Raw genomic sequence first — 144179 nt, 5'->3', positions numbered from 1 at the left:
TGTTATAAAGAAAATACATTAATAGGAAGTTAAGTGATTCTTCTAAGAATTTTGAGTCCCCTTCTTCTGATTTAATGTGTCATTGATATTTCACTAGAACTGAAAACAGGAGAAAAATATATGCCTCAAAGTAGAGATTTAAAATGATCTTGTGCTATTTATTTTTCTGTTATTACATGAAATATGTGCAAACCTTTACTTGCATATATGTACTGAAACGTAAGAATATTTACAAGAAATAAATTGTTTAAATGGAGAAAGTGCATTTTGTTAACTTTGAATTTTATTCTTTAAGCATTTTAACTTTTTAAGTAAATATGGGTTCTTTATCTAAAAAAACATAAAAAGTATCTTTCAGCAATATATTTATACTATCAACATTAGAAGATACAATAAAAGAAGGGAGGTTAGGCATACCACGATTCATGTGCTTTGCAGTAACACCAAAGACACCTTTTTATTTAACCAACTGGTGTTTGAAGATTTATCTATAGTATAGTGGAGTAGTGGGAGTTAAATCAGGTGTCTTATGTAGTGACAGAAAAAAGTTGGTTTATGTGTATACACCTATCAGCAACAATATTAAAACCACCTGCCTAGCATTGTGTTGGTCCCCTTTGTACCACCAAAACAGCTCTGAACCATCAAGGCATGAACTCCACAAGACCACTGAAGGTGTCTTGTGGTATCTGGCATCAAGACGTTAGCAGCTGATCCTTTTAAGTCCTATAAGTTGCAAGTGAGGCTTCCATGGATCAGACTTGTTTTTCCAGCACAACCCACAGATGTTCAGTCAGGTTGAGATAGGGGGAATTTGGAAGCCAAGTCAGCCTCTTGAACTCTTTGCCATGTTCCTAAAACCATTCCTGAACAATATTTGCAGTGTTGTATGGCATATCATCTTGCTGAAAGAGGCCACATGGTCTGCAACAGTCTTAAGGTAGGATGGTTCAAGTCAAAGTAACATGACACAAGAAGGCGAGACCCAAGATTTCCCTGCAAAACATTGCTCAGAGCATCACACTGCCTGTTTGCCTGTTTCTCATAGTGCATCCTGCTGCCATCTCTTCCCTAGTGATGCACACACACCTAACCGTCCACATGATTTAAAACATAGGTTCCCAAACTTTTTCAGGCCACCGCCCACTTTGCAAGACATAGATTTTGTAACACCCCCCCATTATATCAGTGTTCCGTGTTCAAGCCGTTTGATATTTTCGACGTAAATAGCAAACTAATGATACATTACTGCTTATGCCGTTAAATTACTGAAAAAGTAGTGGCCAATATGTGTTTCATCTTGAACACAGTTATTGCTATACCAATTTTGATGAAACGTAGCCCATATGTAAAGATTGTAAAGTGTATGCTCGAATAACATTATGCACAGTTTCATACAATGGTTTAAATTTGAAAATTCGGAAAACATATTAAGAGATTGCATTACATTAGTAAGAATCTTATTGTAATAATTAAAACACCATCAAATGTATTAGAAAATTGTTTCGAACTTACAAAGTAAAAATACAAAGAAAAAATAACAAATTAATGTGAAGGATTAGCCTGATACATTTTTAAAAGTTTGTTAATATCGGGTTCCACTTTCGTTAAAAATATTCGTAAATCGCCATGCTCAGTTATATGCAATCGGTTCCTTTTCTTAGATAGTAAATTTGCTACAGCACTAAACCCACGCTCAGCCAAATAAGAAGATGGAAATGCAATTAAAAATTTCTGCACTATTTCCCATAATCCAGGGTACAGTGTCGGTATTGATTTCTGAAGCCAGAACTCTTTGTATCCACTTTTGAATTTTATTTTTAGTTCTTCATTTGTTGTGAGTTCTATGAGTTCCACTTCTAAATTTGATGATCCTGCTGTGTTTGCACGTGAGAAAGGATCTAGAACCCAATTTGGTATATTTAATGTTCAGAATATCCTTGAATCGCTCATTGAAATCAGCATGGAGAACCTCCAAGTGCTGGCAGTATGTAAGTAAATCTTCCTTTTTGAGAGACACTGCTGATAAATTTGAAAAGTGGCTATATTCCCCTCAGCCTAGATTCCGCTTAAACAGAAGAAGTTTCCCCACAAAAGCAGCAATAACGTTTTTTGTTTTAATTAAATTCAATTTATCAACTTGTAATTGTTGATTGACTTCATTAAATATTTTGTAGTGGTCTGTCAAATTAGCGATGTCATTTTTGGATGTAATCAGGTTGGCCCGCAATCCGTCGTCTCTGTTTTCTAGGAACTCTAGTACTGAATCAAACAAATTGTAAAATTGATTCAGACAAATACCTTTTGAAAACCAACAAACTTCTGTGTGAAGCAGCAAACGATTGAAATCTTCATCGTTTTCACTACAATGTTGGCTAAACAATCTGTCACTCAATGAATTGCTTCTAATCTTGTTGACTGCTCTAATAACGTAATGTAGCGATGTATACAGGCGTTCACTTAAATTCTTCGCAACCAAATGTTGATGATGAAGAACACAATGTATAGCGAGTACATTTGGTACTGCCATTTTCAAATGCGCTATGAAACCCTTGTGGTGCCCTGTCATTGCTGGAGCACCATCAGTAGCAGCAGACAAAATATTACGAATAGGAATGTCTTTCTCTTGAAAAAACTTATTCATGGTATTAAATATAGATTCTCCCTTTGTATCCGCTTCAAAATTTTTAGCAAGTAATAATTTTTGACAAACTTTTTCTTCTTTTATGAATCATACATATGATAAGAGTAGTGCTTCATTATTTGTGAGAGTTGATTCATTGAGTTGAATGGAAAATTGGCATGTCTTCAAATAATCACACAATGATTTTTCAACGTCTTCAGCCATTTCATCGTTTCTTCTTTGCACTGAATTATTGCTCAAAGGAATTTTCCTGATGATATCTGACGCTGGCTTATGAAGCACAGTGTTTATTGTTTCTTTTACTGCCGGCAAGATTAATTCCTCACCAATTGTGTGTGGTTTTCCTGCTTTTGTGATTAATAATGAAATATTATAAGAAGCTTGTAATCCGCCATTATCTTATTTAGTGGACAACGCAAAAAGTTTTGATGTAGTTGGACGTTTAAAATATTTTTCTTCTAGTACTTGAAAATAGGACAAATCTTTATCCTTTTTGTCAGCATGCATTTTAGTCAAATGCTCTTGTGGCCTAGAAGGCTTCATTGCTTCATTTGAAAATACTTTTTGGCAAATCAAGCACATAGGTAATAATTGGTTCGTAGGAGACTGAATAAAGCCATATTTCAAATACTCAGTACTGTACTGTCGACATTTCTTCTTAGATTCAGACATAATGAAGTAATAAAATTTGCAACAATATTCACAAAATAAAAGATTTAATTTACACTTTGTATGACTCCACTTATCTATCACACTTCCTACTGATGGTTGTTGGCATAGCACATAAAAAATAATGAAACTTATTCCTAAACCATTGGTATATATTTATAGATTTGAAATCCAGCCCAAATCGACTTGCATGCATTGACTTGTTTGCGATACCATCATACTCGTGCTGTGAACAAGATACTGCAAGCACCCATATTCCTGTCGAAACATGCTGAATTGCGTGAATTACCTACGTAATAGTTGTCCGACATACTACTAGTTAAGACTCTTCTGCTGCGCGGATAGACTAAAGCCTGTATGACACGATCAATTTTTACAAGAGCAAAAAATTAATACATTCTTTAAGTATATAAAAAATTGAAGTTAAAATGTCCTGTATGACACGTTCAATTTTTTATTTTGCACACAAGCGCATATTGTTCGTCCGACCACAACATTGTCCAAATAATTATAAATAATAATTAATAAATAAAATAATTACACAAGATATAAACACCAAACCTACAAAACATAACCACAGAACACAGTATAATAAGTTTCGAATAATATTTGCTTTGTCTTTTCCCTCTGGTTAGCAATATAAGTTGGTACTAACTAGGCTAATTAAAATTTACGATTTTATTTCTTTCTTGCCATTATTATTTTTACTCGTAATATTAAATTATATAAAATTGGGTTTATTTTTTTACAAGTCAATTAGAAAAGTGATTTATATATATTTTGGAATGAAATATAACTAATATGTTTGCTATTGTAAACATAACCTATTATACACACATATATATACATGCTCTATTTTCTCATTGACATATATTTCTGTCAGACATGGTCAATTTTCAAATGATTAAATAATTGAAATAGAAAATTGATGAAAAATTTGATCATGTAAGACAGGCATAAGATGAATTAAAATGCAGAATTTAAATTTTAAATGATTATTCAATTACTAAATCATGAAAATAATTAATTTTTAAATATATATTACCCTAAGTTCTTGTCTATAAGCCAGACTCATGTATTAGCCAGAGACCAAAAATCATACGAATTTTTAAAATAAAATCGTATCATAGATAAGCCGGACTCATGGATAAGCCGAACGTACTATAACCTATAACTAATAGAAGGGAGGAAGGTCAGTGGTCTCACTCGCGCCCATTTAATTTCTTTAAGGGGGGAGAGAGTGTGAGATATTGGCGTCTCTCTCACTCCCCGCATGGCGCGGTTGGAGCGGCCGGAGCGCGTTCTTTCTGCTCTGGGCGTCGCCGAGTCAACACGAGCGCGTAGCGGTCATTTAAATTGTGATTTTATATGTAAGCATATTTAAATATATATCGCGGATTTCTGCGGACAATGGGTCTTTTAATTTCTGGTACATGCTTCCTCAGTTGGTTTGCCCAGTTGATTTCATACAAGGGACGCTATTGGCAGATGGCTGAGAAGCTACCCGGCTTACTTTTCTGTCTCTCTTGCGCTGACTATCTGTGATCCTGACGTATGGGGATTGAGCAGGGGGGCTGTTTGCACACCTAGACGATACGGACGCTCGTCTAAAAATGCTGAAAGATTATCTTCACGTTGCTATCTTTTGTAAAGCTGATTCCTGAAAAGACATGCTGCACAGTGCTTCGCATACTTAAAAGCTCGAAGGGCACGTATTGATTTTTGACTGAAAAACAAACTCTCCCTCTCTCTCTCTTTGTCTGCTCCTGACGGAGGGGGTGTGAGCTGCCGCCTTCAACAGCTTTGTGCCGCGGTGCTTCGCATACTTAAAAGCCAAACAGACATATTGATTTGTTTGCTTCACTCCTTTGAAGAGGAAGATATGTTTGCATTCTTTTAATTGTGAGACGGAACTGTCATCTCTGTCTTGTCATGGAGCACAGTTTAAACTTTTGAAAAAGAGACAAATGTTTGTTTGCAGTGTTTGAATAACGTTCCTGTCTCTCTACAACCTCCTGTGTTTCTGCGCAAATCTGTGACCCAAGCATGACAATATAAAAATAACCATATAAACATATGGTTTCTACTTCGCGGATATTCTTATTTCGCGGGTGGCTCTGGAATGCAACCCCCGCGATGGATGTATAAGCCGGACTTATGTATAAGCTGATATTCTATTTTTTCATTTTCACAACTTTTTTCCTTAGATAAGTCGCGGCTTATAGACAAGAACTTAGGGTATTAATTTCTTCTATAAGGGGCCACCGACCCCTAGACCGCCTGAATGCCCCCAAATGCTTCTGAACCCACTATCGCCCCCCCCCCCCCCCCAGAAGGCTTCAGCGGCCACTTTGGGAACCTATGATTTAAAAGAAAACGTGACTCATCAGATCTGGCTACCTTCTTCCATTGCTCCATGGTCCATTTGTGATGTTCACATGTCCATTATAAGCAGTTTCTGTGGTGGATAGAGTCAGCATGGACACTGGCTGGTCTGCAGCTACAAAGTAAATTGTGATGCATTGTGCATACTGACATCTTTCTCATATGATCAGCATTGAGTTTTTCAGCAGTTTATGCTACAGTAGCTCTTCAGTAGCATTGGAGTAGACAGGCTAGCCTTCACTCCCTATGGACATCAACGAGCCTTGGGCACCCATGAATCTGTCACTTGTTCACTGGTTGTCCTTCCTTGGACCACTTTTGGTAGGTATTTACCACATGCTGTTTTGGAAATGCTGTGATCCTGTCGTTTGGCCCTTGTCAAAGTCACTCAGATCCTAATAACGCTTGTTCATTTTTCCAGCTTCCAACACTTCACCTTCAAGACCTGACTGTTCACTTGCTGCCTAATATATCCTACCCCTTGACATGTGCTATTGTATCATAATAATCAATGTTATTCACTTCAGTTAGTGGTTTTAATATTGTGGCTGATCGGTGTATATAATACACATGTATTAAGTTTTATGTGAAATAAATGAATGATTATTTCTAGTAAAAGATTTTATCAAGACAAGTAATAGTAGGGTAAGTCACTCAGTTTCCTTAGTGTGTTTTTTTATCAAATTTTCACTTTGTGTAGTCTTTTGTTTTGAAATAGCTAGCCTCTTAACACTAGAATTACCAGAGCCTACGAAAAAACTCGTAGATCCGGCCCACCTTAAATCGCTTCTTAAATCCGTTCACACCTCTCCGCCAGCGTCTTTTGTCCTCTAAATGTGCTGATGAAGACAAGCTGCCAGCAGCCGGCTATTCCATCCCCCCACCGACTTAGAACATGCACGAACTTCTCCCAGCTCATGTCTTGATTGATTATCTGGGATTGAAGTGGAGTTTTAGAGTGGAAATAATAGATAGTTATTTGGAACACACGCATTTCATGTGTGTTCTATTTCTACAGTAATCTGTGTAAACACATTGTTAAAACAGAAACTTTTTCATATTTTAGTAATAAATGTTACAAAATGTAGGCATAAACTATAGAATGTGTAAAGCCTGAGTTCCAAAGATCAAATAAACACTTTCACAAAAGGTTCAATGATGACACAACAGCTTCTGCGGCGTAGCGCGCTAAGATGTGCTTCTCAGATCGCAGCATCTTTGCCATGCCTCACAGACATGAGTTTGATTCCCCGCTGGGGATAAAGTGTTACTTTTTTTTTTTCTTTTTAATCTCAAACGGACATAAAATTTATAAATTGGTATGCACTGTCAGTTAATGAGATCGTTATATGTTCATGTGGGATGCTCCTTTTAAAATATTTTTTTTTAACAATTGAGACTGCAAGTAACATGAACAACTGTCCTTATAACTGTTATTTTTAAGATCCATAACACACAGACAGATGAGCACTGCGTAATAGAGAGACAGAAAGGCAGAGATATATAAATAAACAGGGAAGGCACATGTACTGAAAGAAAAAAAAAGATCAACATGTGCGTTGTTCCTGCTGTACTGAATAAGCTCACGCGCTCTAAAATCACCCCTCCCCCCGATCTGACTCTCTAAGTAACAGCATAAGTACAGACGCAAACCAAGTGCATGTGTGTACTGTATAATATTAACAAAAAGAGCAGCTTACTACTGAAAACGGCAAATATAGGAGTGAGTTGGGATCGAACCAGGGACTCTTGATTACACTTGGTTTGCGTCTGTACTTGTGCTGTTACTTAGAGAGTCAGATTGGGGGGAGGGGTGATGTTAGAGCGCGTGAGCTTATTCAGTACAGCAGGAACAACGCACATGTTGATCTTTTTTTTCTTTCAGTACATGTGCCTTCCCTCTTTATTCATATATCTCTGCCTGTCTGTCTCTGTATTACGCAGTGCTCTGTCTGTCTGTGTGTTATGGATCTTGAAAAAAATAAGTTATAAGGACAGTTGTTCATGTTAATTGCAGTCTCAATTGTTAAAAAAATATTTTAAAAGGAGCATCCCACATGAAAATATAACGATCTCATTAACTGACAGCGCATACCAGTTTATAAATTTTATGTCCGTTTGAGGTTAAAAAGAAAAAAAAGTAACTCTTTATCCCTAGCGGGGAATCGAACTCAGGTCTGTGAGGCACGGCAAAACTGCAGCGCTCTAAGAAGCAAATCTTAGCGCGCTACGCCACGGAAACTGCTGTATCATCCTTGAAGCTTTTGTGAAAGTGTTTATTTGATCTTTGGAACTCCGGCTTTACACATTCTATAGTTTATGCCTACATTTTGTAACATTTATTACTAAAATATGAAAAAGTTTCTGTTTTAACAATGTGTTTACACAGATTACTGTAGAAACAGAACACACATGAAATGCGTGTGTTCCAAATAACGATCTATTATTTCCACTCTAAAACTCCACTTCACTCCCAGATAATCAATCAAGGCATGAGCTGGGAAAAGTTCGTGCACGTTCTAAGTCGGTGGGGGGATGGAATAGCCGGCTGCTGGCAGCTTGTCTTTATCAGCACATTTAGAGGACAACAGACGCTGGCGGAGAGGTGTGAACGGATTTAAGAAGCGATTTAAGGTGGGCCGGATCTACGAGTTTTTTCGTAGGCTCTGGTAATTCTAGTGTTAATAACATATTTTGTTTAGTGCTTAAATTTCAATGTCTTGTTTTTAGATGTGTTCTGTAATGTAATGAGCAATATAAAGGAGGACATGTGTTTTGCCACAGCAAAACGATATTTTCAGTCAGTGCCCACATTCCACTTTTTGGGTTCAATTTGGAGTTATTGGTGATAGGAAAAATTGTGTTTACAGTTTTCACAATTAAGAATGTTCGTTGTATACATCCTGTAATAAAAATACAATGAGAATTCTGTTTGACTTACCCCTTTTACATAGCTGTGTTCTTACTTTTGTACTTTTTAATACACTTTTATAAAACATGCTATTGTTCTTAGTAACAACCCTTGCATTATGCCCTTGGCAAATCTAATACTGTATCTCTGCATGATCTGAATACAGTAATAAAATGTATTTCATTATTATTGCTGTTTTACTATAAGTAAATGTATAAAGACACTAATATGCAACTATGTCTCAAAGATGAGTCTAGTTATAACAGCATGCTGAGACACCATTCTGAGTTCTTGCATTGACTTTAAGAATTACCACTTGCTTCTTGACCTAATTAATTGCCTATACAAAATACAGTGCTGTGTGTCTATTTGTTATAGTCTTCCACAGCACATGTTCTAACCTGGCACCAAAAATATGCATGAAAATTAAGAATTCAAAAGGAAAAAAATACGCTTGCCATTGATGTTAAACTGCACATTTTACTCTGTCTCTCTACCTACACTCTGCCTGTGTTCAAAACCTCCTTACTGCCAAACATTGTCTTTCTATCTTTTTACCCTTGATTTCATTTTTTTATTTACGACAGCATAATTTATTTGTCATGTCATTGTGCCTTTTAGAAATAAAGGCCAAAGTTATTATTCTTCATTTTTTAAGTGCTTCGCATGATTTTAAAGCTTTGTGTGCATGAAAAGCTTCCATTTGTTCATACTTGACATATAGTCATGGCTGAAATTATCGGCAACCCTGGAATTTTCCTTGAAAATGCACCATTTCTCCCAGAAAATTGTTGCAATTACAAATGTTTTGGTATACACGTTTATTTCCTTTATGTGCATTGGAACAACACAAAAAAACAGAGAAAAAAGGCCAAATCTGACATCATTTCACACAAAACTCAAAAACTGGGCTGGACAAAATTATTGCACCCTCTACTTAATATTTGGTTGCACGCCTTTTGGAAAAAATAACTGAAATCAAGCACTTCCTATAACCATCAACAAGTTTATTACACCTCTCAACTGGAATTTCCGACCACTCTTCTTTTGCAAACTGCTCAAGGTTTCTCAGATTTGAAGGGCGCCTTCTCCCAACAGCAATTTTAAGATCTCTCCATAAGTGTTCAATCGGATTTAGATCCAGACTCATTGCTAGCTTCTTCAGAACTCTCCAGCGCTTTGTTTTCAACCATTTCTGAGTGCTTTTAGAGGTATGTTTGGAGTCATTGTCCTGCTGGAACACCCATGACCTCTGACGCAGACCCAGCTTTCTGACACTGGACCCTACATTGCGCCCCAATATCTTTTGGTAGTCTTCAGATTTCATGATGCCTAGCACACAGTCAAGGCATCCAGTGCCAGAGGCAGCAAAACATCCCCAAAACATCTTAGAACTTCCACCATGTTTGACTGTAGGTACTGTGTTCTTTTCTTCGTAGGCCTCATTCCGTTTTTTGTAAACAGTAGAATGATGAGCTTTACCAAAAAGCTCTACCTTGGTCTCATCTGTGTACAAGACGTTCGCCCAGAAGGATTTTGGCTTCCTCAAGTACATTTTGGCAAACTCAAGTCTGGCTTTTTTATGTTTCTGTGTCAGCAGTGTGGTCCTCCTGGCTCTCCTGCCATAGCGTTTCATTTCGTTCAGATGTCGACGGATAGTTCGAGCTGACACTGTTGCACCGTAAGTCTGCAGAACAGCTTGAGTATGTTTTGAAGTTGATTGGAGTTGTTTATCCACCATTTGGACTATCCTTCGTTGCAGTCTTTTGTCAATTTTTCTCTTCCGTCCACGTCCAGGGAGATTAGCTACAGTGCCATGTATTGTGAACTTCTTGATTATGTTGCGCTCAGTGGACAAAGGAACATGAAGATCTCTAGAGATGGACTTGTAGCCTTGAGATTTTGATATTTTTCCACAATTTTTGTTCTCAAGTCCTCAGACAATTCTCTGCTCTTCTTTCTATTCTCCATGCTTAGTGTGGCACACTCAGACACACAACTGAAAGGCTGAGTCAACTTTTCCCCATTTTAACTGGCTTCAGGTATGATTGCTATATTGCCAGCACCTGTTTCTTGCCATAGGTGAGTTCAAACGAGCATCATATGCTTGAAATAAAACGATTTACCCACAATTTTGAAAGGGTGCCAATAATTTTGTCCGACCCATTTTTGGAGTTCTGTGTGACATGATGTCAGATTTGGCCTTTTTTCTCTGTTTTTTTGTGTTGTTCCAATGCACATAAAGGAAATAAACATGTGTATACCAAAACATTTGTAATTGCAATAATTTTCTTGGAGAAATGGTGCATTTTCTGGGAAAATTCCAAGGGTGCCGATAATTTTGGCCATGACTGATATAGTGCCTTATTTTTGTAACTCAAGTGTGCCTTTGCCCAGTAGCAACATTTTAGCAATTGGAAGGCATTATTGTATTTTCCTTGTACATATAGGTTATCCTTGTACCAGCACAACAACTACAATTGCTTAAAGCATAAGTGTTTTTGCTTAACTGAAATTGCTTTTATAAGATCAAAATAAGCCTTTACCTTAAGAAAAAGATACCATTAAGTATAATAAAATAACAGAAATTTTCTGGTTTCTCTAAGGAGAACTCAAGTGGGTTTCTGAGGTACAGCTTAGCAATGATTGTGGTCCTAGTCATTGGCACCCTAGTAATTTCAACCATTTATTTCTTTTAAAATTTTATGGAAACCAAAAAATATGTATCTCTCTTTATTACTGTTATCTAGAGCTTATAAAATACTTTAAATTGTGTATTTTTTTTTTTAAAATAAAAAGTGTTAAATTATTGGCACTGAAGAATACACAGTTGTACTACTTATGCACAAAAAAATAACCTCAAACACCACTATACTTTTCAGGTCAGAACATAGATTTACATCAGAATTCATCGCTAGTTCTTCCATTTTATCTTATTGTTTCCTCTTGCGCCAGTTAGTGGTTTTAGATCTTATCCTGCTGAAGAACCACAAACCTTTGTTTGACACATGACTACAAACAAAATAGTACTTTGAATATTGTGCTTAAAAATGCCATGATTATCTTCATATTTCATGATGCCATCCACATATTCAGCAAAGCAACCAAACATTATTGTGAAACCACCTTAACTTAGTCAAAGTGTTCCTTCTTTTGAAGACCGTATTTTTGTTATGTATGAACAAAGTGCTAATTTGCATTTCCATACAGTTCTAGTAGTACTAGGGTGTTGTGCCATGTTAGCCATTATGAATGTAGTGAAAAGTCAAGCAAAATGACACCTTTTATTGGCTAACTAAAAAGATTACAATATGCAAGCTTTCGAAGCAACTCAGGCCCCTTCTTCAGGCAAGATGTAAAGAAGAAAGGGGCCTGAGTTGCCTCGAAAGCTTGCATACAGTTCTAATTATTTTAATCAAAATGACTTTTAACTTAGTACATTTTTGACAATATTTTTGTTATTCATTTCTGTCGCTTGTATCTAAGTATAGTTCTGTTAGACCTTTGAACATACTACCATTCATGGTTTAGTGTGCTTCAAAGGTTTGGAAATAGTGCATGAGGTTTTGCAACAGTTTTCAAAAAATGCAGAGGTAATCTTTTATCTTTTATCTCTTATTTCCAATTACAAAGGAAGTTAATTGCTGCTACATGGATAGCAGAATTTATGTTAACAATGTAAACTTTACAAACTGGAAAGCCAAGGTTTTTGTAAATAAATTTGTAGTCTCAAAAGTTGTTTTAAGTGTGGTGATGATTTCATTATTAAACTTCCACAAATCTGGCTTTTGTCTTGCCTGTTTTCACAGAGGAAATCTGATAAAGAATGATAGCTCTTATGTAATTTGTCAATGATGTTAAGTTAATGATTTCTTTGTTAAGTTGCAATTAACTTTATTGGCCAAGTGATGTATAGTAGGAATGAGACTTAGTTGCTTCTTGTCCAGATCAACCAAAGTCGTATACAGAATTCCTTCAAAAATATCGAAGCTTTAACTTTTTTCGTTTTTTTTTGTTGTTCTTGTAGTTATAAGTAAAAGTAGTGAGTGATATTCATACACACAGCCACTTTAAAATGACCCAGCAATTATGACCATCTTGATTCCTGCTGAATTTTTAGTTGCTGACTTGTTGATTCCACACACTCTTTTATCATTTCTTCTTACTGCATTGCATGCTTATGTGTGAGGTGATGAAGAAGCTTTCTGATGGTACTACCTTTTGAGGAACACTTTTACCACCCTATAGTTATATATTCATTATACAGAATATATATTGCTAAACATCAAATTAAATCCTAACCAATTCCATATATGATATTCCATATTCCAATTCCATATGCTTATTTTTTGCAAGGGGTAGTGATAGGATAAGTATTGGATAGAGGGCAACATATTTTCTTCAATGGTATCCACAAGCTTTAAGAAGTTTTAATGATGAAATGTCAATAGTAACTGAAACGATAATGGTATTGCAGAATTGGCAGATCTCCTAAAAACTTCATCCATTGCCCAGGCTTAGTGTGGAGCATGGCTTTTTTTAAACATTTCAGGTTTTAAAATATAGGATTGAAAATGGTAGGGTTCCAATAAAGTTGACCACATCAGAATTTTTCCCCCCTTATTTTTCCACTTTTTACCCAACATAATTTATTCAAAAAATGTTATAGCCTTTTTTAGCAGTACTTTATTGATCTTTCCAAACCTGATTTTTCAATTTCTTCTACTAAGCTGAATTTTCTAAAACCGCCTTAGTTTTTATTTACTGTGTGCATGGGGTGGAACTCAGACCTTGCTCATGAGGGCACTTAAGTTATTTTTTTTCTTTTGTTAAATAACATTGCTTAATCATACAAATTTCTTTTGTTATATGCAGAATCTATCCTTTTCATCAGCTGTTTAGTGTGTTATTGTTTTTACATCTAGGCTAGAGTTAACCAAAAATTAGGAGAGAATAGTCAAAAGCCTCTTTATAATTTTCTAAGATTTGGTACAGAATTACAGTACCAGATGCTGATACTAATAAGTGTTTGTCGTCGATCCTTTAAACCCTATTTTCTTTTCCTTTTTGTAGGGCTGATAACAGAATATTAAATCGTGGTTCTTTCATTAGGTTATGCACAAATATATAAATAAAATTTATATGAACTATAAAATAAATATATTTTTTATGTTTTCCATTGTAAATTAATTTTAAACAGAGATAGCACCAGTCTAACACACATCATAAGTACCAGCAAAAGTGCTAGATCAAATATCAGAAAAAAGAAAAGTAAAAAATTCTGTCTCATTCATAAGCAACTCTAACTTGAAAAAAATCATGGAAATGCTTATGGACATGCTTAGCATGACATATAACAAATAACATATGTCACATGATGACAGAAGCCACATGTAGCCTAATGTTAACATGAAACCAATATTAATGATGCACTTACTGCCTGCAAGAAAATGTGATTCACTTTAAACACTCACAAATACCTTATTCAAATCTAAGGATATTTAGATAGAAATTAATATGTTGCCTATACATTTTCAGCAAGACATGTCAGTACAATATGATCAAGAGCCTAATAGCACAGGAAGCAAGCTTTGCATATTGAGCAACATATCACTAACCTTTCGGCCACTCTGAATGCAAACAAGTGGGGACTACTGGTGAAACCCTTTGTAGTTTTAGCTCCATTTAAGGAGATGACAAGAGAGGAGAGCTCTTCAGATTATATCTCTCTGTATGTGTGACAGAAATAAATGCTATAATAGGGTAGACGAATTATCCAAAAATTAAGGTACAGACATTGTGTTAATAAACATTGTTATGAACACTTGGACATTGCTCTATATTTTTTTCCAGCACCTCCTGACTCACTAGTTTGATAAAACCCCTACATAGTTATGCAATACTTCAAGCTTTGGCCCTTTAGATCCAAATAAATTATTTTTATGCCAGTTTTGGGTCATATTTTGTTCCGGAAATTGCACTGTTATGCTAAACAGTAAACCAATTGATGTCTTCAGTAAGAATTATCAGATGGACTTGAAGTTGTGCATATCACATCAGCTGACCTCAGGGATTCACCCTGTAATGAGGTATATTGCAATATTTAAAAAAAATCCATGAATTTTCACCAGATGACCTGAATAGCTCAATTTTTATAGAATAAATCTTTCTAGAGTGTTTGGAGTAATCTTGGAATTGAGTGCATCTGCTATATAGAAAATAAAAAGAATTTAAAAATTGAAAAATGACTCTTAAAACCTTTTGTGTGACATTCCTGTCTTTATCTCCAATGCTAAATAATCTATATATTTAGTGGAGTCAGAAAATAAAGTAAATGCTTCATGAAGCTTCACTTGCCCATCACTATCCATCTTTCATTGAAGAAGAATGTTATCTAAGATAGATAATGAAGATTACAGAAGGCTCTCGTGGTTAAAGCAGAGCATTAAACTAAGGAGTAAGGAAGCTTAATTTTCACATAGAAAATTAACATTAGTAATAAAATATGCCATTTAACAATTTATTTCAAAATGAAACCTCATTTTTTGGTAAAGAGTAAAATAGTAAACATATTTTAAACTAAATTATAAAAATACAAATGCAGCTATACACCAGCCTCCTGAGTGGTTTTTAAAAATAAAATCTTAAAAAATGAACTAATAAATAGCAATATCAATTTGTAATAAATAACAAACAGCAACACAGAACCACTTTGTCATGCAAACTGTTTTTAAACTTCTGATGCCAAAGTAAAACAAAGTGTTGGTCATAATGGCTAAACAAGATGAAACGAAACTTATCAATTGTATAACATCTGATGTCTTTCTTAACACTAGAATCCCTGAAGCCTATGAAAATATTCGTAATGCCAGGCAACCTTTAATTCCCTTGTGCTTCCTCATCAACATCTTTCTTTTGCAAATGTCTCAATCAGCACTGGCAGCAGTTAGCCTGCTCACTCATCCCCCACCTAGGTAGCTGACGTCTCTTTATCTGGGAGTTAAATGTTTAAAATTGTATAGGGTAAATAATATATCGTTATTTGTAATACATACGTTTCATGTGTGTTCCGCGTCTACAACAATCTGTGTAATTGTAAGATAACAGGATATTCAAGGCATAAATTGAATATATATAGGTTTCACTTCTGGTTGAGCGAACGCTTGCAGGACTAGTCGCTGCTACTCACCGGTATCTTTTTAACTTTTTTTTTTTTTTTTAAGTTTTGTTTACGTTCTAATGGACTGAGCAACTTTGGGTAGACTTATCCTTGGAGTATTATTCTTCAGTAATGTATAGCTAGACTGATGATTTCTAGCTCGACTAGTTATTTTGTTGACACTTCAGAGTGGCTGTGTATGGACTATTTTCAACCAAACCTTGTTTTGAGAATTACCTGGTTCTGTTCTCCAGACGTCTGAGTTGTCTGCGTTCTGCCTACAGTGTTGACTGGTAGGATATTTATTTTGTTTGTCTCCAATATCCCTCCTGACTCTCGCTATCCAACCTGCAACGGGCCTGCTTCAGTACTCAGCTGCTGAGCTCCTCCGACTACGCTTCCACTTATCCGAGCCTCCGCTGACTGCACTGTATCTCTACCCGGACATCGTGTTCCTCCCTCATCGGAGATGCGTCTACTGTGGGTCACACCAGAGTCTCCAGGCTAACACCTCGAAAATAATAAACTCCATCCGGTCCAATTCTCGACGTCCTCCATGTAACATAGGCAGATTGGCCGACCACAGTGTTTTAGCCAGCCCAGCTTGGTCGGCTAACACCGTTGCCAAATGTGATAACTCCATTGTCAACTTAGGCTTGAACATCTGCTCACTTACGAGCAAGGGGCATCTCATCCAGGATCTCCTCACTTATCGTAAGTTTGACTTTTTCTGTCTAACCGAAACATGGTAACAACCGCATGACTTTTCCCAACTTAATGAATCCACTCTCCCGGGGTTTGTTTACATCTGTCAACTCAGTGGCTCCGTCTGGGGAGAAGGTCTCGCAATAAAGTGGAAAGTCCCGCCACTGTCTGTTCCTGCCTTCAGCTCTTTTGAATCTATTGTGTGTCAATTGATTGGAGCTATTCCTACTATTATTGCAACTGTTTACCGCCCCCCCTAAATCAAATAATGACTTGTTGAATGACTTTGCTGTTTTTCTTACACAGCTATCTACTGTTTCATCAAACATAATAATATACATATGGATAATACCAATGTCCCTCTTGCTAGAAACTTTACATCCTGACTTAAGAGTTTTGGATTCCAGCAGCATACTGATGTTCCCACTCATTCTAAAGGACATATTTTGGATTTGATCTGCTGCTCTGGATTTACCCCCCTTGATTGTACTGCAGATGAACTCCCCATAACTGATCATTTTCTTCTTTCATTCAATGTTGTTCTTTCTATTACTAAGCTTCCCCGTCTCATGTCTTTTTGTAATATTAAGAATATTAACGTGGATCTACTTTCCTCTAGCATTGATTCCCTTATGGACATTTATAATCTATCCACCTCTGAAGAACTGATCTCACATTATAACACTGGATTCTATGGCATTCTTAACTCCCTTGCTCCATTAAAAACTAAATCTGTTTCTTTCTCTTTTTCTGCTCCCTGGTTCACACTTGAACTTCAGCTTTTGAAAACCAAAGGCCGGCAACTTGAATGGTTATATAAAAAAAACTGGACTCTAAGTTCACAAAGAGATGTATAAAAATCATATTCCATATTACAAGGACTGTATTGCTCAAACCAAATCTAACTATTATACTCACATCATTTCTTACAATTAAGGTAACACCAAGTCATTGTTATCACTGCTCAATAATATCAAACAACCACGGATTCTCTACCTTCTCAACTTTATTCAACTGCTTTTTGCAATTCTCTTTTGTCCTTTTTTTAAAGAAAAAATCCAGAGGATACACCAGTCTCTCAGCATGGATTCCATACTTTTCATCTTCATACTTTCTCAGAAATCTCAGATCTCATCTGTAAGTCTAAGCCATCCACCTATCAACTGGATCCCCTCCCCACAGTTCTGGTTAAAGCCTGCCTCCCTTCTTTGGTTCCTCTTATTTCTGCTATAATTCACTCCTCTCTCACCACTGGAACTGTTCCTTCATCCTTTAAAACTGCTGCAATAACCCCAATACTAAAAAAACCTGGTGCCGATCCGAGCAATTACAGTAATTTTCATCCTATTTCTAATCTACCCTTTATTTCCAAAATTCTTAAAAAAATATTGGCTATTCAACTTCATTCTTGTCTCTCTATCATATAAAAAAATCTTGGGACGAGACAAGACTTTTTCAGAGAGACGAGACTAGACATTTTCAGAGAAAAACTGATTGTAAAGATCGCATTAGCACTAACCAATGGAAATTATTACTCGGTGAAATAACGGAACAGCAAAAAAAGATCAAATATATGGTCATAGGTGATATGACAGAAGTATGTAGATATTGTTCAGCTTTAAAGTTTAAGTCGGAGAATTGTAGATTGTCAAATTTGTGTTGCCATCAGAGAAAAGTAGTGTTTCTTCCCAATGAAGAGGCATATCCGCGAGAAATGAAAGATTTGTTATTTGGTGAAGTGAAATCCACAAACACTACTGGCAAAATATCCAAATCTACAATAATCTGTTCACGTTCACATCATTCAATGCTCAAAACATATATTTACAAGATTCAGGACCATACGATATGAGAATCTGTGGTCCTGCAACAGTTAAAGCTACTACAAGTTTAAATTCAAAGAAACCACAATTCGGTCAGGTTTATATTTATGATCACGGAGCAGCGATACAACATAGAATTGAAAGAGTTAAATGATCGGATGTATTAGAAATTCTACAGCCAATAATGCATACAAATCCATATGTCTAAAAGTATCTCACATTACACGAAATTTATCTGAAAAAACACGGACAAAGAAGTTTTCTTGGATTTGTATATGAATCTGAAAGATCACGCTCGCATATATAATAAACCAACATGTGATGATTTATCAGCAATAATAGTTTCAAAAGACGGAGATATCAAAGACTGAGTTGATATTTGTGTTTATCCAAAAGCACAGCACGATTCGTCATAATCATCAGATCCGGGAAATGACTACCATGTAGGGCCTGCACGATGTTTGGTGAGAGAAGCGAGCCACCTAGTTCATCTCAAAATAATCTGTATGAACAGTTCCAGTCTGGTTTTCGCCACCTCCATAGTACAGGAACAGCACTTCTCAAATGTACTAACAACCTCCTTATGGCAGATGATTCTGGTTTAATCAGTATTCTCATCTTTCTTGATCTAAGTGCAGCATTTGACACTTATTGTCACATTGCTCTTCTCAATAGATTACCCACACTCCACTAGATTGGTTTAGATCCTGTCTCTTAGGCTGCACTCATTTCATTCAGCTTAAAACTTTCACACCTCAACCCACAACTGTTACTTCAGGTGTACCCCAGGACAGGACAGAGCCCTGGGGCCCCTCTTCTTCATTATTTACCTCCTTCCCCTCGGCAATATCTTTTGTAAATATAGAGTAACATTAACTTCCACTGTTACACTGATGACATCCAGCTTTACCTTACAAGCAAACCTGCTTTTTCCTTTCCACCATCCTCACTTATTGACTGCATAACAGAAATTAAATCCTGGTTTTCTTAAAATTTTCTTGAATTAAATAGTGACAAAGATAAGGTTCTTTGGTACAAAATCAACATTATCCAAAACTGATAATTTTTCATTTGTTATAGATAATTCCTCTGTTTTCCCTTCCCCATAGGTTAAGAGTCTGGGTATCATCCTTGATAGTACTCTTATCTTTTCAGTCCCACATCAATAACATCTCCTGGTCTGCATATTTCCACCTGCATAACATTAATCATATTCGCCTCTTCCTCACTCCCCATACAACTGCTATCCTTGTTCATAGCCTTGTCACCTCTCATTTGGAATATTGCAATTCCCTTTTCTTTGGTCTTTTTCGCAAATCTCTTTATAAGCTTCAACTGGTCCAGAATTCAGATGCCCGCATCATTACTAGAACCCCCTCTACTCACCATATCATTCTCGTCTTGCAGCAGCTTCACTGACTTCCGGTTAAGTTTTGTATTGACTTCAAAATTCTCTTGTTAACATTTAAGGCTATTCACAACCTTGACACACCCCCCATATCTGTCTGACCTACTCTCATGTTGCCATTCCCTCCCGCACCCTTAGATCCTCTTCCTTCATCCACTTGACTGTTCCCTTCGCCTGTCTTACTATCATGGGGAACAGAGCATTCAGTTGCTCTGCTCCCCAGCTTTGGAACTCATTACCATGCAAGCATAGAAATATTGATTCATTCTCACTTTTCAAATCTAAATTTAAAACTCATCTGTTTAAGACTGTTTTTTTTCTTTGATTATAATTGTTCTGCCTGATTTTAATTTTTGTATTTTTTTAGTTGTGTTTATAACATGTGTTTTATCTATTGTTCGGTGTCCTTGAGTGTTTAGAAAGGCGCCTACGAATAAATAAAATGTATTATTTTTATTATTATTATTTTATGTATATATACACTGGAGGGCAAGCCCCCCCAGCGCCCAACCCCCAGTTACGGCCAGTCTGCCGCTCGCGTTGTGAAGAGAGGGGCTGAACGCACCCCAAGGAGACGCAGTCGCTCCTCCGAAACCCCCTCTTAAACGGTGATACAATGTGAAACTTTTTTTTTTTTTTTTTTTTTTTTTTTTTTTTTATATAAACCTCCTCTTTGCTTGCTGCTGCTGCCATGTCGCATGATCTGCATTTTGCGCGGCACTTCAAACATTTAAAAGCCTGTACAGCAGCTGTCCTACTCTTTGTCTTTTATTTCCGGCCCTGGGCGTGGTTAAATCTGTTGGCACTCTTGGTTAAGTCTCGTCTCGCGGGACACGAGTTCTTGATGTTTTGTAGTTTGTGATTTAAAAAAATGAAATAAGAATCTGAAAATCTAACCACATCACATTAAAGTTCAGTAAATTCTTAAAAGAATGATACCAAACATATGTAGTTTTTTTAAAAAGTCAATAAAAACATCACATAAAATCGTTGCACTTTTAGGCTTAGGATTTTATATATATACTAGACAAAGAGTCCATTTCGACAACGTAAGATGAAACAGGCACGAGTTTGTGTCAGCAGTGTATGAAGAACAAATGATAAGTAACAAAGAAGTTGTTTTATAATGATTGTAGTCCGCTTTACTCATTACTGTACAGGCTTGTACTGTTAGTTGATGAATTTTCCAGGCCTATAGTATAATATTGAATGATGAATGTTCTAGTACAATATGGAATAGTAATAAGTATAAGCACCACAAACCTGATATAGGTGTATTGAATGAATGTGTAATTGAATCAGAATGCGTAATTAGGCCTCGAGCTGTAGTCGAAATCGCCTTTCAGGCCTCTAGAGCTTTAATCGGAGTCCCCTTTCTGTTTGAATTTTTGCGGCCGTAAATCTGCCACCTGCCGCGATGTTGGGGTTGGATGTCAGTCTCATAAGGTTTTTCAGGCGACTGCGCATTCGGCTTCGGACGGACGTGAGTGAGGAGGCAGGTGAATTATGTATTAAGATATATATATATCCTCCCTGTGTGGATAGTGCTTTGAGTACTGAGAAAAGCGCTATATAAATGTAATGAATTATTTATATATATATATATATATATAATATATATATATATATATATATATATATAATATAGAGAGAGAGAGAGTAGATATATGTGTATATCTTAAATAGTGAACTTAACTAGTTTTTAATAGCCTATAATGGTGCAGTGGTCATTTAAGTGCCACTCTGGGCCAGGTAAGTGTCTGCCAACTATGCTGGACTGATTATTGTTCCCAAAAACTGAGCTGTGTGGCAGCAGTGGTAACCACTGCACCACCTTGCCTTATACACAAAAGATGCAGAATGAAAGAATACCACATACGAAATACAACAAATGACCACAAACTAGCAATATGTAAGTAAAATGTAGATTATTGCATTCACAGTGTTCCAATCTTAGGGCACACGTTAGCCATGCGACATTCTATTGTTTGAAGGTATGGCTCTGGGTACAGCTTTCAATGTATCTGTGCAGAAGCTTAACACTTGTAAATAATAATAAATATTATTATTATCTGGACTACTAAATGAGTGGTGACTGTTATGATCCTACAATTGGCCTGCCTGTGTAAAAGTTCTGTGCAAGACTGCTACAGTTCTGTGATAAAACACTAGCCTCGAAAAGCGTCATGGGGTGCTGGTAAAAAAAAAAAAAAAACTTTCCTTTATTTGAGGTATCTTAAGGTTGACTGACAACTCTTTTAAGTTGCCCCAGTATAAGCAAGTGTGGACAGCAATTTCTGATTATTCCATCTAAAGATGGTTCCAGAAATTGAGCATTGTCCAGCATCAGAATGCTTCAGATTTGTGCCCAATTCCGCTATGGTGGGCTTTCCCCCTCTGAGGATCCTTTACTGTAAAAGCCAGTTCATAAAATTGAACTTTTAGTCCTGTTAATGCTAAGTGGTCTTACTTGAAAATAGTAGAAATCATTACATAGGCAAGTGAACTCTCAATAAGGGTTTTAAAATGCCTGTATATGTGCAAAAAACAGCTTCAAGAGTTATTGACAGTTATAAAATATTCTAACTAACCAACATACTTCATAAAATTCAAAATGTTTGCCTGAGTGAAGAATTACTGTATCTTTTTAGAAAACAGAAATGTTGTCATAGAGACCACTGTTATCTAAAATGTGTAACTTTGGTTGCTTGCAGCCATAAGAGTACATTTTTTGAACAGTTGTACAAGTTAAAACTTGAAAAAGTCAGCATTACAAATATTTTAAGGTTATATGAAAATTTTCTTTTGAGGTTTTACAAATACTAAAATAATCGTAGTTTTAACATTTTATTTAGATTTACATACATTATTTTTATTAACCTTTGAAATGGGTTGAACAATTTATGAACATAAATTGCAGGTTAGAAAATAGGATGAATTTTTTAATTAAGAGTTTCCTTATTTACTATAGTTTTCTTTTTGGTGAAACTTTGTTAATAACAAATATACTATCTCCTAAACTTGGAGGTGCATTTTTATTGTCGTCCAGGATGGTTTACTCAGATTTCGCAGATTCATTATTTTCTGTACTTAGGTCTTCTTACTGGTCATCTTGAAATATTGAAGTGATCCTAACATGTGCACAAGTCTGAATTCCACCCGTATATTTCATGTTGGTACTTTTTTTGCAAGAACTCTTTTCAACTGCTTTAAAAAGAACCCTCTAATCTCATATCTTTGAGAAAACTTTAAATAATACATTTTAACAAGCATTCGAATATATTAACTTTAAAAAACATGCATCTATGCACAAAATTAATTCATTCTGTCTCTGAGTAGTCACAAGATTATCTTTTTTTTTTTTTAATTTCCACACTTACGGTATATTTTGACAGGCATTGTCATTTCTGTCATTTTTGTTAAGCTGTGCAAGTTCTCATTCATAGCTCATGCTTTTCATGCAAATATTTAGTTTCAAAACTTGTTAATCTGCATGAATATTTAATACTTACAACTAGTGCTCATCTGTCCAGTTCATTTGTATTTTTTTGTCTTGGTTGGAGAATATACTTAATGTTGCTGTGCTAATTTCTTTTAGTAATGATATTTAGACCAATTTAGCAATTGCACTTGCTTCTCATTTTTTAAACCTTTCATTTTCCTTTATTGCTTTGTGACACAGGCTTTCATTGGACTGTCATTTTGTTTGTAAACCTTTATTTCACCCTTGGAACTGACTTTGAAACCGTTTTACTTCATGTGTGTGATACAGCAGGCTCTGACTTTTGTGGTCAAATTTAGCATCTTAATTTTTTTCACTAAAGTATATTGTACTATCTTAAAAATATTTATATTGCTTCTGTAGTTAACCTTATAAAGAAAAATTTGCAGTAGAACTTACTGAGTTGATTTTTTATTTTCACATAAAATTTTACTAAACATCATGGCATTACTATATTGACTAGCATGAAAGGCAAATAAAAAAAAGTACTGCCTGCTTTCTTCTTTATGTATTTTTGAGTAACATTTTTAAACAAAGCATTCACTTTTTAGCTATATTCTGCTTTGGAACAATCCTCACCTCATACCTCAATCGTTTGTACTTTATGGTACCAGAGTCAGTTTCCAAAACCTCTAAAACTGGGCTTTGTTTCACACAAACATTAGACACCCCTTTGTTTTGCCTCCTCCTTTCTCTTCCTCAGCAGTCATTCAATGACAAGCGTAAAAAGAACCTCTTTTCCCGAAAATTCCCTTTCTACAAGAACAAGGAGCAGAGTGAGATGGAAACCAGTGATCTTGACCGTAAGTAACTAGAAATGGACAGTCGCTATTGGTCTGGTCAGCCAGTAAAAGATTATCTTTTTACCATGGAGCCATCTTTGGGAATTGAAACAGGCAGAATGATCAGTGACAATCAGAATTTATTTTACTTGCTTTTGAAGGATTTCTTTAGTTTGGGTCTCAAATCAAGATGAAATAATCTTGTACCTGTTTCATCTCCATGGTTTGCCCTAATGCTTTTTCAAAGCATGCATTTGAAATTGATCTAATCCCTTCTATCAATGTGAGATTTGCAGCTTCTACCAATTACATTTTACTGGTTTTGCAGCAAGTGGAATTTGAAGAACCGGTCACAGCCCCCAAACCTGTTATCCAGTGGTAGGATATATATTCTATATCAGTAACAAATGTCTTTTTGTGATTGTTTCTTTTGTTTGCTTGCTCTCTTTGGACTACTCATCAGGAGATCCCAGACGACATGGGATCAAAAGGCATAAGTAAGTGAAACAACTCTGAAATTCACAGATAAGAAGCTTTCCACAAACTTTCAACTCCTTTCCTTTAATTTAGCATTTTTAATTCATAGCCTCCCACTCTGTTAAGTTTGGTCATGAGTCAGATTACAATTTCTATATATTACATTTTTAACATGTTCAGTTTTTCTCCACTGGCTGTGTATTATAATCAATTACATATGTAAATGTTATGAGACATTTATGTTAATATTTAAAACATGTACTTGCACAAAGTTTTCTTTTACAAAATGAGTTTTCAGTTTTATTTAAAAAAGTAATATGGCATTACTAATGTCTGATTGCTAGTAATCATATATGTTATTTATATACTGTAATTTCATAAGGTAGAAAAGTAAATTTCCTAGAGTAGAATAGTACCAGGGTGTTGTACCATGTTATCCATTATGAATGTAATGAGAAATCAAGTAAAACAACATCTTTTATTGGCTTACCAAAAAGGATTACAATATCAAGCTTTTGAGGCAACTCAAAAAATAATATAAGCATTTAATTATTATTTATGTTTGACTCAATTTCCTTGGAAGTTGGTGCAAACTTGCCAGTATTTCTTTTAATTACATTTTTACTATGAAAGCAACTAATCACTTACGCTAAAATAAACTAAATTATTGTTCTTACTTAAGACTTAAACACAAGTCTTGATGACAAGTGGCTGACACAAGAACTGGGTGCATTTTATTGTCTCCATTAAAGTTTTAACTGAAATTTAAACCTACCCAAGAAACGTCTGAAAAGAAATTACCGTATTCCGTAATATAAGTATGTTACCTGCAGTAAATAGTACACTGATGATTTGGCATTCTAGACTTATGTTATATTAACTATTGCTAACAATATTTTTGTAATTTCTTTGTGATAAGGTTGTAAGGAGTTTTAAAGTAGAAGGAAATTGAAATTTGAATGTCATCGTCACACATCATCTGTGTATACAGACAAAGCAAAACCACTGTCAAAAACTAGACAATAAATTTAGCAAGAAAAACATATCATATGATAATCTTTATTATACATGCCTAAACTTGCTTATCTATTTGTATATTCAAAGCGTTTACTTGCTCTTCAATTTTAAGCTTTGTAGTATTTTAAGATAGGTGTATTGAAAATATTTGTTCAGACATTTTCTGTTTCTGAAATTAAATTTGCGAGCTGCATACTTTTTATGTTTACATATGCTGAGTAAAGTATATAATGTGCGCTTGTAAGCTTTTGAAACTATGTGGATGTCGTAAATGTGATGAGTGCATTTAATGATTATAATGCCCTTTTCTTAATTACACTACTGGTCAAAAGTTTTAGAACACCTAATTTTTTCCAGTCTTTCTTCAAATTTAATCAGTTGATGAAAATGTAAGCAGTAAACTGACAGAGGTTTAAATTTAAAGTTTAGATTACCAAAAAAAAAAAAATTCAGAATATTACAAATATATTACATAATATTATTTTATTATTATATTATTACAGAATATTATAATATTGCAGAATATTACACTTTTTTTTTTTTTTGATCATGATAATGCTGATCAGGGCAGCTGTGGTAACTTGGTCGCTGCTTATGTGTCAGTTGTTTTTGTCTGTTAGCCTTGCCTTTTGTTACAATATGAGGATACTTACTCACAAGATTAGCTCCTGTCTGTTGGGTTTGGACTTCATTTATCCTCAACTGATCAAGGACATTTACATATGGATTTACCACTTTTGAACCCTCCATCTGCAGACTCGAACTCCCAGCCAGGTAACTCACGCCTGAAGCGGAGAAGGGGTAAGCTCACAGTGTCTCTTGTGAGGTTCAGGAGATGTGCTTTTAGAGCACCCCTTCCTGGACTAGTTTTATCCAACGTCATATCTCTGAGGAGAAAATCTGACAAACTTAATCTTCTTCTCACCACAATTAAGGATTATTTTCTCTCTTCAGCGTATTCACCTTGAGAATTTTCTTCAATAATTCTCATTGGAGTTTACATCTCACCTGATGTAAACGTGAATGAAGCGCAGCAGCAGTTGGCAGATTACAACACTAGTTTGGAGAACAGTCATGCCAACTCCCCAATTATAGTGATAGGCGACTTTAATAACGCAAACCTAACCATAGAGTTTACCAGATACAAACAGCTTGTAAAATGCCTCACCAGGGATAGGAAGACTTTGGATCACTGTTACTGTGCCATTAAGGATGCATACCGGGCTTTACGTCACGTGCCACTGGGTAATTCTGACTGTGTTATGCTACAGTTGCTACCCATTTATAAACAAAAAGTAAAATTAAGTAAACCAGTAAAGTTCATGGACTGATTTGTCAGTTGAATAATTACAAGATTGTTTTATGCTTGTGAAAACATTCACGAGTTGAGTGATACTGTTATTTCTTATATCAGCTTCTGTGAATAGGTTTGCACTCCCAGCAAATCAATTGTAATTTATAACAATGGAAAGATGTGGTTCATCAAAGAACTAAGGAATCTCCATCAGATGAAAGAAAAAGCACTTAAAACTGGTGAACAGGATGCATACAGAGACTGGCCAGGAATCAGCTAAGCAATGCAATCAGGTATGCTAAATGAAAACACGAAAATAAACTGGAGGTTCAGTTCTCAGCAAACAATCGCTCCTCTGTATGGAGAAGCCTTTAGTCTGTTTTTAATTACAAAAAGATATCTCCCAATGCTTACTTAGATTGACATACTTAACAAGTTGTATGGCAGATTTGAACAACAAGGTGCTGAATATCTACAATCATTCTGTTCTCCCAGCTCTGAAGTGGTTTTAACGCCAGCCACTTCTTCACAAAAGCCTCACCCTCCTTTCCCTTTTCTATCAGAAAATGTTGTCTGGAAGCTATTTTCAACTCAGAACTGCAAAATGTCAGCCGGTCCTGATTCTGTCTCATCTGCAACAATCAAAAACAGTGCCAAGCAGCTCGTGCCCCTCTTTACAGACATCTTTCACCAGTCTCTTGCACAGTATACTGTACCTGATTGCATTAAATCTTATGTTGTTGTTCCTGTTCCCAAAATTGATAAAATATGCTGCCTCAATGATTACAGGCCTATTGCTATAACTTTAATTCTAATGAAAATATTTAAAAGACTTGCTCTAACCCATCTGAAGTCTTTTACAGCTACTGTTTTTGACCCTCTTCAGTTTGCATATTGAGCATATAGATCTGTGGATGATGCCATCAACATGGGCCTTCATTTTGTGCTGGAGCATTTGGACAGTAAAGGAACTTAAGCCGGAATACTGTTTGTTGACTTCAGTTCAGCTTTTAACACCATTGTCCCTGAAATGTTGTTAACTAAATTTCTACAGACTGAGCTGAATCCTTCCATCTGTAAATGGATTTACAGTTTTCTGGTAAACCAGAAACAATTCTTTCATGCGGGCTCCCACTTGTCTGACTATCTCCATATTAGCACTGGTGCCCCTCAAGGCTGTGTACTTTCCTCCTATTCCTTTTACACAAATGACTGCAGGTCCACTGATCCTTCAGTAAAAATCATTAAGTTCGCTAATGACACCATCATTACTGGTTTAATTACTAATGGCAATGAAACATATTATAGAAAAGAGGTGTCTCATCTTGTGTCTTTGTTTGCTTCCAACAACCTAGTGCTCAATACTTCCAAGATAGTGGAAATAGTCATTGACTTTCACAAACCACAGTTACAGACTTTCCCACTAGAAATGAATGATTCTGTAGTCAATATGGTGGAATCCTTCAAATTTTTGGGGACAACTATCACAAGCACCCTCAGCTGGAACCTTAACACCACCTACAGGTATCCCTTGTTTAACACGGTTTTAATAAGCGTAGATTTTGAATAACACTCTTATTTTGAATGCCAAAGCTCTTTGAATACCGCGGCTTTAAATTTGATTACCGTGGTTTTTTAAAATTGTGCAAAAGTGGAAACGAGAGGTTGTGACTGAACGTGTAGGTGTCACCATCCCCCCTACGCCCAGCTCAGCAGCCATAATGGGCATTTGAATTCTCACGGAGTCATGAGTCACCAATTCAGTTGCCAACAGTCACCATAGAGAGTTGACGTTTTTGTTGCATATTTTCGCCAGTTGTTCACGTTTTAATCCTTTCTTTTAAGCGTTTGCCCTTTCCAAACACGAACAAGCAAAAGCGTGAGTCCTCATTGGAAAGTGAAATGAAGAGAAGAAAGCTTATTACTTTAGATGTGAAGCTTGAAATAATTAAAAAATATGATTGTGGCAAAACAAAAGCAAACATTTGTAGGGAACTCGGCTTCAATGAATTGACTATCAATTCAATTTTAGCAATGGCAGATACCTACTGTGACCAAGGAAAATTGACATCAAAGACTGCAAGCATGCAATTAGTTCATAATAGAACTCCGATTATGATTGAAATGGAAGATCGCTTAACATTGAAACAATTTGATGCAATGTTCTCTATGTTTGAAACCCTTAAACGTCAAATTACTGAAATGGATCCTGATGTTGGCAGAAGTGCGCTCGTCTGCCGCAACTTAGTCAAATTGCTTGTTACAGACGAATCTATGAGAGCCAGAAGAAAGAACGAACAGTCCAAACGACCCTCCATAAATTCTCTTCTAAAACATGTTAGTTTTAATTAATAAAGATTTTGTTTGCATTATGACTTTTATTTTATACACACAAATATGAGTACTTTTCCATGTAGATTTTCCACATTTTAAATGATGGATCAATTATATTTTTTCCCATTAGTTTTTATATTTAATTAGCATGGTTTTGCATAACAATGGATTAATTAATCATGTTAATCAAGGGATACCTGTATATGACTAAAAAGTCACAGCAGCGATTCTTCTTCTTATGCCAACTAAAGAAATTAAATATGTCCCAGCCAATCCTAGTTCAGCTTTTCAAAGCCATAATTAAAAGTGTAATCACATTCTCCATTGTTATCTGGTTTGGTTCAGCAATGGCACACTCCAAAAATAAATTTTAGTGTCTTGTGAGGACTGCAGAGAACATAAACAGCCGTAGTCTTCTCAATCCAGTAACCTAGCCTGACTTCTTACTATATTCATGCATTCTTTCAGATACAATATGAATGTGTGTGTGTGTGTACACAGTAAATGTACATGTATGTGTGTGCATCTGCATACACACTTTCACTTGCACATCATCATTTGCACATCTCCTTTATAATTGTACTATTCTTCAAAAATGTATGAAGTTTTTCTTTTTAACTTAGGCTGTTTATGTTATTTGTATGTGACGTTGTTTTCTGTTATAAGCTATCTACCAAGTCAGTCAGATTTCTGTACATTAAGTACTGGCTAATAAAAGTGATTCTGATTCTCATTCTAATTCTGAATAGCTTACAACCTACAGAAATTAAAGTAAATTAAGCCGTACATGGTGAAGCGCCCCCCATGACCCTGTAGTTAGGATATAGCTGGTTGGATAATGGATGGATGGATGTTGAAGTGAATAATTTGCACAGGTGTCCCAAATTCTGTTGATTATTACTTAAAAAAAAAAAAAAAAAACTTCTGTCTGTCTTAAAGCAGAGTTGCAACTCACTGTGTGACTACACCTTGTGAAGTACTACATGAACAATATTACATTGTAGAAAGTTGTAAATTCCTTTGATAATGGCAAGAAAATGGCAATTGAAATGAGACAGAGCATTATTACCCTTGGAAGTATAGGTCTTTCCTTTAGAGAAATTGCAAAAAAAATATCAAAGTGTTGGTGAGTATGGTGTCCTACACAATCCACAGGCAATTGGAGACTGGAAGAAACTCTGATAGGAAGAGATCTGGCAGACCCAAAGTCACAACCCAATCAGAAGACATGTTTCTAGCATGATAGGTGCCTCACAGCACAACCGCTTAAAGCACAGTTTATCAGTGGTCAAAAAAAGCAAGTCTCGGCTTCTGCTGTGAAGAGGAGACTTTGTGCTGCAGATTTGACTGGGCAACAGGCAGCAAGAAAGCCATTCCTTAAAGCAGGGATCCTCAACTCCCGGTCCGCGGCCCACTACTGAGCCACAGCCGTCTGACAGCTGGGCCGCAAGGGAACTGCCGGCAACGGAGACTCACTCAGACTTTTCAGAACCCTTGGCGGGCGGGGCTTTGCAGCGGCGCAGAGAGAGACCGAGGTGAGAGAGTATTACAACAAAGTATTTTTATGGTCCCGACAGTTTCCCCATATGACACGAGTCTATAGAAATCGCGTTACTACGAAGTACATTCAGCAGATGCTTTCATTACAACGAAGTGACCTTGAAATGCTTGAACGAATCATCCACAGAGCAGTTAGATCTGTGGTCACAGCTCAGTTGTGCACGTTTGCACAACGATCCCCAAACAGAAACATTGTAAAAAAAATCTCTTTCTTTGAACTTTCCTCGTACTGTTTTTTTTTATGTTTTGTTTTCTGTGGTTTTCAGTGATACCTTTTGCTTATTGCTTGTCAACATCTGAAAAACATCCATTGGAATTTAACTCATTGTCACCCTCCTATAGAAAAAAAAAGATTGCAGTGTTAATGTTTGTGATGTGCAGTCTGTAGGAATGACAAATGCAAAGCATATGTCTTTGTAATATGCAAAAAAAGAAGAACCCCCCCCCCCCCAACCGGTCCGTGGAAAAATTTGCATCTAATAAACTGGTCCTTGCTGTCAAAAAGGTTGGGGACCACTGCCTTAAAGGACAAAATAGGGCCCTCTGTGGACTGCTGCAGACTGGAAGAAAGACTTATGGACCGATGAATCAAAATTTTAATCACACAGTGTGTTTGTATGCCATTGAGTTAGTAAAAGGATGGTTCCTCAGTTTGTGACACAAGCTGTCAATCATGGAGCAGGAAGTGTGATGGATGCAGTTCTTTGGCTGGAGGCAGAGTTGGTGACTTGCATTCTGAATCAAAAGGGTTACCACTGTTCGGCTGTTATTTCAGCAAAAGGTGGCTACTTTGATAAATCTAAATTTAAATTTGTACACTTAATGATTCCTTGATTTATTTATTTTTTTAAATTTACCAGTTTATTTGTTCCATGCATTGATTTCATGAAACATTAAGACATTAAACTGTATGCATTTCCATAAAAATGTAAAATTGAGGAGTTGTAAAACTTATGACCAATAGTGTAAATGTAAAAAGAAATTGTCTTTACATTTTCTTCACTTAGTATGTGGTTAGATTGAAATTTTAGGAAACAAAAGACCCACAACAAAGTCAGTTTTTCTGTTGTGCAGCTGCTTTTAAATGTCTTAACATTCTATCCCTTTTTAAGTTGCTTTGACTAAAAGCTTCAGTTAAAATATAAAATTGTAATGTTCCTGAACTTATGTTTAATAGAAGCAACCTGTTGTTAAGAAGAAATATAATCAAATTGTGTGCTATAACATATTTAGTCTTCTAAATGTAAATGTAACGATCAGTAAACGTATTGTGATTAGCAAAATGATTAAGTTTCAAATATATGCAACAAAATAAGTTCTCACAGGAAATATTTTTTAAATACATTTTTTTTCCTTTTTTGATGAAGAAAATGTATCATAAACACATCATATGGCTTTGTTTGCATCATTTATAGACTCAGTATCAAGATTATACATATATTATCCTATTCACTTCTTATGTATTAATAAAATTAAAAATTATCTTAGCATTATATACTGATACACCTTCACAACAGATGATTTAAAAGGCATACTCATATAATGTAAAAAAAAATGCTCAATAATTAAAAAAAAGTAATATAGATACTTTTTGAAACATCTTCTGCTTTCTTATTGATTATATGTATTATCATAATTTTTTTCTTCATTTATGTGTTCCCAAAATGATAAACGTTAATAGTTCTTCATTTTAGACCTTCACACTATTCTGTCAAACTTGTTTTGTATTTATGCTTGTTTATTTTGAAGTTTTGTTCTATTTTACAAAACAACATATATATGTCTGCATTTTCATGTGCATACCATTATGTGTATGTTTGTGTATGGCTTATCTTCCCTTTGTTGTAATTTCAGAGCATGTAACCTCTAATGCCAGCGATAGTGAAAGTAGTTACCGTAAGTCTTGTGTTCCCTTTCCTATAATTTTGTTTTATGCATTTTTTAGGACTCAAAATAATTAACTCTTAAGTGTTTTTGCTTTCTAAAAGTAACTCTTTTCTTAAGTAACTGTTTTCACATTTATGCAACATCTTAGTCTATAAGCACTCATTTTACATTTAGGTGTACTGTAGGTATTATCATCCCAACATGCAGTCCTAGACTATTGCTTTATTTAGAATAAATAGAAAATCAAAACATCATAAATAAATATGTGCAAATCTATTAACTTTGAAATATATATGCTAAAGTTATCTAAACAGTAATTACAAAAAATACATACTTTTAAATGTTTAAAACTAAATATTTTTATATAGCCTTAAAACACTAGCCTTTTCTCTATTATAATGTTATTTTCCCATTTCTGTTTTTTTCCCCCAGTTTTTTATCATATGCGATAAAGCACTGATTTATATTGTATTGCTTATCTACTAATTAATATTATTGCAGAAATAAATATATACTAAAGATGTGTGACAAATATCCGACAATTGTTTCAATTTTTACAGTATTGGCAGATACAGTTTTAACTGTAAGAAAATTCTCTTAAGATGAATAAAGAAAATTAATTTGCATTTATATACAATTCTTTGATAATATTTAGGTAGAAACAAGAATAGAGAAAACTATTAAGTAGATGCTGCTTTCATTTATTGCAAGATTGTAAGTTATTCAGCTTTTCACAAAAGTAACAAGCAATAAATTAAACTTCAGTTTCAACTTTAAGTTTCTGAACATGCTGCCCTATTTTTGTTTAGTCAAATACTATATTATTTTTATTTAGTCAAAGTATATTTGCAGATTCATATACTATATATTTTGTATTAACTAGATAGTATTGCTAGATAATGTTGTGCTTGCCATCCCTTAGCTTCAAAGAATCAATGAAGAGGAAAAAGACCAATACCTAACATTGTGACTGTATTCCCATGTATATGTCCATAATTCCCTAGAAAAGAAAAATTCGCTAGGGAATTTTTCATAGGGTTTGAGGTATTGGCCAGGAAAGGGTTATTATAGAGTGAAACCAGATATGTATGAGGTTATAAGCAATGATTTTGTTATATATTATTAGAATTGTTCACTCCAAGTTCATTAGTGATCTATAAAAGAAACCAAAGATAGTAATGTGAATAAAACATTATTTGAAACAAAAGGAGTTAAACTTTATTACTCTGTCTGCACACTATTATTGAAGTGTAGCATAATAATTCCTCTGGCAGTGCTAAAACAGCCAAATTTATACTTTGTAATTAAATGAAAAAGTATTAATTTAGCCAGCTGTTAAGGACTTATTTTCATAATACAGTCTTCCATACAGAATGATGCACTAATGCTCTATATTGATTCACTTGTCAGTTCTGAACCATTCCAGAAATAGTCTAAAAATTATTTTTTATTGTTTGTATTCAGCTGCTTTAAACAGCAAAGAGGCACAATTGAGAGTGCTTTTGTATAAGCTTGAAACAAATTAGTACACGTGCACTAGAGCACTTTAAAAAATTTTCCTGCACAACTGACTCAACACAAATTAAAACAGCTGACCTAAAGAACAGAAATTGGTTAGGATTTCTTTATACAGGAAAAACATTGTTGTTTGTAGCACAAAGGTAAATGCACATATTTTTTAGAGACTGAGACTGCCACATTGCATTTTCTTTGTTGTGTAAAGGTTTCAGTTTACTTTTAAAGTTACTCTGTTTTTGTAGGTAGGTTCAGGAAATATGTGCTATAAATATAGAATTCAGGAAAACCTGGTGGATGACTTAAAAAGTGTCAGCCATTTTCATTATCTTGGCTTTTAAACCTCATGGTTAACATAAGTAATCAAGGTTTCACAGCATTCCTTTCTCTGTTTCATATCTTCATAACTGATTAAACACATTTATACACTTAAGTTAATAGTTATTATTTTTACATGTGTACAATACAGCATCTTTGTTGATAAAATGATTCCGTACTATTTGGAAATTAAATTGTATTATGTTTTTATTAACCTTTTTTACCTTCTGCCCCATCACTCAGGTGGCCAAGAAGAATATGTCTTATCTTATGAACCTGTAAGCCAGCAAGAAGGTGAGATATAATTTCCATGGTATAAAAATGTAATGATATATTCCTATGCTTACAAACTGTAATGTTCTCAGCTAAATCAAGAATGTATGTTTTAGTTTTCAACAAGTATTCGGATCATTTAATGCAGGAGAATTTTTTTTTTTGCAAGCATAATGCTTTACTTTTCATTTGTGTGAGTCATTTCTCTTAAATGGCATATAGAAACCAATATGATAACATGCAACAATAATTCAATATATATTCAATATACTATATATATCTTAGAATATTTTTGCACCTATTTGTTGAAATGTTTTCCTTGGATATCAGTAGCATTTCACTATTTGTTGCTATTTGTAATATAAGTTTTTTTTCTTTTTTAATTAGTTAATTACACTCGCCCAGTGATAGTGTTGGGACCTATGAAAGATCGCATTAATGATGACCTTATCTCAGAATTTCCTGACAAGTTTGGTTCCTGTGTTCCCCGTGAGTATTCAGCTTGTGATTTGCGTTGTTATTTAAATGTGAAGAATTTATGTACCCTTTATTATTCCTGTAGGAAAAAGATTTTGTATCATTACTAAATTAGAACCCACATTTTGACATTTTCAGCTTCCCCATAGTGCCTTTACTTTTACTGGGTGTAATGTTTGATTCACCTGTGAAACATTTTGACAGTATAAAAAGAAAGAAGACATTACATAGTATTCCCAAAGACTTTTTGCCACTGTCTATATTTTGCTTACCTGCACAATATACCATAAAGAGTAAATCAGTGCTTTCTACTGCTTGTATAGGTCTTTAAAAGCATGTGATTTTGGTAGTTTACTTTATAGCATATGTTGCTTTTATCAGAATAAACTATGCCAATCATGTTATGGCATAATGTTGTTTTGTGAAAAAACATAAAAAAAGATGGGTGATGCACAGCTGCTGTTTTCTGCGCCCCTGAAATAACTAAAGTCCTTGACAGAAGCACTAAATGTAGGTGTGATTTTAAAAAAGAAAAATTGAATTATTCTGTTAGTCTTAAACCTCCACACCATTTTCTGTAATGATGTTTATGCTGGATATCTCTAACCAATGTTGTTACAGAAAAACTGTATACCAAATTTTTGCTAGCAAGCCTGCTACATTGATTTCTAGTGTCCTCGATTTGGAGTTAAATTTAACTTGGTCTACACATCTTCTATAGTTTTATTTCTTAGTTTACTGACTTTCAGCAAAGGATATCTTTTTTAATGTATTCCAGATACAACTAGGCCAAAGCGTGATTATGAGGTGGATGGCAGAGACTACCACTTTGTTACATCACGAGAGCAAATGGAAAAAGATATACAGGATCATAAATTCATTGAAGCTGGCCAGTACAATAATCACTTGTATGGTACCAGTGTGCAGTCTGTCCGAGAAGTAGCAGAAAAGGTAAAAAAAAAATAAATAAATAAAAATAAAAATTAAGATTTATTAAATAGAACTGTGAATGTATCCGTAGCTAACCTTTGCAGCTAGTATGGAATTTAAATGTGAAGCTTGAATCTCCTGGAAATAAATTAGTGTTGCTTTTTCAAATGATCATTATAAAATACATTAACGTTAAAAAACATTTTAATGTGTTTAAAAAATATTTTAAAAAATATTATATACTGTGTATTTCTTTGAAAATATTGCATGGCATTTTTCTCTTGCTGTTTCACCATTGGTTTGTTTCTCTTGCATACCATTTTGTGTTCAAGTTTAGTTCCATCTACCCTTACCCCAAACAAGGTCATGGTGGGGCCTGACTTTATCTCAGTTAAATCAAGTGCATGACAGGAAACACCAGTCTCTCACAGAGTCACCTTTACTATACTGCATTTATAATTTGTATACTGTATAGTGCACTGGGCTAATATATAGAGTTGCTTTTTATAGAAATACACTGAATTAAATATAAATCATTCCCTAGTACATTATAGTAATATGTAATCCAGACCTCCTTTTGAAACACATTTGGTTAAGCTACATACTGTATTTCATTTGAAAAATGTTTTAGGTATATCCCATGAAATGTTTTTTTTTCTTTTTTCAACATATGTGGACATATCAAGATTATATATTCATGTAAGTTGTATCTTTATATAAAGGTAATGTAAGTGGAGGAAAAAATGAAAATCTGTCTTTGAACAGATTTAACAGATACACCATTTATACAACAGATATACCATTTCTGTTTGTGAAATATATAAGTACACCCTTACCTCTGATAGCTGCAGTTTTTCCCTTTGGCAGAAACAACCTCAAGTAGGTGTTTCCTGTAACTCCACTAGTCTCTGACATCAACTGGGCGAATGTTTTTCCCACTCTTTAATTCAGGATTATTTCTTCTGTGTACAAAGCCAGATTCAAATTACCTGGCAGCATGTTAATGGGATTCAGATCCAGGCTTTGATTTGACCATTCCAGATCCCTGTAATTCTTTCTTTTCAGCCATTTCTTGCTGAATTTACGGATACCTTTAGGATTCTTGTCAAGTTGCAAAGTCCATTTTCGTTTGAGTTTCAATCTTCTGGTAGGTGGTCTCGCATTATCTTCAAGAACCCTCTGGTACGAGGAAGAACTCATATTGGATTCTGTGATGATGAGCTGCCCAGGCCCTGTTGCAGCAAAGCAGTCTGAAACCATAACATTTCTACGGCCATGCTTTACAGTTGGTATTAAGTTTTTCTGGTCAAATGCTGTCTTTGGTTTTCGATAAACATTTCTTCCGGTACTCTGGCCAGATACCTCTAATTTGCCTTGTCTGTCCAGAGCATATTGTTGCAGAAGTCTGAGTTTTTGCCTAGGTGTTCATGGGTAAAAAAAAAAAAAAAAACTTCAGTTTTGCACTGATGTTTTTTCTGGACAGCAAAAGTTTCCTCCTGGTACACCTCCCATGTAGATCTTATTTGTGAAGCCTCTTTCTAATTGTAGACCCATGCACTTTCACATTGACAGTGGCAAGAGCTACCTGTAGGTCCATGATAATGTTCTGGTGTTCTTAGAGACTTCTCTCAGTGTCTTGTCTTCTGCTTTCAGGCTACACTTACTGAGGTGGCTGGTCCTGGCCAAGTTGGCTGTTTGAAATCTTCTCCATTTGTAGAGGATCTTCCAGACAGTGGAATGGTTGATTTCCTACTGTTTAGGGATCTTTTTAAATCCCTTCCCAGATTCAAAAGTCATCTGTAACCTTCTTTCTGAAGGCCTTGGATAACTGTTTTGATACACGCTTGAACAATAAAGAACAACCCAAAATAATGTATGAGGTTTAAATAAGACCAGTTCCTCAGAGATCCCCTCTAATTATGTTCTAATCATTTGCACTTGATTTGAAGCACCTGATTCTAGTTTTAGTTATCTGGGGTAGTAAAAAATATAGAGATGAATATTTACTGTTTTCACAAGTGAAATATGCATTTTTGTTTATTTAAATTATACATTGGGCTACTATATGTACTGTAAATGTAGCACAATGCTTGTTATATTACATCACATTTATGTATACTATTTAAATGAAGATCAAATCTTGATATGTTCCCATATCTCTCTATTATAAAAAAAAATACTCGCGATGAAACCTGATCTTTGGAAGAGAGACAAAAGTCAGAGACTTTCATGTCCCGCAACACCATCAAGTCATGTCATACTGGGAAAGTAATAATCAGCCTGGAACAAACGAGACACAAAAGCGTTGGAGAGAAAAGAGTGCAAAAAAGAAGGCAAACAAAAAACAATATAATCTATATGCAAATTCTGAACATACGGAAAGTGATAATCAGCCCGGAACAAGTGGAATAGGACACCTCGCAGGTCCAATCAGGCACAGAAATAAAACACAAAGAGTAAAAGACAAAGTAGAACTTCATAAAGATGTTCAAACACGTTGACGCGATACATATGCAGAGCAGGTTAGAGATTATGAAAGCACTGTAATTCTGCATGTATATCACGCCAACAAGTTAAAAAATTTGATAGTAATAAAATGTGCAAGTATCAAAAACAAGAGAGTAAAGATCGCATTAGCGCTAACAAACAGAAATTATTACTCGGTGAAATAATGGAACAGCTAAAACAGATCGAATATGTGGACATAAGTGATATGTCAGAAGTACGTAGATATTGTAAGGCTTTAACGTTTAAGTTGGAGACTTGTAGATTGTCGAATATGTGTCGCCAACAGGGAAAAGTACTGTTGCTTCCCAATGAAGAGGCGTATCCGCGAGAATTAAAAAAGTTGTTGCTTGGTGAAAGTGAAATCCACAAACACTACAAGCAAAATATATGTGTCTACACTAACCTTTTTGCGTTCGCATCATTCAATGCACAAAACGTAGATTTACACAATAATGGACCATACACTATGGGAATCTGTGGTCCCGCAACAATTACAGCTACGACAAGTTTAATTTTGAAGAAACCACAGTTCAGATAGGTGTATATTTATGATTACGGAGAACCGATGCAACATACAATCGAAAGAGTTAAACGATCAGACGTAATAGAATTATACAGCCAATACTGGATACCAATCCATACGTCGAAGAGTATCGCACTTAACACGACATTTATCTGCAAAACACGGACAAAGAAATGTTCTTGGATTTCTATACGAATCCGAAAGATCACAGTCGCATTTATAGTAAACCGACATGTGACGAATTGTCAGCAATAATAATTTCGAAAAACGGAGATATCAAAGACAGAGTAGATATTCGTGTATATCCAAAGGCAAAGCACGATTCGCTCATTTCTGTCAAATACATCGCCACATTCAAATCCTTTACTTTTCCCAGATGGTGAAACAGAATGGACATACAATATGAAACAAATGCATTCTGCTAAACTAATATCACCCACACAATATTTCGGGTCAAAGTTAGCGATACGATCCAATGTATTTAACCCACGTCTATCATCTCAACGTCTATCACAACATTACATTATTAATATGTATCTAAAAGTCGAAGCTAATTGTCTCTTCTTAAATCAAATCAAGCAGAACTTAGAACGGAACATATGCAAGGGCTCATTGATCACGTTCAAAATTCAGATATCAAAAGTAATTCAGACAAATTCAAAATAGGTAAAGCAGTAATATTACCATAATCATATCAAGGTTGTCCATGAGCATTGCAACAGTTATATCATGATGCAATGGTAATATCCCAAGCTATCAGTCGGCCAGATTTATTTATTACAATGACACGCATTCCATAATGGCCAGAAATATGCAGATTCTTGAGAACAATACCACCGGCTACATCAGGTCTCGATATTCCCACTTTCTTAATGAGATTGTTTTATCAGAAAGTCTTATTTTTATTGACTGAACTAGTGTTTGGTCACATCAGAGCATACATTTACACAATCGAATTTCAAAAACGGGGTTTGCCTCACCTGCAATTATTGATTACTCTGCAAAAAAAATGATTAACCGCTGATGATGTAGATCGGTTTGTCTGTGCTGAAATTCCAAACAGAGAAGCCTATCCTGAATTATCTACCAGTAGTCAAGAAAGGAGGCCGACAGTAGATTTACGATGCATGTCTAGAGAGTGGCCATTGATGGTCCTTGTTCCAGTAATTCAAATTAAAAAAATATATGTGAGCAAATCAAAATTTGGATGATTTCACCAACTGGCTCCTAGACATTGGAAACTTTCAAATTCAAAATCTACCAATAAGAGAAGATTTATTAGAGAAAGAAACAATATTCACTCACAGCCAGTTATACATTGTGTTATGTCCATGTAAGACCAAACAAGGAATCAAAATTCAATGCAATCATGAAGATAAGTTAATTCCTAATATTGTTTTTACTGAAGTTTTAAACTAAAAGTGAAAATGATGCATATTTAACAATTCCAAGGAAAAAAAAAACTTTTTTATTTTCAGAAACACAATCACGGGGGTTGGCAAGCAAAGCAAGCAAGGGGCAGAGCTCCCTAGTGTTAAAAAAAAAAAAAAAAAAAAAAAAAAAAAAAGTAAAAAGGTGTACTCATTTTTTTTTACCTAACCATACCAATACATTTTCTCCATTTGAACAATATAGCAGTTTAGTAGAAATGTGAAGGGATTACATGAATACTGTATAGAGATTTTTTCACCAAAGTTGTTAATGTTTCCTATATTAACAAGTAATTTTCTTGACATGCACATACTAAATTGCATTCCTTTCGCAGATACTGTTGTTTTTTTCCATCAGCAAAAGAAGTAGTGCACTTAAGCAACAGTGTGACTAAAGTTGCATGGTAGTCCTCTGTTCAAAACTGAAATTTATATTACTTTTGGGAACAGAAACATTTCAGTAACAAGTATCACATCTCTCCATGGTAATTTTATATTAAATGTGTCTTTGTGAGTACATAGTGCAGTAAATAAATAAGTAACTAAAATAGTAGAAAATTGGGGCAATGACAGCAATCAGTAATTGGTGCTCACCAATACTGTATTTTCCTTTTAAAAAAAGCAAATACTGGGAATGACTAATCTTAGTAAATTTCTGGAAATGGTTTGGCTTTTGTGCATGAAAGAGGATTTTTGTCTAACATGTTTTGAATGGGCATAACAAATCTGTTAAAATTGCAGCAAAAAAGACATGATAGCACATGTTCTGAAAATTTGTCTATATTTTCATTTTCTAGTGTTATAATTCACACTTTCCTCTACAGGGCAAGCACTGCATTTTAGATGTGTCTGGGAATGCTATCAAGAGACTCCAGATTGCACAATTATATCCTATTGCAATTTTTATTAAACCAAAATCCGTGGAAAATATAATGTAAGTATCTCATCAAGAATTCATGCATTAGAATTTTGTGATTAGCTATTTCCATTCATTCACAAGAATTCTACCATATTTTGACACTTTTTTGTATTGTGATATAATAGTATAAAAAAATGGACACCATTAATCATTTTTGTCAGCAATTGTTTTATTTTAATCTAATTTACAAATTTTTTCTTTGTTCTAAATAAAGTGCCATTTTTTTCAGTTCAATAGTGACAAAGAGGTAGAGTATCAAATTAAAAATTTGTATCCCATTTTTGATTCAGCTGGTTGCCCTAGGCTGGTCAGTTATCTTCCAATTCACAAACTGCTTAGCTTAAATAAAATATGATGACCAAATTCTTAATTGGACATGCCTTCACTTTGGACGGTACAATCATATGTCTGTATTCCACTATCCGGTATACAGACAAATCCTCAAACAAGCTCCTAGTGTAAGGAAAACTGTTAAAAGTGTGGATGGGAGAATCAGAGCAGGAGCTTCAGGACTGCTTTCAGTGTACTCGGTGGGATGTTTTTAAGATGAATGAGGATGGCACTGTTAGCCTGGAGGAATAGAGTTTAGTAGTTTCCAGCTACATAAGCACTTGCACTGATTTTAGTGCAAACATCTGGTCATGGTCATAAACAATATATCATGGATTGATTCAGAGGTCCATTCCGCGCTTCATGCTCATTCCAAGGCATATATGCCTCTGGCAATGCCAGTGAGTACAAAAAAATCCAGATATAATCTATGAAGAGATATTAGAGAAGCCAAGAAGAAATATAGATGTAAATTTGTAACGTCACTACACTACTGCTGACACTCCAAGTATGTAGCAGGAATTGGGAAACATTACAGGCTACAGAGACAGAAGTAGAGGTTTGACCACTAACAGACATCTCTCTATAGATGAGTTCAATTAATTCTATGCCCACTTCGAGGCCCACAACACTGAGCAGGAAGGGGTCTAGTGAGGGTTCAGTGCAGATGTGAAGCAGTCTCTGAGGAGGATAAACTCACAAAAGGCAGCTTTCCCAGATAACATCACTGGACATGCACTCAAAGCTTGTGGTTCAACCCTTAGTGATGTTCTGGATGACATATGTAGCCTCTCCCTTATACAAGCCACAATCCTGCTACAAAACAACCATTATTATTCCGCTGCCTAAAAAGGGCAAAGCTAACTGTCTGAATGACTACCAGTTTGTTGCATTCACTCTAATAGTGATGAAATGCCTTGAGAGAATCATTATGAGCCTCATTCAGATATTCATACCCTGTACATTGGACCCCCTGTAGTTTGCATATAGACAAAACAGGTTAACAGAGGATGCAGATAGCACAACATTGCATACATTTCTTACACACCTGGAGAACAAGGACTGCTACACCCAATTGCTGTTTATTGATTATAGTTCTGCTTTTATTACTGTAATTCCAGCTACAGTAAGTTCTCCACTCTGGGTGTCCCACCTACTGTCTACAACTGGGTTCTGGACATTTTTAATGGGCAGACACCAGTCAGTCAGGCTGGGGAAGAACATTTCCAAAACAATAACCATAAATTTAGGAACCCCACCAAGATGTGTTTTGAGTCCCATACTATACATGCTCTTTACCCATGACTGTGTCGCTTACCAGCATAACACCAGCATTATCAAATTTGCAAACTATACCCCTGTTGTTGCACTTATTTCTGGAGATGATGAACCAGCGTACAGGATGGAGGTGTCAGGACAGTAATCACTTTCTTAACACCAGCAAAATGAAAGCACCCACCACTGTCCATTGGAGAGACTGAGGTAGAGAGTGTGGCCACATTTAACTTTCTTGGTATTAACATCTCTTGAGTATCTCCCTTGGACCTACCACATTACAGACGTGGCAGGGAAAGCCCGTCAGCATTTGTATTTTCTGAGAAGGCTGAGGAAGTTTGGGATGCCATGCACTATCCTCAACAACTTGTACAGGTGCACAATTGAAAGTATCCTCACCTACTCCATCACAGTGTGGTTTAGGAACAGTACAGCATAGGACCTCAAGGCTCTGCAGCTAGTGGTAAAATCAGCACAAAAGTATCGTTGGAACAGAACTCCTTGCACTAGAGGACATCTATAACACCAGAGTTTTCTGGAGGGCCCATAACATTAGTAAGGATACAGCCCATCCCTAACATGAACTGTTTATACTGCTACCATCAGGGAGACACTTTAAGAGTATAGCAGCTAAAACAACTAGGCTGAAAGACCATTTTCTCCCCTACACCATGAGTCTTGTAAATAAAATCATCCACTGCCCCTGTTCTCAGCACTGCTGGCTAATGTGTTTCGGAAGGATGGAAGGCCATCTTTAGACCATAAACCTGCAGAGCTTACATTGAATCATTTATTTATTTGAATGAGCACTCTTATTGATTGATTTTCCATTGACTGAGTACATATGACAATAAAGTTGAAGAATAAAAATATAAAGAATTTATAATGTGCAGCAAGTAGATGGGTCCAAAACGGGCAGAAACAGAAAGCAAAGTGATTACAGTTTGGAATATTTTCCACATTAGATGATTTTAAAAATGATGTACCTCCAAGAACAGTGCTGGAGCTGCTGCTCATTTTTATAAATTATATAAATGAATATAATTAACAGGCTGGTTAAGTTTGCATATTGTCACTAAACTAAGTAGAATTTCAGATACCCATGGAGTCAGGCTTTTTACAGAAGAACCTGAGCCTGATTCAGTATTGTTGTAGATAAAATATATAAGGAACTCTAATTTTCACATTTGGGATTTGAAGCACAATGCACATATTACATAAACTAAAAATGAAGTACATCCATAGAAATCATTTTTCATTTGATAGTATACCTTATGTAGGAGGAATCATACTGTAGTAGCATCCATGCATTTCTGCAGTACTTTATTCTGCAATGCTGCAGATTGTTGTAGTAAGTTGATTACTTTTATCTCTTCAGTTTACTATAAGATGTTATTCAGGCAATTAAATCCTTCCAAAATACAGGGAGAGCTAGCTTAATAACAGCTAGCTTCTATTTTTTATTTTTATTTTTTTGCGACTGTCATTTAAAATGTCCTTTTCTCTGTACTGCCATTAATGCAGAGGAGATTTACATTGTGCTTTGTTACAATATTTTACTTGGTACATGTTGATCTTTCTTTATTTGATTACCTAATCTCTTTTGAGTTTTCACTAATTTAAGGGGCCTCTCTGTGCTTCATGTAGGTTAGTCTGAAAATAGGTTGGCTGTGTGGCCTGGAGCCTATGAAAAAAGTCATAATGCCGGGCCTCCTTAAATTCCTTCACACCTCTTCATCAGTGTCTTTGTTTTGCACATGTCAGTCAGCACAAGCAGCAAGCATCCTGCTATCCCGTCTCCTGTCAACTCAGCTGAAGTTACTTGCAAAGGTCTCCCAGCTGAAGTCTGTTTATCTGGGTGTGAGGTGTCTTGAATTATATAGGGTAAATACAGTGATCCCTCGCTATATCGCGCTTCGCCTTTCGCGGCTTCACTCCATCGCGGATTTTATATGTAAGCATATTTAAATATATATCGCGGATTTTTTGCTGGTTCGCGGATTTCTGCGGACAGTGGGTCTTTTAATTTCTGGTACATGCTTCCTCAGTTGGTTTGCCCAGTTGATTTCATACAAGGGACACTATTGGCAGATGGCTGAGAAGCTACCCAACTTACTTTTCTCTGTCTCTCTTGCGCTGACTTTCTCTGATCCTGACGTAGGGGGATTGAGCAGGGGGGCTGTTCGCACACCTAGACGGCACGGACGCTCGTCTAAAAATGCTGAAAGATTATCTTCACGTTGCTATCTTTTGTGCAGCTGCTTCCTGAAATGACATGCTGCACGGTGCTTCGCATACTTAAAAGCTCGAAGGGCACGTATTGATTTTTGACTGAAAAACAAACTCTGTCTCTCTCTATCTCTCTCTCTCTCTCTCTCTCTCCCTGCTCCTGACGGAGGTGGTGTGAGCTGCCGCCTTCAACAGGTTTGTGCCGCGGTGCTTCGCATACTTAAAAGCCAAACAGCCCTATTGATTTGTTTGCTACAGATTGTTTTCTCTATCTATGTGACATTCTGTGCTCCTGACACGCACTCCTTTGAAGAGGAAGATATGTTTGCATTCTTTTAATTGTGAGATGGAACTGTCATCTCTGTCTTGTCATGGAGCACAGTTTAAACTTTTGAAAAAGAGACAAATGTTTGTTTGCAGTGTTTGAATAACGTTCCTGTCTCTCTACAACCTCCTGTGTTTCTGCGCAAATCTGTGACCCAAGCATGACAATATAAAAATAACCATATAAACGTTTCTACTTCGCGGATTTTCTTATTTCGCGGGTGGCTCTAGAACGCAACCCCCGCGATGGAGGAGGGATTACTGTAATATACTCGGGTCAAGACTCAAATCAAATGTATGTTTTTATTATATTATAGTAATAATAATAATAGGAACTCGCTAATCAAAACAGGGAGAACCCGGTTTCAAACCTGCAACCTTTTGTTTACAAGGCAAAGCAGACACGTTGATTATCTATTGATATTTGGGCTTGGGTTTTTACTCATTGACAACAGCATGTAAATTGAATGATTTATTTTTCTTCGGTTATATTCTTGACGGTTGTATTCTTGAATAAAAGTGCACGTGTTTTGTTTTACCTTTTGTAAAAGTGTTTATTTAATATTTGGACTTCAGACTTCACACATTATACACTTCACGTTAGCATTTTGTCATTATTACCATAACATGAAAAAAGATTCTGTTTTAGTTATGTGTTCTACATTTCTTGCCTCGCATTCCCTCTCATCCTACATTTACCCAGATCGTTGTAGACATGAAACACACATGATATGTATGTATTCCAAATAACAATATATTATTTACCCTATGCAGTTCAAGGCACCTCACACCCAGATAAACAGACTTGAACTGGGAGAACTCCGCGACTGACTTCAGCTGCCTCGGTGGGGGATGGGATAACAGGCTGCTTGTGCTGATTGACACGTTTGCAAAACAAAGACGCTGATGAAGAGGTGCAAGGGAATTTAAGGTCAATCTCCTTTAAATTCCAATTGTACATTCTACTTATACATTTCTTGCTCCTCCGGAATTTGGTTAACTTGTTTTGCTTAGAATGCTACACAAATTATCAGCTGGATAAGACTACAAGTAAGGTCAGAACAAAGACTGTTTACTTGCCATAACCCTGGCATCTTTGTCTTGACTAGGGTTAAAGGGAGATTTATTTCTTTTTATCTTTGTCTAAACTTTATAAATTGCCCTTCTCTGCTTCCAAGCTGCATCTTTTTATAGCAGTTGGTTTGCTTGTTTGATCCCCAACAACTGTTTTTTGACTTTTTGGTTTATTTTATAAAGCACTTTGCTGTGGAGTAATCGTGATTTACAGTCAAGTCCATAAGCATTTAGACAGTGACACAATTTTAATAACTTAGGCTCTGTACGCCACCACAATGGATTTGAAATAGACCAATTAAGATGTGAAGTGTAGGCTTTCAGCTTTAATCTAAGGCAGGGGTCGGCAACCCGCGGCTCTGGAGCCGCATGCGGCTCTTCAGCCTCCTTGTAATGGCTCCTTTTGGCCTTGACAAAAAAAAAAAAAAACATGAAAATGAATAACGGCAATTTCTTAATTTAATTTGTATATAATATATGTAATATATATAATGTTTATTTACTACTACTACTGTTATACACTTTAACATCTAATTTTTATTTTTATTTATAATTTGTCAACTAAAATATGCGTCACATCTACGTCTATAGCCCTCGCCTTTACCTGCAGGTGGCTTCTGGAGTGTGTGACCCCTGCACTAACCATGAATAAATCCCAAAAATGAAAAATCCCAGAAGAGAACAGAGAGTTTAATTCTGCGTGGACAGAAGCATTTGCCTTCACCGCCAACGACGCTGGCTTACCGGTGTGCTTAATATGTGGCGATAAATTATCGAACAACAAAAAATGTAACGTTGAAAGACATTTTCGAAACAAGCACTCAGCATTCACTGAAAAATACCCAAGTGAAGATGAGCGAAAGAGAGCAATTTCGGAACTGCAACGGAAAGCTGAACAGAGCAAACATACTTTCAAAAAGTGGATCACTTCTACACAGTCAACTACAGCCGCTAGTTTTGTGGCAGCTCAAGAGATCGTAAGGAGGGGTAAGCCGTTCACAGACGGAGAATACATGAAAGAATCGTTCATAAAAATATCAGAGCATCTATTCTCTGACTTTAAATGTTTTGGTGTTTGAGCGCATGATGACAGTGTTTGCCAGAGATGTACAGAAAGGTACACTCTCTCACTTCCCCTCCCTGAGAGAGTTCAAAGCAGTGAACATTCACATAAATTGTGATTATTTCCACCGTACAATTATTGCAATGCAAGCTGCATTTAGAGAAAGATTCAGTGAGTTCAGAAAGAAAAAAAACACTCTCTCCTTCCCTGGACATCGACCCATCCCTGCTGAACACATCCGCATTCACAGGAGTAAGTAAGCCCGATCTAGAAATTGAACTGGCCGCATAGCGGATAAAGATTTATGGGTGTCCAAGTTCAAATGCCTGACAGCGGATCTTGAAGAAGTCGCCCGTCAGAAGGCTACTCTCGCTAAAGAGCACAAATGGACTGATATTGAAAACCTCCCCAAACCCGACAAACTTGTTTTCAATACATGGAGTGCCATTCCCGAAACATATATGAACATGAAAAAATGTGCATTTGGAGTCCTGTCCATCTTTGGCTCAACATACTTATGTGAGCAAGTTTTCTCAAGAATGAACTTCATAAAGTCCAAATATCTCTCCCACCTCACACATGAGCCTGCAGTCCTGTGTGAAGGTCAAAGTCACATCGTATAGCCCCGACATAGAACAACAACAACATTTATTTATATAGCACATTTTCATACAAAAAGTAGCTCAAAGTGCTAGAGATGATCTGCAGCGAACTTCAGAAACAGAAGTCACATTAAACAGGTGAGAACAATAGCATTTAATAGGCTAATATTTAAAAAAACAAAAAAAAAAAACACATTTATTTCAGACCCGGAGCTGATGTAGGTTTTTTTGTATGTTCAGGTGCTTCAGTTGATTGCTGGCTGAGAGGGAAACCTGAAGAGGATGAGAGCACACTGAAATGGAATTTTATGTTTACTTTTTTAAAGCTGCTAAGCTACAGCTAAATGTTTTATTTATATTAAAGTGGGCTAGTTTTTATTTTAATTTTATACAGGTATAGGAAGGACTCAAATAGGCCTGCAGAGTTCAGTTAAATTTATTTCAAAGTAGGCCTACACATGCACACTGCACTTCTGTTTGTTGTATTCCGTGGTTGTAACATGTAAAATCTAAAAAAAGATTAAAACTTTTAAAAGTTTATAAGCTGTGTTATGTTTTGCGGCTCCAGACTATTTTTCTTTGGAGGAAGAGGGAGCAAAATGGCTCTTTTGATAGTGAAGGTTGCAGACCCCTGATCTAAGGGGTTTAACAAAAATATTGAATGAGTCATTTAGGAATGTTCAAATCTGTTACTGTCCAAATAATTATGGACCTAACTGTATCTGTATTAATTTTTGGTAGTGGGTGTGATGAGTAGCATTTGGAATCATTGTACAGTGGTGTGAAAAACTATTTGCCCCCTTCCTGATTTCTTATTCTTTTGCATGTTTGTCACACAAAATGTTTCTGATCATCAAACACATTTAACCATTAGTCAAATATAACACAAGTAAACACAAAATGCAGTTTGTAAATGGTGGTTTTTATTATTTAGGGAGAAAAAAAAATCCAAACCTACATGGCCCTGTGTGAAAAAGTAATTGCCCCCTGAACCTAATAACTGGTTGGGCCACCCTTAGCAGCAATAACTGCAATCAAGCGTTTGCGATAACTTGCAATGAGTCTTTTACAGCGCTCTGGAGGAATTTTGGCCCACTCATCTTTGCAAAATTGTTGTAATTCAGCTTTATTTGAGGGTTTTCTAGCATGAACCGCCTTTTTAAGGTCATGCCATAGCATCTCAATTGGATTCAGGTCAGGACTTTGACTAGGCCACTCCAAAGTCTTCATTTTGTTTTTCTTCAGCCATTCAGAGGTGGATTTGCTGGTGTGTTTTGGGTCATTGTCCTGTTGCAGCACCCAAGATCGCTTCAGCTTGAGTTGACGAACAGATGGCCGGACATTCTCCTTCAGGATTTTTTGGTAGACAGTAGAATTCATGGTTCCATCTATCACAGCAAGCCTTCCAGGTCCTGAAGCAGCAAAACAACCCCAGACCATCACACTACCACCACCATATTTTACTGTTGGTATGATGTTCTTTTTCTGAAATGCTGTGTTCCTTTTACGCCAGATGTAACGGGACATTTGCCTTCCAAAAAGTTCAATTTTTGTCTCATCAGTCCACAAGGTATTTTCCCAAAAGTCTTGGCAATCATTGAGATGTTTCTTAGCAAAATTGAGACGAGCCCTAATGTTCTTTTTGCTTAACAGTGGTTTGCGTCTTGGACATCTGCCATGCAGGCCGTTTTTGCCCAGTCTCTTTCTTATGGTGGAGTCGTGAACACTGACCTTAATTGAGGCAAGTGAGGCCTGCAGTTCTTTAGACGTTGTCCTGGGGTCTTTTGTGACCTCTCGGATGAGTCGTCTCTGCGCACTTGGGGTAATTTTGGTCGGCCGGCCACTCCTGGGAAGGTTCACCACTGTTCCATGTTTTTGCCATTTGTGGATAATGGCTCTCACTGTGGTTCGCTGGAGTCCCAAAGCTTTAGAAATGGCTTTATAACCTTTACCAGACTGATAGATCTCAATTACTTCTGTTCTCATTTGTTCCTGAATTTCTTTGGATCTTGGCATGATGTCTAGCTTTTGAGGTGCTTTTGGTCTACTTCTCTGTGTCAGGCAGCTCCTATTTAAGTGATTTCTTGATTGAAACAGGTGTGGCAGTAATCAGGCCTGGGGGTGGCTACGGAAATTGAACTCAGGTGTGATACACCACAGTTAGGTTATTTTTTAACAAGGGGGCAATTACTTTTTCACACAGGGCCATGTAGGTTTGGATTTTTTTTCTCCCTAAATAATAAACACCATCATTTAAAAACTGCATTTTGTGTTTACTTGTGTTATATTTGACTAATGGTTAAATGTGTTTGATGATCAGAAACATTTTGTGTGACAAACATGCAAAAGAATAAGAAATCAGGAAGGGGGCAAATAGTTTTTCACACCACTGTATTTATATTGTCCGTTCTCTTTCTTTCTGCATTTATTACTTTTATAGTATAATTACTACTGTTTTTTTTTTTATTTGACTTTTTAACTTGTTAATAGAAACAAGCATAATAAGATGTTGGATTACATAGTACAAATCAAGAGAAGTTATTCTTAAAAATGTGCAGTGCATTTTTGAGCACCAATCTGGAATATCGTGTAGTTTTTGTCTCTATAGCACAAATATTTTTAAGAGTCTTAAGAAAGTCCCTAAAATAAGAAAGAAAGAAACCCTAAATTTTAGCATAGGCTACAAGGAAAAATGGAAGGAACTGACTTTTTTAGGATGAGAAAGTAGATGTTTAGATGAGATATGATTAAAATAATATGAAGTTAGTTAGTGCAGTGGATGCCAGTTGTTACTTTTATGTTAATCGGTTTCAAACTCCTTTGTTTCCTGTCTGTTCAAAGATGTGTTTTTGTGGGTACTCATTATGTAATTAGTATCTGGTAAGGTTTTGTATTTGTCTCTCCCTGTCACAGCACTCTGAACCTCCACAAATTGAAGCATGCTATACAAAAATAAACTGACGTGAAGTTGAATGAAACTGAAAAATACATTCTTTAAATAAGAGTACAGGGTACATGTACTGTATGAGCTGGTTCAGGGTTTATTCTATATAAACATTCAAATTTTCTTCCTACAGAGAGCCATAAATACATGTTACCAAGTAAAAAAGTAAATGGTAGTGTTTCGGGGATTTTCAGATCTTGAATTGATGTTATCCTGCAGAGGTTATGTGAATGGAATTGGCACACTATATTAGGCTTAACAGCCTGTATTTATCAAAATTAATCTTATTTATTTATTTCAATTTGGATGAAATGTTTGTTAAAATGTACTTATAATCAAATGTAAAATATATTTAGTAATATTTTCTTCTGTCAGGGAGATGAACAAAAGATTAACAGAAGAACAAGGCAGAAAAACCTTTGAGAGAGCCATGAAACTAGAACAGGAGTTCACAGAGCATTTCACAGGTATTGTTTAAACTTGAAAAGAATATACAATATACATATGATAAATCCATCCTATTAAAAGGACACATGTCTGCGTATCTCTGTTTCTGTCCTGTCACTATGTTTCTGTTATCCAACAGATGGCATATCATAAACAATAGCACTCCTTTTTACAAACCCTATACCAAATGGCATATAACAGATGTGCCATCTGTTGGAATGACAAATGCAATGCATTTTTATTATTACATGCATTACAAAATACACTCCAATAGATGGTAAACTGCAAATGTTAATGCTTGGTTGATAACTTTGATTTCAGCTCATCTTAGATGGGTAGCATTGTTATTAGTCTTTAAAGAAAAGAGAGAAAAGTTTGTTTCTCAAGATGCATCTCACTTGTGTTCACAAATTGTTTTATTGAGAGCTCAACTGCTATTGTGTCCTTGACCGTGTCTGCTGTAGCACTGGGCACTGCACAGAGAATAGAAAAACATGTTTTTCTGGCACACTTTTGGAGGTATCTTCATTTACAGAGGCACATTTATTGTATACTGTATATGTTAAAGAGCAAATTTAATCAAATAACAGTATGTACTAGTTGCATAGGTTTCACAAAAATAAGATACAGTAGCATTATTTCCACTTTTGTAACATTTAAGTCTTAACTGCAACATACGATGTTTTCTACTGTAAGACAGTGTTTTGTTTTCCAAGGCCATTATTGGCCTGTTTATTGACACCTGCAGGTGACCTCTGAATAGTAAAAAGAACAGCTCAAGTAACATTTTAAAACCTTTGATTTTACAATTGAATGAGTTGTAGGTTGTTGTCAGAATCTGTGCAGAGGTACACACTGGTTTAAGTGCAGTATTCTGTTTTGTCAAATTATTTGCTGAGAGATACTTTTTATTTAGCATCTAAATAAACAGATTTACTGATTTCTTCAGAGAAAAATAATGTGAAATTTCTGGGCATGTGTTGTAATTTTTCTTAATCTCTATATGTTGTAATTGTTCACTGTAAGTAGAGGTGTATATATAAAAATGGGGGTAAATTATTGTTTAAGTCCTTTCAAGGATTGTAATGTTGTCCTTCAACTTTTGACCTTACATTTTTCTTTTTCAGCTATTGTCCAAGGGGAGAGCCTTGAAGAAATTTACAATCAGGTTAAACAAATTATTGAAGAACAGTCTGGTCCATATATCTGGATTCCTGCAAAGGAGAAATTATGAGGAGACCAGTGTGTGTGTGTGTGTGCGCGCGTGTGTGTGTTTTTGTTTTTTAACCTTTTAAACCAACCTTACCCATTGAAGTGGATGGGCATCTGCTCTTCAGAATTCTACAACAACTTGGTCTCTAAAGTATCAGGTTCAAAGCGCTCTCTCTTTTTTCTTTTCCTGATGCTAGCATCTTATACATCTTAAACCAGTGACTGCTGATCAGATCAGCGCCATTTTTGCAGTGAAAAGGGTCATGTCCTGATCAGCTATGAAATGAGACTCTGTGTTACAGTTCCTTAATGTTTAAGGGAGGTGACTTGCTTCAAATTATTAGAATTTTCTTAAGATTTTTTTTTTCTTTTAGCATTTTTCATAACAAAGAAATGAGGAACAAACTTGTTTATGGGAGGGACATTTTTTTTAAAAGAAGATAAACTTTGCACGTTCTAGCTTTAATTAACAGCATGATTTGGACAATACCATTTTAATTTGGTTCCCCATTTGTTCATACAGTTTATGTAGCTCTGTTTCATTTAATCTTGATTTTTCAATACACTTTAACCTTAGCCTCATTCTTTAAACATATTCTATGCATTTCGCCGTAGTATTGTTGTGTTGATACCACTTCCTGTTTTAATCATGAACAGAATTATGGTTGTTATTGGTATACTAAATTGTTCCTGAGCGGGTTCTTTATACACTGATGAGTGTCTTATCATTTAAAAGAAGGCTTTTTGTCACTGTGATTATCATTCTTAGATTTTATTCTGTTGTAAGTGCTCGGGAGAGTTGACTTTTAAAATAAGAAATGGCTGATTGTGTTGATGCAAAATATAGGTACATGGAATAAGCGACAGAGGCTGAAGGCCATAGCAAAAAACCTTAGGAACAGAATTCTGTTGTACACAGTTTTAGATTTTAACCCTAATTAAACTGCGTATTTTGTTATAATTAAAAGACTATACTGTACTGAACTTAAACACTAAGGGAATTATTTTCTTTTTATAGGAACACATATGCATATATATATAATATATAAATATATAAATTAAAAAGTATATTTTTTTCTTCTGCAACCTCTTTCTTCAGCATTTTGTTTATTTTTTTATGCATTTTTGTCTTGTATTTTGCACCCATACTAATCTAAAAAATACAGGAGCTGTTTTTTGAGTAAACAGTATTTGGTGTATGAACAAATTAAGCAAAATGGCAGCTGAATCTCCTCCTTACATCATTTTTTTCCCCCTCATGTGACGTGCATGGTTTTTAATTAAGCAATAGACAATAAAAGATTGGGTGAATGACCAGTCAAATGACTGATACTGTTGTTATTGGCTTGAGCTAGAATGAGTCAAATATCTGGACTGTTCTAGTTATTGTTTGCAAAGCAGAGGTGATTTGTAATAAATGTGAAAGATTTTAAGAGACATTTTTCATTTAAAATATTTTTCTGCAGTAGATTGCCTGTATACCTTACCTTATTTTGAAGTTTTGCTTTTTAACTTCATGACAGTTTCACAGTTCATTTTCAGACTGGACTTTGTAAATAATACCAACTTTATTCTTTCCATCTGTCAGAGAAAGGAGAACAGCTAATAAACTTGCTCATACTACTCACCCCAGTGTGAATCTTGCTTGAGAGATTAAGGAAGGAGATGCCATTGGGTCATTTTTAAGCATATCTTCTAATACCGTCCTGAAAATGCATAGGAACCTGAAGGAATCTGTGAACAGCCTGTGGTAAAATTAAATCTGATATAATCCTAGACCAGGTGAAAGAATAGTGTGACTTAACAGTAAAGGTTTACTCAGTTTGTGTTTGATATAGATAAAGGGAGATAAAGCTGATAAGATGGATATGGCCTAAATAAACATAATCATATTAATTTACATATGCAAGATGTTAATCTGCAGAAGTCCAAATTAAGATCAAGTACGATCTGCAACTCCTTCTCCTTAATTGTACTATATACATAAAACAGCTTAAAGTTTGTGTTTTTGTGTTAGGGAATTGTGTATACACACACATATATATAGTGGCATGCAAAAGTTTGAGCACCCTTGCGTTAAGTGTTTGTTACTATGACCTGAACAGAGATGTCTGTTACTGTGTTCACCAAAAATGACACATTTTTTTTCAGCATTTTATGTAAGATTAGTGTAATGTTTTTGTGTTGTACAATTGTACAGTGAAAAAAGGAAAGGAAAGCACCGTGCAAAAGTTTGGGCACCTCAAGATATTTGTGGTCTCGGATAAGTTTCATCAAGGTCTCGGAGCTTAATTAGCTTTTCAGGGCTATGGCTTGTTTACAGTCATCATTAGAAAACCCCACATGGTGCAAATTGAAAAGCTGTATAAATTATCTGACTCCTCAATCCTTGTCTCAACAATCAGCAGCCATGGGCTCCTCTATGCAGCTGCCTAGCACTCTGAAAAATAAAACAGTTGTTGTTCACAAAACAGGAGAAGGCTACAAGAACATAGCAAAGTGTTTCAGATAGCTGTGTCCTCAATTTGTAATGTTCTTAAGAAATGGCAGTTAACAGGAATATGACCTCAATTTGTAATGTTCTTAAGAAATGGCAGTTAACAGGAATAGACAGGGTCAAGTTGAGGTCTGGGAGGCCAAGAAAATTTTCTGAAACTGCTCGTTTGACTGCAAAAGACCTTCAGGAAGATTTAGTAGTATCTGGAGTGTTGGTATACTGTTCTACTGTTCAGCGACACCTGAACAAATAAGACCGTCATGGCAGAGTCAGCAGAAGAAAATCTTTCCTGCATCCTAGCCACAAAACTCAGCACCTGAAGCTTGCAAATGAACATCTAAACAAGCCTGATGCATTTTGAAAATATGTCCTGTGGACTGATGAAATGAAAACAGAACTTTCTGGCCATGATGTGCAAAGGTATGTTAGGAGAAAAATGGGTGCCAAATTCCAGGAAAAGAACACCTTTCCAGCTATTAAGCACTGGGGTAGATTGATGATACTTTGGGCTTGTGTTGCAGCCAGTGGCACAGCACACCATCTGTAAAAAAGTTGAAGTTAAAAAGATGATGTGTCCAACAAAAAGCATTTAAAAGCTGTGATACTTGCCGAAGGAGTGCTACTAAGTACTATGTCAGGTGGCCAAACTTTTGCATGCCTTTCTGTATATATATATATATGTGTGTGTGTATTATATAAAGTGTGTGTGTATGTATATATATATATATATATATATATATATATATATATATATATATATATATGTTTTTTTTTGTTTGTTTTTTTCACATAAACATAATGACTGTGGGTTTAAAATAACCACCCTATAGGACTAGGTGTGTTGTTTCATGTGGTACATAAACTTGTAGTTACACTACATTCGTGTTCTTAGGTAAACATAGTCTACAGAGATTAGCACCCAGCTTGTCTCAGTGTGGCTGCAAAGATAGAGGTGTCTTCTTCATGACTGGGAAGTGGCAAGAGACAGAGTATGCCTTGGCAGGGTTCCAGGTGTCTGCCCCATCACACCTCCTGGACACTGCCTGGTCCATCCACCAATGAAAGCGATTGGTTACAATCCATCCCCCTGTTGCTTTGTTAAGCTGTGGTCTGTACATGTCAGCATTTTTATTCCATTTAAAACAAATTCACAAATGTAGCATCAAACAAACCATTTAGGCATAAAAACTAGCCAGATGATGCTTTTCTTATGAATGACATTCTGGAAGGTAGAAAAAACTTGTTTATCTGTCTTTTTTGCTCTTCTGCCCAGCCAGTACTTCGATGGGAGCCCAACCAGGTAAAGTTTGGGTTACTGTTGGAAGAAGTGTTGTTGAGGCCAGTAGGGAATGCTTATCCTGTGATCAGTGTGTGGATCCCAATTCCCCAGTGTAGTAACAGACACTGTGTTGTAAAAATTGCACCATCCTTCGGGTAAGACATAAAACCAAAGTCCTGACTCTCTGTAGTCATAAAAGATCCCTGGGCATCCTTTGTAAACAGTTGGGTGTATCCCTATGCCCTGGCTAAATTGCCCATCACAGCAAATGTGTGGTGAGTGTACTAGTGCAAAAATGGCCACCGTTGCAGCATTGAGGTGGTTGCTACACATTAGTGGTGGTTTCACTATGTAAAGTGCTTTGAGTAGTGAAAAAATGTGCTATATAAATAATAAAAATTATTATTATTTTACAACTAGATAATTATACATTTAATTAAATAAATGTTATTAGCCTATATGCTATATACTGTAGTACACAACTCTCCAGTGCATACTATACACCAAGTTCCTATTTAGTGATGTTGCCTTTAAATTGCCTAAACCTGAAGCAAAAGCCTAGGATAGCCTTCCACAAGTTTCTCATAATATCTTGCTGGAATTTTGTTCCATTTCTTCTGACAGAACAGTTATACTGTAATTGAGTTAAATTTGTGGACCTCCTTGCTCAGACATGTTTCTTTAATTTAGTCCACAGAATTTCTATTGGTTTCAGCTCAGGACTTTTTGATGGTCACTTGAGTAGTGTCATTTTGTTGTCTGCAAGCCATTTCATTCCCTTTAGAAATATGCTTGGGATCATTGTCCTGTTAGAGGACCCTTTGGTGACCAGCTTTAGCTTTCTGGCTGATTACTTGAGATGTTGCTTCAGAATTCCCAGATATTTCTTCTCCACGATGCTGTGTTTTCTGAAGTGCACACATCCATTCTCCAGCAAAGAACCCCCACAACATACTGTAATGCTGCCTCTCCTGTACTTCACAGTTGGCATAGTGTTCTTTGATAGAATACTGCTGAAATGGTCTTCCTTCTGACAGGTGATCCCATGCTCTTCAGAGGACTTCTGAAACCATGTTGACCATTGAGGTCTTGATCACCTCCCTGACCAAGTCACTTCTTGTTTGGTTGCTCTGTTTTGCCAGAAGGCCATCTCTAGGATGAGTCCTGATGATTCCAAACTTCCTCGTTTTCACAATTATTGAGGCCACTGTACACCTGAGAACATTCAGAGCTTTAGACATGGTTTTATATCCTTTCCCCGATCTATGACTCGCCACAATTTGATCACAGATGTCCAAAAAGATCTCCTTGGACTTCATGGCTTATTTTTTTGTCCTGACACAGTGTGGTTTGTCATCTGTTCTCATCCTTTTAGATGTCTCCTCTGCCAATTGACATGGTCAAATATGACGTCCTGGCAGCCACCCTCTCTTATCGTAGCATTTCTGGAACTGTTGTCTGATGTCTTGAGTCATACATCTTGGGCAGGTCCCATCATGTGACCTGGCAAGATGTCAGGGTTGTAGGAAACATACACAGGGGTTCCCAAGGATCATTGCTGGGTTCTCTACCCTTGTCTCTCTGCACCACTCAACTGGGCCCCACCATCAAGTTCCATGGTTTCTCATATCAGTGCTGCTATGCTTTACCTGCCATTCCCATCTAAGGACAACATAATATTGGCTAGAGTCTCTGCATGTCTTATTGATATTTCAGTTTGGATGAAGGGCCACCATCTATAGCTCAACCTGGACAAGATGGAACTTCTTGTTATCCTGGCCAGTCAGCCTGTTCAACTCTCCATCTCTCTACAATAAGTCTCATTGTCACTAACACCTGCCAAGTCAGTACCCAACCTTGGGGTGGTGATTGATTCTTTCATGCCAAAAAAAAATACTTTATCATAATAAAAATTCAGCACAAGTTCTGGTACAGGTTATGGTCTTGTCATGTCTGGATTACTGCAACTCACTATGAAGCATTGCAAATCATCTAAAATGTTGAGGTCTTTGTTGTAATCAAGCAGCCAAGATGAGCGCATGTCACTCCTCTCTTCAGGTCGCTATATTGGCTCCCTGTAGCAGCATGCATTAAGTTCAGATTTTTGAAGTTTGCCAACATCCACAAGATCAGACCTTATGTGACAGAATATTCAGGACAACTTCTGCTACAAGCTTTGGACTTGTTGCGTCTGGACTACTGCAACTCGACTCTGGCAGTAGTACCTGCATCTGCCAACAATCCTGTCCTGTGAATATCTATCAAATTGTTAATGAATGTTCATTGCTCTGTGGATATGTTATATTGTTAATTAATATTATTTTTGTTATGCTGATTTGTGGTGATCAACTTTTTTTTTACTTGTTTTGCTACACTTGTTTAAAACAGTCCCGTAGACTGATATACAGTAGGTGTGTGCCTTTCTAAATGATGTCCATTCAATTCAGGTTACCACAGGTGGCCTCCAGTAAACCTCCAGACGTGTCTCAAGAATTAAAGCAAACAGGAAGCACCTGACCACCATTTGGAGTTCCACAGCAAAAAGGGGCTAAATCAAAGTATAAGGATGAATAAAAAAGTAAAGACAATTTGTAAAACGTGGTAATTGCAATGGGTAGAAGCTGATGCAATGCAGCACATTTACAGTGACTTATGGGTAGTTTGAACATGCACAGTGTAGAGTTTTGCTGTTTGTCTAGTTGTAGCCAAGGTTAAATGAACATGGACGCTCCACTGCAGGATTGCACCATTGTTGAGATTTCTTTGGGTAAAAGGAGTGAAACCTGCTGAAATTCATTGACGGATGTTGGCTTGTGCAGGTCAGTAAGATATTTGGGTACTCACCTTGCACAAAGTTTATGGTACCACAGGTCATCAGTACTATGGCATGTGCATATCCAAATGTGCAGCAACAGTAGACAATGCAATCTGCTGGTCTACTGTGATGAAGGTATTCACCAAGTCGATGTTGGCTTGTGTGTGTGTGTGACGTTGATGATTAACTAGATCAAGTTTTGTCTGTTACATTTGTTCTTCCTGCTTTAAACTTTTCTACACATTCATAAACGTTTCATTGAGTCTTGCTGTTTTCACTTCTGTACTGAGCCAATATCTGTCAGTGTCTTCCAATTCTGGTGCAGCTTTGGGTCTGTCAGACCTGTTTCTGACCTGTTTCGTTTCCTCCAGTTTCCATGTTATGTTTGATGGTGTAGGAAACTGTAGTCACTGACACCTTGACTTTCTTTGAAATTTCTGTAAAGGAACAACCTACTACACTTGTAAGGGTTAAAATGGTCTGCCTGTTTTCATTTGGTAATTGCCTTTTTCTTGCCATTATGGCAGCAACATATGCAGTGCAATATACAGTAATCTAAATAATACTTTAGAGGGTGCAGCAACATAGTTTGTTCAAATTGTGTGTAAGTAATAAACAAAAGTTGGGACACCTGCAGGAATTGCTTGCATAACCTTTCAAAGCTTAAATAACTTCCTCTGATGTAAGTTGCTAACCCATTACTTGTTCCCTGATAAAGGTCTTTTTGTAAAACTCTGGATGTAGAAAATTCCATTATTTCTCATAAGTTAAAACACTATATGCATATGATATATACAGTTAGGTCCATAGGTTCTGTACATTACCACAATGAATTTTAAATGAAACAACTCAGATGCAGTTGAAGTGCAGACTTTCAGCTTTAATTCAGTGGGGTGAACAAAACGATTGCATAAAAATGTGAGGCAACTAAAGCATTTTTTAACACAATCCCTTCATTTCAGGGGCTCAAAAGTAATTGGACAAATTAAATAACTGGAAATAAAATGTTCATTTCTAATACTTGGTTGAAAATCCTTTGCTGGCAATGACAGCCTGAAGTCTTGAACTCATGGACATCACCAGATGCTGGTTTTCCTCCTTTTTAATACTCTGCCAGGCCTTTACTGCAGCGGCTTTCAGTTGCTGTTTGTTTGTGGGCCTTTCTGTTGGAAGTTTAGTCTTCAACAAGTGAAATGCATGCTCAATTGGGTTAAGATCAGGTGACTGACTTGGCCATTCAAGAATTTTTCACTTCTTTGCTTTAATAAACTCCTGGGTTGCTTTGGCTGTATGTTTTGGGTCATTGTCCATCTGTATCATGAAACGCCGCCCAATCAATTCGACTGCATTTAGCTGGATTTGAGCAGACAGTATGTATCTGAACACCTCAGAATTCATTCGGCTGCTTCTGTCCTGTGTCACATCATCAATAAACACTAGTGTCCCAGTGCCACTGGGAGCCATGCACGCCCAAGCCATCACACTGCCTCCACCGTGTTTTACAGATGATGTGGTGTGCTTTGGATAATGAGCTGTTCCACGCCTTCTCCATACTTTTTTCTTGCCATCATTCTGGTAGAGGTTGATCTTGGTTTCATCTGTCCAAAGAATGTTTTTCCAGAACTGTGCTGGCTTTTTTAGATGTTCTTTAGCAAAGTCCAATCTAGCCTTTCTATTCTGGAGGCTTATTAGTGGCTTGCACCTTGCAGTGCACCCTCTGTATTTTCTTTCATGCAGTCTTCTCTTTATGGTAGACTTGGATATCGATACGCCTACCCCCTGGAGAGTGTTGTTCACTTGGTTGGCTGTTGTGAAGGGGTTTCTCTTCACCATGGAAATGATTCTGTGATCATCCACCACTGTTGTCTTCCGTGGACGTCCAGGTCTTTTTGCGTTGCTGAGTTCACCAGTGCTTGCTTTCTTTCTCAGGATGTACCAAACTGTAGATTTTGCCACTCGTAATATTGTAGCAATTTCTCGGATTGTTTTCACAGCTTCAGGATGGCTTCTTTCACCTGCATGGAGAGCTCCTTTGACCGCATGTTATCTGTTCACAGCAAAATCTTCCACATGCAAGCACCACACCTCAAATCAACTTCAGGCCTTTCATCTGCTTCATTGATAATGACATAACGACGGACTTGCCCACACCTGCCCATGAAATAGCCTTTGAGTCAATTGTCCAATTACTTTTGAGCCCCTGAAATAAAGGGATTGTGTTAAAAAATGCTTTAGTTGCCTCACATTTTTATGCAATCGTTTTGTTCACCAAACTGAATTAAAGCTGAAAGTCTGCACTTCAACTGCATTTGAGTTGTTTCATTTAAAATTCATTGTTGTAATAATGTACAGAACCAAAATTAGAAAAAAGTTGTCTCTGTCCAAATATTTATGGACCTAACTGTATAAATAGTTTTATTCCAGGAGACAAAAGAGACTCCTATAGTCATGTGGAAGCCTGTGTTTCGGGTTGTTGCTACATGTGACACACTGATTTATTTTAATAAATAGCATAATTTGTATTTTTCAGCAATATTTTAACCTGCCTAGGTTCAGCTTCCCCCGGACTGAGACTCAGGTTTCCCATTGACCAGGGCTCTCACGCTGGGGCTTACTTCTCTCCCAAGCCTCCCTGACTCCCACAGCCTTGCACAGTGCCGGTCACTCCTGCTCCTCTGAAGCACTCAGCTGGAGCAACTGCTTCTTTCTGCCCCAGAGTGTCGGCTAAACACTCCTTCCAGGTTCTCCTGCCAGCTGCCTGCATTCACTAGAGAACCTGCTGTCTCGCTCACTTGCTGCTGCACCAGCTCTCCGCACCTCCTGCCTTCTTCCTCTAACCTCCGCTCTTTTTCGTAGATCTTTTTTTCATTATTTTCTCCCCTTCACTCCCACGCTTCTTTTTTATAATGGGGATGTGACACAGGTGTGATGTTTAGCAACCCCTTGCTTCAATTACAGACACGAGCAATCCCACACCTGTGCACTACAGTGCGGAAACGCCCAGACCTGCATCACTCCTGAGAACCGCACCCGCCACACTAACACATCCCCTCCTTAAAACTGCAAGTGCATCAATTATTTATTTAAAACTGGCCATCTCTTTAGAGCTGTGGACCCGCTATATCACATGTGCCCCTCTACTGTGGTGTGGGAGGAGACTCCATCCTGAACTGGTAGAGAGAGGTGGGTTACAGCCTGTGGCACAAGCTAAAGAAGATGATGCCCAGTGTTCAAGTGGCATCAAACCCATAGCTGGAGGTATTTTGTTATTTTCAGGGTAGCTGCCCAGCTCCTGATAACTGGTGTTTTAGGTGGTTGTGGCAAGCAGGGATGAGGACCCTTGGTGAGTCTGTAAAGGAGCTCCAAGTAAATAGAAATTGGTGATACTGGGGGACAGTGCCTCAGGTTTGTCAACATTATATATATAGCACATTTAAAACAACATCGGAATGCTGTGGCCAAAGTGCTTTACAATAATAGAATTAAAGAAAAACATTCACTGCCTGGCCAAAAAAAAGTCGCCACCTGGATTTAACTAAGCAAATAGGTACGAGCCTCCTACTGGATAATTACTGCATGGGTGATTATCTTTCAGCTGGCAACAAGTTATTTAACCCCAACTGGTGCAATGAGTTGCTTCTCATTTCTTAAACAACCATGTCGAAAGACATCTCGTGGTCGTGGAAAAGATGTTAGTCTGTTTGAGAAGGGTCAAATCATTGGCGTGCATCAAGCAGAGAAAACATCTAAGGAGATTGCAGAAACTACTAAAATTGGGTTAAGAACTGTCTAACGCATTATTAAAAACTGGAAGGATAGTGGGGACCCATCGTCTTCGAGGAAGAATCCTGAATGATTGTGATCGGCGATCACTTAAACGTTTGGTGAAATCAAATCGAAGAAAAACAACAGTAGAACTCAGGTCTATGTTTAATAGTGAAAATAAGAGCATTTCCACCTGAATATACTGAATGGCCAGGTTATTCCATCAATGGATTTTTTCTTCCCTGATGGCACGGGCTTATTCTAAGATGACAATGCCAGGATTCATCTGGCTCAAATTGTGAAAGAGTGGTTCAGGGAGCATGAGACATCATTTTCACACATGGATTGGCCACCACAGAGTCCAGACCTTAACCCCTTTGAGAATCTTTGGGATGTGCTGGAGAAGGCTTTGTGCAGCAGTCAGACTCTATCATCATCAATGCAAGATCTTGGTGAAAAATTAATGCAACAGTGGATGGAACTAAATCTTGTGACATTGCAGAAGCTTATCGAAACAATGCCACAGCGAATGCGTGCCGTAATCAAAGCTAAAGGCAGTCCAACGAAATATTAGTGTGTGACCTTTTTTTTTGGCCAGACAGTGTACAATTAACATGAATAACATAAATAGAAATAAAATAAATGAACATAAATAATACATAGAAGTAATGTTACATAATCACAATGAGGAAACCATCAGTATTACTGAAGGTCACGGAGTGCAAGTGAATAGAAATGAGTCTTTGATCTTGTTTTAAACAGTTCAGTTGTAGACGACTCCTTTATGTGATGAGGTAAAGAGTTCCACAGGCGTGGCACAGCAGCTGCAAATGCTGTGTCTGTCCCCCTGAAGGGAAATGCAGATGGGAGACCTCCCTAGACTGGTGTTCAGAGTGAGCGTGGACCCAGTGGTCACTGTCCATGATGAAACAAATAACATCAGTAAGGGTAGACTAGGAAGTCAACAATCCAAGGTAAAAGAGTTTGGTGCCACGCTGAGGTTGTGCTTTTAAAGGGCACACGTTTTAAAAACTTCTGTGCCAATTTTTGCAGAGTAAAATGGGTTCTACATGGCATTGGAGCAAAATTTTAAATAGCTTTTACACTTCTCTAGTACATCCTTTGAAGGAAACACTTCAGTTTCCAAAATCTGGAAGTGGTTCTTGCTACTGTTTTTTTTTTTTTTCCCCCCTGAGACAAGGACATTCATGAATGTAATTTTCATGTAAATAAGAAGGTAAACAAACCTGTCTGAGGCCATGCAACAAAGTCCAAAACAACCTTATAGAATTAGCCTGGAAATATTGCATTCTGTAGAGATGAGATGCTCTTACAGAATGTTAGCAGGCTTAATGGACTGAGTGCTCTAAGTTTGAACATTATGCCCACTCTTAATCTCTGTAGAGTTTACGTTTTCTCAGAGTGAATGGGGTTCTGTCCCAAACCCTTGAAGATGTGCTGGTCAGATGGATTGGCAATTCCAAATTAGCAGGACTGGCAACGAGTGTTTTGAGTGTGTGGGTAGAAAATGACAGCCTAAGCCAGGGCTGGCAGCAGAACAAATTTACGAGGGTTAACTGTACTTGAGTACGAGCTTGGAGTAGAGCCACGAGAACTTCAGATGTCACTGCAGCTCAGAAAGCCCAAAGTGAAGCAGATCTCGCATCTTTCACACATTTGTAAGGGGGCTCCTGGAAGTGCAAGAGTTGAAAGGCATACTGAAGACGCAACACGCAGAACTGAATATGGAAAATCATACAAATAAGAGTAAATGGCGGTGATGATACATTTCCTGTTTGCTTGTGTTAGTTCTCCAGTAAATGTAAAGGTAACACCAGGCACATAGCATGAAATGTTTACTGTGGGTTGGTATTTCAGGAGGAAACCAAACTCGGGGACTGGGTGAAAGGTTGTTGCAGAAGAAGACAAAAACTGAAATGGCACACACAGCTGGTCTTGTTTTAAAATGGCTGAATCTAATAATATTCTGTTTTTTGTTGTTCAAAAAATGACATGTATAATCTATTTTACAATGTGCGGATCAATACTCAATAACTGCCTTGGCTTGAAAAATGTACATAGTTGGTGAGTTTTTCCTTTTATTTTCCATTGGAGCCCCATGCCCCATTGGGTTCATTGTAAAACACCAGGGGCCTCATGTGTGTTGAATTCACATTAAAACATGGCCTGCAGACAAAACTTAAAATGTGCTTACATGCAAAAAAATTCAGATGCATAAAACTGTGCATAAGCAAAGTTCCATGCACTTACTCTTTATAAATCCCAATCAATGTTGATTTTAATGCACATGCATGTGCTTACAGCCCCACCCCGACTCCTCCCAGATTTCTGCGTATTTGATTATGCAAATCAATATACTGTATATAGCCCCCTTCTGTTAAGTGTTAGAAGACAGTGGTAAATTCCCATATTGAGAAAAAGAATTTCACCGAATACGTAGTGGAGGAATGGAAAAACGTAGTATTTGGTGGCTTAGGCAGGGGTATAAACAACAAAAGGAAGCTGATGGAATGCCACTCAAAAATTCAAGTTCAAAAAGTCGCACAGTGTTTGAAGTAAAAAAGAAATGGTCATATTTCAAAGTCGACGTAAATAGGTGAGTGTCAAACGGAAGTGTATTAGGGCCACAGTGAAGAAAAAAGGTCTATGTCGAGATTAGAGCTGAGTTTAATCTTGAAATTTCCACTTTAATCTCATAGTTTACTTTGTCATTAAACTAAAATGTCATAAACTTCATCTTAAAATTGATGTTTAGTTTACTAGAGTTTCTCAAATCCCACTGTAACTAAACATTAAATGCTTCATATTCTATGTGTTCCCCAACCCAGTCGTTCGTCACTATGTGCTTCTTAAACGAGCTTTCTTTTATGCCAACAGGAGCATGCAGGCAGTGATCACCACACAAAATACAGTACATTCATGATATTACAGATCTCTGAACATTTTAGAATACTCAGATGTATACTTGATATCATTTTCATGATGAAGTGAATTAAAGCATGTACTGTATTAAAGGGGGGGGGGGGGGGCATGATGGCACACCTGTAACAATGAGCTAGTGTCCTGTCCAAAGATTGTACCCACCTCCCGCAAGATGCATGCTGGGACACATGCAACCATGGATGGAATAAATTATTGCAGTATTACTGTTTCTGTCACACGTACCAACTCCCAATTCCTGTCTTTCCATTTTCTTTCTCCACATGACCAATCGCCACACAATGAGTGTCTGTAATAAATGTAAAACCAGCTGTAAGCCTAGAATGCAGATTCTTCAAAACATTAAGGAATGTTAAAAAATCTTCAGTATACATGTTTAATTATTTCATCCATCCATTCAGGGTCACACCAGTCCAGCAAGCATAGAGTGTAAGGCAGGAACAACCACTACTGCTGCACCACTGTGCCCCCACGTTTAATTATTAACAGTATACATTATTTATCTGTAAAATGTAATATGCATACTTTAATTCATTTCATTATAAAAAATTATATCAAATATACATCCTAGTATTCTAACAGTACACAGCTCCAAGAGGATAGCTCTTGGAAATCTAAATCAACATAGAAGCCAGTCATCGTCATATGTGAATGTGCGCTCTCTTCTATTGAATTAAGTTGAATTCCTATATTGTTACTGTAGGGTACAATGAGATTCAATATGTAAATACTCCATAATCTTTTTTCTATAAAGTGATAAAAAAATGATTAAAAATAATGAAAAATATATAATATGTACTGCGGTGGGTTGGCACCCTGCCTGGGATTGTTTCCTGCCTTGTGCCCTGTGTTGGCTGGGATTGGCTCCAGCAGACCCCCGTGACCCTGTGTTTGGATTCAGCGGCTTGGAAAATGGATGGATGCATATATAGTTGGTTCATACAATATTACAGTTGTGCAAGTTTACAGTGTGGTAGTTGTAGTTACAAGTTCAAAAAGTTTTACCAGGGGCACTTGATGGACTGATTGAGTGTGTTTATAGCTCTTAGGATGAAACTGTTTCTGAATCTCGAGGTTCATGCAGGAAAGGATCTTAAGGGTATTGTGGATGTGAGAAGTTCAATTATACTGTGGCATGGGTGAGTGGAATCTATGCAGATGCTGGTGGCCTTCCTTGAGGCTGCAGTGTGTGCTATAAATGTCCTCCAGGACTAGAAGCTGTATCTCAATAATCCTCTTCACTCTCAACACAACCCACTGTAGAGCTTTCTGATCAGCTGCTATGCAGCTGTAATACCACGCACAGATACAGTGGATTAAAATGCTCTCATTGATGCACTGAAAGTAACAGCCCTAAAACATCTGTGGTATTTGGAATAGTTTGGCCATTCCATGTACCATTCTTACAGAATAATTACAATCAAGTGCCTTAAATTAGTAAAAGATATGCAATTAATTTTGGCGTATTTAATAAATCCCATGTCATTAATGTGAATGTAAAAAAGAAAGGGAAACGTAACAAACAGCACTGCTTTCAAGCTGGGTGCCGTCAGTTTGCAAACTGAGCAGAAATGTGCGTGCACATGGTGTGAGTTTGCCATGAAAATGTGCATAGTTTTATGACAAGTTTAGTTTTTATACATCACAAACTGAGCATGGAAATGGTTTAGACATGAAGCCCCATGTCTGGTAAGATCACAATTTTGTCAAATACATAATACAGTATACTATGTTTGTGAAGACTTAGCTTCAATTTGGACATATTTGTAATATGTGCTTTAAATGACATTCTAGAGTCAAAGATAACTCCTTGATTGCGGGCTGACTCAGTAAAATTAATAGTGATTCCAACTGAGTTAAATGATGACAAAATATTGTTGCAATCAGCATCATTCCCTCCAATAATTAACATCTCTGTTTGTCTGTGTTTAAAGACAAGTTCTCATCCATCCACTCCTTTAATTCACTAACACAACTAATTAACGACAACATTGGAGAAACTTTATTTGATCTAAAAGAAAGGTATAATTGGGTGTCTTCTACATACGAGTGAAAATTAACATTATGTTTTCTAATGATAGATCCCAGTGGAAGCATGTAAAGTGAAAACAGTAAAGGTCCCAGTACTGAGCCCTGCAGGACACCATATCTCACTTCTGTGTATAATGATGGAGTACTGTTAGCACATTTCTGTACATATTGGAATCAATTTGATAAATAAGAACTAAACCAAGCGAGCACAGTGCCTGAAAGCCCAACATCATTTTCTAGCCTGTGCAGTAAAATAGAATGGTCAGTGGTGTCAAATGCTGCACTTAAGTCTAACAACATAATTACAGTGCAGTTTCCTTCATCAGAGGATATCAGAATATTGTTTACAACATGTGTTGGTGCCGTTTCTGTACTATGACCAGTGAGGAAACCAGACTGGAATTTCTCAAATAAATTGTAATGTGTAAGGTGTGACTGAAGCTGATTAGCGACTCTTTTTTCAAGTATTGTAGAGAGAAAGGGTACATTTGAAATGGGTCTATAATTATTTAGTACGTGTGGGTTTAGGTCTGACTTTTTAAGTAATGGTTTAATGACTGACACTTTTAGTACACCAGGTACTATGCCATGCAATAATGAACTATTAATAATGTTATAAATAGGTGTTGCAAAAACATCCATTGCGTTTTTTACTAGTTTTCTTGGCATTGGATCTAGGGTTTCATTTTAGTAATTAAAGTCAAGACTTCCTGCTCAGTTACAGGATGAAAGTTTCTAAAGTGCTGAATGCAATGTGAGACAGGGTCTGCCAAGCTAGTATGTGGTTTGCACTGTGATTCTGAGATCTGGGATCTTCATTAAAGAAGTTCATAAAGACTGTACTGCTAATATCTGTTGGTATTTTGCACTGTAGATCTGAATTCCCATTTGTTAATTTAGCAACTGTTCTAAACAGTACCCGAGGATTTTTATTATTGCTATCTATTACTGTAGAATAGTAGTCTGAGCGAGCTTTAAAGAGAGCTTTTTTGTATTTTTCAATACTCTCTGTCCATACAATTTCAAAGACCTGCAGCTTTGTTGTTTTCCATTTGCACTCCAGTTTTAGACACTCTAATGTAAGAGCTCGAGTGTCTTCTTTAAACCAGGGAGACTTTTTATGTACTTTGATCACTTTTGTTTTTAGGGCAACTGCTGTGTCCAGAGCATCTCTCAAGGTCACATTATAATGTGATGTTAGCTGATCTAAATTGTTTTCCATGTTTACATTTGATGTTAACTGATCTAAATGGTTTTGCACAATTACACTTGACTTACTCAAAGTATCTATAAATTTTGAAACAGAATTACAGTCTAGATGTTGCACTGTCTTTGTTTTAATCTGTGAGTGTATTGGTAAAGGCAGAACCAAATCAAACTTAATTAAGTAGTGATCGGAAATAACTTCATCTATCCATCCATTATCCAACCCGCTGAATCCGAACACAGGGTCACGGGAGTCTGCTGGAGCCAATCCCAGGCAGGATGCCAATCCACCGCAGGACACACACAAACACACCCACACACCAAGCACACACTAGGGCCAATTTAGAATCGCCAATCCACCTAACCTGCATGTCTTTGGACTATGGGAGGAAACCAGAGCAAACCCACACAGACACGGGGAGAACATGCAAACTCCATGCAGGGAGGACCCAGGAAGCGAACCCAGGTCTCCTAACTGCGAGGCAGCAGTGCTACCACTGCGCCACCGTGCCACCCAATAACTTCATTTAATAGAGTAATATGTAAGTTTTGAATTTCAACTTTGTAAGTTATACAGTAATTAAATCTAATGTGTGGTTATGATTATGAGTTGGACCTTTGACAATCTGACATAATCCTACTGAATTTAACAAATAAAACATTTGCTGAAAGTGTCAGTTTCTACATCAATATGTACATTAAAATCCCCCATCAATCCTATATGATCATACTTTATAGCCAAATTCAATCATGAACAATGAATATGGCCCTGGTGGTCTGTAGACTAGCACTACAAATGTGCTGGAATCTGTTTTAATATTTAAAATGAATGTCTCAAAGGATGTAAAGTCACCTACATTTTTAGAAGTGATTTGCATTTGTTACAATGAATGATTCCAAGGTCTCCTCCTTGACCAGAATCTCTGGACTTGTGCAGGAACGAGTATCCATCTGGTGACGCCTCAGCTAGGGGAACAGTGTCACATTTACTAAGCCAGGTTTCAGTGAGAAGACACAGATCAGATTTTGTACTTAATATAATATCATTTACCAAACCAGCTGTACTTTACTTTGAGCGAATGTTCAATAAGCAGCATTTAAAATTGCATACTTTCTTCTGAATTGGTGATAATTTTTTTGTTTTAATTTGAATTAAGTTTCTATTACAGGTGCCCCTGGTGGAGGGTCTGGTTTTATCTCTTGGTCTAATTATACACCTTATTTTTTGGTTATCAAGTAATTTAATTTCTGCATCATGACTAAATTTACTGGATGCTCTATAACAGGAATTATGGGTAACACCTTCAGGAAACTAACAGGTGGGAAAAACAACAGCCTGTGATTTAAAATCACATGACTACGGCCTGTATGGTGCTCTAATCAGTCAGCCATGCAGTTTTGCTGCCATATTTTGGGATAATACATAAGATCCCCTCCAGTTAGGATGAAGACCATCTCTTTTGAAAAATCCAGGCCCTTTCTCTATATAATCTTGGTAAGTGGCCAGATACAACTAAATTCTGACATTTTCTTTTAGCTTTGGTGCATAGAGAGATGAAGTTCCTCTTTAATACCTCAGATTGCTGTAAATAAATATCATTAGTGCTGATATGCAGTAATAAGGTAGATGCATCATCATTGGTGATACGGTCCAATGCAGCCTCTATGTCAGAAATATTTGCCCCTGAGAGGCATCTAACATGAACTGCTGGTTTAACATAGTTTGGAATTCTAACATTCCGCACTATGGAATCGCCAATTATGAGCACTTTCTTATTGTCAGTATCCACAGGTGCGCCGCAGAGTGCTAAGAATCTGTTATGGGTCTGAATTGGTGACCTGGGTGCCAAGGGACTAAATTTTGGCTTCTTAGACCCCCACTCGCCCTGTGGCTGAATTGGTGCGGCTGATTTTGGCCGCACACTGACTACAATGGGACCTGGACAGACTGAAGCCGAATCAGAAGTAGCCGAATTGTCTAAACAAACTGAGTCGATCCAATTTTTGGTTTGCCTAATTGCTATCGGGTTGCTAATGATGTCCTCTAATTTGCGTATTTTCCTGACCAACTTTAAATTAACTAAACACTTTTGGCAGGTGAAGCTGTCTACATTGCAGGGGACACAACATATAAACGTGCCCTCGACAGGCAGAGAACAGATGGAACTTCTTACGTTTAGCGCTGATATCATCTTCTCTGTTTTTCCAGTAACTTTGGTGCTTTCAGCGCTTCCTGTGTTGAGCTGAATCACTAAGAGAACGTCGTCTTTAAGTCTCCACCACCCGCTGGGCGATCGACTTTGATTTCTGACTGCCGGTTATTTCTCCTGGTCGGCTGTCGGCTTTACTCCAGTTGAACTTACTCAAGTGTTTGCGAAAGATACGTGCCTGTGGGGGACGCCGCTGCTCAGAAGAAGTGTGGCCTGAACGAGAGAGAGAGAGCGGTTCAGGAAAAGTTTTACTCACTTCTCCAAAGACCTACCATTGTGTACATCTAGTAAGACTATTAAAATAACACCTTTAAGGTGCTGTTGGTTTAATATTTAGCAATCAAAACACTTCACCGTAAATAAAGTCTAACTGCATCAAGGTGGATGTGCAATGTGCTGCAATGTTAAAACATACAAGTACTAAAATGTTAAACCAATGAAATCACCTTTAGAAGAGCTGAACTGGACAAGTCTGAGCATTGAATCTCTACAGCAGACGTGTAGTAAAAATCAAAGTCCACTACTGTCCCAAAAAACTGGACATACTTTGCATTTTAGCCAAGCAGTCACTTTTATACAGTTCATTTTTTTATTATGCATTAGAAATACATATTCGTATTTTAAGAAAGAAATCCTGTTGAGGACAGCCAGTCATGCTCGAGTACTCTAATCCCTCTCCAATAACAATGGCATCTGCCACATTCATGAAACGAATGACAGCAAAACGGAGTGAAAGGGAGGCGGGTGGTGATGTGAACAGTAAAGCCAAACAAATGTCATTAAAAATGGCAGAATCTCACATCAAATCTTTTCCCCCAAAAATGGGTACACTTCTTTCACCATGTGGGTGCACAGCCCGTCTTTGTGGGGCAGCTGGAGGCTGTAATGTGCCAGTCATCCTCCGGTGTAGGGCACTTAGCAGTTTGAGTGACAAAAGTCAAGAAAGACCTCAGAAGTGTCACAAAGGTTCTGTGGCCGGTGAGTAGACTGTTACACAGTATGGAAGGTACAGAGGACACCCCTCTTGAGAAGCGAGCTCTTTTCAGATAATTAAGTGTCTGGCTCTCTCCCAACAGTCCTGCTCCTCTTCCAAGAGCACCAGATGCCTCTTCACATCAACTACACAAAACGTTCAACTAAAAAGAAGAACATGACAAGAGAAACAAAAAGATTTTTGAAAGTCCGTCACAGGCTGTGTCTTCTGTACGACTTTCTGTGGGTTGTGTGCCTCAGCAAATGATGAAAGGTATTTGTCTACAAGAGCAGAGGTCCTTAAGCTGAATGTTACTAGTTTGCTGTGTTAATGTGTTTTCATGTTGGCTTGTACTGCTGCTTGCCTCATGCAGTCTGTTGTCTGAAAGGTGCTTTATGAAACCTTAAGACAGGTTAGGAACGGTGACCACACAGCAGTTTTGCTCAGGGATTTTTCAGCAAGGTTTTGTGAGACAGCTGTGTCACAGAACAAGGGGAACAGAAATGGCTGACAAGTACATGAGACAGATGTTGTAATGGTGCCCAGTAACGCGTGTAATTGTGTTCAAATTGGACTTCCAACAATACGGAGTCGTGCTGTTTTATCAGGACTTAGTGATTTTTCAGATCTCTCAAAAAATGCCATTCCAGTCCACAAGTGTTTTTGAGGTTTGTTTACAGAGCTGTTAGAAAAATAATCTCGACTACAGTACACTGATTTGACAACTTTAGACCAATTTCTAATCTGCCTTTCTAGAAAAGGCAGTTTTTAAGCAGCTAAATGATTACTTGAATAAACATTTTATTCTCAACAAGCTTCAGTCAGGTTTTTGAACAAATCACAGTACAGAAACTGCACCGGTTAAAGTAGTAAATGATTTGCAGGTTAATGCAGAAAGAGGCCATATACTGTATCTGTTCTTGTTCTCTTAGACTTAACACCATAGACCACAGTGTTCTTATAAGTCACCTTAGTCAATAGGTGGGCTTCTCCGAAGAGAGTCAGAGTCTAAAATTGGTTTCAGTCTTATTTAACAGGTAGAAAATTCTTTGTTAGTTGTGATGATTGTACTTTGGAGATACATGGTATTTTATATGGTGTACACGTATCCTTCTCCTTCTGGACCACTCAGCTCTTGTTCCCATGTCCATAGAGCGCTGGCTTCTCTACTTGAGCCCTAGTGCAGCTACGTCAGTATTGCCCTCTCCTGGACATGCCAAGTCTTCTATCTACGACCTGCTGACTCTTGACCTGTCGTCCAGTTCCAGCATCAGTAAATGCTTAGTGGGATGCTTGAGTATTAGCAATGTGGAGCCTGCAATCTCCAGCTTCCATCAGTATTTTTCCAGTCATTTTCTCCTTTAATCACAGAGCTGGGTGTGGTGGTTTTGCAGTCCTTTCATGCACTGTGGTTTTTGATTTAAAAATTTAGAGATGTCACCAAATCGAAGGAGAAGCAGGCTAGTGAACTGGCAATGGTGTCAGCTGTCATGGTCAAGGGGTGGATGCACTGGGTGCTGTGCAAGCTTCTGTAGCAAATCATTTTTATGTTATTTACTCACTTTTGAGTCCCTTTAACCTATTATTTTAAAAAAAGAACAATCTGGACACTACAGTGAGTTTGTCATCGGCTCCTAATTTGTTAGCCACATGAGACAGGGCCAACATGGCAGGTAGGGTCGGAGTGGGGCTGTAGGTCCATGCACATGCGTTAAAATTCCCGTTGATTGGGATTTATAAAGGGAAACTATGTAGAACTTTGCTTACACCATCTTTTATGCATCTAAATTTTTTGGTGCACACATTTCTAGTTTAGTGTGAATTCTACTCAAGGTGTTATACATGTGGCCCCAGGTGTGTATGCCTCTCTGGCTTATCTAACTTTGGAGGGGGAAATCCAGATGGGGGCAATAACCGTCTGCATTTCATACAGCAAGTCTCACAGTGGAGACATACTCGTGTTTTACAGTAAAATGCAAGTCAGAAGTGAGCAATCCACCTTAATAAAATGAAGTATCTATGTGTCTGTCTGGTTGCTATGTCTCTGTCATTCCAACAGATGGCGCATCATAACATTAACACTGCTTTTATGAATTCCCTTCCAAATGGCACATAACAGGGAGATGTGCATTGAATGATGCACTGCAAATGTTAACGCAGAAGTCTACATTGATTACTTGGATTTCAACTCGTCTTTAACAGACAGCACAGCCAGTAACTTTTATGGTTGTGTAATGTGCAGACGTTGGCTTCCTGCAAACCTAAGACTCTCATTGGTTATTCTCCAAATGGCGTGATTTGGGTTAAGGCAATTTCAGAATGTAACGTTGCATTTAAGGGAAGTGCTATTTTTTAAAATTTGTCAGCCCCTTTAAGTTTGGAAACTGCTGGGGACTCCAAAATGTCCCTCTTTTACCAAATGTGACTTGCAATGGACTGGTATTCCATTTGGCGTTGTATCGCACTTTGCTCCCACCGTTGTCTCCCTGTGACCTTGAGCTGGATGAACAGGCTAGAAAATGTCCAAGGCTCAGGTTTTGGAACATACAGTATTATTGTTCAGCACAAGCCCCTCTCCTTCTCAATGTCAACCAGTGCAGCTGTCTATGTTTTTAATAAAATGTTGTTTGTTTGTATCTGGTCCCTCTAAGTTGTCTGATGGGTCAGTTTCACTGCGGGTACTCCGTCAAATGTGAGTGAGACTGGCAAGGCAGGTTGAGACGCATGAGGATACCGAGGTCAGGCATAGAGGGCATGCTGAGAGTCCCATTCTGAGATGATATGAATGATATTTTATAATGGGTAACGGGGACCTGTTTACCATGGGTGGTAGTCAAAAACAGTGCGGAGGAGAGCAACACACCTTGATATGACAAGAGTCTGAGGAGCAGCCTTTGTGGAAATGCAATGGATACAGGACACCAAAGAAAGGTGTAGGATGAACTCCAACGGTACAAGATATGTGCAAAAGTTGGGGTACCCATTTAAACTTCCCATAGAGCTTCTTCATAGGTTCATTTCAATCTGGACACCTTGGGTTTCCAACTAAATGTGTCTGTCCCCTCACTAGGAGTCCAATTGACATAAATGAATTTGTTAATGGAGGTCAAGCACTCAGCTGGTCCTTACACTCCCCCATTTTGGGTTTGCTGTATGACCTGACCTCGAGGTGCCACTGCTCTTCAAACTATCAAATCCTTTTAAAGGCCTCCTGCTATCCTATCCTTTGTGTCTGCTCTGATTTTGGGTTATTCAGTGTGGTGTTTCCTGTTTTCTGGCACATTCTCTGACTTTACAGACACTGGCCCAATGTTTTCTCTTAATTCAGTTTCTGAATACATTAACCACGTTTTATGGTTACGCACCAGTTAATCACTCCTGCCGGACAAATTTTGAGTCTCCCGACACATTTCTGGGAAAGGGGTGTGCACAAGGAGCCTGTGTAGAAATGAAGAAGGGATAGACTGGACATGGAGAGTGGGAGGTGGCACCACTAACTGGTAAACACCAGCATAATGTCATATAACAGGGTGTAGGCTGATCATATAAGTTTTGTGGAGTTGGCAGGGGGCTTCATAGCTTTAAGCCCCTGGTCTATATATATTTTATATATTGTCACAGGTGGCTGGGGGGTGGTACCCAGCCGGGATGCCCCGGAGGACCAGAGGAGGGCTTACGCCTCCCCCAGACCACGTGGGGGCGACCACCCTGGTGGCTTTGGGGACCACGGGTACAGAGCTTTGAAGCTCAACCCTGTAGGGTCCCGTGGTCACCGCCAGGGGGCACCCCAATCCCTGAGGAGCCCTGGCCCTCAGCATTTCCGCCACACCCGAAAGTGCTGGGGGGAAGAAGATCAGGGACACCCGGAGTGCTTCTGGGTGCGCAGCCGGCACTTCCATCACACTGGGGAGTGCCGGCGGAAGATTTTTGGGTTGGCACCTGGAGCACATCTGGGTGGTTATAAAAGGGGCCGCCTCCCTCCATTCAGGGGCTGCAGTCAGGAGAGGAGAGGAGAGACAAGGAGGCGGCCTGAAGAGAGTCAGGCATAGTGAAGAGGCCTGGACTTTGGGGTTGTTTGTGTGCACTTGTGTAAATAAACGTGTGTGTGGTGCTTAAACCATGTCTACTTGTCTGTGTCCAGCACATATTCCACAATATATATTTTTATACATATATATTACCAAAGACGATACCCAAAGGGGGACTACCCAAATTGTTTGCAACACTGCATGTATGCAAACAAATTAGAAAGCGTCCTTTTCTATATACGGATAAGAAACCGCTGGACATGCTCAGCTAAGGAATTAGGTAACATTAACAAAACATCATTGTGACCTTGAGACCATCAAATCCTAGACAGGCCTCTGTCTTCTTGCTTTCTTTTGGACTGGTGCAGTACCATTATCAGTTGGCTTGGCCCATGGTGATGCTGCACTGCTCATGAGTGGTCCCAGATGTAAGTGAGAAGGCTGCACATATGAATAGCTGAGCTATCAGGATCCAGAAAGCCACTAGATGTCCACACACCCATCGTGGACTTGGGGTTTCATGAGCAGGCCTCAACAGTGGTGTTTTCATGATGGTAAGCTGCTGATTTCTGCTTTAATGCCTTGGAGTGATTCCTCCCTCCTCTCATGCTGCTTCTCATCCTGCAGTGACTTTCAGGATGCCAGTTGCCGCCAGATTTGGCTCAGGCTGTCATTTATTGGAGGAAGGTGACTGAAGGTTTCCACAAATGTCAATAATTATGGTAGAGGAGATTGGCTGGTTGGACACCGTGACACAGAGTGCCCATCGTCTGGGCCCCACACAGTGGTCTGCTGTGTCTAGGAATGACAGTAATGTGACACAAAATGAAATACAAGAACATCTAAAAAAGTAAAGAATTCAAGACTTTTAAATTTAGTCAGAAGACGCTGCCACGCTCATCGTACCTTTTGAATATACGACAATTTTAATTGCTAGTGTTAGGTTTATACCGGTGGTTTCTCTTTCTGTATAGCGTACTTTTTTGGAAGCATTCTCAGTTTAATTAAAAGGCCAGGTTGGCCGGTGAGCTCCCAGACAGGCTCCTCTGTCTAACAAGGAGAGGCCATTCAGACCAACATGAAAGGCCTCTGTGTGCGGGGCTGGAGCGCAGCCACAAACTCCTACGTGTCATTTTAGGTGTATGGAGAAATGGCAAAAGATATTAGGAGGTGAAAAAAAATGTGCCTTGTTTATATGACCTGCACAGTGGCTGCTGAGGAGGGAGGGAACTGCTCTCCGCCCTTTGCTGCCATAACTGGACGGCAGTCTGGGGAGAAAGAAGTGGAATTTGGACTGAGCCAGCAGGAAGAGACGAGAGCGAGAGAAGAAGAAATCTGAGAGTGCCAGCGGCCTGAGGTGTGGGGTTCATGATGAAGACTGTGGCGACTGTAATCCTTGTGGTGCTTCAGTGGGGTGAGTCTGGAGGAAGGCACTCCTTTTAAATGATTGAGATTGAAGGGGGAGAAGGTCAGTCTGACAAAATGCCAGCAGGGCTGGCCAGAATGCTGCTCTTTGTGTTTTTAGAGTACTTTGGAGCTCATCTTAGCTTGATTATGTTTTTTTTTTTTTTTTTTTTTTTGCTTTGTGAAGTTATTTTGTCCTGAAAGATGTTGTATGAAATGAAGGGAGATCAACTGATCCCCCAGCACGGCACAGACAGTCCGTCTGTTAATCATTAACATAGCTGTATTTTAACAACTCCAATCTAAATTAGCCTGTTGACTCTGAGCCCGGCCAGCACTGAGAGTTAACTGAGCATCGATGGCCACATAAGTCTCAGGCTTATAGAATGGCTTTACAAATGAGAAAGCTGAGACGCCACAGATAATCCTCACGTCTAGCAAGATATGTTCACAAAAATGATATGAAGGTCAGGGGGGCTTTCTGAACTGGCAGCATGAGAAGCTTGTGGAGTTATGAGCATCATGGCCGGTGGCCATTTCCATACCCAGTTCATTACACACTCAACGTGTGATGTCGCCCGACTTGACTGCACCTTTCCCAATCATAAAGGCAGACTGACACTTTGGGCACTGGCAGTCATGACCTGCTTCAATGTGCGGATTTCTTAAACAATGTTTACGAATTAATGCAACTGTCACATTATTGCACTCACATCGCTACTCCAAAGCCCCCATTACATTGTGTGTACAGTTACTTGGCAGGTCAGTTCTCTGACTTTATCATTAGGTCTATGCACACTTTCCACGTAAACCTGAATGTTCATTGGGTGAACTCCTTGTCAGGTGCTATGTAATTGTTTAATGAGGGAGGGCGTGGCTTAAAGTGATTAACTCCTCACGCAGTGTGACGTTGTGCCTAATTATAAAGATAAAATGGGCCAAAGAAGAGATTTAACTGACGCTGAAAAGTCAAAAGTTGTAAAATATCTTTCAGACTCTTTCAGCTTTCTGGAAATCACTAAACTGTTGAGGAAAGACCAGCAGACATTTAAATGTTGTGTTGCAAACAGTCAGCAGGGTTGCAAAAAACATACAGAGAAGAGAAGATGAGGAGCAAATAAACTGCAGAAGAATTAAGCACAAATTCTTTAGCCTCCAGTGCCACCATAATACTGAACAGCAACCTACCTGGAGTGTCCAGACACATGGCTAAAGTGAAGAAGGTTCAAACATGACCACCACTCAATAAGATTCACAAGTTGAAATGTCCAGTTTGGGCCAAAAAATACCTGAAGACCCAAACAGCCCGATCACTAATGGACAAATGGGCACCAGTTTGAGTCGCACGCCAGCAAGGTTGTGGTAGTGGTCCTGTTGTCATGGGCTGCTATCATTATGGATGAGCAAGTTGGACATTTTTCAGGTCAAAGATGGACTAAAAATCAATTCCCAAACCTGCTGCCAGTTTCTGGAAGATAATTTCTTCAAACAGTGGTACAGGCAGAGATCTGCAGCATTCGAGGAGGAAATGATCTTTATGCACAATGTCTCATCACATACATCCAAGTACTCCACTGCTTAGCTAGCCAGAAAATGTCTCAAAGATGACCAAATAATGATTTGGCCCTTCCTCACCTGACCTGCGTCCTGAGAACTTGTGGGCCCTGCAAAAACAGGAGATTTACAGAGAAGAAAGACGTCACACCCCTTTGAGCAGCATTTGGGAGGCTTTGGGTAATCAGCAAAAGCCTACTGTGAACAAATCAAGAAACTGACGCACTGGATGGATGGGAGGCTTGTGGCAGTTACTGAAAAGAAGGGAGGCGATACTGCTCATTGAAAATGTTGTATGTTAATCACTATATGTCATTTTATGTTGTTTACTTTTATACTTACTGTAAAACATGAGAATAAGTGGGGGGATAAATGATTTGTAATTTAGTTGTAAAGGTGCAAAAAAAAAAAGATGGCACAGAAGATGGCATGTGAGACTTTTAAAATATATTATGTCATTACTTTAGGGAGTATGCGACGCTTGAATATAAAAGCACCACGAATGCATTTGTATGTCGGCACTTTGCTTCACCACATCTGACCATTCATCAAAAGCACAACGATCCTGGAGGATCCTAAAAGCGGCTGGAGTAGCAAGAAATTCAGGCTGAAATTCAGGGTTTGAATGTGGAGAGTTAGTGGCTGTACATGAATAAATATAAGACATCCCCTGAAAATAAGCCCTAGTGCATCTTTTGGAGAAAAAAATTAATACAAGACCCTGTCTTATTTTCGGGGAAACACAGTACATTCAGTCAGGAGTTTGAATTAAAAATCAGACAGCCATGCAGGAAGATTAAATACAAAGTAAAAAAAGGCAACATCATCATCTAGAAATGGACAGCAGAAGTTGAAAAGGCCTGAAGTGTTATATGTTCAAGTTCAAATTCAGCTCTGCTTTCAAAAATGCACTTTTATTTTTCAGCTTTTACCCTCGGCAGAGTAAGGTGGTGCACCATATCAGACCTGGAGCTGAGAAAGTGCAACGACATGGCAAATGCATTTAGCCAAGCAGGCATCCAGCCGGCCTTATCCTGCATAGCAGGGATGTCCTCCATTGACTGCATTGAAAAGATTGCCGTAAGTAGCCATTCTGCTCTCCTGGGGATGTATTTAATGTCACTTCTTTGTTATGCCTCAAGCTCTGATAAGCAGCACACAATATCTGAAAATCAATGTATGAACAGCCCTTCACTTGGGACTCATCAGACATTTGGACCAGTCCCGCTACAGCAGGGGTCTCCAACTCCAGTCCTGGAGGGCTACTGTGGCTACAGGTTTTCATTCTAACCCTTTTCTTAATTAGTGACCAGATTTTGCTGCTAATTAATTCTTTGCCTTAATTTTAATTGATGCACAACTTAAGACTCAGGCCCCTTAATTATTTCTTTCTTCCTTAATTAGCAACCAAACAATATTAAGACACAAAATTAACCAACACATAAACAACAACCTGCGTCCATCACACAATAACTGAAAATAAAGAAAGGTGAAGGCCTCAGTAAGGTTGATCTGCTCAGGTCCACAAAACATTTTGACAGCACTCTTAAAATAGAAAAGCAACAGTTTTGGAAATGTCTGCCATAGCAGAATAAAGCGCCATAGAATTAAATAACAGGTTTAATTAGCAAAGAGAATTAGCTTCAAATTAAGAAACTGAATGAAATGAAGTTGGTTGGAGTTTGAGGCCCCAACTTAGTTGGACATCTATTGGCTCACATCACATCAAATTTGTGTTTAGGTGCTGTTTAAGAAAAAAAGAATCAATTCAGCAGTCAACGTCTCAAGAAAAGTCGATCAGAATAAAACGAAATAGTTCATTAGCAGTCACTAATTAAGAAAAGAGTTAGAATGAAAACTTGCAGCCACAGTAGCTCTCCAGGGGCCTCATGTATAACGCCGTCTGTGGAATTCACACTATAACATGGTGTATGGACAACAGCGGAAATGTTCGTACGCACAAAAAAATCCAGATGCATAAATCTGTGCGTTCACCAACTTCTGCGTTCTTCCGCTACAAAAATCCCGGTCAGCGTGAAAAGTAACGCACGTGCACATGCCTGCTGTCCCGCCCCACCTCCTCCCAGAATTACGCCTCTTTGAATATGCAAATCAATATAAATAGCCCTTAAGCTCGGCCTTTTGTGAAAGACAATGGCAAAAGCACAGGGGGAAATAGAAGAATTTTTGTGAATATCAAGTAGAGGCAAGGAAAAATGTACTATTTGTTGGTTTAAACAGTGGTATAAACAACAAAAGGAAGTTGATCGAGTGACAGAGTGTCGGAGAAACTCAAAAGCTCAAGTTCACAAAGTTGTACAGTGCCCGAAATAAAAAAGTTGTCAGATATCAAAGTCACCATGAAAAGGCCTGTCGTAGCCCACCTTCTGAGTGTCATATGAAAGCTTATTATGGTACAGAGAAAATAAAAAAAAAAATAGTTACACAGTGGGGAAAAAAGCACGAAATGTCAACTTTAATCTCTAAACTTCCACTTTAATCACGTAGTTTATTTTGTCATTAAAGTAGAACATCATAAACTTCATCTTTAAATCGTTTAATTTACTAGTTTCTCAAATCCCATTGTAACTAAAGTAGCACATTAAATGCTTTGTTTTGTATTTGATCTTCTATGTGCTCTGTGTGTGTGAATCACTACGTGTTTCCGGGCTTTCTCTTCCTCCAACAGGACACAGAATTCATTACATTTGTAATATTACAGCTCTCTTCTTCTTCTTCTTTCGGCTGCTCCCGTTAGGGGTCACCACAGCGGATCATCTTCTTCCATATCTTTCTGTCCTCTGCATCTTGTTCTGTTAAATATTACAGCTCTCTAAATAATTAAAATACTAAGATGTATACGTCATATCTTTTTCATGATGATAAAAGTTAAAGCATGTTATTAAACATGGGAACACGGTGGCGCAGTGATTGTTCATGTCTCACACAAGATGCTTGCTGCGCCATGTGCAACCTTTCATGAAATACTTTATTGTAGCAGTACTGTCTCTTTCAAACGTTCTAACCTCCAATTGCTGTCCTTACTTTTCTTTCTCCAAATACCCAATCGCCACACAATCAGCTCTGTAATAGACGTTAAGCCATCTGTAAGCTTAGAACGCCGATTCTTCAAAACTTTTAAGGAACATTGAAATATCATTGTAGTACATGTTTAATTATTCTATCTGTCTATCCTTCCAGTGTTGCGTCAGCACCAGCAAGAATACAACGCAATGCAGGAGCTATCCGTGAATGGAGCTCCAGCTCCTCGCTAGCGCAGCGACACCGTGTCCTCACATGTTTAATTTTTAACAATACTAGGGGGCTTCACTTGCCAACCCCCGTGTTTGGTTTTCCGGATACACAATTTTTAAGATTTTTTTTTCTTTGAATTATTGCCATTTCATTACTTTCACTTTTATTTCAGAACTTCTGTAAAAACAATATTTGTAATCTTGTGAGTCCCAATATGCTGAATCTTTTTAATGAGGTCAGGATAGGTTTCTCTGTTTGTTATTTCAGCACAGACAAAACGATCTACATCATCAGCAGTTAATAATTTTTTTTTTACAAAGTAACAAAGTAAGTAGAGTTCTGAATTGGACTCCTGTCTGTAAAGTCGTGCTATTTTCCTCTCACAGTTCCAAAAGTACATGGGGTTACCAAGGTGATACCCCAGCTTTTGTCTAGGATTTTGTACAAGGGCTAGACAGAACGTTTTTGACTCCTGGGGTAAATGTAGCTTTTTAAATAAGCAGACAGATAAATATATATACATGAACAAAGTAACCAATAAATGCATGTGATATGCATCCTGATCCGCTTATCAAAAACTGTGCAAAGTTAGAAGAATATCAGTTAAATTAACAAAAAGTCATAGATTGAAAGATAACAGTATAGTAGAACATAATAAATAAGTAAAATTATGTGAATAAAGTAGAATTAAGTGTTAAGGTGGAATAGTGTAGTAATTATTGTGCAAAACCAAAGTTAGACTGGTGCATAGTTAAATGAGGCAGTTTGTTTGCTACTGCGATCTTTACTTTCTTTTTTTATATTTTCTAATTTTCCTACTTTGATATCCTTTAACTTTCTCCACATGTGTATAGCGCTGCATGTGTTTAGCGCCAATGTTTGTAAACGTCTTTATGAAGTTCTACTTTGTCATTTTACTCATTGTCTTTTAATTCTGAGCCGTACAGTACAATAAATAGAACAGAATAAATCCTCAATACAGTATAAAAATAAAAATTCTAGAAGTATGGAGTAGAATTTCACATTAGATGATATCACATAATATGATTTGGATTTGTTTTAAGTCCTGGAGACCTTATTCATCAAGCTGCCTCCCCCATTTTTCCATTCCATATCTGAAATAGCGCTAATCCGATGAAAGGACCCCTCATTCCCACGTCCCCATTCATCAGGGATGACTTTACCTTAGGCAGGCAATCTACAATTTAAAGAGATTGTTACTTTCTTGTGAATTGTTACATATGTATTATTTTCACTTTTACTTTAAAAACTTTTGTAAAAACAATACTTGTTTCTTTATTTTCTGCCCCGCGCGAGGTTACATCTCTTTCCTCCCAGACGTATAATACTGCTCGTGTTGTGAAGGGTGTTGCGGCTGAACATACGCTAAGGATATGCCTTTGGATCATTTGCTGTCTTTTTGCTGCTTGCTAGCTGCCTCTTCTGCCTGTCGTTGTTTTAAGAGCTCGGAACACATGATGCTTGCCTGCCAAAGGCAATCCAACAACTGCTAGCTTAGAGGTCTGTTGACTTGTTTTAAATGATGGCTCACTGCCTGGTCTCGCGTGACGTTGTAAAAGCAATACCTGTCTTTTATTACTGGCCCCGGGCGTGGTTGAATTCTTTCTTGCAGGATGTATAACGCTGTTCATGTTCGGTTGCGGTAGCTGCTGTCGCGCTGCCCTTCGATCTTTTTAAAGTCTGTACAGCCGCTGTCCTTTTTGTTACGGCCCTGGGACAATAAATTAGCACCAAGTCTCATGTTTACGGTCCCCGCAAGACGCACCGTGGCAAGTCTCCTTCGTCTCGCGGGTCTTTAAAATGTTTTTCGAGATTATCACGTATCGTAGCCTTGCATTTGCTTTCCATTCCAGGATTTTTTTTTATATATAGAGAGACAGATTATTTAAATGAAGTTAAAGTTTTATCTGTATAATATAATAAACATATTTTGCTGCATTTCATCCTAAAAATGATATCGTCATCATATGTAAATATGCGCTTTATAAATCGGCTCAGGTTGTGCAATATTATAACTGTAGTGCGAGTTTACAGTGAGGTGATTGTACTTATAAGTACTAACAGTTCTACAAGGAGCACTTGATGGACTGATTGAGTGCATTTATAGTTCTTGAGATGAAACTGTTTCTGAACCACGAGGTCCATACAGGAAAGACTTTAAAACATTTGTCGCATGAGAGCAGTTCAAATAGGCAGCATGTGCTTGATGCTGTATACTGATAATTCTCTTTCCGATCAGCTGCTATACAGCTGTGATTCACACTCATATACAGTGATATAAATACTCCGAGTGCTGCAGTGAGAGTAATATGGAAAAAGATGATCTGCTGTGGCAGCCCTGGGAGCAGCTGAAAGAAGAAAAAGAAGGTGCAGTGAGAGTAACAACGCTAAAGCAGTTATGGTATTTGGAATAGTTTGGCCATTCTGTGGACCATTATATTGTTACAGGTTAATTACAATCAGATGCCTTAAACTAATAAACAATATGCAGTTAGTTTCAGTGTATATGATAAAGCCGTATGAAGGATGTGGATCTAAAAAAGAAAGGGTAACCACACAGGAACTGCTTTAATGCTGGGTGTCGCCAGTTTGCAAAACTGAGCAGAGAAGTTGCGTACGCCAGGGTTGGAGCTACCGTGAAAATGTGTGTGGCTTTACGCCAAGTTTAGGTTATATAATTCGCGATTTGAGCGTGGAAACGTTCATACGCAACATTTTTGAGCGTACACACCGTTTATACATGAGGCCCCAGGAGTGGAGTTGGAGATCCCTGCTCTACAGCCTTGACTGGGTTAGGGTGATTAATGACAGACAGAAAGTCAGAATCAGTGTAATATGAGCTGATTTCAGTCCGTCTAGTAGTTGCTGCATGTTGGACATATTCATCATTGATCTATTAAAATGTGTTTAGTAATGTGTGTAGTAACATCACTTCAAATGAGGCCCGACAAATTAACAAGCCAATTAAAAGGGCAGGCTTAATTATAGGATGCATTCCAGACCCCGTGGAGGTAGTAGCAAAAGAGAGAATTAAAACAAAACGGAGTGCCATTATGAACAATGCTGCACATCCTCTCTGTAACACACTAACACTGAGGAATTTGAGCCAACTAATCATTCAGAAGGAGAAACGCTACTGGGGCTCCTCAATACCAACAGCAATACGTCTGCATAACGCCTCACTGGGCCTGTGACTTTCTTTTGAATTTTCTTGATTTATAGTCAAACTGGTGTTTGTTCAGACCAAAGTTTGTGCTTATATTTATTTATTTATCTTCCTATTTATGTATGTATTTATTTAATGAGCTTCTGTAAAAAGCCAAATTTCCCCCTGGGGACAAATAAAGTTCTATCTATGTGCATATCTGAATGCATTTTGTTATTGAGCAAAACTCTCTAAAATTCAAGGTAACTGGTAGTTGGTGCATGGATAGTTGCTAGTCAATGTTTTAATAAAGGAATATTTAATTAGAAGAAAATACAGGAAATAAAAAAGAATGATAGAAGCTATTCAAATTTCATTCATGTTAATTAAAGATTCTGGTGGTTTGCCCTTATTAATTTAGCAAAATGAGAGCAGAAATAAATCACAAAAATAAATGCAAATTCCATTAACAGCTGTAAAGAGGTCACACTGTCCTGAATGTTTGAGACTCTCATGGTGACCATGAGATAATTGAGATAAAAAAAAATGTGGCACATTTTATTAGAACACACAACAAATGCAATAAAATGGTAAGTTAGGCGTTGCTGCAGACAGGTGTGCTTGTGGGTGGGTTTAGGGGCTTGATAACTGTCAATTAAATTTGATTTTGGCAAATCCGCCTTTGCCAAGAATGGCTGTGTCACATGTGACATCATAGGTAAAGCAGACCACAGTTACACGGTGTTGAAGTGATTTCAATTAGAAGAGCCCTCTGCATTTCAATTTATTATGCGCTAGACCAGGCTGGCTAGTCTTTTGGGGTAGCTCAGTGGCAGAGTGGTTGGTGCTGCTCCCTCACATCTCCAGAATATTGGTCCCAAATCCTGGCCCAGTCACTGCCCTTGTCGAATATCAACATTCTCCTGGTGTCTGGGTGATTTTTTTCCTGACATCTTTGGTCTGTTAAGATGATTGGCAACACAAAATCAGCCAAATAGAACTGAATGTGGCTAGGTGATGAGTCAAACCACTTCTAGGGCATGTGCCCGATTCTGACAGAATAGACTCATACCTCTGTGACCCAGAATGGAACAAAACAGGATGGATATTCATTGAAAATCTTATTCCATATACAATTAACGGCACAAAGTCATTGTGCCTTGTGACATAGAAAATGATGTCCTGCTAACAGCAGCTTTTGCTGCATAAAGAAACAAAGAGGAGTATTTTGGTGTCTGCTATAGAAATTACTGAGAAGAGCTTTAGAGAAAGCTTGTTGCTTCAGGCTTAATTGGCTGCAGTTTAAAACTCCTGATGTGGTTTTGTTTTTCAGGCCAAAGAAGCAGATGCTGTGACACTGAATGGAGGATCAGTGTATGAGGCAGGGAAAAGATACAACCTGAAACCAGTTGTGGGCGAGAAGTATGATGAAGGTATTTTACTTTGGTGTGTCAAGTAAAAGAGACAATACCAACACTACTAGCAAATACAGGCATGTTTATGAGGACTACAAAGTGCCTTATGTTGCTGGGGTTACGTTCTGAGTATACTATATAATCAGAGGTCAAAAAAGAAAGACCGAAGTAAAATATTTCTGTTATGAAGTGAAATGGCAATATTTCCAGAATAAGAAGGTGAAGCACTTTTCATTTGATCTCACATTTTCTCCTTTTTATTCTGCTCTACTATGCCATTACATAAGCTCCTGCAGACAAGGCCAGACAGAGAGGGGCTTACACAGAACTGGCAAAGGTAGCAGTGAGTAATGACCCTCAGGCTGAGACCAAGACAACCCGCTCACTCACATCCACACAGACTAGAAGGCATCTTCATCTTGTATTGAGCTGATTCTCTATGTTACCTTCAATACAGCCTGAATTCTTCATGGCTTGGACTCAGCAGCTTACTCAAAGTGTAAATCAGTGATGCCAGCCCAAGTCCAGCTACTGGATGATATCTACTCCACATAGCTCATGCCATCTCACCCCAATGATGATCGATTGGACCTTGTAAGTGGGTCGTTTCTCCACTCTACTTATGCCTTACTCATGATCATGGATCCTGACACACATGCCACTTTGGGTTTTCTAGTAGTCCAATCCTAAAGGGGCGACCAATGACATATTTAAACAGGCTGTTTGTCACCATTCATTTCAACTCCTTATACATGAGGCTCCTGTATGTTGTTCAGTTCTCCTTCTGACCAGTGTTTCCAGTGTCTCATCATTGTCTTCTGTCTCAATACTACTTGCCATTTCTTGCCTCCCAGTTCTACTTGTCCTGAGTTTGAACCTCTTGCCTTGTGTCTCTCCTCCTTGTTGGTAATCTCTGGTTTCTGTGTCCTCCTTCATTCTTGGCTACAAACCTCTGTCTATACCCATCTATAGCCTGACATATTGTAGATTTATCCTCAGTCTTGTGAGAAAGCTTCCCTCTCATCTCTGTTGCACACTGGTGTTAAACATATATCACAATAAACAAAAAAAAATCCTAAAGGATGAAATCACAAAAAAATCTACAAATTTTAAGTCAAATATTGACCATGCTGAAGTTAGTAGTTCTGATTACTCTAGCGATGGTGAGTCGAGAGTCCTGTAGCTTTGGCTCACTCTGCACATATCCATCTGATCCATGCACAGGGTGAGCCATTCCAGCTTTGTAGTCAGAATTGTAATCTCTTTGGGAGAAATTCAGAAATCCCATCCCACAAACCATCTTTTTTTCTCTCTCTTCAATTATTAGACTTAAATTAAAATACTCTGAGACATTTGATTGCCATGGAAGCCAAGGTTGGATGCTGGACATAATGCAGAACAGGCTGGCTCTTGGCTTGCTTATTGTTCTTACTTATCAGGGTTGAGTGAATTTTTTTGAATGAAATCAATGTGCTACATTTTGACTTTTATAAATAATTTCAAACTGGAAAATTTCTGGACCATAATGTTTTACACAAAGGTCAGGTTTTTTAAGTTAGCTTGACCAAGGCAGGATGGAATGACCTACTGAGAAATACAGCTTTAACAAACTTTATGTTTATGTTACTGCAAATGTTGATGTCTATTTTAAATCAGTAATAGTGATGAAGTAACAGAAATGCTTCAGCAGACTCAGTGTGAGACCAAACGGCTCTGTAGGGTGCGTTTAATATATTTTTTCTGCTGGTGCCTGAATGTGTTGTGTTCATTTTTTATACTCAATATTTTTCAGCAAAGCTTTGGATTGTGTCATTTCAACAATATTGTTTTGAACTCAAATAAATATAAGAGAGCATGACATTGTCCTTCAGTTCTGTATGGTGTACTGCTTTTGTATTTGTCTGTGTAAGAAATGCCACAAAGTCTACTTTTGTTTTTATTCTTATTTTAGTTCTGTTTTTCAGTTTAGATCTTAGCTGATGGACACTATTTACATATCACCTTCAGTGTTTCTGATTCTGCTATGTCTTGTAATTTTCAGAACCTGGTCTTTCCTACTATGGTGTAGCAGTCATTAGGAAAAGTAACAACAACTTCAACTTTATCAACTTGAAAGGGAAGAAGTCTTGCCACACTGGCCTGGGCCGCACAGTAGGCTGGAATGTACCCATGGGCTACCTGATCAGCAGTGGCAAAATGTCAGTGATGGGATGTGATGTTTTAAAAGGTGAGAGAGTTCCTTGCTTAGGGTTGTTACTGCATATGCAGATCTATGCTGCATTTATTTTATCACGGCAGTGGTGAACTGTTGCAGCCAAGATCCGTGCAGGGTTTATGGACAATGTGCAAGAGCAGAAACTTTAGGAAACAAGCTCTAATAAAGTATTTGTTATAAAATGTAATTAATACTCAAACATACAGTGTATACATTCACACACATATAAGCTGTAAAAACATGAAACAGACAAGATAAAGAGTTGGGAAACCAAAGGTGAACCCCATGTAATTTGTGAAAAAAAAAAATGGCAAAAAATAGCAGCTACAACTGTAAGAAACCTCTTTGCCGACATGAATCCATTGACTGCAGAGATGCTGTGGTGGCAGTCCCTTTAAATGCTTCCTTGGCAGAAAGGGCGGGTCTGTGTCCCCAGAGCTGGAAGGGACAGCTCCTGATGTTGATGATTTTCTGGTCTGAGGGCAAAAGGATAGGAGAGTCAGAAAGTGAGAGTGCCAACCTGTGGTCCGGATTGGAACTACCAACAAATGAGCCCTGAAATTGTCTCCAATCACACGTGTGACAAAATATATACACACACAAACATAATTTATTCCTTTTTACTGCACTTCAATAGACAACGTAAGAATATTATACACACTAAAAAAATTAGGTAAGGTTAAATAATTAAAGAAGCACAAAATACTGAGAAGAAAACCACAACCAAATCTACAGATATATAAAGCAACTCATCAACAAAATCAGTATTCCCTGATTAGTTAAAAAGCTGAAATTTGTCAGGATTGTACACCTAGGGCAGTAGGTACAGTATCTGCTAAGAAAGGACATTTCAACATATCAGTATTTAGGGGTAATCCCCCAATAGGGGGAAAGAAAAATTTAAAAAATGCCACTAATATGTGTTTTTCTATTTGTCAGTATTTATTAATATTATGCAGTAGGCAAGACCAAGCTAAATTCTGATTAGCTCAAACTGTTTTACATTAGAAAGCATAAAAAGATGGTGAAACTTGGCTTCCATGCATTGCCCCTTCACCACTTATACCATTCCAACAGTCAAGTCCACCACTAGCATTTTCAGAGGATTATACCATAAAAAACATGCTGTGGATATTTATAAAACAAACTTGTATCGCATTTATCACAGGAAACGGTCACCCAGTTTTAATATTAAATGTCTCTCACCACTATAAATTGGAAACCTGATCACCAGTGTTTACAAGATTACCTGACCTTTGAGTTTTCTTTTTATCATTAGATCACAGAATTATGACAGAATTTGCCAAATGACCATGGAAAAGCACAAACATCCTCCGTTTGGGGGGGAAAAAAGAACAAATTCTGTAGTTCCTTATAGGAAAAAATAATGACATAAATGCAAACATACTTCCTCCTTTGTAACTTCCGAACTATTAAAACAAACACACATAATAGGAAATAACCTTGTTTTTTAGGGCAATGTTTGTACTTGCTTACCAAAAGTCAATGGGATTTTGTAAAATATGCAAAATAACATTTTACCTTTATCAGAACAGTAAATAGCAACTTATTTAGTCTCACCAACACCAGACAAAAAATTACAAACTAAGCGTTGCATTTACTTATTTGGCTAACGCCCTTATCCAAGGCAACTTACAGCATCTGAGATTCAGTTACTTATATTTCTTTTCTTTTTCTAATTGTCACACAGGCAGGTGAAGTGGCTTGCTCTTGGTCACACACTGTCAGTAACAAGACTTGAACAAACAACCTCACAGTTTGAAGTCCAAAGATTTAACCACTTGTTTTGTCTTGGTAGAGTAATATTTTACCCTTCATTCCCCTTTTGTATTAATAATGTGCAGCCTTTGTCAGAATGCCTCAGATCTCACAGACTTACCACTGTTTATAAGGTATTATAGTATATAACTTCTCCCCACCTTCCCTTCTACATCTATAACCTCAGGCAATTAGGCGTAGTAAAAGACAAGCAGGAGTTAAGTTACAACTTTAAATAATGTATTACTGATAATATTCATAAATAATAACAATAAGCAAAGTACAAGTGAATACTGGCAACCATACAACCTAATAAATGCTGATGCGTAGTTAGACTTGTTTGTCACTTAAAATGTCTCCAGTTAAGACATCGTTTTTGGTCCGCTTTCTTCAGAACAGGCAGCATTCCTGTCTCAATATGGCTGCCGAGTTGTGCTTCTCATTTAGGTCTTCTTCAGTTCATGGTGTGTGAGATGCTCCTTCATCAGATGGTATAAGAGACAGAGGGAAGGGTAAAGCAAGCAAATTTATAGACTCTCTGTCCAAACCCTACAGCCAATAGGGCGTTATGGTACTTAATGGCTTCATGCAACTTTAGACCAATAGAATTTTAGTGTGACACAATGGTATCACACCTGCCCCCAATACCGTTTATTGAGTGAAGCTTGCCAGATAGGTAGCTTGGCTTTCCTGTTAAGGTTGATTGAGAGAGCCCTGCAGAGAATCTCTTGCCAAACTGGCTTTTGGCACTTCTCCCATCTCTGTCGTAAAATTATAAAGACTCAGTCCTAAAATGTGGACAAGGGTTTTTAACTATCAAACCATTGCTGTTCTTATCAATGACATAACACTACTGTCTAAGTTACAAATAAAGACATACAAAATATTTATCAACGTATATGCAAAATTTCACACCACAACACCACTATGATACACTGACCTTCCTGTGCATAAATTCAGTTTCATTTCTTTATATTAAAAGTAGTCAAAACATCAGAAACATATTGATTTAATAAAATGTTTCATATAAAATGTGACGTTTTGGTGTAATTTCATGCAGGAATTATGAAAATATTACCCAAGGGAAACTTTACTGCCTCAGCAGCATTGTGGGGATCTTAAGGACACTCTGGAAGGACAACTTTATCTCCTTTATCACTTGCAGCCCTATTAACACAACACTGCAGCTATCATTGGCCAGTGTAATCATTAGCTAAGATCACCCATTCAAGAGCCATCATCGGAGAGATTAACCATCACTCACAGTCAGCAGACATGTACTGCTGTGTCAACTGGTGCCATAAAGTGGCCTTTTTTATGTTTATGCAGCACTGCCAATACAGGGAGGGAAAGCGTGACAAGCCTTGAAATACATTCCAAGTATTTTATAAGCATGTGTATTTATTTCAGACTCCTCTTACATATGTTTTTCAGTGATTTTTTTAGATTGATATGTTTAATAGTTATGAATTATTGTGGTGTTGTATTGCCCATATTGTGTGCAACAGATTATGCAGTAGGTGGTTATATAACAAATCGATCCATTTTATGAATGGGAGTCTTTGCTTAGTCATTTCGTTGTGAGAGGGAGAAGTTATGCACTTTAGATGGAATCAGTGAAAGTTCTATATTTGTTTAATATTCATTCATACATATTTAATTACACTGGTCAACAAGCATTTTGCTACTGGGATTCTTTTACCTGTACTTTAACAAATTTTACTTGCTGACTCCAAATCTGAAAACCGTTTTTATTCAGCATGTCCCATTTTTTAGTTATTATGTTCCAGGTCTTGGACAACTAGGGTGACTGGACAGTAAAGGCGATGCGTTTCAGCATTTAAGAAATAAGTTTGGTCTCGAGAAAAGTGAAGCCAAAATTAAGGAAGGTGTTTTTGTTGGCCCTGAAATCCGTAAACTGATGCTTGACGATGAGTTCAAAAGGAAACTGAAGCCAACTGAATCAGCACCCTCATTCATGCAGATTGTCCAGAATTTTCTTGACAGTCACAGAACAGAGAATTATGCTGAGCTTGTGGAGAATATGCTGAAAGTATATTAGCTTACGGGAGACAAAAGGTCACTGAAGACACATTTTTTACATTCTCATTTCGATTTTTTCCACCAAATCTAAGCGATGTCAGATATGAGCATGGGGAAAGATTTCATCAAGATACAAAGGTGATGGAAAACCGATATCAGGGAAAATTTACTCCGAGCATGATGGGTGACTACTGTTGGCTCATGCAAAGAGAGACGGATGTGCAGTACAAGCGCAAAAGCAATTGCCTCAGATAATTTTTAGCACACTGACCTCGCTTTTATATTGAGGTAAATTGACATAAACATGTTGTAAAGTGTCTCTGGTATCATCTTCTGGTTTGTTTTCAGAATAAACACATTCAAACAATTTTGGTGGGACAGAGTTCAAACTCTAGATATTGTGTTGATATATTGATATTCAAAAGTGTCAAAACGGCAATGATGTCCATCCATCCATCCATCCATCCATCCATTGTCTCCCGCTTATCCGAGGTCGGGTCGCGGGGGCAGCAGCTTGAGCAGAGATGCCCAGACTTCCCTCTCCCCGGCCACTTCTTCTAGCTCTTCCGGGAGAATCCCAAGGCGTTCCCAGGCCAGTCGAGAGTCATAGTCCCTCCAGCGTGTCCTGGGTCTTCCCCGGGGCCTCCTCCTGGTTAGACGTGCCCGGAACACCTCACCAGGGAGGCGTCCAGGAGGCATCCTGATCAGATGCCCGAGCCACCTCATCTGACTCCTCTCGATGCAGAGGAGCAGCGGCTCTACTCTGAGCCCCTCCCAGATGACTGAGCTTCTCACCCTATCTTTAAGGGAAAGCCCAGACACCCTGCGGAGGAAACTCATTTCAGCCGCTTGTATTCGCGATCTCGTTCTTTCGGTCACTACCCATAGCTCATGACCATAGGTGAGGGTAGGAACATAGATCGACTGGTAAATTGAGAGCTTCGCCTTGCGGCTCAGCTCCTTTTTCACCACGACAGACCGATGCAGCGCCCGCATTACTGCGGATGCCACACCAATCCGCCTGTCGATCTCACGCTCCATTCTTCCCTCACTCGTGAACAAGACCCCGAGATACTTGAACTCCTGCACTTGGGGCAGGATCTCGCTACCAACCCTGAGAGGGCACTCCACCCTTTTCCGGCTGAGGACCATGGTCTCGGATTTGGAGGTGCTGATTCTCATCCCAGCCGCTTCACACTCGGCTGCGAACCGATCCAGAGAGAGCTGAAGATCACGGCCTGATGAAGCAAACAGGACAACATCATCTGCAAAAAGCAGTGACCCAATCCTGAGCCCACCAAACCGGACCCCCTCAACGCCCTGGCTGCACCTAGAAATTCTGTCCATAAAAGTTATGAACAGAATCGGTGACAATAGGCAGCCCTGGCGGAGTCCAACTCTCACTGGAAACGGGTTCGACTTACTGCCGGCAATGCGGACCAAGCTCTGGCACCGATTGTACAGGGACCGAACAGCCCTTATCAGGGGGGCCGGTACCCCATACTCTCGGAGTACCCCCCACAGGATTCCCCGAGGGACACGGTCGAATGCCTTTTCCAAGTCCACAAAACACATGTAGACTGGTTGGGCAAACTCCCATGCACCCTCCAGGACCCTGCTAAGGGTATAGAGCTGGTCCACTGTTCTGCGACCAGGATGAAAACCACACTGTTCCTCCTGAATCTGAGGCTCGACTATCCGACGGACCCTCCTCTCCAGGACCCCTGAATAGACGATTCCTGGGAGGCTGAGGAGTGTGATCCCTCTGTAGTTGGAACACACCCTCCGATCCCACTTCTTAAAGAGGGGGACCACCACCCCAGTCTGCCAATCCAGAGGCACTGTCTCTGATGTCCATGCGATGTTGCAGAGGCGTGTCAACCAAGACAGTCCTACAACATCCAGAGCCTTGAGGAACTCCGGGCGTATCTCATCCACCCCCGGGGCCCTGCCACCAAGGAGTTTTTTGACCACCTCGGTGACCTCAGTCCCAGAGATGGGGGAGCCCACCTCTGAGTCCCCAGGCTCTGCTTCCTCATTGGAAGGCATGTTAATGGGATTGAGGAGGTCTTCGAAGTACTCCCCCCACCGACCCACAACGTCCCGAGTCGAGGTCAGCAGCGCACCATCCCCACCATATACAGTGTTGACACTGCACTGCTTCCCCTTCCTGAGACGCCGGATGGTGGACCAGAATCTCCTCGAAGCCGTCTGAAAGTCGTTCTCCATGGCCTCCCCAAACTCCTCCCATGCCCATGTTTTTGCCTCAGCAACCACCAAAGCCGCATTCCGCTTGGCCTGCCGGTACCTATCAGCTGCCTCCAGGGTCCCACAGGACAAAAGGGTCCTGTAGGACTCCTTCTTCAGCTTGACGGCATCCTTCACCGCCGGTGTCCACCAACGGGTTCGGGGATTGCCGCCACGACAGGCACCGACCACCTTACGGCCACAGCTCCGGTCAGCTGCCTCAACAATAGAGGCACGGAACATGGCCCATTCGGACTCAATGTCCCCCACCTCCCTCGGGATGTGGTCAAAGTTCTGCCGGAGGTGGGAGTTGAAGCTACTTCTGACAGGGGGCTCTGCCAGACGTTCCCAGCAGACCCTCACAACACGTTTGGGCCTACCACGCCTGACCGGCATCCTCCCCCACCATCGAAGCCAACTCACCACCAGGTGGTGATCAGTTGACAGCTCCGCCCCTCTCTTCACCCGAGTGTCCAAGACATGTGGCCGCAAGTCTGACGACACGACCACAAAGTCGATCATCGAACTGAGGCCTAGGGTGTCCTGGTGCCAAGTGCACATATGAACACCCCTATGCTTGAACATGGTGTTCGTTATGGACAATCCGTGACGAGCACAGAAGTCCAATAACAAAACACCGCTCGGGTTCAGATCGGGGGGGCCATTCCTCCCAATCATGCCCTTCCAGGTCTCACTGTCATTGCCCACGTGAGCATTGAATTCTCCCAGCAGTACGAGGGAGTCCCCAGAAGGTATGCCCTCTAGCACCCCCTCCAGGGACTCCAAAAAGGGTGGGTACTCTGAACTGCTGTTTGGTGCATACGCACAAACAACAGTTAGGACCCGTCCCCCCACCCGAAGGCGAAGGGAGGCTACCCTCTCGTCCACCGGGGTAAACCCCAATGTACAGGCTCCAAGTCGGGGGGCAATAAGTATACCCACACCCGCTCGGCGTCTCTCACCGGGGGCAACTCCAGAGTGGTAGAGAGTCCAGCCCCTCTCAAGGAGATTGGTTCCAGAGTCCAAGCTGTGCGTCGAGCTGAGTCCGACTATATCTAGCCGGAACCTCTCAACTTCGCGCACTAGCTCAGGCTCCTTCCCCTTCAGAGAGGTGACATTCCACGTCCCAAGAGCCAGCTTCTGTAGCCAAGGATCGGACCGCCAAGGTCCCCGCCTTTGGCCACCACCGAACTCACACTGCACCCGACCTCCTTGGCCCCTCCCATAGGTGGTGAGCCCATGGGAAGGGGGACCCACGTTGCCTCTTCGGGCTGTGCCCGGCCGAGCCCCATGGGTGCAGGCCTGGCCACCAGGCGCTCGCCATCGAGCCCCACCTCCAGGCCTGGCTCCAGAGTGGGGCCCCGGTGACCCGCGTCCGGGCAAGGGAAAACGCCATCCAAAATTGTTTTTCATCATAGGAGGTTGTGTATCTCAAAAATCTGATGTGCTAGTTTAATTCCGATTTCATATATGAAATCAGTGTAAAAAAACATAATAGAGTGCTGGTCTGAAGTTCCCAATTGTAAACAAAAAATATTTTTTTGTAGACCAGTGTTATTACTAACATTATGTCTCATTTTGGTGGAATTTTTCGCTCTGTCCTTAACTGTTTAATTTGGAGGATGTCTGCTTTTTGTCCCCAATTACTTCCAAAGTCAGTGTAACATGATGTTGTTGGCAGGAGAGACCACTGATAATCCAATGTTTTGTAGTAAATAGTTGTGCTCTGACATACAGCCTTAGTGATGCCCACATTTAAAGATGAGCAATTCTAAATTACAATGCTAATAAGGTTCACGTACATTTTTCTATTTTTAACTGCCATTCTTTCCCATCCCCAGTGCTTTGGCTAAACAGGCCTATACAACTGAGACGGTCTGTTTTTTCTGTAGACATTTTAAGACATTCTCTGAACATTTAATACAGTAAGATGTAAAGAAAGTCTTTTGTGACTTTAAGTTGGCAGAAGATGACTTCCAGAAGGTTCATTTGATAGGAGCGCTGTCATTTAAGCTGACGTGAAACTCTCTAAGGTAAAGCTAGGTTTTCAGGCAGTATATTAGGTCAGGTCAGGTTGGGGAGCATGCACTGATACAGCATGTTGCCGCAGCCACCACACAATGAAACAGCTCAGAATCCTGGTTGCCAGCCCCCCGGCAGACACGCAATCCAGTCCCACTCTCCAGAAACCTGCTGCACCCAGGTGTTACATGGACATTCCCTTGGCCTGGTCCAGCCTCTTGGGTCTTCAGCAATGAGGATCCTGCGAGCCAGATCACCCTTGGGAATCGCGCCACATGGCTGTAGTGCTGTAACTGACGCTCCCTCACAATGCAGGTAATGTGCCTCATTCAGGACTCCATGAGCAACTGCTCATTGAACAAAAAGTCAAACCAGCGGTACCCAAGGATTCTCTGAAGAGACATAGTACTGAAGGAGTCCAGTCTTTGTCTCAGGTCACTGAATAGCATCCATGTCTCGCAACCATATAGTAAGACAGGAAGCACCAGGACTCTAAAGACTTGGACCTTCGTCCTTTTGAATAGATATCTGGGGTGTCCACACACCCCTTTTCAATGACCTCATGACCCCCCCCTTTACTCTCCTAATTCATCTACTGACTTCATAGGAAATGTGAATGCCGCTGCCGAGGTAAGTAAACCTCTCGACACAGTAGACACTCTCTCCGCAGATAGACACACTGCTGATGGCTAGGCTGAAGAGGTCATTAAAGGCCAATATATCAAATGAAGAAAACAGTAATGAGAATTCAGGGAGGGCTTGTGGCCATGAAACCAGGTGCCAACACTTAAACTGCAAACATAAAGACACTAGCAAAGACCATGTTTGACTGAGCTAAAAGAGATCAGCTGACTTTTTGTGGGTAACTATTCAGTTAAAAACCCAAAAATATGAACAGCTACAACTGTAAGCTTGGAAAAAATAACAGCGGAGTTGGGTGAAGCTCACTAACACCTGTTTTCATCCCAGGAATAGAGGATCACATCTAGCCTGAGATAACATCAGAATCTGCACCAGATACAAGTCTCTACTGTTGAAACTGTGGTGTAAGCTTTGTAAATACGTATTGTCAGATTAATCCCATTTATTGGCTAGAGACACCCAAACAGACACTCCAGGCTCTACAAAAACATTATCAGTTACCATTTATACTCATCTGAGATTAGATTGATTGGGGATATGGAAATACAGAGGGACTGCTAAAGCAAACTTTATTGAGATGTTTGACTTTTAAATTATTGGTTTGCTTTACTAACTAATTCATGTATGTAGGTAATGGTTATATAATAATTATTGTTGCTAATAAGCTGTACTGCATTACATCTTGAACAAAACATACTTGAGTTGCTTTTAATAGGCATATATGTCTAAGTGTCTGGAAATACAGAATCAGATGAAAATGTACAAGCATGACTAAAAGCAGAAATCACTATACCGTGACTGGTCTGAGGAGTGACTCCCTGCAAGTCCAGGACTTGTTTTCAATAAACCTCTGTGTAACAAGCATAAATCAGAATAAGTTTAAAAAAGACACAAATACTAATTTATTTAATTACATTTAGGTGCAAGTGACTTTTTTGCCGCTAGCTGTGTCCCTGGTGCAAATGTCGATGGCTACCCACCTTCCCTCTGCCAGCTCTGCATTGGTGATGAAAGCGGAAACAACAAATGCACAAAGAATGCTGAAGAGAGATATTTCAACTACAGTGGGGCATTCAGGTCAGAGAACATTGTTTGAACATTTTCAAGTTTTGGGATTACAGAGACAAATAATGTACCATTGAGTAATTCAGTTTTAGGGGGTTTGAGAGTAAAATGGGGAATCAGGGAGCACAATGGCTTCCAAAGTTGCCAAGCCATGCAGTCAAGCAGAATGGATTTACTTTTCCAAATGTATTATGAAGTGGCCTGTTATGTTTTCTATTGCTGATTTGTTTTTATGTAATTGAAAATGAATTTAATTTAATGTGTCTTATGTTAACTACAGTGGACTTTAACTTAATCACATCAAAGCAACTTTTTATGTGGTCAAAATGCTGTTCCTGCTTTCCTTGTTTGAAGGGCTGTACAGTTTTCACATTGACATTTTTTGCCAAATTTGAGGAGTTACAGGAGTATAACATGTAGAAAATAAATCAAAGATAAAATAAATACAAAAAAGCAATTAAAAAAAGAGAAGAAAGATTGGTGTGGGTTCTCAAGCAAAGTGGCATGAGAATAAATGCTCACAATAAACACCAGCGAAAGGTGGGGAAAATGGAGATTAAAAGGAAGAGGGGAGGTGCAGGGCAAGAAGGACAGAGAGTAGTTTAGCAGATATGCCGTCAGTGTCCAGTTTATTAAAATTGAGTCCATTTTCTTTGCTTAAAGGAAACCTTAAAGAAGAAATTTTATCTGGAATGGAGCTGAAAAGGTCACTGGTCATAATATTTTCTCAGACTGCATGGGGTGGATTTAGGAAGCTTTTCTAATTAAAAGAAAAATAAAAAATGCCGTATTATTATTTTGAAAAATAATAATATCTCAATTATAATAGAATGGTGTAAATTCAGAAAGCAGTTACTGTATATAATCATAGCTTGGGGTGTTTGTGGTGCATCGGACCTGAATATTTGTCTGGTTGGAGCACACTGCCCTCTTTGTCATAACACCTTGATGCTCTTTGACTTTTCATTTCATCTGAAAGTCCATATAATTAAAATCCAGCAGCCTTTGTGGCCTAGGTGTTGAAGACATGCAGTGAAGAAATTCTGACACCAGTGTTCTATTCCAGTTAATGATAGTTTAAAGAAAACAATCAGACTTTTCTCTATTAAAGGCTAAAAATAAAACAGATAATCGCACTATAGGTATGTATGGGTGCCCAAAAGGAACTGTGGGCTGCCAGGTTTGCCAAATGAGACACTAAATTGAACAGAAGTGCTTTCAGAGGGGCTCCACAGGATGTTGGATGTAAAAACAGATGGGCAGGACATCTGACAAGTGGCCTGTTGAGTTCCACTGCACAACCACATGTCCTCTACTGTGTCACAGGTGTCTGGCCGAAGGAGCAGGAGATGTTGCTTTTGTCAAACACACAACCGTCTTGGAAAACACCAACGGTGAGTCTACTGCAGTGAGGAGCTTGTAACATTATGGAGTTGCTGTCACAGTCTGTTCCACAGACCTTATGGTGAATAATTGAAAACTGATCTTTGACTTTTAGCTCTGATAGTTACTTCCCATTTCTAACTCATGACCTGAAAAGCATGTATTAATGCCTTTTACCCTTCATTTTCCTCAAATAGAGCCAGTTTTGGCTACTACATTAATGAAATCTGTCATCCACATCCTTATTCCACTTATTTCCTTTAGTTTATTGCTGTAACCTGCACTGGCAATATTGGGCTCAGCTGGTGCAGAATGGACCAGTCCATCACAGGCCACAGTCATCTGTACATCTTAAGATGTAGGAGAAAACTAGAATAAAACCTATATGAACATGGGGAAAACAGACAAACCATACACTGACAATTCCCAGGCTAGGAACTGAACCCAAATCTCACCAGTTGTGATGCAGCAGCAGTCAAGCACTGCACCAATATACCACCTGCAGTAAATCCAAGAAATATACTTTTCATTACGTTTTTGTCAAGTCAAGTGAACTTTATTTATAAAGCACTTTACATACAACAGCCGCTGACCAAAGTGCTGAACATAGGCTAAAATAAATTTTAAACAAAAACAAAATAATAAATACATAAATAAAATACAATAAATAAAGCTAATTTAAAACATAGTAAAAACAACTAAACAGAGTTAAAACAGAGTAAAATCAACTGCTCACACAGGATCAAACGCCAAACCAAAAAGGTAAGTCTTAAGAGCAGACTTAAAAATGGGCAGTGAGGAGGCCTGTCTAATGTGGATCGGCAGTGAATTCCAGAGCCTTGGAGCCACAACGGAAAACGCCCTATCCCCCCTGAGCTTTCGCTGAGTCCTAGGCACATCCAGAAGCAGCTGATCTGAGTGAGCGGGAAGGAGAGTGCAGATGCAGCATCTCAGCGAGGTAGGGTGGAGCAAGCCCATTTAAGGACTTAAAAACAAATAAAAGAATCTTAAAATGAACTCTAAGCTGGACAGGCAGCCAGTGCAGTGAGGATAACACAGGTGTAATGTGCTCATTCTTTCGCGTGCCAGTTAAAAGGCGTGCAGCAGCATTTTGCACCAGCTGGAGCCGAGACAGGGTGGACTGGCTAACACCAACATACAACGAATTACAATAGTCCAACCGGGTTGTAATGAAGGCGTGGATTACTGTTGTAAACTGATCTTTGGAAAGAATGTTTTTTATCTTCGCCAAACGTCTTAACTGAAAAAAACAAGATTTCACCACCGCACTGATCTGACCATCCAGTCTAAAATCCTCATCTATCCTAAAACCCAAATTTGTAATAACAGGCGTACCATATTGTGCAAGGAGACCCAAATCCACAGGAGCAGAAGTAGAAATAGACCCACTGGTGCCCCCAGGACCAAAAACTATAACCTCTGTCTTATTTTCATTAAAATTTAAGAAGTTTACTGCCATCCAAGCTTTCACCTCTTCTAGGCACATAACCAAAATTTGTATGGAGTAAGCATCCTTGCGTTTGAGGGGTACATAAACCTGAGTATCGTCTGCATAACAATGGAAAGCAATATTATGCTTTCTAAGAATAGAGCCAAGAGGCAGGAGATACAAAGAAAATAGCAGAGGACCAAGTATGGAGCCTTGTGGAACCACACAAGATAGTGAAGCAGAGGAGGAGCTAAATTCATCTAGCCTCACTGAAAAAGTTCTTTTGAGTCTTATACGATTTAAACCACGCCAAGGCAGTACCACGAATGCCCACACAGTGCTCCAGATGAGATAATAAAATACTATGATCTATACAGTATCAAAAGCAGCTGTTAAATCGAGCAGAACTAAAAACACATAATCCCCTAAGTCTGTTGCCAAAAGGATGTCATTAAAAACCTTCAGTAATGCGGTTTCAGTACTGTGAAGCGGCTTAAAACCAGATTGAAACACTTCGAGCACACCACATCACATTTTGTGGGGACAAGAGGCCTCCAGATCTCATAATTAAGTAAACTTTAAAGGGGAAAACCCCTTATGGACATCTACTACTATATTTGGTAGTATCTGCAGGCAATATGCAAACTTTGACTGCATTGTGCACATGACTGTTAGTGTATCTTTAATGCTGTAAAGCAAAGCACTTACCCACTCCTGGTAGCCTAGCTGACTAAGACGTTCACTATTCTACTCATGAGCATTACATTCTGTTGGAAACCTCAAAAATACTCAGGTGTAGTAAGTGCTTTAAACCAGAAACTTTAAACTGTCCACCCATTCATCTACGATTTGATCTGCCTTATCCAGTTCATGGTCAGAGTAACAAGAAGGACAAGGGCAGCAAGGCAGAGAGAGTGAGACGTTTACAGGTTTTCCGGAGATGTCTGCACACCTACCCCCATAAACCCTTTAATTTCCTGCTAACTGCCTCCAAAATACTGTGGACGCTGTTTCCTTTGTTATTTAAGAGGCTGATAATCCCTGCTACCAGCTCTGCAACAGATGCCATTACCCATCCTCAATATGCCCCTGTCTCTGTATGCCAGCCAACCACCTTCAAGCAATACCTGTATATTACCAGATTACATTTTTCTTATTCTCATAAAATTTCTACCATTTAATTTTTTTTTTGTCCTTCCTATTCACTTGAGGTTTTCCAAAGATATTTTCATTCAAAATGTGCCAAACTAACTTCCCAAAACTGCAGAATAATTCAGTATTGCCAGACATGAAGGAAAATCTGCACCCTACTGTGATTTATGAAAGAAATAAAAGATTATAGAAAGTTTGGTGCTAGCTGTATTATACTGCCCACTCAGACTATTGGTTATATAAAATTTGACCTCTCCACTTACATATTCATAGGAGCAAATTCTGATCAATGGGCGAAGAATCTGCTGTCGCAGGATTTTCAGCTTCTGTGTCCAAATGGGTTGAGAGCAGAGATTGGTGACTACAGGAGATGCAACTTGGCCAAAGTTCCATCACAGGCCATTGTGATTAGACCTGATGCTAATGGGGAAGACATTTTCAAAATGTTAAATGATGGCCAGGTAAGTTACAGCAGAATTGGAAACTCTCCTTTCATACTAGATAGCAAAGACACTTGTGTTGAACAACTGAATTAAATGTTTGGGACTTCAGATGCACAGCTGTTTCAAAAGCCTTCGCTTGATGGATAGGGATGAGCAAACCCAGTTGAATTCACTTTGTCTTGACTTCGGTAAAATCTCAGAAATGTTCAGGAACTGTGCCGAGCTCTGCGATATACATTGAAGTCAATGGGGAAGGATAAACTGAACTAGTTTTGAGTGGATTATAATGACGCAATGGTCTTTTAAGTGTCCATCATAGATATAGGCTGAACCCTTGAACCTCACAGTTGAACACTTCTTCATTGAAAAGATTATGCAGCATAATTAGCCTAAAAATATTTTTAAAATAATGTGATGTTTTTTAACCCTCCATACACAAATTATCAAAATGAAGTATGAAGCTCTTTAAAAATGTGTTCAAAAGCCATGGTGCCATGAAGTTATGTGTTTGGGTTGGTGGGTGACTTGTATCTTCTGTGTCTACTGGTGCACTCCCCTTTCATCATAACTATATAGTCAGCTTATGAAGTAGAGGCAGGACTATAAGTACAAGTAGTGATAAACGACATTACAATAATAAAGATGTGTTTTATATTCTCATTTTAACATTACATTCTTAAACTGCTATTTTTGCCCTTAGAAACATCCCATAACATGCAGAAATATTCCCAAATACAGGTCAAAATGTAACAGAACAGCCAAGACTATTTTTCTAAATGGTCATCGGTCTTCCGACCAATGTCTCTAGCATGTAGGAGAAGAATGTGTACCTGATTTAAAAAAAAAACAACAGGAACAGTGGGAGAGTGTTCAGACTCCACACAGACAGTGACAGGGTCACCAGATGAACCACAAAGCTGTGAGTGAGGTAGTAATGCCAACCCACATCAGAATTATTTGCATTTCTTTTCCTGTAACAACACAACAGGTAAATAAGTAAATGAATCAGTATATAAACTGGGTGTTAGCATGATAAAACAGTGCATAGTGCTACTGCTTTACAACTCCAGTGATCTGAGTTGAACTCTCTGTGCATGCAGTATCTGCATGCTCTCCTGGTGTCTTTATAAATAAATAAAATGGAGGCACCGAAGAAGTGAAAAGAAGCAGACTATCTCCTGGCAGCCATTAAGTGACTAAATTGCTAGTGACTAGCCAAAGAACAATGGTGGGTAAATGCAGACAAGTGCAATGCACCCGTAGGCAAAGTGACATGAATGCCCGTTTTACTTGCAGATGAAATTTGGAAGGGACGGAAGTACTCACTTCAAGATGTTTGACTCCTCTGCATACTCTAGTAAAGATCTCCTGTTCAAGGACACAACAACTGCCCTGATTAAAATTGAAAAACAGACCTATGAGGCCTGGCTGGGGAATGACTACCTGAATGCCCTGTCAGCTTTAGACTGCAGTCCTGGAAGTAAGCTACAATTGGTTGATTTTTTTTTTTTTTTTTTGGATCAATAAACCATTAACTGTTAGTAATCTGAGACACCATTAGTGTAACATAAGCCTAAACAGCGAGACTTCAGGTCTCTTTACAGACATTCTGCTTTCATTTGTTCTTGTTTTTAATTCTAACCCTAGTACTGTGTCCCAAAGCTACATGATGGTTAAGAACTTGAGTTTAGGTCAGTGAAAAGATTGCAGCTTCCATTCAAGTTCAGGTTTATTATCATGTGTTCACAGTACAATGAAATTATTACTTGCCTGTCTCCTTAAAACTGTGACAATACAATAGCAATAAAAGACTGACACACACACACATACATAAAGCATACACAGAATGCAACTTACATATATTCAAGTAAATACTTGAGAAAAAAGGAAAAAAAAAAATTAAAAAATATATATATATATATTCACGGCATTCGAAGTCTGTGTCACAATCTGATTGTATGGGTGGTTACCTACCAGGTAACGCTTGTGGTTGGCCAGCAATCTGCTAACATCCACCATGGTGCCCTCAGTTTGTGAGGAGCAGATCATAGAATGGTTGAAATAGTTTACTGTCAAATAAATGCAAAGAGTACGCGACATGTGTTTCGCCCTCACACTCCACTGAGCCCAGAATGAGGGCGAAACACATGTCGCGTACTCTTTGCATTTATTTGACAGTAAACTATTTCAACCATATATATATATATATATATATATATATATATATATATATATATATATATACTTCATGTACAGTATACACTGTATGAAACATCACAAGAATATATGGAACAACACATACAGTATTCCCTATGACTACCTGCTGAGTAATCTTATGCTCTATTGATAGAGACTGTCTGAATCTTCTGATGTGCTGTACCATTTGACAGAATGTAGGTATGAGAAAAGAGCCTGGGCAAGATGTGAGACAGCCAGTGAGGACAGACTGCACTGTACATATGTAGAAGTTAGTGAGGACAGATGGGGAAATCCAAACTTTCCTCAGATATCTGAGGAAGCAGAAGTTCTGGTGAGCCTTCTTGATAATAACTGAAATTTGTTGTGTTCTGCAGTTCATCTGTGATATTCATGCCATTTCAAGTTTCTACCGTGCAAACAGCCATTACCAAATCACAAACATCTTAAAGATTCAGGGACCAGCTTCATGTTCTTCACGTTTGACACCTGCTTTGCCCACTGACCTACAGCTCTTTAAAGACTTTCCTTTCAATCTGCAGGGGTCCCAGAATACCTCCGCTGGTGTGTCCTGTCCACACAGGAGTTATGGAAGTGTGCAGATATGGCCACCAACTTCTCCAGAAAATCCTTAACACCAAAGATTCAGTGTGTCTCTGGGAGCTCCACGACAGATTGTCTGCAGAAAATAAAGGTCAGTGCTTCACGTGGTTTGGGGTGGGGTAAGTGTTTTGCATCAGAACCATTCAAATTTCTTGTAACACACTAATACAGTGGTACCTCTGGTCACGACCGTAATTCGTTCCAAAACTCTGGACGCAACCCGATTTGTATGTATACTGTATGTGTGTATGTGTATATATATATATATATATATATATATATATATATATATATATATATATATATATTGCATAGTTTACTGTCAAATAATGCAAAGAGTACGCGACACGTGTTTCGCCCTCATTTGGGCTTGTCAGGCGTACACACTCTACTGCTCCCCTCTCGGGGAATCGAACCTTGGAAGTCAGAGTCAGAGACAAAGTCCCTTTACGCTGCACCATGGCTTGTGGTTCATTTATTTGACAGCCTGTAGGTCCGGAGCAATTACATTCATTGCATTCGTAGTCCGGATCTCGACGACTTGAATTGTGTGGGTGGTTACCTACCAGGTAACGCTTGTGGTTGGTCTGCCATTCAGCAAACATCCAACACGGTGCCCTCTTTCAGTTGCGAGAAGCAGATCATGGAATGTTGCATAGTTTACTGTCAAATAATGCAAAGAGTACGCGACGCGTGTTTCGCCCTCATTTGGGCTCATATGCATTGCCTCATAACTTTTAAACATTGTTAGAAATACTGGATCAGTGCTAGAGAAAGGTTGTGATGGTAAAAATGCACTATAAAGAATATGAAGAGGAAAATCAAGTCATTGATGATATAATGAGTCACAGAGGATGATGTTTGCAGAGTTTTAGCACAAGTTTTAAAGTAAGCCCATCTGAAAGATGTTTACACTTGGACCTAAATCAGTCTTGAGCAATGTATTTAAAATCTGCAATTGCAGTCATGCTGCTGTGTCGATCACTTCATTTTACTTTGCCACATCTGTGTCTCATATGCTGTGCCAGTTTGAGGAGGATTATTGTTGTTCCTGCTGGTACTGGATTTTTATCTATACTAGCTGTGATACCCATCTAAGACAAGATGAAATTTAAGAAATGAACCTAAACCTCAGGATTATGCATTTGCAATACACCATTCATTGGAATGAGTTTTGTAATGCATGTAGTAATAAAATGCATTGCATTTGTCATTCCAACGGAAGGCACATCACAAACAGTTGAATTATAAAATGCATTACTACAAATGTTTATAATGCACCATCTGTTGGATTGACAAGTGCAATACATAGTGTGTCCCTGTTATCTGCCATCTGTGCTAATGTTTGTGATGCAACATCTGTTGGAATTACAGGCACATCACAACCAGATGGATGCACAGATACACAGGCATTTGCCCTTTATTGAGGTGGATTGTAACCTGTATTTTTTGCCACCTCCTCCCAGTATTTATGACAGGTTGGTGCCCATGCACAATGCATTGCAATGACCCGGAGGGATGTACTCAATGTCTGTCAAAAGCCTCTTAAATGTGCACCGCACATGTTTGGTTCAAAGGGCAGACGCCCTTTTAGCTTGCAAGACTGCTTGTAACAGCTGAGGTGTTTAGAGGAGCAGGAAGGTTTTATACATTTTAATGGTTTTAATATGAATATTGTATGTTTTATTGTTTTAAAGCTTGTTTTACATTTTTAGAAAAATAACATATATTTTCGTCCAATGCTCTGAGAATGCTGTGTTTCACGAAGCTTGTACAGCAAAACATATTTGTATTTGAATGAAGTGTGTCATCTCATGCCTAAAAAGGGTATCTGGGGGTTAATGCCAATGGACAAATAAAATAAACCCTGCCCCAGGCGGCATTATGAGAAGTGCTGTGATCATTGCTCTCACCAGTGGAGGCGCTCGTTTTCAGTTGCTGGCTTCACACTCGCAGCACACTCGTATAGTGTTACATGTTGGATTTTTAAGACTTTATCACGCCAAGTCCCCATTACCCTCGACCACATTTCTAATGCCCCTTTACCATCTCGGCCTGGAGTCAATGCAGCACAACTCTACCCTGTTCTAAAACTACACACCCTTTGCCTCTTCCACTTGTACATAATATTCCCATCAGTGCAGTCCATTTGCGATATGCACTAAAGAAAGGAGAAAAGACCTCTCAGTACGCCCCATTTATGTGTAACAGTTGTAGGCCCTACTTTAAATGTGATTTCGACAAGGCCTTCGACAGAGCACCAGGAGTGACTGAAATTTTGCCGAACGGCTCTGCAGACATACCTTGCACACACACGCACTTGTGACTAAAGTGATGAAGGGGCGGCTTCTTGCTCGGGGATCTCCGCTGAGCGTCTCAAAGCCCCATTCATAACACGCGCCACACAAGCGGAGGTGAGGTAGGTGGGCTCGCTGACCTCCTCTGAACTCGACGTCTTGTAATGCCTTACTGAATGCTTTATGAGACGGTCAGTGCCGCCCCCAGCTCAGAGATGCGCCTTACCCTCGCCAACCCTGACCATCTTGTTTTTTCCCCTTCCAGAACAAGGAGGCCGATGCAATCACACTGGATGGCGGGTTTATTTACAAGGCGGGAAAAATGGAAGGACTTGTGCCAGCGGCTGCCGAGGCTTATTCAGGTAAGGAAGCCGTGGAGACACGATGGAGAGAGAGAGAGAGAACGAGGTCATCATAGGGGTTGTATTGTGTTCCGCGGTTTTGGAGGCAATCGCCTGACTGAGCGTTTGCGTTTAGAAAGAGCAAACAAGGACACAAACTCCACAGTGATTGGTAATGGAGACGCAGTAGTCTTGTGTTTTTTTTTAACTCTAAATATGTGTCTTTAATGGATAGAAACAATTATCTGCTTTGTATAACTGGAACTTTAAAACTGATAACGACATACCCAAACATTAGCAGCTATCGGCAAGTACAGCATCCCAATATTCAATGTTATGACTAGTGATGTGCGAACTTCACGGTGTTTGCTTCGCCTTGAGTTCGCAGAAATCACAGAAGTGTTCGCGAGTATCGCCGAACTCTGCAAAATGATCGAAGTCAATGGGCAAGAACTAACTGAATGAGATTAGACTGCATTATGATGGTGCAGTCATCTTTAAAGAGACCCCGAGGGACACCAAATGCCTGCCAACTGTACTGGACTCTACACTTTTTTTTCCACCAGCTCCATGAGCCCGATGCTCTGCTCGTGACCCTACTCCTAGGCTAATGGTACTTGGCAGATTGAGAAACGGTGGTGGTGCTGCAGAAGTAGCAGTCTCTCAGCTGTCTTCCTTCCTGTATTGATGCTGCAAACGGCATTCCAGATACAGGATCTCAGCCATCGAGATACTCCTAAGAAAACCTTTTTGTGTCTTCACAGCTTTGTGGAGTCGAACTGTAGATTTTTTTGTAGTCCTGTTTGCCAATCGTTTGCAACATCGAGTGCCTTGCTCTTTTACATCGCTCTTTTAGGTAGTTTGCCATCTTTAAAAGGATCGCTCACTGTTGTCACAATAGTTGGAGTTCTTTTGCAACTTCTGAAGGCTTACCCCTTTTGTAGCTCCTCTGCTGCTGTCTCTGAAGTTGCCTGTTTGCAAGATGGAATGCCAGCTAATTCTGTTATTTTAATTTTTGTTTTATTTTTTTTTCTTAGTATCACCTTAACAGCTAAAATCCCTGATATTTTGAAAATATGGTGCAAGGATATTTTTGAGTATTTTCCCCTCTGTTTCTCCATCTCTCTCTCTGTCAAAAAAAGATAATTAAAGGATCATACTCTCAGTTCTTAATATTTGACATGGCATACTGTGATCTGATGGCTGACAAGTGTAATTTTTAACTTGTATGCTCTGTCTCTCTCATTTTTTATCGCCCATAACCTCAGTTGCTGTTTGTGTAGTTTTTGCTGCTGTTCTTGTGTTGTGCATATTCAAGTTTAGGCAAATCCTAAGCTTTGACATTTCGTACTAGTTTTTGTGTGGTTTCCAGAGAATACCTCAGTGGGGCCCAAACAAGCGTTTAAGCCCAGCAGGCCCCCTCCCGCCCAAATCCATCCCTCCATACCATACTAATTTTGACACTTTCAAGGAGGAGGGGTGGAACTGGATGAAGTCAAACTCCACTTACGACAGTTACGGCTAAACAAAGTGATGTCAAGGAGAAACATTTTATTTATTATGCTGTATGTATTATAACTAGTGATACAGAGAGAGAGATGTTTTTATTTGTAGCTAATAGCTTCCATACAAAGTAATGTAAACAATGGAAGAGAAACTAACAGAACTGCCATGATATGCGAAGTACCCCCTGGATTTTTGTTTCAGCCCCTCCCCCTGCAGAAAGACATGTCAGAAGATAAATCAAATCCAACACCACCCCTTTGGATTTTTGATCAGTAGCAAGGAGTATTTGTGTGTGGTCTCACATTCAATTTAGAACTGAGCATGGGTGTGTGCTGGAGTGCATCTCATCCACGATTGTTTCCCACCTTATGCCCCATTCCACCCAGTGACCTTCAACTGGTTTATTAAATGAATGAATGTTCCTCACAACAAGGTGCAATTCAAAAACTTATCAGTCTTTTTAGGATGACACTTTTAAGTTGGTTGAGCAAATCAATTTGCAAGCATGAACAAAATGAAACCTTTTTTCATTAACACACAAAACAAGCATAACCTTAGTAAGCTAACCTCTTATCTGTGAAACTCTCGGTGGTGTTTCCTGGATTAAAATTTCCATTATCCAACATACATTTCTTGGAAGATAAACTCATACCTGCCTGTCTTTAGTTTCCATAATACCTAGGTCAGCTGTGTTGCAAAGTATGCGTAAGGTCATCAGACATGTACATAACCCACTTGTGTTCACTACAGTTAATGATTCATTTGAGCTTGAACTGAATCCAAGGTGTGATTTGTGGTTAGCCCACATCTGTCACTGATTCTTTGAGTTTAAATTGAATTGAGGATACTGTTAGCATCATAATTATTTGATCATTATTATCTATCACTGACGACCTGAACTGGGCACAACAGATTTCTGCTCTTGTGAAGGAAGCTCAGTGCTTCTACGTTCTGAAATGTCAGAAGAATGTTCTAATCTCTCCATCTGTTATCACCAAATTCTACACATCTACAATGAAGTCCATCCTAACTGGCTGCATCACATCCTCATACAGCACCTGCTTGGCTCAAGATTGTAAAGTCCTGCAGAGGATGGTGAAGGTGGTGTAGAATGTTATCATCCTTTAGCTGCCTTCTCTTTGGGACATATACAACAATCTCTGTCTTAGAAAGGCAAACAAGATTATTTAACACTTCAGCTATTTTGTACAGTCACTTTTTTCAATAAAAAAGTAGAGAACCGGTGGCACCCACACCACAAGATTAATCTCTATGTAGTATATATATAAAATCCAACATCTGCCTGTCTGACCACTTTTCACAAGAGAACTACTTAACGGATTTAGATCGTTTTTTTTTTCTGTAGTTTGCTTGAGCATTCCAGTTGATTTTGCAACTTCACTTATCGCTCTGAGTATTATAGTTCAGTTGTGGCACCAATTTATTTGCATGAATCCGAGAGATAGGCTGCTGGCCGAGGGGAGGGGGAGGCGGGTCCTCAGGAGTAGGGAGCCGGGCGGGGCCCTCCTCACTCACACGCTAGCCTCTGTTAGAGTCGCTCTACCTCTCGCCACATGTTGGAGAGTACCTTGCCTCCACTTAGATAGCGATACCTGTTTGCTCGGCAGACATTATCATTTAGAGATTGTTAAAGAGTAATATTTGAAGTTTTTGAGAAAGAGATCAGAGTTATGTGTGTTTTAGAGGGTACCTGCTCATTGGCAGAGATATCACAGCCACGTGCTCTTTTCCCCACGTGGGAGACGCTATCCCATCGGAGCTCAACACGATCAGATACAGTGCCAACGTTTAACATTGGAGCATACCTACCTTCCACTTGGCCAAAGATTCATGGCCAACTTTTTACATTTTTGGCAAAGAGATCATAGCTACATTCTCGCCCTGATAGCAAAACCAAAAATATTGTATATCAAGAGGCCCTTGGATACGAAAGCTATCAATATAAATTTTTCTCAATATAAATTATTACATTTTTTTTAAATTTTTTAATTGATTTTTAAAGCTTGTCCTGTTTCACTACTATGCAGGCGGAGCCATGGGGGACAGCTAGTAGTTTATATACTCAGGTCATAAAGCTAACAATATTGTAATGTGTATGTGTCCTATAATGCTGTCCTGGTTTGTTTCTGGTGGTGGTACTTTTTAAGTTCAAACCTTGGAAAGTCACCTTTTTGGTAATTAAAATAATCCCCTTAGGGACATTAGCAATTCCACTGTTTGTGGGTGTGGACCACAAAAGCCTTGTGGTTAACTAATGCTGATAACTGGTACTGGATTTTCTGTTGCACTGCATTCCTTTTTTCATACTGTACATTATTGCCCAGACATGAATCGTGTTTTCAAATTTATTGCTGAAAATTTGAAATGAAATAAGTAAATGCCCATAAATATATTCTCAAATCTGTTTAGTATAATTCAGGATTACAAGCGACAGGAGTTATCCCCAACAAATAATATTTTGTATAAAAATAAAGAATGGTACAAACACATTTATTTATCCATAAGTCAATTTCCTGAACTTTTTACTACTGTATTTCGTAGATTTACAGGAAACAGATTTTTATGATAGAAGCAATAGGTGAAGCACCAGTCCATTACAAGGCACACTGACAAAATTGTCACCCAAGTGTGAAATTTTAGGGATGTAGGGAGAAGAAAGATTATCTAGACAAAATCCTTGCAAAAAGTACAGTAGGATCATATCCATACTCCATATAATGAGTAACTACTGTAGGTCGGAAAACTGGACTTGTAAAAAAAAAATGCATACTTGCATATAGATAGCGTTCATTAATGATTGGAAAAATTTAGAATGCCACAGCTCAGTAAATATTAAGTAAAATCCTTGCAAGGATATGTCAAAGAAATTAGAATTTCACTCAAAGTAGATTTCACATAACTATTTTTGTACATCAACCTGAAAATCAGCACACGAACTTCTTCTGAAATGGTACTTTCCTGCAATTCCCTAGAAGTCCACATCTACTGTAATAATGCTGTATTTGTTCACATGGAGGTTTTAGAACAGCTTTGTCTATGTGAAAAGTATATGAAAATTGAACTATTTTTGAAAGAGAATAGTCAAAGTTGTATATGACAGGCAATTTCACTAAAAGTGTATGGAAAAAATTGAGCATCAATTTACAATGTAAAACAGTAAGTCTGCAGAGTTAGAAAGAGTGTAAAGAAAAACATTTGAGTTCAACATTTAAATCATTTTGTTTAGTATGTTTGGAGTTTTATATATGTGGCATAGTGGCTAAGGCCATTGATTTAAAATCATGAGTTCATGCATTCAGATCCTGCGACTGAAACTTTGTGACTATTAGCAAGTCAATTCACCTGCCTGTGCACCAATTTAAAATAAATAAATAAATAAATGTAACCAATTGTATCGCAGATGTTGCAAGTCACCTTGGATTAAGACGTTAGCCAAATAAGTAAATAATACTGATGTATTATTTTGAAATTGTTTCATTCTTTTAAGAACACATCTTATGTGAATATTAATTGTGTGTCAAAAATAGTCTGTGTGTGTGCGTGTGTGTATACTGCAATAAATAAATGTACAAAACAAAGTATAATTTGTCCTGTGCTTTGGAGTTTGAGAGTTGACATTGATGGGTGATATAAATCCTGAAATCCAAATCATTGTAATTAGGATTGTCTTAAGGTCTCCTACAGCTTTTGTCAAGCAACTATTTTCTCTCATTTCAGATACAAATGCAGGAAGTTCATATTTTGCTGTTGCTGTAGTGAAAAGATCAGCTCATGATAGCTTCACCTTCAATGATCTTAAAGGGCGAAAATCATGTCACACTGGCTATGGAAGAACAGCGGGATGGAATATTCCAATTAGCATCCTTATAGAAAAAGGGCTAATAAGGGCCACAAGTTGTGATTTAGCAAAAGGTACTTCTGTAAAATAAATATTTTTTCTGATTTACACTTCAACAATAAGTTACAGATTAGTTTTATTATGTCCTTCTGCATATTTTCCTTCTAATTTTAAAAAGTTGAAATGAAGAAAATGAATAGCAGGAAACTTATGTGTCTGCTTACATTGACTACTGATGTGTTGCACTGGCAGACATGTATATATTTAGTTATAAATATCAAAAGAATTATAAATGAGCAACTGCATTCTTTATGAGTGGCATCTTACCACACAGATGGTATTAGGTTATCCATTCTTTTAGCTGAAGTATATGCCAGACTATCAACAGTTGTTATACCTGTATTCTGTTTCCACACACATAATGAGAAAATACTGTATGCTAGTTAAAGGATAAGTTCAGTATTTTTCAAGTCAAAGTCATTGCTGCACAGTCATGGTGTACATTGATTTGTCAGTTGAAATTCAGTTCTAAAGTAAAACTTTTTTATAAATGTTAAAAATACCTTGTCTGTTTTTGTAGTTTACAATTGGGCTTTAAGGTACTGGGGTGCAAAGAAAGACAAAGCTGTGAAACTTACCAAATACATCCACTTTGAAGCAGCAAACATTTTGATTTAAGAAAATGTGTATTATGTGTTTTTGAGACATTCTTGTCATAATGGAAGGAAACTAGAAATAGAAATTATTTTATCACAGATTTTTTGTCCTATTTTCTCGAGGTAAGGAAATGTTTCTTGCTCATTTGTTTGCTTGCAGTAACCATCCTGGCTAGAGTTATGACAACATAATACTGAACCCCTTACAAAGCTTGATGCATGCCGAGCATAGTGAAAAGAGCATATACAGTATCTGTTTAGTTGTACTTTGTACACTGTGGACACCAGGGGCCACTTTAGCTCCCCAAACACCCAACATAAGCAGGCTCAGACACAAGTTAAAAGGCTAAAGAGTCTTTTATTGTGGGAAAACTCTTCTCACAAGCATTTCCCACCATGACATCCCCAAGTACAATCAATTCACTGTATGGTGCAACTCTTTTCTTCCTTGTCTCACTGGTCACTGCCTCCTCTACTCCTCCTCACAAGCATTGTCCACCTTCCTCCTGACTCTGGCTTATCCATGTGAGGCAGGCAGCTCCATTTATCAAATCCCCGGGAGTGCTTCTGGTGATATGACACTGCAGCTTCGAAGCACTTCCAGGTGAGGTTGGAGCCCTATGGAGCAGGAACTCCCAAATCCCGCAGCTCCCCGTGGTGGCCCTCAGAGGGATCTAAGCCTGGGCTTGTTGCCATCTAGTGTCCTGGTGGAAACAAAGCCCTGTATAAGCTGTCTCCCTTGTCCTTCCATCCTGAGGACATTCCAGTCAGATAAAGGACGTGGGCAATCCCTTACAACACATAACAATACATCTGAGCTGAACTGATTACAGTACACTGTATTTTTAATTAAAATCTTACATTTTTGAAAGAGCCAAGCAACCTTTTCCATAACACCTTGCCTATGCACAATTAAAAAAAAAAACTCAGAAAATGAAAAAGACAGTGTCTGACACAGCAGATTGAAGCACCACAAACCAATTATTGATTTTTTTTAAATGCATGATGAGTCACTCTTGCTGACAATAAGGTAATAAAAGAACTAAGCACAATATGTTTGAGTGAATAAATTCACCAACTCTGATACTGTATCAATTAATCTGTAAATACACAGGGAGGACATACAGACTTCATAAACAACCTAGGGCTGTGAAGAAGGGATGACAGCCCACTCTGCCTGTGTTTAAAAAAAAATCTGTACTGAACCTAGTAAACTTCATTCTGCTTAAACTTAGCTGAATTGGCATTGCTAAATTGGTCTTGGTGTGTGTGTGTTCACTTTGTGACAGACCAGCGCCCTGTTCTTGCCTTGCGTCCTTCTGATAATTGTTAGCATAGGCTCCAGCAGTACTGTGGGAGTGTTTTGCTGTCTGAGTGCAAGGTGCTGCAACTGTTTACAGCTGGTACTCCACTTCCAAAACAGAAAAATGCCCCACTACAAGCCATGGCTATGTACCTGCTCAATATTCTTTCTCACTCAAGTACATGTGTGCTTTAACAGTCAGTCGGCAGCATACATTTGATAAGTAAAGAAAAAACTACAGTATAGTGAAAGAATATAAGTGATCATGTGACTTTTTTGTTTGTTAGTTTCTAGTTGTCTTGAGATCTAAGACAGTAATTTATATCTGGGTATCAACATTCAGTTTCTATAATGTTTCTTTGCGATGACTTTCTGAAGTGAACCTGCACCTCGCTGGCCCTGAAGGGTGCCATACTGCTGCAGAAGAAGAAGATGAATGGGGTAGTAATGTGCACAGCCTCTCTTCTTTTAAAATGTTTGAATCTGACAACAATGATTTGCTTTTTGCTTTTTTCCTTCTAAAATGACATGGATACACTGTTCTGCAATATGTGTGCAATCTCAAGACACTGATCCATACTCAGTAACATTTTTGGCTTGAAAAATTTACATATTTGATAAGTTTTAAGGCTGTTAATCACATTTGGAATCCAAACCCTTTAGCTCCATTATAAATCCCAGAAGCAGGCTACTTTTTTAAAAATATGCTTCCTTTTAGAAAAAGAATTTTAATATGACAAACTGATATATATATATATAATAGGGGCGGCACGGTGACGCAGTGGTAGCGCTGCTGCCTCGCAGTTAGGAGGGTTTTCTCTGGGCGTTCCGGTTTCTTCCCACAATCCAAAGACATGCAGGTTAGGTGGATTGGTGATTCTAAATTGGCCCTAGTGTGTGTTTGGTGTGTAGGTGTGTTTGTGTGTGTCCTGCGGTGGGTTGGCATCCTGCTCAGGATTGGTTCCTACCTTGTGCCCTGTGTTGGCTGGGATTGGCTCCAGCAGACCCCCGTGACCCTGTGTTTGGATTCAGCAGGTTGGAAAATGGATGGATGGATGGATATATATATAGTGTATAAGTAACACATCAAAATGCATCACCTGCCAACAGAGCAAGCTATCACAGTTTTACAGTTCCAAATGTTTTTACAAATTCAGATAACTTTCCTGCTATATGTAAAACTGTGTTACAGCATTCACTGTTACTTCTTTTTGAGCATTTATCTAGCTGTTTCTGTCTGCAAAGTATTTCCTGTTTTCTGATTTTTGAGCATGGCATAGTATCAGACAGAGAGTAAAAACATCAGAAAAACTTATTTTTAAATCATCATTAAGACTATCCATAAAGAGAAAGAACTAACAGAGGTTAATTTACTGTTATTAAGTGGTCAAGCTGAGTAACCAGCATGCAGAAGCAGGAGGGGTGGGCATTTGTAATCAACTGTTAGGTGAACATCCTGTCACAAACAGACAAAACAAACTGAAAGAGCTGAAGCATGGATCAGAGCCAGATTCACCAAAACAAGTATTTAATAGCCTTTATGTTTAGTAGCAACAATAATGTAGGGTAGGATTAAAGTGATAGTTGTTGCTGCTGCCTAGAATGCATTGTGTTGCACACCAACTAATGACCAGAGCACAGTCAACATTCTTGGGCAAAGAAAATTAAAGGTGTAAAATAAGAGATCATGGGTCAGTGATGTTTGCACTGATTAGAAAAGTCTGCTGCAATATGCTCAGGGCTACACTGGCCGTGTCAGGTGGTTTCATAAACCCGTCACACAGGAGGATGTGCTGTTGTTTCATTTGGCTGATATGACAAACTAGAATTCACTCATTTAATATATTTATACGGTATATATATATATATATATATATACAGTAATTTTTTTTGCAAGAACTACATTTAGAAGGAGATTCTTTGTATAATGAGACCTAGTTGTAGTCATTCATATTTCGAAAGAAAAAGGTACTTAATTCAGGTTTGTTGTTGAATTTTTAAAATAATGTCCAGAGTTATGAAACAGTGAATGCGACATAAAGAATATACTCTATACTACTGCTATGTGACTTACTTAAATTTAAGAAAGGTTTATGTACTATTCTTATATCACCATCCTGATTTTTTTCAGCTGCTGGTGAATTTTTCAGTGCCAGCTGTGTGCCAGGTGCCAATAAACCAGGTTTTCCTGCCAGGCTGTGTGAACTTTGTGTCGGAGATAATACTGGAGCAGGCAAGTGCGAAAGCAGCAGTGTGGAGCGCTACTACAGCTACAGTGGAGCATTCAGGTTGGATCCCTCAATTAATTTTTGAAGGCTTGCTTTTATGCAGTGCATGAAGTTAGACATACTATTAGTCTTTCTTTATTTGTTATAAAATAAATATTTAGAGTCTGCCTCTACATACAGTATCTTCTTTTTTGTCAGTTCATCAGGACTGTTCATACTTGAGATTGACCTGACTTGTGTGTTCTGGTTATAAACAAGAGGATACTTTTTAGTGAACTATGTCACACAATGTACTGTATAAGCAGGGAGACTGGGTGGCAACAATTGTACTGAAGGAAGGATGTGACAACAGCTGGCTGAAAATGTAGGGTATGCCAAAGGTGCCTAAACTAATATACCTGCAGCTTTCCTTCTTTTGATATATTTTGTTTTTAAATGTACTGCAAGTGTATATCAGTCTGCAAAAGGCATAAATCCTTCATAAACTCTCACATTTATAGAAGTTTTTTGTAAACAGTATGGTTAGGCAGCTGTGAGACTGGAGGCTGCATGGACACCTGTTTGTGGAAGATTTCATCTCGCTGTGGTTAAAGAGTACTAGGAACTAGTAACACTGTTTTTTTAGAAGCAGAGCACTGGAATGATCTTTACTCATAATAAAGCTATAACAAACAAAAAATAATTCAATATGGCTTTGATAGACCATCTGTGCCATCTTTACAAAGGTCTGAAGTAATTATTCCATGTCTTATCTTGTATAGGTGCCTGGCAGAAGATAAAGGAGAGGTGGCTTTTGTTAAGCATTCAACTGTCCTTGACAACACTGATGGTAGGATCTGCAGCCATGCTTTTACTTTACTTTTATTTGTGCAGTTCTCTTTGTACTCCAGTCCAAGGGTTAATCTTTACACAGAGCAGTGGTTATAACATCTCAGAATGGATTTCCCCTCTATTTTAAACATAATAAATAAAACAGAATTTTTGTTAATTGATCTAAACTAAAAGGCATGTCAGTCTAAGCTTACATGCTTGTCAGTGTCAAACATGAAGATTTCATAGAAATCATCTGGAAATAACTATACTAAATTTTTGCTTTTAAATGTGTGGACTGTTGATGGTAATTGTTTTTAATAATTAGGAGAGAAAAGGGAGTGAATTCTTGACATGTTACATATATCTGAGAAAAATATATTTAACACCACAGAAAATAATGGAAGGTACTTATGTACTGCATAAAAATGCCTTTTTAATCAGCCTGAAAATAAAGTTATAACATCTTAAAATGTGATTCCAATCAAGTAAAAATTTAAAGATTGTTCTACTGGTGCCTCATGGATCCACCATCCTGAATTTGAATTCTGTGCCTAGTTGCTCTCTCTATGGAGTTGGCATGCTCTCCCATTGTCAATATGTGTCTTCTTGTCACATTACCAAACGAGTGCTGATTAAGTTGATAGTTGTTGGTGGGTTTGTGTGTGAGTGGGCCCTGTGATTGACTGGTGTCTTATCCAGGCCCTTTTTCTATCTTGTGTTCAGCAGTGCTTGACTACCCTGTGTGACTCTGAATTTGATTATTTTGGTTTAATAATATTCTAATTAAAAAGTTTTTTGTGACACGCTGCACTTCTGATATCAGTTTTACAGAACTGTGTAGAGTATAGTAATAATTCTGCATGTATGCATTCCCTTTTGGTTCTACCAAATTGACACTGAAATAAGTACACTTGTAACTCAGCAGGCCAGCAATAATACAGATTAATTAAACTGAAGTTTAATTAGTAGACAACTAAGTAGACAAAAGTAGACAAAAATCTGCTATTACAATAAAAATACCAGAAAACATGAAATATTTCAATAACACATAGATGGCCATGGGACCATTTTGTGTTTAGGAATTCTTGCATCTTTAGTATTCTGTTACCACTTTGAGATATTTTTATTTTTAATACATTACGGTAAGAATATGTCATCACTATACACTACATGTAAGTTAGGATTGACTGATAAAGATTAATTACTCTAAATAAACTATGGACTGTATAGTCACCTTACTTCATTATCAATAGGAGTTATCTGTTCTTCTAATCACTTTTTTTGTTTATTTTTTTTCTTCAAGAAAAGTCACAATTTAACAGTCCAGACTTTTGACAAGATGCCCTGCTGCCCATCTCCTGCTGCACAGTCTTTTGCCGTTAACACAGCACCTGTTCCTTTCTAATTTTAATTGGGCAGCCTACAGAGTGTACAGAAAAGTTCAGGTTTTCTAATATTGGGGACGATGTGTGTAGCAGGCGGTGACAGCTTGTCCCACAACATGAGTTGGGCAACTTTCCATTCACCTAGCAGTGCTCAGAACAAGAGCAATGATTTTACTAATTGTGTTTTTTTTCTGCCTTGGGTAGGTAAAAACACAGAAGCATGGGCTGCAGGTTTGAAATCCACAGATTTCCAGCTCTTGTGTCCAAATGGAGCACGTGCTGAGGTAACCAATTATGCAACATGCAACCTGGCTCAAGTGCCTGCCCATACAGTCATGGTTCACCCCGACACAAGCATCTACGCAATATATGGGCTTCTGGATAAAGCTCAGGTACTGGCAATTAATACATAAAAAAAATCTGTGTGTAATGATGGCACTGACCAAGGTCGAGTCATTATGTAAGCCTCCGTGTAACACTTTTGGGTTTTTTGGAGCATTGTTCTCATTAAGTTTCTTAGGCAGTAAGAATGTCAATATATCTAAGACTGCACAGGGGCACTTGAATATAGTGGTCTTGGCTCTTTTAGTGTAACATCAATTCATGTGATCCTCTGAATAAGGTATAAAGTTTGCATTGAGGGTGAGTTCAGAATAGAAAGCTGGCATAGAGAGAAAGGAAATTTGTGGTAGACAAATACAGAAGCCATCCATCCTAATGTTTAGGGTATGCCTGGGGTATTGTATGGCACAACTCTCTTTATTATTTGTCAGACAGACAGCACACACTTTGTGGCCTACTGAAATTTGTAACTTGTCTAAACATGATTATTCCACATCAGTGAAATAAACAAATATATTTATTTTTTCTCTGCAGTTATTTTTTGCAAATGACAGTAATCTTGGTGAATTCAGAATGTTCGATTCCTCCAAATATGAGGCATCAGATTTAATCTTCAAAGACTCAACACTTCACATTGTGTCTGTGGAAGAAAAGAAAACCTATGAGGCCTGGCTTGGACAAGGCTACATGAGTTCGTTGGAAAGACTTGAATGTGCAGGAATAGGTAGAGTACATTTTCTCTTTGGCTGAGGAGCATTACAAATTTTTGTTTTTTGAATTTGCTTTATAAAGTGCTCTCTTATAGTGCAGCTTATGGAAGTTCTGTAAAGTTATTCTAGGGGTAATGTTTGTTGAATAAATATGGGAGAGGTAATATATAACACACCATTTTAAATGTGCTGAGTAACATACAGTGTAATGGAAGCCATTACAAAAGGTTTTTGAAAATGTATACCCACCTAAATAACAAGCTGTTTCATATGTCAGTATTACCACAAGGTATATAGAGCCATTCAACAGCTCTTACATTTACAGTTAAATAATGCATGGTGTAGTTAGATTTCTACATCATCATGACATAATGTCTCTGAAATCTATACTTGACACCAAACAGTTATGTGTTATCTCTCAGTGAATATGGAGAGTTTTGTGTAAAAATTCACCAATCTAAGTGTGATTCCAAAACCAGGTCTTGTAATAATAATTTTTACTCCTATGCAATTGTCTATAGCATTTTCAAGAGTCCTCATCTCCAATGACCTAATATATTAATTGTTATTTGACTGTCACCTTTATCCAAGACGACTTACAACATTTGAGATCCAATTGGTTACATTTCATTTGTCTTTCCAATTGGAGCACAGGTAGGTGAAGTGACATGCTCATGGTCACACAGTGTCAGTATCAGGATTTGAACCCACAGCCTCAGAGTTTGAAGTCCAAAGCCTTAACCACTACAACAAACGTTGCCTGAGAATAATATTAGCTCTTGGTTAAAAAAAAAAGAAAAGCCATTTAACACAGCTAGTGTAAATTAAATGTACAGTACATCTTAATACACAGAAATTGATAGAAATAAAAACTGAAAGGTATGAATATCATATTTTTTAGAACAATGTGAGAGAATATTTTTCCGTGATTAGAGATAATTTTATAGTAATAAATAATTTTTGGAGTCACTTAATTATTCATCTGCATATATTTTTGTTTAAGAAACACAAAGTCAAGATTAAGGAAAGGACACATGTAGGAATTACAATGACGCTGACTAGCAGTCTGGCTATTAAATATGAAATGACTTCAGAGTTTTCTCATATTTTTAAATGATTAAATTAACTTTTTGGTGAAGATTTCTGGGTCTTCAGTGGCATGAGGTCAGTCCATGAGTGAAAAATGTTTTTTTTTTCCTTCTGTTGTTTGTAAATAGCCAAGGATTTCTTATCAGTCTGGCACTGAGTCAATAAGCTAGCTATATGTGAAGGTTACACAACTGTGTATATATGTATTTATTTATTTATGTATATATTTGTATATGGACACTATATGTATGTGTGTGCAAGGAGGAAGTCAGCACACTCTTACTACAATTTAAGCTTTTGTTGTTGTAAAGTCAGTCTTTATTCATTTTATTGCAAGAAACTAACATGGTGTACAACCAAGCAGAAAAAAATTTGTGGAACATATACCACAAATTACTTCACAATCAATCTAGAAAAAAAAAACAGAAATAAAAAAAGAAAACAGAGGGAAAAAAAACCCTAAAAACACAAGTCATCCCCCACCTGACAGAAAGAGATAAAGGAGAGCCAAAGGCAAAAAAAAAAAAAAAAGCTTTTTTCCTGTATATGAATTCTTAATCTAACATACTTGCCATGTTTTTAAAAAAAATAAAAAAGTTTTGAACAGATCTAAGTAAGAGGTTTTGTTTTCCAGTTTCAAATAATATAAAACATCAGTTACCCCACTGACTTATAACTGGTGGGCTGGGATTCTTCCATTTATGCAAAATAATTGTATGTGCTAGTAGTGTGGTATAGGCCATTACAATCAATTTGTCCTTATCCGCTTTAAGCCCATCTGGGAGTACACCAAATAATAACTGTTAACGGATTAGGAGTGATTGCAACACCAAGGCTGTCTGATAAGTATTTGAAGATTGTTGTCCAAAATAATGTTAATTTGGTGCACGCTCAAAACATATGGCCTAGTGATGATGGAGCTAGGTGGCAATGCTTGCAAGTTGGATCTTTCCCTGGATACATCTTGGTCAATTTTAAATGAGATAAGTGTGATCAATGACAGATATTAAGGTGAATTATTGAGTGCTTGGTGCATATAGAGCTAGAGTGAAGGGCTGACTCCCACTCCCTTTTTGGTATGTTACTTGAAAGGTCCTTTCCCCTCTGTTCCCTAGGATAGTGGAAGGAAAGATTCTTTGAGATGTGTTTTATATATTGTTGAGATGCTGTCTGTGTTTTCAACACTGACCAGTATTGCCTCTGGAATAGAAATGAGTGGGAGGTGTGTAAAATTAGGTAATTTCTTTTAACAAAATATCTCTTTTGAAAATTGTGGAAAAATGGTGTTACTTGAAAGTTAAATTTGGAAAATAACTGTTTATAAGATGCAAAAATGTTATCAATATTCAGTTCCCCAAGTGTCTTAATCCAGAGTGTTTTCCAAAGATGAAATACTGAGTAGGTTTGAGAGAATTGAAAAAGGTGATTATTGTATAGAGTAGCAACAGATAAAAGCTTCCCTGCCTTGAAGTGTGTCTTGCATTGGTTCCATATTCTGAGTGATTGGTGGATGACTAGATTATTTGTATATTGATAAAAGGTAATATTTACTCAGACATAAAACAGAGAAGAGCATGTAAAGAAGAAGTACAGTAAGATTCAGCTTCTACTATTGACCAGGCTGGTGTAAATTCATCATTTTGTGCCTATTTCCAGGTCTGTGTAGTGTGAATATTTGCTGTCCAGTACAGTAATAAAACTGAAAGTTAGGTAGTGCCATGCCACCTTCTGCTTTAGATCTTTGCAAAGTCACCAAATTATGTTGAAAATCATTTTTATATTTCTTTTAAGTTTATCCCTAGGTATTTAAACTGTTTTGATTGAATAAACAGATGGATGTCCAGTCTAGTGTCATGTACTGGAGAGTTCACACTGGAAAAAGCACACTTATATTCAAATTAATTTTGAGTCCAGCTGTCTTCTGAAATTCTGCTAATGTGTTAAGGACTGATGCTAAAGATGTGAATAGATTTGATATATCAAGTAAAATATCATCTGCATATAGTGTGATTTTCTATTTCAATTAAAGCTTCTATGTAAGAAGCAATGGTAATACTGTAAAGGGCACACTTGTCAGGTACCACGTTCTGGTTTGAAGTAGTCTGAGTTTACGTTTTTTAATATGAACTGAGGCTTCTGGACTAGTATAAAATAATTTTATCCATACAGTTATTTTTGGGTCAAACTTGAAGTTCTGTAATGTGGTAAATAGTTCCATTCAACTATATCAAAGGCTTTTTCTGCATCCAGAGATAAGATCTCTGGTGATTTTGTGGATAAGTAAATTACTTAAAACAAATACCAAAAGTTTGAGGCTGTGTCTGCCTTTAATGTTTGTTTATTCTTGTGACATTACCGGAGGATGCACCTTCTCAGTCCTTCTAGCTAAAACTTTGGAGAGTATCTTAAAGCAAGATGCATCATGTCTAACCTTTTTTCACCTTTACTAACATCTGGGGATCATCAATATCAGTATAATATTAATAATAATAATAATATAATATCAATATAAGTGTTAAAGATAATTAAAGGAAAAAAGAAGTGAGGAAATAAAAAGTATTTCAATTCCTTGGTTGCACAAGTATGCACACCTATTAACTAATTTTGTGGAAGGACCTTCTGCTTTGAGTGCAGCAGTACATCTATTTGGAGGGGTCTTTATCAGTTTGTCAAGTTTTGTTAGCCCACTTTTTTTTTTTCAATTTCTTTGCACATTGGAACACTCCTAGAGCCTACAGTACCTTTGAGGCTGATGTAGCATTGCCTCATGGTGGATACCACATTTACCATTTTCCATATGTTAACTTTTCAGTAGCTGTTTGTAATCTTTGTAGATGTTCTAAGGTGAGCAACAGCCATCAGTACCACATTTAACTCATAAAACAAAAATTGTTGAAATAAAATGTCACTCTGTGACAGTAGGAAGATTTACTGTACTGGGGCTGACCTTGATCACTAGTGTTACAGGTGCTTTGAGAAGACCAGATGTTCTGTTGTATCTCATTGACAGTATGTGAGTATAGGGGTTTGATGATCACACTGAATAAATTAATAAGACCTTTCTTGGTTTGCTTCTGTCTTTCAGCTGTTTCCTCTGTTCCAGTCATCATTGTTGCTGCTCTTAGCTTTCTCTTGTTGTGACCTGTAACCTACTGAGAGACTGACAGTGACACCATGCCGTAAAGATGAAATGGGAAAGTCAAAGTTTCAGGAAATCAGGGTTTTTATTTTTTTCAATATCATGGCTCTGTGGTATAACTTTATCTGAATTTAATAAAGTCAGGAGCTTTATCACATTTTCATATGGATGGTACTGTTATTCTGTATAGTTAGTGAGACCCATGTATGCTGCCTTATGAAAAGGACTATACGTTGTTTTAAAATTGTAATATTTTTATCTTAGCTTTGTGATAATAACCTCCAAGTAAAAAGTAATCAATCAAAAATGACAGATTAATTAGAAATGAGTTTTCCTCCCATTACTTAAAAGATTTCTAAATTGGACATATATGAGTGACTGTATCTTGTCATGGTTGTGTGCCCAATCCAAGGTTGTTTTGTGTCTTAAAGCTTCTGGCATAGAATCCTGTTCCAAACTAGCTTAAAACTGGACTAATCAGGATCACTTTAATTAGAGGGCAGATAGAATTAAAAATGTGACAATTATTTTGGAAAGTGTTTATCCTTTAGCTTGGGTGTAACAAGTAGTCCTGACATTGGTAAGTTCAGAATAAACTGTATTGTTCCTGTAGCTCTCCTTTCTTGGCTACAGCATTGCCAACTCAACCTTAAGTAAGAAGGAGTTCTAAGAAAAATCTTCCCTATTGACATTAAAGAAGTACACTGATTAGGAAATAGTTACAAAATATTTGGACACCTTCAGCATTTTTTCAAAAGGCAATCACATGCACCATTCTAGTGTGAAAGACACATGGGCACCACTAACACCTTGGATGGACATCTCAAAAGAAAAGGGGCCAAAAAGAAGACAATAAGATGGCTGGAGTGGTGGCTCTGTGGCTATTCAAGTTCAAATCCCAGCAGTGATGGAAGAAATGCTACTCCGTTAGACCCTGGAGCAAGGCCCTTAACCTGCAATTGCTCCAGGGGCACTGTATAAAATAGCTGATCCTGTGCTTTTGAAAGGAAGGACTAAGGAAGGGATAAATGGGGGAAATGTTTCTACAATGGCAACATCGACAATGGAACAAAAGAACAAAACAAAAAAGAAATAGGCATGAGCGGATGAGTTGGGTGATTTAAATATTGCAGTCTGTCAAGGGTCCCCTCTCAGTTTAACTGTGGATTAAAGCACTTCTGTAAGGGTAGGAAGCATCAAAATCAGTTGTAGCACTATTGTACTGAAATAAAACTAGGGCTTTATTTCAAGTAAAAGCCACTTCCACCATCATACTGTCTTTGAGGTGTATATCTGTTTTCTAGTTGCTCCTTTTATTGATTTTCATGCGTCTTAAGCTCTCAGTTTTTACTTGGAGTGTATTTGTGTCAGTGTAAATAGCTGAGGTAAAAATGTTTGGATTGAAAGTGTCTCAACTTTGGGGTCTTTGAGCAAAGCTGAAAGGGCATGTAGACTTACCCACTATACATGATAATGGTACCATGTCTAATTTGATGAAATTTGACTCTTGAGCAAAGATTCTGAATGTATAGTAGCTTACCCTGCAGGTGTACTGAAACAGTGTAACAATAAGAAGTTTAAAGCTGCTGTAAGGAAACACAGGCCTGTTTCACACTGAAAGAGAAACCATTTTAGGTTACGTAAAAGTACTTTGGTTAAACATGTTTTAGAAGTAACATATTAAGAAATTTTGTACTTCAGTATCTAAAATGAATTCAAGTACTATTTATTTATTTTAGGGAAGACATTTTCTGGAAAATGTTAAGATTTTTATTTTGTATTAATCATTATACAATAATGGAGTGGTAGCCCCTCTAATGTATATCTTGCACACAGATGTTTAATAGTGGGTTTCTGTTATTGACTGTTAAAATTGAGCCCCTCACATTGGATATTTTGATTCTCGCTTCTCCCTTGAAGAACCCTACTAAATATCTGTCATCTAATGTGGCCCACTCAGTGTATAACATACAGGGGCACATTGAAGTACAGTACCTGGAGGGTCAGGGCAGGTGGGTGACAAAACTCCATCCACGGCGGCAGCTTTGAGCAAACAGACATATAAAGTATTCTTACCTCAAGGAAAATATTTCTAAGAATCAGTGTTAAAAGAATTGTTTCTAGTTTCTTTTCATTGTCAAAGGAATGCTTCATATATGCAGAAGGTGTGTTTTCTTAAATAGAAACTATTGCTGCTTCAAAGTGTACGTATTTGATCATTTTAAAGGTTTTTCCTCTGCAAAGGGACCCAAATACCTGCTAACTCCATTATAAAATGTAAGAACAAGTTAGGTTTTTTTTTTTATATATAATATATGGTTCACTTTAGAATGCAGTTTCATATGGCAAATTAATATATACACCAGGATTGTAAAGAAATATTTTGACTTGAAAAATACCAAACTTATTCTTTAACAAACTAGTGCTTTAATTTTTGCTTTTTTCCTTAACCAAACGATAATGAGATGCAAACTGAGCCATCGGATGACCAGCTAACTTGGCAGTCTCAAACTCAGTTTCTCCGTGGCTACACTCCAACCAGCTTCTTATGTAGAAGCCATTACTTGCTGTTATTGAAACATGATATTTAATTCAGTGGTGTGCTAATTCTCTCATTCAGCCATGCTGGACATTTACAAAACCTGTTGATTTTCTTTTTTCTAGAGCTCCATCATCATGTTTTGTGGTACAAAGCTAATCAGTGTTTCTCAGACATTCACTTATTGAAACAGAAAGTATGATAGATACACTGAAGTAATCTGTTAGTTCACTTTACATCTCCTTATTGTTTGGCTGCTGGACACAATTCAGGTTTCTGAATCTTAAAAGGCAAGTCACTTGAAATTAACAGAAAACTGTTCCAGTGGCAGCAGGAATTGGTTACAAATTAAGAAAGCGGCTGGAATGAAACCTAACAGCCACAGTAGCCATGTAGGATTTGAGTCTGAAGCTGTGTAGTAAAGAATATTATTTTGAATGTTTCTGGCAATAATGAGAATTTTGTATGATACTCAGTGAAAACAGCAAATGTACTTAATCAGGTTATCCAAAGTCCTCCTTAGAAATGAACTCCAGTTAAAATGAGAAAAATATGCATTTCATAATTGCTGTCACTGGCATAATCATAAATGTTTCTCACACAGTCTTTTATTATTAAATTAATGCGTATCTCTGGTGCAAACATTTTTGATATAACACTGTCAGCATGACTAGGAGTCTAAAAGAGTTCCATTGGTAAGAACTGGTCACTTAAAATTGTGAGGTGTAAGGAAAAAGTCAGTTTTGCAGTCATATATATATATATAAAATCTGGAATGCTGAAAGAAAACAACTTCAAGTGGTGAATAAAAAGCCATGTGTAATGCAAATTACAAAAAAACAATGTTTGAAATTTTGTGTGTGGTTTGGGATTATTTTGCTGCCATTTCCAATTATTTCAAATCTTCGAGGTTTTGACTTGGTCTTCATCTGAAGCCCTGTGTTTTTGTGGCCTTTTTTGCTGGACCTCTGGTTTCCCCTTAAAGACTTATTTTTGTTGATTAATCTAAATTGCCCTATTACGAGTGAGTCATGGTGTTTATGTCAGTGTACCCTGCAATGGACTGGCACCCCACCCAGGCTGGATTCCTGCCTTGCTCTGCTAGTATCCATTCAAACCCTTTACATGGTTTTAAGAAAATGGATGTGTGGATAGAATACACTGTATATCTTCTCCTCAAAAACATAAATAAAATCAAATGTAACATTTTGCAGCTATCATTATGCTTATTGTCCTTGTGCGTCATAGTTTAGTAACTAGAAGAGTTTGTAAAATAAGTATTTTTAAATAAATTGTTACACTGCTAGTGAGTGGGTTTGAAAAATCAGTAGATGTAGTTAAGGAAGTTAATAGTGACAACTCTATATAATGGCAGATTTGGATTCTGTTCATTTTCAACACAGTAATCCCACCAAGCCTGATGCCATAAATGAAGGGTGGTATAAGTAAACTTTTTGCTGCGGTAGGCTTTAGGAGTAGGTAATGTGACCCCTTTGCCTCTGAGATAGTGTATTTCCTATTTAGTATATGTATTAGGTGGCTGCTATTGCAGTTATGATCAAGATTAATTTGTTAACTATGTAAGTGGAAAAAGTCAAATTTTGATCAAATTCCATCTCTCCTTTCAGCTTATAATGGATATTTTGGTATTGGTAAATAAATGATGATGACAGTGAACATACTTTTGAATTATCCATAATGTGGAGGAGTTACAAGAAAAATATTTTAATTTATAAATTATTTTATTTCTATAGGATTATGTGTTATTATTATTGTAATGCATTTAATTTGTGAGAAGGAAAAAAATGTTGACTTACAGTACATCTAACAGCAAAGGATTTAATAAATAAAAGACTGTACAAGGCAAAATTTTGTTGTAAAGAATGGAATGAGAAATGTTTAATGTGTATGTTCACAAGTATACGAGAGCTTTTGTGTAAGTTGATAAATTGATTTGTCTTAGTTTTTGATGGCATTTCAAAGTAAAGTGCTCTGGTAATACCCAGATGGTGTTGTGCAAATACATGTTGTGTATTGACAGTGCAGTGAGTTGTAAGTTTTCAGTGTGACGAGGATTAGCTCTGCCTGACTACTGAGTTTCCAAAGTGATTCATATTTTATTCCTAACATATAAATGATCTTAAAATAAAGCATGTGTGTTTTTTTTTTATATAATTCACTGCTAAAAGTATAATGTGCATCCTTGGTTATATTTCCCATACTTTGATAATAAATAAGTAAATACTTGAATTACTTGAAGACACATTTTGCTTTTTAAAGTTAACTGGTATCTTCCAGCTCTTTACTGAATTGTTTTTTCCCCCAGTACAACATCATATTTTGCCCTATTATATTCTTATTCATTGTGCTATATACTCTGCTCTGTTGTATTCTACACTCCTTCATGTCGCTATATTCTGTTCTAGTCTATATTCATCAGCCACACCATGGCAGGGCACTCCTTCACCAGGCCTGTGGAAACTGTCCAGTCAGCCTAAGAAAAAGTCTTTTAGAGAGGGCTGAGGTAGAGTCCTTGCTGGAAGCAGACTGCCCCATGTGTGTGTTTGGGAGGTCTCAAAGCACAAACATAAACACAACATGGATGTCTGCTGGAAATCAGTTGCCCCTCTATGAAGACATCTTTAATTAGCACATGCTTCACCTTTGATTGAGGAGCCTATTTGTGGTTCAGGGCCTTGTACATTTGCATTAATCTTCATTTATAGATAATCTACCTCACTGAGAAATTATTCAATTCTTGTGAAATTACTTTCTGATCCCTGCTAGGCACATGGGTGTTGGTAGTGTGTTTCGAAACTTAGCAGGATGTATCATCACTTAAGACCTACCCAGACCTGCTGCAAGTACATCTGGGCTTGTCCAAGTCACATTGGGGAGCATGCACTGGTACAGTGCTTTGCCACACCCACTACACGACGAAACAACTCGGGATCCCAGTTGGCAACCCCCCTGGCAGACACGTGGTCCAGTCCCACCCTCCGGAAATGACCCTCTATCTGCCGCAGCCAGGTGTTATGCGGGCGACTCCTTGGCCTGGTCCAGTCACTCAGGTCCCCAACAATGAGGATCTTACGAGCTGGATCACCCTCGGGGAAACACACCACATGGCCGTAGTGCCGTAACTGACACTCCTTCACAATGCAGGTAATGTGCCTCATTCAGGACTCCGTGAGCAACAGCTCATTTAGACACAAAGTCAAACCAACGGTACCCAAGGATTCTCCAAAGAGACACAGTACCAAAAGAGTCCAGTCTTCGTTTCAGGTCACTGGATAGCGTCCATGTCTCGCAACCATATAGCAAGACAGGGAGCACCAGGACTCTAAAGACTTGGACCTTCATCCTTTTGCATAGATATCGAGAGAGCCACACACCACTTTCCAGCGACCTCATGCCCCCCCATGCTCTCCCAATCCGTCTACCAGTGCTAGTAATTTGATCACTTCTTTCTCATCTAATGCACCAAATATGAATTTGAGGTTAGGAGAGGCCAGGACTTGCATCTCAGGTGCTCCCTACATAGAGTTAGTGTGTTCTGTCATTTGTCTGTGTAGGTTTCCTCCAACAGTTTAAAGACATGCAGGATAGGTGGACTGGCATTGCTACATTGGCCCTAGTGTGTGTGTGTGTGTTTGGGTTGAGGGGCTGTCCTGGGATTGTTTCTGCCTTGTCCCTGGGGATTGCGACTCTGCCCCTAATAAGGAGGTTTGGAAAATGGATGGATGTGTAGATGACATTAAAACCTGTAATTTTTTTTTTTGTTATACAAGTCCATCCATCCATCCATTTTCCAACCCGCTGAATCCGAACACAGGGTCACGGGGGTCTGCTGGCGCCAATCCCAGCCAACACAGGGCACAAGGCAGGAACCAATCCTGGGCAGGGTGCCAACCCACCGCAGGACACACACAAACACACCCACACACCAAGCACACACTAGGGCCAATTTAGTATCACCAATCCACCTAACCTGCATGTCTTTGGACTGTGGGAGGAAACCCACGCAGACACAGGGAGAACATGCAAACTCCACAAAGGGAGGACCCGGGAAGCGAACCCAGGTCCCCAGATCACCCAACTGCGAGGCAGCAGTGTTACCCACCGCGCCGCCCTGTTATACAAGTCATTTACTGTAATTGATGCAATGTACTAGTTGAAATTATCCTTTTCTTTTCTTTTAAGAGGTCTACTTTTCATTAAGTAAAGATTTAGTATTTTTAACAAACTACAATTGAGCTTTTCAGACTTTCAAGAAGCATTATTAGACTTCTGTGGCAGGTTGGAGATCTGTGCTAAGCTTTCTTAGTGCCTTGAGAATGGAAAAGGTGCTATATGATTACAATGTAGTATTAATAATATTATTAGGGCATGCATGTGTTTAGGAAATTTAAAATATTCTTTGAATATACAAATCTTAGCATTACAGCAATCTGGGAAGATGTAGCTGTAACGATATATACAGTAATATTCTTCAATCCACAAGCACTTCTTGCACTGTTTCTTATGTGTGCCAAGCATTTTTTTCCAGGCTTAAAAATGAGCTCAGGAGATGCAGTATATAAATAGGAGTCTTTAAGTGCCTTAACATGAATTAATTCATTTCCTTACTGGATTATTTATTTAAGTAAGTTCTGTGTGTAATTAGGGTATACAACGTGACAAAAAAGGGCTGTCCAGGCAGAAGAGCAAATCAAAAGCACCCTCTGGTGGACACATTGAACAAGTCTTGGCTAGAAATCCATCCATCCATTCTATCACAGTAAGCATCAAGATGGGCACAATCCCTGGACAAGGTGCCAGTGAATTGCAGGTAGAACACACAAATACACATGTGTAGACATTTGTACACACACACATAGAGGCCAATTTAGCACTGCCAATCCAACTAACCTGCATTTTTTTGGAAGGAGACCAGAGTACTCTGCAAAACTCAGCCCACACGGTCACAGGGAGAACATGCAAACTCCGTGCAGGGAGCACCCAAGACTCAAATGCCTGTCTCATTGCGAGGCAGCAACACTACCACTTCTCCACTGAGCCATCCCTGCTAGAAATACAGTACTTTAATTAATTTTCCTTTTGGTAAATGAAGCAGCATTTAACATGACTCAGCTCTGAACATGGTAAGGGGCCAACACCAGGCATGCTGACTTATTCAGCTCAGTTCAGAATGCCTATTCAATGTAATCCTGATCATGTCTGAGATGTCAGAGGAAACTGAAGTTCCTGGAGAAAAACCAAGGCATACACAGCTGAACTGTGCAGGTGGAAGACTGAATTCAGAGACTTGACTAGAGCAGTAGCTCTGACACCCTTTGGTTTAGACACTGGATTGTTCTCAGTCCGGTTTAGCGTGAGCTGCAAAACTACATGTACAGATAGTTGGATTCTCTTTACCAAACAAATCCATGAAATGTTTGATACACCATCATTCATTAGAACAGCTTGACTGGTCTACTCAGGAAGAAGAACTGGTTAACTTGATGGACTGGGTAAAGATGTCCCGAGGATTATTCTGAGAACTCGAGGACTGGAATTGAGTCACTGCTCAGACTTCCTGCACTGTCCCTCACTCTATAAAACTGGACCTTCAGCTATGTCTTTATTTTTTATATTCTCCTAATTCAGCAAAATGTAGAGTGATATACATAAAATATCCATTTGAAGCATTTGTACCAATGTCTTTCCTAAAGGCACCCCACAGTCATGTTCTGCAGTTTTAATATCCCCTCATTTCTTAAACCCACTTTTTTCTGGTCATGGAATACCAAGGTTTACACAAGGCTACAACCAGTCCAGCACCCCATCATGATTGTAGTTTAAAGAAAAAATTAAACAAAACCGGAGTTTAACATCATAAATAAACTTTAGTAATCTCCTTTATCCTGCTGGCAACGTTACTGTTTTATTTTACCATTGCCTTCCTACAGACACACTTCACCGCTTCATTTATTCATCTTTTATTTTATTTTAACATTCGTTGTGATTCAACCAGACGTTTGTTCACTAATCTCTGGTTCAAGTTAAATCCGACTAAAAAGCCCACCTGACAGTGAAAGAAACAGCAGTGGTGGTAAATCACAGCCATACATGCTTAGATGTTCAGTATCGCCAAAGCCTCAAACATCAGAACAAAGTGCATCTTTACAAAAAAAAAAAGACCAAACAGAAAGCATCATCAGAGTAAAACAGCGATGTCGTGAGCACTGCTCAAGGCTTGGACCAGTGGCTCAAATGCCCACCCTTCACTTAGTTCCAGGGGCACATCCCGACTGCTCTGTTTTGGGCAGAATCTAATCAGAGCTGTCCATTTTTGGAGTATTCATCAAAGCTCTAGTCCGGAGCAGTACAAACCTCTGAAGGGTGGCAGCCCCTTCGTCAGGCCGAGTTAACATTTTTGAGGCGCTCCTTCTTTTCATTTCCTAAAGGGTGGATGTCTCACAAGGCTTTCGGCGCTAATTCAGTAGTAACCACCACGTAAGAATAAAGACATGTCTTGAACGATACATAACCCAAGTAGAATTTTATTTTTATTGCACATCTTTGCTCAAGAATGAAACAGCTCCTGTAGCTGAATAGAATCTCTTTAATTCGTATACATAAGTGTAAAACAATCGGGTCCTCCATGATAAAGTCAATCGAGGCGGACCCCCACCCGCCTCAAAGTCCCAGCTTTCTTCATGAACTCATATTCGGTCGGTCCTACACAATCCTGAGTGTTCTTGTCAGGTATATGGTGCTCGGCGCTCGCTGCGTCCGTTTATTTGCCTTTGTTTTTAATTTGACGGGAAACGTCTCTCATCCCGTCCTTCATTTCTCGAAGAAAGGTTGTCCGCACTCTCCCCAGCCTCCTGCTTAGCTCACCGGCATCATGTGGCATCTTGTCGGCGGTTTCTTTTTTGATCTGTCTAAGTGTCTCCGACCTGAGCAGCTTCTCGGCGGCATCCTTACCGGTGATCTGTGCTTTAGTGATGGCGAAGGCCGTGATCTGCGCTGCCCTTCGGATCGGACGAGACTCCGAGAGTTTCTCGATTACTTGCTGGTTGTTCAACAAAGTGGCAAGCATTCGCCACAGCACCATGTCACCAACTGTTGTGTTGAGTCAAAGCACAAACAAATTATGACAAGCAAACACTTGGACATGCGCGGTACGGCTTAAAACAACTGTGAAGGAGAGCCGGGCGCCACACTGCGATCGATGAAATCAAGCATTGACCCAGCATCCTTTGAAAGGTCATAATAAAAGGTCGTAAAGTAAATAGTGAAAAGCATATATATAATATATGTGTGTTTGTGTTATATTTTAACACTTCACATTCAAGAATTCGGTTTAACATTAAAGAGATATTAAAAAGACCAACCGAGAATTTTAAAAAAGCATTCGGCGCTCGATTACATTAGATTTGGACGTAAACGCATACGCTAGCGGCTGTACAAGACCGTGGACTGCGATTGGTTGATTCCTCGACGTTTCACATGAGGCGCGTCTTTTCCTTTGGTGACGCACTTCCGCTCAGTGTACCTGGTGTGCTGCGATATTTTGCCAGTGTGGCGGCGGTAGTTGGCGTTTCTGTAGTAAAGTGTAATATTTTTTGGTAATGGCGGCTAATTTAAATGCTTTACACAGTGACTCTTACATTGATATCAGTCAATACAGAGACCAACATTTTAAGGTAAGTTGTCCCCAAATAATTCAACGTTACACTTCCCTGCAGTGCGATGCCGAGCACCTAGTTATATGGGTGACTAGCGACACTGCTGGACTTACTCGGCTTAATGTCTGTGTATTTGAGAAAAACTTTATCTTAGCAAAGCAAATTCAAGACATTGAGGTTCCCTTTACCCTTTTGTTTATCCGTCTGTGAAGAGGCTGCGGGCGTTTAAGGAATATCTAAATGGATGTCCACGTCAGGCTTGTTTGATTGAATAGATACGGCGGTGTTTAACATTTGTGTTTCCAACGAAAGGTACAAGACAAGGAACTATTTGATGTGAATAATGACGCTTCTACGTGATGCACTGTAATTATTCCAAGTAAAATACGTAGTCCGAAGCGTACAGCATGACTACAGAACTGTAAGTCTTAGACGAAAGCCATTTGGTAAAGTGGAAGAAAACTCCGCAGCACGTGTCCAAAGCATTCAGCGCCGACTCGGAATATAGTCAGAACTTCTAGCTCTAAAGGTCATTCGAGAAAAAAAAATCCCACAGGGATTAATACAGTGTACCAAATAACACAAAACCTTTGCATTCAGTTCCTAGCCTGATCGCAGTATGGAGTTAGCACGTTCTCCAGGCGTCCCAGTGGATTTTGCTCGGGTTCCAGGGTTTTCTGCCATACCAGCTATGTAATACCGAGTGTCTCGCGTGCCCTGCCGTAGATTTGTGAAGAAGTGCGTGAGGGAATTCTTTGTGTTGCCCGTAAGCTTTAATTTCCATGTACATGTTGCCCTTTTCTGATTTTTGTACCGCAGTAGAAATCAACCAGCCGCCAATGACACTCGTTATGACCAACTGAAAATTGTGTTTTTCAGGGTAACCGCTACGAGCAGGAGAAACTACTGAAGCAGAGCTGCACTCTCTATGTGGGGAACTTGTCGTTTTACACAACAGAAGAGCAAGTCTATGAGCTGTTTTCCAAAAGTGGCGACGTGAAACGAATTGTCATGGGTCTCGATAAAATCAAGAAGACTGCTTGTGGATTTTGTTTTGTAGAGTATCCTTTGTGGGCTGCAAGTGGGAACTCCGAGTGATCGTGCGCATGCTTTGTGCATGACACCTTTTACAGTTGTAATTACAGTTAAGATTTATAAACTCAGTTAGTGAAAGGAATTGGGGTCTGTAGATGTTGTCTGACTTGAACAGTGATGTGAAGTCAATCAAGGAGTCATTTTTGAAGCTAATCTGCCCTGATACGAAGACCACTTAACTGCATAAAAATGGCATCCACAGGATACCATCTTGTTAAAGCTGCACAACCAGACATGGGTTCTACTGGTTCAGATTTTAGTTATGAGAATTATATGACACTTTAAAAACTTTTATTATCTCTCCAGTCATTGTTTACTTTGCTTTTTCCTAAACAGGGTTGCGGATGGGTGCTGGTGCCTGTCCTAGCCATCATAGGGTGCAAGGCAGAAGCAAACATTGGACAGGGCACAGTCCCTTACAGGGCAAACGCACATACAATTTGGCATCAACAATCCACCTAATTTAAGCAAGGCTTTGGACTGTGGGAGGAAACCCACACAGACACAGAGAGAACATGCAGACTCCACGCAGGGAGAGCCCGGGACATGAACCCTGGTCTCCTTACTTCGGTTACCACTGCACCACTGTGCTTCCCTAAAATACTTGTGTGTAAATGAAATTCATCACCATACAATACATAAGCCAGATGGAATGGTTGTACAGTATGCACATAAATCTTAACTTAGTGCAGAAGAACAATGTAAAATTATCCTAGAGCTTCATGAGAACACTTAAATGAGCACAGATAAGCTTCAGTGCCACAACTACAGGTAATTCCCCTTACAGGGTATATTTGCTGCGTTTTCACTATATAGATTTTCCACTATAGTTTCTTTTCTAAGTATGATTTGATGTCATGTTTTCAAGATTGGCAGTCATTGTCGTTTCTCTAGAATTCGTAATCAATGCTGTCACTTGGAAGCCTTCTGTAATTATCTAGTCTTTATGCCCACTCATTCTGAAATTCAACTGATCATGGTGCGCTTTAGTCTTAGACATAGACGGACCATTTTTCTTTGTATTGTCGCTGTCCACAGTACAATAAAATGATCAAAGAGGAAACTATACAAAGAATGACAAATGAGTAAAAACATAACCAGGAACTGTTTTAAAAACATTTTCATGTAGTGCTAGCAAGTAATGTGTAAAATACTCAACATTCTATAGTATGTTGAAAAAATACAAATCACAGTGTCAGGAAAATTTATAAAAAGTGAGTAAATCCTGTTAATATTTGGGGGAAAAATGAAAGGTCACCCATCTAAAAATTAATCAATGTAAAAGCGACGGTGCTGTGGAAGGAGAGAATACGTGTAGCTATGGTGCTTCCCCAGGACCACACTTAAGAAATAGAGAATTGCATTTTATTTGTCATTAATTACATGAAAAAAGTGGATGTTTTTCATAGGCCTAACAAAACAGCTTTATAGATAAGGCACATTGATAACTGTTGTTTGTTTGCAAAGTCTTCAGACATTTGGAGAAGGCAGAAGTCGCTACTGACCATATTACAGGCTCCAGTTTAGAAAGGTTCTTCTAGGAGTTTACTAAGGTTTTAAAAAGGTAAAGAATAAGCCATTTACTGGTAGGTTTTACAGTGCATCCAGAAAGTATTCACGGCGCATCACTTTTTTCACATTTTGGTATGTTACAGCCTTATTCCATAATGGATTAAATTCATTTTTTTCCTCAGAATTCTACACACAATACCTCATAATGACAACGTGAAAAAAGTTTACTTGAGGTTTTTGCAAATTTATTAAAAATAAAAAAACTGAGAAGGTACATGTACCTAAGTATTCACAGCCTTTGCTCAATACTTTGTCGATGCACCTTTGGCAGCAATTACAGCCTCATGTCTTTTTGAATATGATGCCACAAGCTTGGCACACCTATCCTTGGCCAGTTTCGCCCATTCCTCTTTGCAGCACTTCTCAAGCTCCATCAGGTTGGATGGGAAGCGTCGGTGCACAGCCATTTTAAGATCTCTCCAGAGATGTTCAATCGGATTCAAGTCTGGGCTCTGGCTGGGCCACTCAAGAACATTCACAGAGTTGTCCTGAAGCCACTCCTTTGATATCTTCGCTGTGTGCTTAGGGTCGTTGTCCTGCTGAAAGATGAACCGTCACCCCAGTCTGAGGTCAAGAGCGCTCTGGAGCAGGTTTTCATCCAGGATGTCTCTGTACATTGCTGCAGTCATCTTTCCCTTTATCCTGACTAGTCTCCCAGTTCCTGCCGCTGAAAAACATCCCCACAGCATGATGCTGCCACCACCATGCTTCACTGTAGGGATGGTATTGGCCTGGTGATGAGTGGTGCTTCGTTTCCTCCAAACGTGACGCCTGGCATTCACACCAAAGAGTTCAATCTTTGTCTCATCAGACCAGAGAATTTTCTTTCTCATGGTCGGAGAGTCCTTCAGGTGCCTTTTGGCAAACTCCAGGCGGGCTGCCATGTGCCTTTTACTAAGGAGTGGCTTCCGTCTGGCCACTCTACCATACAGGCCTGATTGGTGGATTGCTGCAGAGATGGTTGTCCTTCTGGAAGGTTCTCCTCTCTCCACAGAGGACCTCTGGAGCTCGGGTACTTGGTCACCTCCCTGACTAAGGCCCTTCTCCCCAATTGCTCAGTTTAGATGGCCGGCCAGCTCTAGGAAGAGTCCTGGTGGTTTCGAACTTCTTCCACTTACGGGTGATGGAGGCCACTGTGCCCATTGGGACCTTCAAAGCAGCAGAAATTTTTCTGTAACCTTCCCCAGATTTGTGCCTCGAGACAATCCTGTCTCGGAGGTCTACAGACAATTCCTTTGATTTCATGCTTGGTTTGTGCTCTGACATGAACTGTCAACTGTGGGACCTTATATGGACAGGTGTGTGCCTTTCCAAATTATGTCCAATCAATTAAATTTACCACAGGTGGACTCCAATTAAGCTGCAGAAACATCTCAAGGATGATCAGGGGAAACAGGATGCACCTGAGCTCAATTTTGAGCATCATGGCAAAGGCTGTGAATACTTATGTACATGTGCTTTCTCAGTTTTTTTATTTTTAATAAATTGGCAAAAATCTCAAGTACAGTAATCCCTCCTCCATCGCGGGGGTTGCGTTCCAGAGCCACCCGCGAAATAGGAAAATCCGCGAAGTAGAAACCATATGTTTATATGGTTATTTTTAGAATGTCATGCTTGGGTCACAGATTTGCGCAGAAACACAGGAGGTTGTAGAGAGACAGGAACGTTATTCAAACACTGCAAACAAACATTTGTCTCTTTTTCAAAAGTTTAAACTGTGCTCCATGACAAGACAGAGATGACAGTTCTGTCTCACAATTAAAAGAATGCAAACATATCTTCCTTTTCAAAGGAGTGCAAAGCAAGCAGTCAAAAAAAAAAATCAATAGGGCTTTTTGGCTTTTAAGTATGCGAAACACCGCCGGTACAAAGCTGTTGAAGGCGGCAGCTCACACCCCCTCTGTCAGGAGCAGGAAGAGAGAGAGAGAGAGAGAGATAAAAAAAATCAATACGTGCCCTTTGAGCTTTTAAGTATGCGAAGCTCCGTGCAGCCTGTCCTTCAGGAAGCAGCTGCACACAGCCCCCCTGCTCACACCCCCCCTACGTCAGCGCAAGAGAGAGAGAGAGAGAGAAAGTAAGCTGGATAGCTTCTCAGCCATCTGCCAATAGCGTCCCTTGTATGAAATCAACTGGGCAAACCCAACTGAGGAAGCATGTACCAGAAATTAAAAGACCTATTGTCCGCAGAAACCCGCGAAGCAGCGAAAAATCCGCGATATATATTTAAATATGCTTACATATAAAATCCGCGATGGAGTGAAGCCGCGAAAGGCGAAGCGCGATATAGCGAGGGATCACTGTAAACTTTTTTCACGTTGTCATTATGGGGTGTTGTGTGTAGAATTCTGAGGAAAAAAATGAATTTAATCCATTTTGGAATAAGGCTGTAACGTAACAAAATGTGGAAAAAGTGATGCGTTGTGAATACTTTCCGGATGCAGTGTACATAAACATGTTTCAGAAGCAGTTGTAAAAAGTAGTCTCACAATGTTGACATGATTTTAATCTCTGCATTTTTGTTCTTTATAGGTATTCTTTTTAGTATTGCAAAGTTTTATTCCTACTTCACTTTCCATTTCACCCCACGCTGGGATAGATGGGTATCAGGTCAATGTAGCAATGTTCGGTTGGCTTTTTCTTTAACCTCTATTAAAGGTACTACACTCGTGGAGATTCGGAAAATGCAATGAGATTTATAAATGGCACAAGGCTGGATGATCGAATTATAAGGACAGACTGGGATGCTGGATTCAAGGAAGGAAGGCAATATGGACGTGGAAAATCTGGTGGACAGGTAAGCAATTCTGTATAGTTGCCATTTTCACTCTGTTAATTATAAGGTCCAAACACTTTTCCTTTTCTTTTTTTAGGTCAGAGATGAATACAGACAAGATTATGATCCTGCCAGAGGTGGATATGGAAAACTAGCTCATCTACAAAGAGTAGCAGATGGGAGACAGAAATACTAATTAGTTATGTTATCTTTTTGTAAATATCAGAAACTGTGATTGTGTGTCTAGCTCTTTAATTAAAAGTTGTTTTTAAAAAAAAAATCTGACTCAAGTTTTATGTTCCTTTACAGCCCAAGTAGTGCTGTGACAGTGTAATTTGCTAGAGAAATTCTTCCAGTAAACAAGCATTACTTCTACCTTTTATTGCCTGTTTTTGAAAATTAGTTATATTTAAACAAGTAATAAAATGTAGATGTCTGTAATGGCAGGTGTTAAAGTATGAAATACAAACAAGACCACCACAACTGCTCCTGTCAAAGGCTTTTGTAAGCTTTGAATATTTATTACATTTACAATGTGAGTAAAATGTATTGATCTTGCCCACCAAAGTTTTTTTGTGTGCTGCCGTGTTTGACAGATGATTGTATGTGTACTGGATATGAAAGAACTCTTGATACACTGAAGTTCAAGAGTCCGTCAGAAGTTATAAGCCCGGGCTTGAACTGCATTTTTCAAACTGGGTGGGATTTCAGACTCTGGAGGGAGTTTAATAGTCATATTTCACAGATTTTTTTGTATGTCATAACTTAATTTTGTTTGTTTACAGTGTTTAAATTTATCTAGTCTTTCAAATTTTTGATATTTTTAAGTTGAAAAATTGTTTTGTATGTAGAAATTTTAATTGATTTTTAGCCAAAAAATTGCAGCAGTAGTGTAATACAAAACAATCTACAGAATGTGAAATATGCTAAGTATGCATCTTTTTACTGTTTTTCTTGTCAGAGTATGATTTTCTGTAGCTTTAAGACTATTGAACAGGCATAACAATGTAAGAGTGATTGTAGAAATTTAAGATACTTAGTTGAAATATAGTTAACAATTGTTTCTTGGGTTGTACAGTAGTACAACCACTTTGCATGCTGTGCCACTTTATAGATTCGGCGTTCTAAATAAAAATCCAGAGCCTCATTTTGAGCATGTTGTCCATGTGTGTCTGTGCTGTTCTTCTGAGTACTCGTGTTATTCTCCTACATTCTCAGAGCTGTGCAGGTTTGCTTAAATGGTCCCAGTGTGTAAGTGGACCCTGTGACAAACTGCTACACTGCCCATGCCCTTTTCCTGCATTGTGCCCAGTGCTGCCCAGATAGGCTCTTTAGAGCTCACTGCTCCTCTAAATTGGAGCGAGTTTGAGGATGACAGACTTTTATTAGTTTGCCAGTGAATGTAACATATTTTCTTTGAGATTACCTTGAACTGTTGCTAAAAGTGAAAAGTACATGAAAATTGTGTTATCATAGGGAAAGGTGTCCAACGAAGTCCTTATTTTTCTGGTGAAAAGTCCATCTTTTGAGACTTCGGTGCCTGCCTTTAGCCAATGGTATAGCTGCTGCTGCTTTTCTTCAAAGTTATCCTTCAGCAATCTTTCCTGTTTGTTTGTATGTGTCACTCAATTCACTTTTCAGATTCAGGTTTAAGAGCAGTTAGCCCACCATCAACGTTTTACAGAAATGGTGATTATACTTCTCAATGATTCCACAAATACATAGGGCGGAGTGGTGGCTCTGAGGCTAAGGATCTGCGCTGGTATCCAGAAGGTTGCAGGTTCGAATCCCTGTCACTGTCAAAAGAGATCCTACTCTGCTGGGCCCTTGAGCAAGGCCCTTAACCTGTAATTGCTCCAGGGGCGCTGTACAATGGCTGACTCTGCACTCTGACCCCAAGGGGTATGCGAAAACTAACAAATTCCTAATACAAGAAATGGTATAAGGTGAAATAAAGAACAAAAAAAAAAATTGCCAGCAGTCAGTTCATCAAATAAAAATGAGCAGAACTGAATACAAATTCACTAAACAATCAAAGTCAATTTTTGGAGTTTTGATTTTGGCACAAGAGAATACTTCAGCCCTGTTTTCCAGCCTTCCATTTAAC

General features: G+C 38.4%; 3 protein-coding genes across 21 annotated transcripts in view; all 3 read left to right on the top strand.

Annotated features, from left to right (window-relative positions):
• Positions 1–54577, top strand: part of dlg1a (discs large MAGUK scaffold protein 1a) — a 525807-nt gene extending 471230 nt beyond the window's left edge. For 10 of the 19 annotated variants that reach the window (XM_051923931.1, XM_051923927.1, XM_051923934.1 and 7 more), the window contains 8 exons: positions 23910–24009; positions 32525–32566; positions 34634–34684; positions 35051–35152; positions 35919–36091; positions 41356–41465; positions 51667–51758; positions 52866–54577. In XM_051923931.1, coding sequence (XP_051779891.1) covers positions 23910–24009; positions 32525–32566; positions 34634–34684; positions 35051–35152; positions 35919–36091; positions 41356–41465; positions 51667–51758; positions 52866–52972 — 777 coding nt within the window. In that variant the 3' untranslated portion in view covers positions 52973–54577. Of the gene's footprint in view, positions 1–23909; positions 24010–24451; positions 24486–32524; positions 32567–34633; positions 34685–35050; positions 35153–35918; positions 36092–41355; positions 41466–51666; positions 51759–52865 lie in introns of all 19 variants that reach the window. The other 9 variants (XM_051923929.1, XM_051923938.1, XM_051923933.1 and 6 more) reach the window with 3 other exon arrangements.
• Positions 54578–77952: 23375 nt separating this feature from the next.
• Positions 77953–126574, top strand: meltf (melanotransferrin). Its single transcript, XM_028794570.2, has 16 exons — positions 77953–78129; positions 80599–80753; positions 87428–87527; positions 89551–89736; positions 99378–99534; positions 100849–100916; positions 103781–103968; positions 105247–105430; positions 106689–106840; positions 109312–109408; positions 114632–114826; positions 118843–118999; positions 119701–119768; positions 121342–121529; positions 122014–122203; positions 126364–126574. Exons 1-16 carry the CDS (start codon positions 78084–78086, stop codon positions 126417–126419), a joined length of 2187 nt encoding a protein of 728 aa, XP_028650403.1. The 5' UTR covers positions 77953–78083; the 3' UTR covers positions 126420–126574.
• A 9862-nt stretch (positions 126575–136436) lies between these two features.
• ncbp2 (nuclear cap binding protein subunit 2) lies at positions 136437–143235 on the top strand. The gene is made up of 4 exons (XM_028794569.2): positions 136437–136650; positions 137512–137693; positions 141955–142093; positions 142170–143235. The coding sequence occupies exons 1-4, from the start codon at positions 136576–136578 to the stop codon at positions 142266–142268; spliced, it is 495 nt and encodes a 164-aa protein (XP_028650402.1). The 5' UTR covers positions 136437–136575; the 3' UTR covers positions 142269–143235.
• Positions 143236–144179: the final 944 nt, after the last annotated feature.

Source organism: Erpetoichthys calabaricus, chromosome 2, assembly GCF_900747795.2.
Source record: "Erpetoichthys calabaricus chromosome 2, fErpCal1.3, whole genome shotgun sequence".
Lineage (NCBI taxonomy): Eukaryota > Metazoa > Chordata > Cladistia > Polypteriformes > Polypteridae > Erpetoichthys > Erpetoichthys calabaricus.
Note: the sequence above shows the minus strand (reverse complement) of the source record. Positions and strands in the feature narration are given on the sequence as shown.

Bases quoted from the DNA above. Each gene is read 5' to 3' on its own strand.
- meltf (XM_028794570.2), top strand. From the start codon at position 78,084: ATGATGAAGACTGTGGCGACTGTAATCCTTGTGGTGCTTCAGTGGG. The intron at 100,917-103,780 runs GTGAGTCTACTG...ACATATTCATAG, and splicing joins CGTCTTGGAAAACACCAACG to GAGCAAATTCTGATCAATGG. The intron at 114,827-118,842 runs GTACTTCTGTAA...GATTTTTTTCAG, and splicing joins AAGTTGTGATTTAGCAAAAG to CTGCTGGTGAATTTTTCAGT.
- ncbp2 (XM_028794569.2), top strand. From the start codon at position 136,576: ATGGCGGCTAATTTAAATGCTTTACACAGTGACTCTTACATTGATATC. The intron at 136,651-137,511 runs GTAAGTTGTCCC...TGTGTTTTTCAG, and splicing joins ACAGAGACCAACATTTTAAG to GGTAACCGCTACGAGCAGGA. The intron at 137,694-141,954 runs GTATCCTTTGTG...CCTCTATTAAAG, and splicing joins TGTGGATTTTGTTTTGTAGA to GTACTACACTCGTGGAGATT.